The 105,293-nt window shown below is 46.0% G+C and overlaps 1 protein-coding gene across 1 annotated transcript; it reads left to right on the top strand.

Moving 5' to 3' along the window:
* Positions 1 to 18,516: 18,516 nt before the first annotated feature.
* PGCKA1 (PDCD10 and GCKIII kinases associated 1) lies at positions 18,517 to 79,486 on the top strand. The gene is made up of 3 exons (XM_083156267.1): positions 18,517 to 18,603; positions 76,885 to 76,937; positions 78,539 to 79,486. Exons 2-3 carry the CDS (start codon positions 76,906 to 76,908, stop codon positions 79,317 to 79,319), a joined length of 813 nt encoding a protein of 270 aa, XP_083012393.1. The 5' UTR covers positions 18,517 to 18,603; positions 76,885 to 76,905; the 3' UTR covers positions 79,320 to 79,486.
* The last annotated feature ends 25,807 nt before the right edge of the window (positions 79,487 to 105,293 follow it).

Genomic DNA, 105,293 nt, shown 5'->3' with positions numbered 1-105,293 from the left:
CCTTGACGACGCGCCTGATACTGACGCGCGTCATAACAGCGCGACACATCGGTAATATAGATCACCGATAACATACGCTACCGCTCTGTTACCAGGTACACTATGAATACTGTCAGGGTATAAGGGAGACTACCCAGCCCCAACTAGTAGCCGTGCCCTAATAAACTATGTAACGGGGCTCTCTAGACAAACTATATCTATAATCAGGCAACAGGCACACCCACCTCCTGTCATCATGACACACCCATCATCCCATTGGTTGACCACAAGACAAAAACCCAGCACTTGCCAGACAGGTACAGGATACTGAGGAAGCGGGACCTCCGCGAAACAGCTGTCTATCCCACATCTAGCTTACACCTCTAACTATTGGGGAGGTACCAGACTCCTCACCACCGTTTTCAGGCCTTGAGAAAGGAGATCCTGAGATTCTTTTTCCGCAGACTGCACTCTTTTTGGTCACAATCCGGCAGGAATTGGAGTGGTGGTAAGACCCCTATTAAGGGGCTGATTTCAACAAAAGCATATATTCTTTTGATTACTATCTACTTTATATCCTTGCCTGCATAATATGTTATGTATTAAGATTAAGCGCTGGAAATTATACTATAAAACCCAGTGATTTATTGATGCATATTACCTGTGACTTTTCTGCTAAAAATCTCTAGGAATAACTTTACAGTTATATGAGTGAATTTAGACATTACTGTTTATCTTACAGCGAGTGAGACTATTCCCCTATTGAGGGGCTGACTTCAAAGAAAACATATATTATATATTTTTTTGATTGCTACCCACTTTATATCCCTGCCTGCATAATATGCCATGTATCAAGATTGAGCTTTGGAAATTATACTATAAGACCCAGTGATTTGTTTATACATATTATTTGTGACTTTTCTGCTAAAAATCTCTAGGAATAGCTTTGAAGATAAATTATCCATATTAAGTAATATTAGACATCATTGTTTATCTTACAGCGAGAGAGAGTATTGAATATCATTTAGATTTTTGATATACTGTGCAAACCTGAGGAATCTACATAGCGGAACATTGATATATATATGTACACAACTTAGTGGAATTCAGATATTATTTTTTCTTCTTTTTTTGAGAGAGATCATTGAAAGCCATATTTTAGACCTTTTGACTTATCAGTGAAATTCATTCTTTTACTTCTTGCTCATACTCTTTTTTCTCATCTGTGGGGACTTTTTCAAGCTGCACTCAAGGGTAAAGTGCACCGCTCATCGCCCACCAATACTGAAAAGCAAGTGGGAGAAAGCAGCGCGCACATATGCCCAAAAGTGCAACCAATCTGCTCTCAAAACTATACACTTTCAGGGCAGAAATCTCACTGATTGAGGGTAGACCTCTCTGCAAGGGCATTGCCAACCAGGGAGTCACCCACTCTAACATTGAGAATTTTCATACCCTTACTTCTTCACACCCAAATCTGCAACTGTCACACGGACAGACTCGCTCAATTGTAAGGACTGGTTGAGCCAGCCCGGTGAGAGCAATCAGCAGCAGTCACCGTGGTAACAAACAAACTGCAGGGGTGTACTGACACCAGTTTGTCTACCTCTTTTCCCCTCTTTTTTTGCTCACAAAAAATGTATATATTCACTATGGGCTATATGATAAAAACTCTCTCAAGCAAAACTGTCTGATTTCTGAATTCAATGTTAGCAGAAGGGACTCTCGCCCTTATCCTTTCTAAATATTAGCAAGAGAAAAGGCCTGGCTAAATAATCACAAACTAACGATTTGAGGTGTATTTTTAGTAAAAATATTCGCGGTCCACTTCATATACTGTGGTACCTCCTTATTTGTGTGATTGGCAATTTCCAATCAGAATTCTTTTCTAGATTGGTAAATAAATTTTCTGACCAAGACCAACTCACAATAATTACAGAACTCCTACAAAATAGAGTTCTCAGCAATGTTATATGTTTAATGTGTGTTCGTCCTGTCATGTCACCAAATAAACCTTTTTAATGAATTGATAATTAAACGTTAAGTTTTAAAATCTAAGCGTGCCCCCAAAAAAAAAAAAAAAAAAAAAAAGAGTACTTTTCTTCTCTTTTGCAGGCATGTAAAGTCCCTATCTGTAGGATGAAGTACTCTCCAGCAGTCTACAAGTTTAAGTTGTGTGAGTATTTGGGGAATTCCCAAAGCCGGTGTCGGGGGGGTTTTTTGGGTATAGAGGACCTATCCATGGCTGGCATTGCAACTAAGTTCAAATCCCCTCCTACCACTAGGTTAGTGTTTGCATAAATGTACAATCTCGCTATTAATTTCCCCATAAATTTTTTAGAATAATGGTTGGGTGCGTATATATTGCATATGACATATGATTCTCGAAGCACGGAGACCCCCACAATGACATATCTCCCCCCTTGATCAGCATATTTCAGGTCAATCACTGGGCTTAATGACTTTCTGACTAGTACTGCTACTCCCCTTGCTCTAGTCGAATAGGAGGCTGAAGCCCCCACCATGTAACCCATCTGGCCCAACTTGGCATGCTCCGCGTCTGTTAAGTGTGTCTCCTGAAGGAGTATAATATCAGCTTCTTGTTTCTTAAGATACAATAGGATTTTTTTTTCGTTTAATCGGGGAATTAATCCCGCCCACGTTCCAGGAGCATATTTTAACCTGCGCCATAATTCACATCAGACATTTGTATAGTATCAGCCCTTCTCCCCTGCCGTCCCCCCTCCCCCCCTCCCCCCCTCCCCCTATGCCTGTAGAACTACCATAAATCACATAGTAGGAATAAGAACAAAGAAAAAAACATTCCCAACAACAATCCCCCCCAATAAACCTTTTACATACGAATAGAATCAACAGAGGAATTATTCCTCTCATTTGCTGTATCGCTCCCTCCAATAACTTCCGGATTTACTTAACTCTAATCTAATCTAACTCTTCCTCCCTCTATTCTCCTCAGGCTAAACAATTGGGTCGGCACCCCTAAAACATTTTTGCATATCATCTATACTGGGTAACTAGCTTTTATCCGGGGCAGGGTCCCTGGTGTAGCGGTGGTCTCACTCCCACCTCCCCCCAGTCCCCCCTCCCTCCGGGGTTCTGTGGCCCCAAGGCTGCAGTACAGGTGTCCCATCCCCCTTACCCCCTCCGGGATAAGTGTCTCAAAGCGCTGACTGATGCGTAGTAATCTTCTATCTCCCGCAGCTCTCAGGCAGGAAAAAATTATTTGGGAGACAAGGCTCCCACAGTTTCTCCCAGTTACACTTGGAATCAACTTGCTTTGTAATCGATGCAATATAATTAGGCCTGTCCCGCAGGCTCCTCTGATCTCGACTGGAGATATGCTTGAGCATCCCCTGCAGTTGTAAAATCCTTGAAGGAGTCTCCCTCAAATAGTCTCAGTCTGGCGGGGTAAAGCAGAGCAAATTTGCGGTTGTCTGCAATTAGACTAGCACATATGGGGGAGAATTCCTTGCGGGCTCTGGTTACCTCCGCCGAGAAGTCCTGGAACAGGTGCAGCCTGCGTGTCTCCCACTGCAGGGTTTTTTGCTTCCTGGACGCTGTCCAGAGCAATTCCTTATGTAAATAGTTAAGACAGTGGAATATAGTCACCCTGGGACGTGTATTTTGGCCTTTGCGGTCGGGGCCCACCCGATGGGCTCGCTCAATTACCATGTCAGAACATTCCCCTCCAATATTCAGGAGATTTGGAAGTGTATTCCTTATAAAATGGTGTAGGGCAGCTCCCTTCACTTGCTCAGGCAGACCCACCAGCCTCAGGTTGTTACGCCTGGATCTGTTTTCCAAGTCGTCAACTTTATTAGTCAGTGAGTATACTGATTTTTGCAGGGCAGCGTTTTCAGCTTTTATGTCAGCTATGTCTTGGAATGCGGCCCCCACCTGGTTTTCCGTCTGTGAGACTCTCCTAGTGATCTGGGAGAGGTGGTCTTTCAGGTCAGTGATTGATTTCCTAAATGTGTCCTCCTGCTGTTTGAATAACGGCTTCATCGTGTCTCTAATGGCTTTCACCATGTCATTATAAGTGCCTGTGTCCCGCTGGGTAGTTTGGGAGAAAGCCAGGGGGTCAGCTGGGCTTGCTGACAGAGGAGGGAATTCCTCTGGTATATTTAGTAGCGCTGTGTGTTCAGCGGGGTTAGACGCGGAGGGTGCTGCTGATGGCGTGGCCGCCATCTTGGTTTTCTGTGGCGTCTTTGTACCGGCTCCCCGGCGCTTTGACATGAGGGGAAATACCTTTCCCTGCAGCGGTGGGGTCTCCTCACGTTCCGGTGTCGCTTGCTGGTCGAGTAGACCGCGGTGCGGTGAGTCTGGGGTGCCGCCCGAATCCCGCGCCACGGAGCTCCTCTACTCTGCTGCCTCTCCCATGGGAGCCGGAACCGGACTCTGCTTGTCTACTTTTAATGGCACAAACAAACTTCTCTTATCCTACGACAAAACACCAACATTGTCATAAAATTCATTGTATTATTTTAGCATGCAAAATTTTGACACGGGCCACCTAGTAGACCATATTAGTGACATTCCCTACTGCATATTGGGTCATAACTTATTATTTATTTTTAAGAAAATTACATTTGTTCATCTCGGAGCATCGAAATACAGTAACCAAATCTATAGCAAGGAGGAGAGCAACGGAAATCTGAGATTAAATTGTAGTACAACCTAAAGTTACATTTACAGTAGGGACTCATTCAGAATATTCAACAAAGAGGGGTGGCCCTGGTCCACCAGATCTTGTAGTGCATCAATAATACTGACCATCAGTGACAAAATACCTACAGGTTTGTATAGTTATATTAGTTATGACTTGAGTGTTCATTTAGAGTGAATGGGAGATTCAAAATCTGTCCTGTTATCTTACACGGTGCAGACACTATCTTGCCTTGTACCTGCTTCCCAAGGTGTCTGGATGCGTCCCATGCTTTGCATTGCAAACAGTTGGTCATTTCCTTCATGTGGAGCCGACACTGCCATTACATGGGTTCCGCCATCTTGCCTGAGATTCAATGATTGCTGTTTGACCAGTATCCTATCAGCAGCCAGGACTCCCTCTATAAGTCTCTCCCTGGCCACTACTCCTTGTCGAAACAACTGCTTGCTTGTTCCAGTCTGCAGTTACAAGAACTTTGCTCCCTAGTCTCCTGTGTGTTCCTGAGATACACCCGAAGATAGTCCCTGCCACTGAGCGCTCTCATTGTGTTCCTACTGTGCTACCATTATTACTAAGCGATATCCCCAGTCTCCTGTGTGCTGCTGTTACATTCCAGGTGACGGTCAATACTACTGAGCTCTCTCACAGTCTCCAATGTGTTCATGCTGTGCTTCAAGTACTGTACCAGCTAATATTAATGAGCATCTCTCAGTCTCCAGTGTGTTCCCGGTATGCTCCAAGTATCAGCTATTTCCGTTAACTAATTTGTGTCTGCCCTGTGTACACTCTATTGTGTACAATAGTGTACCGTACTCCTCTAACTTCCAGCTTGCTGCATTCCTCATCATGGGCAAACGCAGGGGGGGTTTCTGGTTGCCCGGAAACCCACCCTCCTTCTGGCAAGTGCCTTTATTTATGACAACAATAGCACTGGTATAAATATATGATCAATAGAGCTGCCTGCCATGCCCTGTTGAAGCAGCTTCTACTACCACATGTACTGTATTTGTGGGTCTGAGCCTAGACCAGAGAAGTGGGAGCTTGTGAGCTTAGAGCTTGCAGTACTGGGTCTATTATGTTTGTGTATTGATTGTGTTAGGTTTAACCTCCTGACCACTTATCATATTTAAATGTTTGTAGCAGCCTACACTATAGACTATCTGTACTGATAAATAGTAGTATTGTATTCCATACAGTGTCCAGTGTATAAAAAGACCAATTTTCAGGGCTGTTGCTGCTCCCCCAGACTCCTGTACTTACTCCAATGTGCTGCAGAGTGGGAGATTTTGGATTACAATTGGAAACCCCCCTCTACAAATCCTGCGTTTGCCATTCCTCATTGTACTGAGAGCTTCCCGTCCTGGATACAAGTGCATCTTCTATTGCTCTGTAGTCTCAGCTATATCCTACATGGTTCACATCAATGTCAGCCGCATTCTCACCTTCAGACCCCTAGTGCACACTGCACACACTGGGGCAGATGTATTAAGCCTTAACAAGAGATAAATGCAAGGGTGATAAGGAGAGATAGATGTCCAGCCAATCACCTGCTAACTGCCATGTTACAGGCTGTGTTTGAAAAAAGTCAGTAAGGAGCTGATTGGCTGGACGTTTATCTCTCCTTATCACCCTTGCATTTATCGCTTGTTAAAGCTTAATACATCTGCCCCATTATTACCAGCCTGCAGTTATTATATTACTCTTAGTATTTCCATCTCCAATGCATACCTCCCAACTGTCACGATTTTAGAGGGACAGTCCCGATTTTCGGGTCCTGTCCCGCTGTCCCAACCGCGGCAGGTATTGTCCCGCTGCGGGGGGTGGCAGTTGGGAGACCCCCCAATCTAGTAGAATAGACGCTGTGCGCATGCGCACAGCGTCTATTCTCGTATGAAAATGAGGTCGCGGCTAATTAGCATAAGTCGCGCCCTCATTTGCATACGTCCCGCCCCCTTTTCGGGCGCTCGCGCGGCTTCGTCGCGCGAGTGTTCCTATTTCCTCAGGTCAAAAGTTAGGAGGTATGCCAATGTACCTATTGCTACGAGCCCTGTGGTCAGTGCTATCCCATTCCAAGCGTTGTGCTACTGCTCTCATGTTTCTTCCTGTATTCAATCTGATGCTCAGCCATTCTAACTACTCCAATATGTTTCTCTGCCTCCGCCTACATTGTGTCCCTTCTTGCAACCCTCAGCCTTTATTTCCCTGTGTGCGCCATCTGAAGTGCCACATTTGAGTGCCAAGTGCATTTGTCAAAATAGGTGTGAAAATTGCCAAATAAACATTTTTATTCATCATAATAGGAAATATAATCATTTTTTTACAAAAAATTTTTATTTGAATTTATAAAACAAATCAGAGCGACGCTGGCACTATTAGCCGATGTTGGCGCTCAAATGGTTAATCCTGCACATTCCTGTCTGTGGACTCTATCAGTATAGCCCTGCAAGCCCTAGTAATGACTGCTAATATAACCATGCAGTACCTATCTCAGCCTACAGGCTTTCTGTGTGCTATCCCAAACAACACCAGGGAATAGCATATATACCTAGGCCCGCCTTCTCATCAGTCCGCCCCTTTGATAATTCGCAATGGGAACTGATGTAGAAGATCTGCGCATGTGCAGGTCTTCTCTGCGGGCGCCCTCAGAGACTTGCATAGTTTCCGAGGTGCTCGCAGTGGACAGGGGGCATTCGCATGCGAACTACCAGCGTTTCCTGGGCGTACCCATGAAAACTGGTGCGCCCAGGAAAACACTGGGCGTACCCATGCGAATGGGGGCAGCTACCTGCCTTCCGGGGGTGGGCAGCTGACGTCACACGATGTCAGACACCCGCCCTGTTCATGGAGCAGGGCACCGTTAATCTAAAGGTGCCCATACACGGTGCGATGGCACGGTGTGATGCGATGCGTGCTCCTGTGGGCATCGCATCGCGCAGTACAAAAAGTATGTGCTGCACATACTTTTTGTACTGCCCTCGGAACGCATCGCATGCTAAACGCATGCGTTGCGATGCGATCCAGCCCATAACGGCTGCGATGGCACCATGTATGGCCACCTTAAGTCACCAGAGAGTGACTTAGATTAGCGAGCGCTTCCGAAATCTTACGATGGTAGGTGACCATTGAATGATTTCGGGCACCCACGCAAGGCTGCGAATGGATGTATATGCGAAGTAACCCTGCTTTGCAAGCCAACCAGAATGAGGGCCTTAGTGTATTTACTGTCTAGATTCTTTTGCTAATGTATGGTGTCACTTCTCCAGTTCAAATAACCAGAGGGAAGAACTCATTGTGGAGAAGCGTCACTCGCCTACTCACTCAGTCTTGTTTATACCAGACCCGCCCAGTGGCCCTAGCCCGGAGCCCAAACTAAATCATAAACCTTTGCGTTAATTAACCTGACATTATAAAGCAGTCAGTCATGTTTGCCATTTCAAAGTGGTTTCTCTTTTAAATACAGTGTGCATAAAAGTGTTCAGTATAAGGGAATCCAACCTGTGTGTTAACCCTAAGGGTAAAACATAATGTACTGTAACTCCTGGTGTAATATAAGGAATTCAATCTTAAAGTATTATTTACTGTTGCAATAACGTTCCTAAAGGAGAATCTGTATACTTATTGTTAATGAAAGTACTTCATCTAAAAAAATGTTAAAGCATTTGCCTTATATTGTGTTTAACATTGGAGCTCTGCAGTCATTGGACATAGGGATGTGAGATATATGGCATGGATGTTGAGTGGCTAATTATTATATTGTATTATAATTGTCATTTTTTTGTATATATATATATATATATATATATATATATATATATATATATATATATATATATGCAAAATTAGTTTTTCCCTTTTATAAAAATGAACCTAAATTGGTGAATTTATTTCCAGCCAAAGCCAAATTTTTTTTTAGAAGTGTGACTTACGATATGTAGGGTTTTGGCTTTTACTATGTAGTTTTTCACTTCTGGATTGATATTATGGTAACAATCCCTTTCCTTTCTCCCATGGAGTCTAATATATCTTTACTTTCATTGATCTTGAAGAATCTCACTATTTTGTGATCTATGGCTCCACCTTATGCCTGACTACACTCAGTGGCGCTGGGAGGGGGTATACCGTCTGTCGGCACATGTCAGCTAAAGGGAAAAAAATTGTGTCGACCTTTTGACTGTTGACATTCCCATGGTCGACCTAAAGCTTGTATCAACCTTTAGACCCTGTCAATGGGGATGTTGGCCATTCATAAGTGTCGACCTACTGACTGTCGAACATTGGGTGTTGACCTAGTGAATGTCGACCTAGCATATACCATAACCCCAAGAGGGGTGGGAGTGGGTACAGTACAGTCTCCTCCTGCTGCCTGTCACTGGATCCGTGACACCGGGTGGCTCAGCTTCTTCATGCTGCCGATGTATCCTTAGACCCCAGGTGGCCCTGCTTTCCTGCCTCCTCCTGCCGAAGCTGCCTCTGAAGCCCTGGGAGGCTTGAAAAGTAAGTATTTCAGCCCACAAACGGCCACTGCACTCTCTCTGTCCCATCACTGTTACTCTTCCCGCAGCCTCCTTGTCCCTGTGTCCCCGATGTCAATGTCCCTTCATTCCCGCTGTCACTGCCCCTGCATTCCCACTGTCACTCTCCCCATGTCCCCATTGACACTGTTCCTGCTGTCACTCTCCTTGTCCCTGTGTCCCTGCTGTCATTGTCCCTTCATCCCCACTGTCACCGCCCCTGCATCCCCGCTGTCACTGTCTCTGGGTCCCCGCTGTCAGTGTCCTCGCGTCTTTGGTATCACTTTCCCCTTGTCCCTGTTATCAGTGTCTCCACCTTCCCGCTGTCACTCTCCTTGTCACTGTGTCCCTGCTGTCACTGTCCCTTCAGCCCTGCTGTCACTGCCCCTGCGTCCCTTCTGTCACTCTCCCCATGTTGTCAGTCTCCCTCTCCCTGAATTTTGTCTCATACTGTGTGGCATAACGTGCATTTTGGCTTATTCTGTGCGGCATAACGTGCATTTTTACTCATTCTGTGGTCTACTATTGTGTTGCATAATGTATATAAAGGGTATATGGTGTGGTACACTACAGCTAAGGACATGCCCCTCTTTTCGAGGGAACGCGCATACCTACAAACTTTACTTTTCCATACTCTCACTTTAAAATTTCCACTTCCACCACTGTATGTGTGTATGTATGTAAAACTTATATAAATTATATATATTCTCATGTGCTAAACATGCCCCCAACATGCTGTGGTCACACCCCCACCAGAGGGGCCCTGGTAAGTTGTTGTACCGGGGGCCCGGTATTTCTCTTGGCAGCCCTGAATACACTGGTGAAGGTTATTGTTGTTCGCAAGGGCGTAACTACCATAAGTGCAGGGAGTGCAGCTGCTTTGGGGCCCAGAGAGGGCCCACCCCTATCCTGTGAAAGTACCATGTGATATATATGTTTTTCACCATTGGGTGGTATATAGAAGTCCTTACAAACTTTTGCTACGGGGCCTAGAAATATCTAGTTACACGACTGTTTGCTAGGATATAGGGGGTTATTTTGGTTCACTCCTGGAAAATTCCTTCTTAGATAGACAAAACCATGTGCACTGCAGGTGGGGCAGATGTTACTTGTGCAGAGAGAATTAGATTTGGGTGGGGTTTTACTTCAAAGTGCATTCAAAAATAAAGCAGTCAGTATTTTCCCTGCACAGAAACAAAATAACTCACCCAAATCTAATTCTCTCTGCACATGTTACATCTGCCCACCTGCAGTGCACATGGTTTTGTCCATCTAAGAAGGAATTTGCCAGAAGGAGTGAACCAGAATAAGGCCCCTAGTTTGCAGGAGAAGCACCTGATAGTTTTAAGTTTAGGGGCGGGATGTATTAATATACATCGCCGCCCTTCGCCTGCCAGCGGCCGCGATGCTGCCGCATATGTAGTAACATATGCGGCTAGCATCGGGTTGCGTTGACGGAGACCACCGCTATACCTGTGATGTGGTCTGCGGGGGTCTCCATCAGTGTCCCTCTGCGTCTCCTCCTCCCCCCTGCAGCCGGATGTCCTGCCGGCTGTGACACCTGCTGGGGAAGGAGGAGATCAAAGGAGGACGGGAGGGGGGGGCACGCGGACGGCGGTGGCGATAGAAGCCCATAGGCTTCTATAGGGTATCGCCACCCAAAGGGTGGTGATACCCTGCCATGCTGTAACGGGGCGGACGGGTAATGGTACATAGGAAAATGCAGTAAAACCCCCGTTTTACCGCATTTTCCCTTTAGTACATCCCGTCCCATGACTTTAGTTATTAATGTCTCCAAACATAAAAGGTTTCTATAGAAGAGTAGTAAGTCCCTGGCAATTACCAGAGGTGGTAAGTATCTAGGCTGGGTAAACATCATGCCAATGTTTCCTGAAACCTGTCACCATGACGTCCTGTTTTCTCTGTTTATGTAAAAATGTTAAATTTAATAAAATCACTCAATTAAAGAAAAACAACATACTCCCAATAACACACATTTATACTAATCCCAGGCCTATTACGCCTTTGGGCAGATACCAGTACAGATCTTGTGACTCTTCTCAACCACACATCACCCGTATTATTATACCGCTGATGTCATGATGTAAAGCAAAACGTGTTCCATGCACCAAGTATCTATATTCTTTGACATAATGGAATAAAGGGAGAGATGTCATAAAGCTTGGGGAGAAAAAAAGAGTTGAGAGGGATAAAATACCAGCCAATCAGCTCCTGACATTTTCAAACACAGCTTACTGTATTCCCAGACATTGTATAGTCCATTGACAGGTACAAGGTCAAGAGAGGTTAAGAGCGACAGGTGGAAAAGGTTGATACGGCAAAAGATCAATATTACTATGGTCAACACACAAATTGTCAACACAAGTTTAAAAAAAAATTGGGGTAATATCTTGCATGTTTAGTAATGTGTACCTACATCAGTAGAAATGTATACCCTTGAGGGCTTGGTATGCTTGCCACATTTTGGGCAAGGTGGCTTATTCCACTACTGCTGAAAACCATTGTCCCATCAACCTTTTGAACCTCTTAAGCACTGTCGACATTCCATCTGTCGAGTTTTGTGTCTGTCGACCTAAAGCATGTCAACCATGCAGTGTCAACCTATTGACTATCTAGACCAGGCATGTCCAAGCTATGGCCCTCCAGCTGTTGTGAAACTACAAGTCCCATCATGCCTTGCCACAGTTTTGCTATTAGGGAATGCTAAAACTATGGCAGGGCATGCTGGGATGTGTAGTTTCACAACAGCTGGAGGGCCACAGTTTGGACATGCCTGCTGTAAACACTGTAGATCTATCATCGGTTTACCTGTATAAGGTCAGTTATGTGGTAAAGGGCAGGATTTGCTTCTGTTTGTACACATTTTATGATCCGTCAGCACTGGTTTTGCCCATAAATAATTAACCATAAATAATTAGAATTGGTACTTGACCACCAACCTGGGGCACCCCTGCAAGTGTCCCGATGCACTCCAGGGAGACACGGCACACAGTTTGGGAACCACTGCCATAGAGGTTTGAGCTGGACTGGACATAATACTGAACCAGAGTGGACAAATGTAATAGGGTGTGAGAATCAGAAAGTGAGTGATTTTGGGAGAGTTTCCCCATTTTTTTTAAAGTGGCAATCATGTACATGGCAAATTTAACCTGTTTTGTTCAGTGTAAACGATTGCCGCTTTAAAAATGGGAAAACTGTCACTTTCTGATTCTCACACCCTGTTACTTTTGGCCCTAGAGGTGGGAGTTAGATTCCATTTAGAACACCGGAGACTTGACATTGATATAGGGGGCGAGATTTAATGAGATGCGAAAATGTGCGATTTTATTCGCCAAAACGACCGAAATCGCCCTTTTCCCCGAATTCGCATATTTAATGGAAAAAAAAACCCGGTGATTTTGCCGTGAAATCACACTTTCAGAAAGTGCGATTTTTAGTCGTGCCGGAACTCACATCCAGATGTTTTCCCATTGAAAAGTATACAATTCGCATATTTAATGAGATGCAAATTCGGGAAAATGTGTCTATCGCAATACATTTAGACCAGGTTCTGACAGGCGAATTGGCCAGAACCCTGCAAACAGATCATTGCGATCTGTGCATGGTCCTGTGTTAAAAAATGTGTTAAAGTGTCCATGGAGACGCATAAGCCGAAGACGCTGTCAGCCTCTGCAGCGCTGGGACAGCGCTACAGAAGGTTATAGCTGCGCCGGAGAAAGCCGAATCACATCGCTGTCAGTGCAGGGTGAGCTGGCTGTGGAGCTGACAGACCAGTGCTGGATCCTGGAATGGTAAGTATATTGGTGTAAAAGTGAGGTGCGTGTATGTGTGTAAAATAAAGTTATACTTCTCTGTGTGTGTGTTTTCTTTTAACATTCTTTTTACAGGTGGACTACAAGTCCCAGCGGGCCCATTAATGCCCCGCATGCTGGGACTTGTGGTTCTCCAAGTCCCAGCATGCGGGGGAATTCTGCTGGCACTTGTAGTTCTCCTGCATAAAGCAATGTTAAGTATGTGAGATTTAACACTATCAGGCCGGCATCCACTGGCCACGGACGCTGGTTACAGCCCCGGGCTTCAGCCCTGGACGGGTGAAGCCTGGGGGGGGTCCCCACTCCTCCAGGTACCCCGTCCAAGGCTGACCAGCCATAGTGCTCATGTTTCGGCCGGGGGACCTTATATAAAAAGTATCCCCCGGCTGTGGCATGACACCGAGGGCTGTTGGAGCCCGGTGCTGGTTTCAAAATACGGGGGACCCCCAGATTTTTTTGTCCCCCGTATTTTTGGAACCAGGACCGGTCCAAGACTCCAGGGCTGGTTTCAGAAATACGGGGGATCCCTATGCTTTTTGTCCCCCATATTTTTGGAACCAGGTCCGGCTCAATGAGCCCACGGCTAGTTATGCTCAGGCGGGGGGGACCTCACGCCGTTTTATTACCTCAAATTCACACTTTTTCATGCCTAAAATTCACACTTTTTCATGCCTAAAAATCGCCCATTATCGCACTCAATCACACTTTTCTTCCCGGAATACGCACCTCATTAAATATGCAAATTCGCGTGAAAAATGCGGTATTAAAAAAGTGCGATAATGGGCGATTTTGAAAGTGCGAAAAAAATCGCATTCTATTAAATGTCCCCCAGGGTGTAATACTTGTATAGCCGATAACCAACAGTTACTAATAATGCTAAAGCACATGTGTATTAATACTGTTCAAATTGCTTCATTTGAATTGAGGCTAGTGAGGATTTAGCTATGGCTGTGACAAACGAATATACCAGTGAGTTCTACATTTATATTTTACCCTTCAGTAGGAAGATACTCATTGTACATAACTATCTACATTACAGTATTTGATTGATTACTTGTGAGATTTAAATGACAAATGTCAGTTGATAAATAGATGCATTACATTCCAATCTGCTGTCACAATTTTGGATAAATTAGCACTTGGATTAAAATGTAACTAAAAACGTCCAGCATCTACAAAGTGAAATTCTACCCCGGAAGTGTTTAATCTAGGGGTAGGCAATAAATGGCCCTCCAGCTGTTAATCAGGGTTGCCTACCCTCCCGGAATGGCCGGGAGGGTCCCGAAAATCGGGCCCCCCTCCCGGCTCCCTGGAAAGGACGGCAACCCTCCCACATTGTCCTGCATCTCCAGCGGAGGGGGGTCCGTGGGGGGTTCCGTGGGTCAAATGATGCGATCGCGTCACTTAAACCCCGCTCCCCGCAGTGCAATGCATAAAATACCGGTATTGCACGGCGGGGGGCGTGGCTAAAATGACGCGATCACTCTAGCCTTGCCCCTAAACTGCTCATCACTGCCGTGGCTCCGCCCCTTTTTCCTCCCAGCTTTGGCCCCGCCCCCTTCCATACTGAGCTGGCTGCTCTCTCCCTATGCTGTTAATGAATACACATCCCAGCATGCCTTGCCTTAGTTTTGCTATTTGGCCATGCTGCAACTGATGCAAGGCATGCTGGGATGTGTAGTTCATCAACCGTTGGAGGACATTTTATTGCCCACCACTGGTTTAATTCCCACCTCTGATCAGGCCTGGTGTAAAAGAGACATTCAGATTACATAGAAAGCTTTTCATCCAAAACTACATTGCTGGGTGTTGTATTTGGCCTTAAGGTAGTGCAAGGATTAGTATTTATTATTATTATTATTATTATTATTATTATTATTATTATTACTACCAGCTATTTATATAATCCACACCTATTCCATAGCGGTTTACAGAGAATAACTAAACACTCACATCAGTCCCTGCCCCAGTGGAGCTTACAATCTATATTCCCTACCACATGTACATGCACACACAGAAATTCTAGGGTTAATTTTTGTTGGGAGCCAATTAGTCTACCAGTATAGTTTTGGATTGTGGGAGGAAACCAGAGTACCCGGAGTAAACCCACGCAAGAACAGGGAGAATATAGAAACTCTGCACAGTTAGGGCCACGGTGGGAATCGAACTCATGACGAAACCCATTACACATTTGTGCTGCCCATTACCACTTCCATGTGCTCTCATTAGTGGCCTGCAAGATTTATGGCAGGGGAGGGGTTGGGTTTCCAAATGGTTGATGTTCGAGTGATTGTCACCAGCCCATGAAGGATGCAAATTTAGCACGTAACAATTCTAGGGCCTGATTCACAAAACTACAACCCTTGGTGGTCACATGCGGGTGGCCACCCAGCACAGGGAAAGGCCACTACGCATGTCGTGTCCCACCTCACGATGCAATCACAACATGTTTCAATGACATTGCTATTATGAAAGCTATTGATACAGTGAAACGCTTGATTATTAGCCTACTGGTTGCTCAGCCTAGTAATGCCAACCAAAACTCTCATAACACCGCGTCTCTGCCCTGCCACCGCCCCCCAAAGGCCCTTAGACTGCGGTCACATTTTCTCATTGGGGCCACAGTTTAAGGGGTCGCGTATGCGCAATCTCACCTGCGCGCAGCACTTTTGCGACCAGCGCTGGATTGGGCACCATCATCTGCCCCACAGTGCAGTGTAGGTAATACAGTACATCAGACATGTCTAGGCCCAATGATCATGGTAAGCCACCTAGCAGATTCTTTCTCAGGTGCAATGATTGCACACTCATTTATGTTATGCATAAGCCAATCATACATAAATGTTATGATTGACAGAGAGTTGTATCCGTATAGTATTATCTAAAACAGGTTTGTTATCTGATACCTGAAACTGTTTAGGTGTTACCACAAACACCCTGTGAACTTGGCACTGGGCAGGTGTAATATACAGACCTCAAAATCCAAGTGCTGAGAAAAGCACCCAACCGTATGTTGATTGAATACACTTTTTTTGGGGGGGAGGGGGGGGGGAATAGGTAATTTTTAATCAAACTTGTCTACAGCATAAAGGGGAAATTGATGAGTCACAGACATATTTTACACGCACAACACACACATAACAAATATATTTATTAAAACGGAAGAATTGTAATATCAGTTTGTAAACGAAAACACTTATAAGTCCCATCTACAAGTTCAAAAATCCCTTTCCCGTTAATTCCACATACAGCACATAAACCCGCAACCATTTTAAAACTTTGTAGAGCCAGACACCTGTAAAAATGACTTTAATGGCAAATTACCCTATTTAACCCTTTGATTGCCTAGGGAATTTGTCAAGATAGGTGGGAAAGTTGCCAAGCAAACCTTTTCGTTAACCCTTTGAGGGCCGTGGTTGCTGTGAGAGATCCTCAAAATATCCATAAAAAATTCCAGCGCCGCCCACAGCGACTGATCTTTTTAAGCTTCAATGAACTGACTTGGCTGTATTTGTACAGGTTCAGTATATCTTATCCGAAATGCTCGGAACCACGAGCATTTTGAATAAGGGATTTTTCCAGATTTTGGAATATTTTTTCTTTCCATACTTACCTGGTCCCCTGATGGTGCCACGATGGTCGGTCCCCCCCCCCCCCCCCCCCCCCCCGACGTCCACAGTGTCATCCATGGCGGCCTTCAGGATCCCCCTCAGCTGCATCTCTGGTCCCAGGGGTGCATGACGTCACCATGCACTCGTGCAATGCACCCCTGGGACCAGAGATGCAGCTGAAGAGGATACTGAAGGCCGCCCTGGACATCGGGGGATAAAGTATGAAAAAAAGGGGCAGAAAAACTGACTATTCACTGAGAAAGTCACTGGAGGTCTGTACTGTGTCCAAGCATTTTTTTTTTTTTTTCATTTAAAAAAATTAGAATTTCCCTCCATTTTTTTCCCTGTTAAAGTGTGTGCAAGTTAAAAGAATTAAGATTTTGCAGAGACTATTCTGCATTTTCTGGAATGATAAAGAAAATCATGTAGATGACAAGCTGGGTACATACAGAGGTGGAACTACCAGGTGCAGCAGGTGCATTGCACTGGGACCCCTGAGGACTAAGGGCCCCACTGCTGCGAAAATAATATTTTTGCACCTGAGCCAACCAATCACAAGTTCCGACACAGGGTACATAGTAGATGTGTTCAGCGCGATATTGTAGAGCGACGTGATCCAACTGGCATTGGCAAGTACAAACACACTGATGCTGAACGCGACTGAGAGGGGGAAGGAGCTGGGGCACTCTCACTAGCGATTTATCACTATTGACTCGCGGGAGCACAAATTAATAAAGATATAGTTTGTACACAATGGGGCAGATGTATTAAGCCTTAACAAGAGATAAATGCAAGGGTGATAAAGAGAGATAAATGTCCAGATAATCACCTGCCAACGGCCATGTTACAGGCTGTGTTTGAAAAAAGTCAGCAAGGAGCTGATTGGCTGGATGTTTATCTCCCTTTATCATCCTTGCATTTATCTCTTGTTAAAGGTGCGTACACACGGATAGATTTGACAAAATATCTGGGCGTTCCCGACCGATTGAAACGACCAATTGCTCAAATCGTTCCGTGTGTATGAACAATATATCGGCTGATGCGCATACCCGACGGTCGTTGGTAGAGGTCGCTGATCTTTCCTGCATGCAGAAAGATCAGCGACCAATCATTAGCGATGTGTACCAATCCTTTCATGTGTATGCACAATTAATGATTTGATAAGGCTAATTGACTGGCTCCCTCTCCCTTCACCATCGTTAAAGATCAATCATCCATGTGTAATCTGTTGCTCAATCGTTCATCATTTGTCACCAAAATCGTTTGTGCAGAAGGTTCAGAGGAAATTTTTAACGACATCGTTTGCCAAATCTATCCGTGTGTACGCACCTTAAGACTTAATACATCTGCCCCACTAAGCGATATGCACAAAAATATTATTATTATCGTGCATACCATTTAATACATCATCTGGCGTGTACGCGCCTTTACCCGCGATTACTGATACATCGCGCTATACTGAATACCTACAAATGTGAGTTTGTGCAGAAAACCATTATAAAATACAGTAGTTATATTATCTGTAATACTGTAACTGTATAAAGCCATTGGCCCCTATTGCTCTCACCTGCAGCAGCTTCTGTCATACGCACTTGGCTTAAAAAAAAAAAAAAAAAAAAAAAAAAAAAACATAAAATAATTTAACACCAGCACCTGCAGAAGACTCTCCCTGTACTGTATGCAGATTGTGAGACTGTGTCAATGCCAGAGGCGTGTGAGTGTGCCCAGGAGCTGCAGCTCTGACCCTCCCTGCAGGTAAGAGTTACACTGTATCAGGGTGAGGAAGTTTGGAAGAATGTATCCCAGCTGCTCACGTGATCCCAGTGTCACCAGCAGCCGTCCCAGTAAGAGGTCATGCAAACTGGGGCTTCTCAGGCGGCTCACTCACACTCACTCCACATTCAAATCCAGATGACAAGCTAAAAAGCCATGGGAGGCTCCCAGAGGAGGACTAAGCTGTCCCAGCAGCAAGGAGAATACTAGTAAGGAACCCCTTCCCCTCTCTGTATACCCCTGTGTGCTGCTGTATGCTTGGTGTACCTGTATAGCAGTAGTGCTGTACCAAATGCTGTCGTTTTCTGACACACCTGTCCCAGGAACAAAGAGAGGCTACAATGCACGAGTGTGTAATGTAAGGCTGTATATAAAGTGTGTATGTGTTCTGCTTGTGAAGTATACAGTATATATGGTTGTGTCACAGCTTTGCACAGTAGACAATACCAGTATTGTTGTCAGGAGGACTGTTGATTAAGGCATAGAATAGTATAAATGACATGACGTTGAGGGGGATATTTATCAAAGCACGGGAGAGATACAGCATAAAGTGCGCTCATTGTGCAGACTGTGAAAAATGAAAGTTAGCAGCTGATTGGTTAGTTCAGCGGTTCACAAACTTTTTGAGTCACGGCGCGCTAGAGTCTCCGAATCTTTTTTGCACGTCACCCCTAAGATAAAAAAAAATTATTTTGAGATTCTGAAAAAAAATATTAGATGAAGTAAATTGTGTTTATATGTCATCCTTAGGTTCAGTTATGTTGTGAGGGCAATGGTGTATCTACTGTATAATGGGTGCAGTGTGTGCGATGCACACGGGCTGCCGGGGTCGAGGGGGGCCTACCGAGCACACGCTGCAACCATTTCTTCTATACTTCGGCAGCTGCAGGGCATTTGCACCCTTTACCCTGATGGGGACTGCACACTGCCCCCTTCTTACTTTACAACGCCACTTGGTACGGGGCAGGGTTACTTCTATTTGTGCACATATTTAATTATTGAAGTGGTTTTGTCTATTATATTGACCATAAATAATTGCAATTGGTCCCGGACCACCAACCCAGACCACCCCTGCAAGTTATTTTTCTATTTCTCTAGACTTCTCTCCATGCTCTGATAAATACGCCGCCTCCCTTAGCCTGTACTTCATTGTGCATATTCCACCATATAAGCAATTCTGCGCCCGCAAATTGTCGGATACAGTAATGTAACCAATAAGGAGGCGGTGGGGAACGCAGAGCTTGTTGGGAGTATGTGTATGAGATAGCGTAAAACACAAATGGCTCTACGGCGATGGATTTGCTGTCTCATAGCACTGGCCAGTTGCCCCAAGAAACCGAACACAAATACGTCATTAGTTTTATGTGATTCATTTACAGTGGCGAGAGCAAATGTTTGCATTCTATAAATGTAAGCAGAACACACACATGGGAAGTCTACGTTGGGCTCTCAGAAAGTATTGCTTTAGCTTGAAAGTGAAACAAACCTTACCTTCAAGAAACAGAGACTTATGTTTCATAAGCAGAGAGCTGTCATCCAGTAAAAACCAAGCCCACTGTATATTGGTGAGAGTCTCAGGGATATGTGTCCGAGTCAGGGATGGACACTAATGCTGCTGCAACATGTGCACCAGCAGGATAATGCAGTGAGATGCCCACTGGAGGCATCCCTGAACCACCACTTGTGCACCAAGAGGCAGCCATCGGACGCGCTCCGGTCAAACATCAATCTTGTCAGTAACCCGATTGTCGCACAACATGTCCGCTTCCACTGGCAGAACTTGTGGGTAGTGAGCCCAGGTGTAAACATTTCATTTGGGCACCCCTCCTTCACCCCAACCCAAGTTCACAATATGCAACACGGCAGTGGGTGACAGGGCAAAACAGTGGGTGACAGGAAGAGGGTGACAGGGGCAGCAGTGGGTCCCTTAGTCCTCAGTGACCATGGTGGTAGTTCCACTTCTGGCAGGCATGGCTACAAGTCCCATCATGCCTTGCCACAGTTTTGCTATTAGGGAATGCTAAAACTATGGCAAGGCATGCTGGGATGTGTAGTTTCACAACAGCTGGAGGGCCACATGTTGGACATGCCTGAAGTAGGGGATCATGCCTGCATTTCAGATGCCATTTCCCCGTTACCTCCCACAAATGGTCCCTTACTATGTATCGATAACTTTACAAATAAATATTCACTCCAACCCCCATCATAAGACCATTGTGGCACATATGCAGTGGGACTTGGATGCATGTGCAATGGCAAAAAATGGCATAACTGCACACAACATGGACATTGCGCCTATTTGTTAGGCCAGAATCAGGAAGCAGGGCGCGAGTTGTACTTCTGGATTGCTGCTGTTTGGATTGTCTGATTCCACCCCTGGCACACCTTATAAAATTCCTGTGGGCAAACTTTATTGATGATAGTTTTTTTACATAGTGACAAAGCCCTAATAATAAGGGCGATGTCCTATTTTCAGCTCTTCATGCCCTTAACCTTTCACCAACCTTAACAACGAACCAAAGTGACATTTACCCTTTGCTGTGTATTGTAGTTGGATCTTTTGTTCTGTTGCTAAAATAACTGTATATGTCGGCAGTGTAGGAAATGCCAGTCATCATGATCCTGACGGTCAGGATCAGGACTTAGAATACGATGGATCCTGCTAGATATTTTAGGTATGGATCAAAGGGTCTTCAGTGCCTAGTAGATGGTAAATAGGTTGGCACCAAAGGTCAACATGCAAAATTGGCAAAATGTCGACACATGCAAAAGGTCGATGTGGAAAATGTCGACACATGACAAGACTGACTTGAGTATTTCAGAGTTTGTTTCAACGTCAACACCTGAACATGTGGACCTTAAATTAGTGTACTGCGTTCCCTTAGAGGATTTCTCTCATCATGCTTCAAGCCAGGTACCCCGCGACACCTGACCTGGTGGGCTCCCAAATAGTGTACCGTATACCCAGTACTGGTACTGGCAGTACACTAATTCGCTATGGTATCCATGCTCTGGGCCAGGTTACCACACACAATTGGCGTCCCCACGGTGAGTAAAGTATAAAATAAAATAATAATAAAAAAAAATGTATTGAGCATTGCCCTATAGACCTATAGATATTATATTAAAAGAGATAACTCCGCAGTGTCCATCAGTTTCATGACACAAATACAGGGGATGATTCCCCCCCCCCCCCCCCCCCCCCTGCATGCCGATTTCCCAGCATGCATGCAAATGGATGTTTAAAATAAACATCCATCAGCAGCCTTGCGTGCTGGCGCAAAATCACTCGATGGTCTTAGATCTGCGAGCGCCCTGTGTCGGAAGCGGGCGGGTGGGCAGCTGACATCAGCTGTCTGCCCCACGCACCCGCGTCATGGGCGAATTTCCATGGGAACGCACATGAAACGCTGGCCGTTCCCATGGACGCGACAACGGCCCGCCGCCTCATGAACCCACCTGCACTGCTGTGTGTGAGAGACCGGCGAATAACCAGTTTTCTGTGCCCGCTCGCAAAAAGAGGCTACACATGCGCATAGCAATTAATGTGCAAGTGCACTCTCTAAACAATTGCTCCCCTGTGCGAACGCGACTCAACAAGAATAACCCCCATAGTTCCAATGTTCCATATTGATAACTCAAGTTATCAAACCAATATTAGTGTAGTACTGGAGCATCTAGTCATCTTATCGACATTCAAGAATGTTGACAGGTTCTGAATGTCGACCATCAGAATATTGATATGGACAACCAAACTGTCGACATACGCTTAGGTCGGCGTGGATACTTGTAATGTTGACACAGCCACACCCCGTATTTGGTCAGTGTTATTTGTCAAATGGCTGTGAGGCGGCCACATGTGCTAAAAGGGAAACCTCGCCACCTGCCAGAGATAATAGGATTGTGTCTCGCTGTAAAACCTAATCTCATTGTGTATTGTTAAAGAAACCTGTATACTGATCCCACAGTGTCATACGCTGGTTATGTGATTTCTCTATATAAAATACATACTCTCCGTTTTTAGTATGTACTACCATTAGACCAACATTTTTATCTGTTTTACTTTTTTTTCCAGTTAATATTTCATATAAAACATAATCTTTTAGTGCAGCGATAACAGAGGGACATTTGATTATAACAGAGGGACATTTGATTATTCTTGTTACGGTTGATATTTCTCTGTCACTATAGATAATGATCTGCTATTTCTTTTCTTTCTCTTGTCTCTGGTAACATTGGGCCTTATTCTAGTTCACTCTTTCTGACAAAATCCTTCTTAGATGGACAAAACCATGTGCACTGCAGGTGGGGCAGATGTTACTTGTGCAGATATAATTAGATTTGGGTGGGGTTTGACTTCAATGTAAGATCTATATTGCAGTGTAAAAATAAAGCAGTCAGTATTTACCCTGCACAGAAACAACATAACTCACCCAAATCTAATTCTCTCTGCACATGTTATTATCTACCCCCCTGCAGTGCACATGGTTTTGTCCATCTAAGAAGGATTTTGTCAGAAAGAGTGAACTAGAATAAGGCCCATTGTTCCCTATGAAAGGGGTCTGCATGTTTTACGTCTAGACTATCTTGTTAAAGCTGCATTACCACCTAAAGTGACTGGAGTAGGGTATGGGATTGGGAGGACCAATCCAAAGTGTCCCTGATTTGTCATACTGACCTGGTTACTACTGGAGCAGTTGGGTGAATGAGGTGCCGGACGGGGTCTCGACAGTCGGGATCCTGACAGGCATTTACCCGATGTCGGGATCCGACTGTCAAAACACCGACAACCGGGTTCCCGACGGACACCTGCTATTTTCCCTTGTGGGGGTCCACGACCCCCATAGAGGGAGAATAGAATAGGTGGCGAGCGTAGCAAGCCACCGTGCCCGCAGTGTGGTGAGCACAGCGAGCCCGCAAGGGGCTTAGTTGCGCTCACCATTCTGTCTGAGTCCGGCCAGTCGGGATAATGACTGTCGGGATCCCGACTGTCGGACCCCTATACCACACCCGGGTGAATGATTGAGATTGGGCTAAATGCACTTTCTAAGCTCACATTCTCCCACCTCATGTTAAGGCTCCTGTCTCTTCCTCCTGGCAACTACTGTACTCTCTGGTCTATTGCGATGTTTGAGGGCTCAGAACCACACACACACACACACACACACACAGCAAACTTAATAGAAGATGCTCTAACAGGGCATGTGCAGCAGCTGCTCTGCTTTGTCCCCTACACCGATATTTGTACAGTACATGCAGGATGGTGGAGGATATCTCTAATGAGAGATTTCACAGCATTACCCCCTGCTCCCCCCTCCCCCTCATAATGCAGACACAGCATTGAAAAAGGGGTTTTGCACTTGACGACGCCGGCCCCACCGCTGGGTCCTCTCGCCAACAACCTCATGTAACATGTTTAAGGAACAGAAAATGTGTGTAGACATTTTTCGCCCAGGCTACAATTGTTTAATTCAGAGGAAATTCAATTACTGTAACATTTTTTTTCTATCATTGCCTAGTTCCTCATGACAGTCTGAATTCCAATGTTAATAGGAGTTTGCTGACTCGTTTAATAGAGTTAGCCCCTGAGTCGGAGCTGAGGCTGTGCTTTTTACTTTGTTATCATGTTGCTGTGGAGACTTGTGGTTCTACATCTGGAAAGCCACTGATGGCCTCAACCTGATTAGCTATTATTCATAGTTTTACCTGGATCTCCATCATACCTGGAAAGACAATGATTGCAATACAATGACAGCAATTTACTACTTTATTATCAGCAACATGAACACCAACAGTGACCTTACAGATAGCATTGCAGTCTATATTTTGGACGTAATCTCATTTGCCACTTTGCAACAGTTATTATATTTGTTAACGTTTATATAGTGCGCGCATATTCTGCAGCACTTTACGGAGAAGATTCAGCTATTCGCAGCCCCAGCGGAGCTTGTAATCAACAGATACGTCATCATACAGATAGAGCGGCTCTCAGTGCAGCTGCTGCTGGGGATAGAATCAGTATTCACCAGCCGATGTAAGAGGGCACGCGCGCCCGATCCGCCAAAAGCCCTCTGCTGCCCGCCGCCAGTCCCTTGCACCCCTTGGCAGCTCCCCAGCAGCCCCCACTAGCTGCCCATCCCCCTGAAGTGGAGACGGGCAGGAAAGCCACTCCCCGCCATCTTGCTGAGTGGGACGCGTGAGCGTGTGACCCGTAAGATGGTGCTCCTGTCCGCCAGCTCAGGCTGACAGGCCCTCCATCTGTACACCCAGGGGTAAATTTACTAAAGCTTTTAAAAAGGAAAAGAGGTGATATTGCCCATAGCAACCAATCAGATTCTGGGCCAGATGCACTAAGTTTCAAAAGTGATAAATTGGAGAGTGATAAACAGCCAGCCAATCAGCTCCTGCCTGACATGTTACAGACTGTGTTTGAAAACTGTCAGACAGGAGCTGATTGGTTGGTTGTTTATCACTCTCCATTTTAGCCCTTTTGAAGCTTAGTGCAACTGGCCCAGAATCTGATTGGTTGCTATGGGCAATATCCCCTCTTTTCATTTTTAGAAGCCCCCTGTCCCTTTTCTATTGCATCCTAGAAAATGCTAGACAGAATTGTGGGGGGGGGAGGGGGGCGCTTCACATGCCCTGGCTCTGGGCACCGTGGCATATAGCTACACTGCTGGCTAGACCGACTGCCTTGTGTTAGAGCTACTGCTGTGGGTCTAGCAGATCTTCCTCCTCAGTAACAGAGGTGTCATCAGGCAGGCCACTATACCTGGGGGGTGTCTGCCTAAGGTTGGGATCAACACCTCAATAAAATCCACAACTTTTAAGTCTGAGAGTAAACAGTATGGCCAAGAACAGGAAGAGTGGCATAAAGCATCTTGCGCACATCAAATCGCATAGCACAAAAAGTATGTGGCATGACTCTGTTGTAGCACACTGCCTTCATTTTGAACTAGATGCGATGCAATCCAGTTCCAAATGCATGGAGCAAATCGCTCCATGTACTGTATGGGAACCATTATTGTCTTTGGCTCTCTCTGAAAACAACACTATTTTTTTCGGATAGCACAGTCAGCACAAATATTTTACCAATGATTTTTATCGAGCTATACAATTTGAATCACACGATAAAATAAATAAATAAAAAGCACACAGCTTCAGTGACACCTGTGTGTTTTTGACCAGCGCAGCCTAATGTTTTGTTGGAAAAAGGGACTGTTTATGCCAGTTTATGGGGGCTAATTAGATAGCAAACCTGCCACGGGTATTATTATATTGGTAGAAATAGGAGTTTTCAGTGTAATAATCGGTACTTATGTATTATCACGGCGCCCACGATTTCCATCGCAGGGCATTGTACAATGAAAAATCGCATTGCATCGCATTGCATCGCATGCGATATGATCGCATGCGATATGATCGCATGCGATGCGACGCGATTTCACCCGATTTGTAATTGTACAGGCACCCAGATGCCTTATTACCATGTTAAATGCCCCCCCAGACCCGATTTTTAATTGTATACCCACCCTCATGGGTCATGAGTATGTGAAATGCCCCCCCATTGTAAACGCCACCCCACTATGGATGCCAACCCGAAGCGTGGCAAGCACAGCGAGCCCGCGAGGGGCGGCGGTACGTGTCCTCCGACCTTTTCATACCCCCACTATCCACGTCGGCGTGGAGTTGATTTTATAAAGTGTGGCGAGCGCAGCGAGCCACCAAGCCCGAAGCGTGGCGAGCGCAGTGAGCCCCATGAGGGGACACGTATAACTGTGAAGTAATGCGCGGCCCCTCGCCACGCTTCGGACTCGGTGGCTCGCTGCGCTCGCCACACTTTATCGGGGTGCCATTTAACATGGGACTCAATGGGAAATCGCGTTGCATCGAATCACATGCGATTTTTAAATTGTATACTCAGCCCGGAAAAAGGCTGAAATCTGGTCCATCGCATGCCATCGCATACCTTAATTAGTGGTATGCGATGCGATGCAATGGGCGCCGTGATAATGAAAGTACCTAATAATCCTTTAAAACTTTCCTCAATTCATCCAAATCAGGAACCCCATTCCATCACCCTGCACGCATTCCGGTAATGACCCTTTTCCAGTAGGTCACAAAACATTACTGTCCAACAAAAAGCATTACTATATACAGGTATATGATAGCGAATTGACACCCATCAACCGGTTGGGGGGGCAGTTACGCAGGGTTTTCTAGGAGTGTCCCAGAAAACGCAGGCGTTCCCCCGGCTGTTAGGAGGGAGGGCTGCTGACATCATCAACGGTCTCCTTCTTCCCGCTGCCTTCTTATCGCTAAGTCGAGACTTACTCTGCGCTTGCGAACAGGGGGAATCCATTCAATGGCGAATGATTCCTAATGGATGTCCCCGTGTACGCACAGCTACAAATGCATTTACACCGGTGCACCACTAACCAGCACCCCTCCCCCCCCCCCTTCAAAGAGCAGCATATGGTTATTTCTACAATGGAAGCTAAATAAGGCAAAATAAACTTCACAGGGCTGCACATTATCTCAGTAGCCAGTTAAATAAATACATTTATTTAATGAGACGCCCATCTGTCATAACATATCTAAACAAGCATTACAAGGAACTGGGAGCGGCAAATACAGGATCAGCGGCCTGCACACGGCCACAGGGATGCCTGGTTCTCAGCACTGGTCTGCAGCCTACAGCAGTCCAGTCCCAGAGCAGTGGCTATAACGGTGCACCTGTATGTCTGCAGCAATGACCCCGATGCCTGCTCTATTCCCAGTGTGCTGTCCATGTGGGCAAAACTAACCACATATACATATATATATATATATATATATATATATATATATATATATATATATATAACTTTACTAGTGCTGTAACGTGACCAAGCCCTAAGGGAGTGTGTTGTTATTTTAGCATGTACCTCAGCCAGTTTCCTATGACTAGTCACATAGGTGGGTGGCCGGCAATGTGACAGATGTCAGAGATCCTTTTTAGCTATACGTAGTATATGCAAACTGTGGCCTTACCAGTGTACTTAGTAACAGCCCGTGAGCGAATTATTGTGGTGTAATTCCGCATGCGCCCTGCAAACGCAATAGGGCCCTTATTCAGGTTCACTCGCAAAGGCAAATTCCTTCACAAATGCACAAACCATGTGCGTTGCAGTGCACGTGGTTTTGTCCATTTGAGAAGGAATTTGCCTTTGTAAATGAACCAGAATAAGGGCCTAGGTGTTGTAAAAGACAAATTTACTAAGATGAGAGTTCTAAGATGAAAGTTCTATGTCACATGGGCTGTTGCTATGGGCCACCAATCAGAAACTATATATTTTCTTCTAGAAGTTGCCAAATAAAAAAGAAGTAGATTCTGATAGGTTGCCAGTAACATTCCATGTGAAGAAGAAATCCCAGATTTACTAAAGCTTCTAAAAATTAAAAGAGGTGGTGTTGCCCATAGCAACCAGGATGCAGTAGAGAAATGATAGACAGAATCTGAATTTTAGAAGCATTAATACATTTACCCCATAGACCTTGTTTCCCCACTCGTCTCTGTGCTATGTATCTTCCACTTTAAAATGGAGCTGTTACTTCTTATTTTATAGTTCATCACCATATATTTATACAATAGAAGATCGTACTTACTGTATAATCACCATATATTCAATGGCTACACAACAAGGGTTCAGAGGTTACGCCGATATCCCCTCCAGCCCCTCCTCCCCCTGCCAATGCTGAACCATACATGTTCTGGGTTTGGGGCTATAATGCAGCGACTGCTTTAGCGTCTAATGATGTGTTCGCTTCTGCGCCTCTATGCTAATGCTAATATAAGTAATGCCCCTGGGGTACAAGTGTGGGCCTGACTGCGCTACTGCCTAATATCTGCACCTGCAGTCGCAACCATTATTAACCAGTTTTATGCTCGGTGCAGAATATGGCAGAGTATGTCCTCCAATGTATAATACGTCCCCATCCACTGGACCGATGCCACTCTGTGCACAGTCACCCTGGGAACCACAGGCCCCTATCACTCTGTGTGCAGACACCCTGGCAAGTTTGGCCCAGGGTGCCAAACTACTCTGTGTGCAGGTATCCTGGGAAGCAAAGGCCCCTGTCACTCTGTGCACAGACAGCCTCGGAAGTTTGGCCCAGGCTACTCTGTGTGCAAATACTCTGGGAAGCACAGGCCCACGCCAGGGTGCCGGATGGGTTCCCGACAGTCGGGATCCCGACAGTCATTTACCCGACGTCGGCATCCCGACTGTCAAAACGCCGGCAGCCGGGTGACCGACGGCCACCCGCTATTTTCCCTCGTGGGGGTCCACGACCCCCATAGAGGGAGAATAGAATAGGTGGCTCGCGTAGCAAGCCACCGTGCTCGCAGCGTGGCGAGCGCAGCGTGGCGAGCGCAGCGAGCCCGTAAAGGGCTTTTTTGCACTCGCCATGCTGTCTGACTCCGGGCAGTCGGGATCCCAACGTCGGGATAATGACTGTCGAGATCCCGACTGTCGGAGTCCCATACCACACCCCCACGCCACTCTGTGTGCAGATACTCTGGGAAGCACAGGTCCATGCCACTCTGTGTGCAGATACTCTGGGAAGCACAGGCCCATGCCACTCTGTGTGCAGATACTCTGGGAAGCACAAACCCATGCCACTCTGTGTGCAGATCCTCTGGGAAGCACAGGCCCACACCACTCTGTGTGCAGATACTCTGGGAAGCACAGGCCCACACCACTCTGTGTGCAGATACTCTGGGAAGCACAGGCCCATGCCACTCTGTGTGCTAATACTCTGGGAAGCACAGGCCCATGCCACTCTGTGTGCAGATACTCTGGGAAGCACAGGCCCACGCCACTCTGTGTGCAGATCCTCTGGGAAGCACAGGCCCACACCACTCTGTGTGCAGATACTCTGGGAAGCACATGCCCACGCCACTCTGTGTGCAGATACTCTGGGAAGCACAGGCCCATGCCACTCTGTGTGCAGATACTCTGGGAAGCACAAACCCATGCCACTCTGTGTGCAGATCCTCTGGGAAGCACAGGCCCACACCACTCTGTGTGCAGATACTCTGGGAAGCACAGGCCCACACCACTCTGTGTGCAGATACTCTGGGAAGCACAGGCCCATGCCACTCTGTGTGCTAATACTCTGGGAAGCACAGGCCCATGCCACTCTGTGTGCAGATACTCTGGGAAGCACAGGCCCACGCCACTCTGTGTGCAGATCCTCTGGGAAGCACAGGCCCACACCACTCTGTGTGCAGATACTCTGGGAAGTACAGGCCCATTCCACTCTGTGTGCAGATACTCTGGGAAGCACAGGCCCATGCCACTCTGTGTGCAGATCCTCTGGGAAGCACAGGCCCACACCACTCTGTGTGCAGATACTCTGGGAAGCACAGGCCCATTCCACTCTGTGTGCTAATACTCTGGGAAGCACAGGCCCATGCCACTCTGTGTGCAGATACTCTGGGAAGCAAAGGCCCCTGTCACTCTGTGCACAGACAGCCTCGGAAGTTTGGCCCACGCCACTCTGTGTGCAGATACTCTGGGAAGCAAAGGCCCCTGTCACTCTGTGCACAGACAGCCTCGGAAGTTTGGCCCACGCCACTCTGTGTGCAGATACTCTGGGAAGCACAGGCCCACGCCACTCTGTGTGCAGATACTCTGGGAAGCACAGGCCCATGCCACTCTGTGTGCAGATACTCTGGGAAGCACAGACCCATGCCACTCTGTGTGCAGATACTCTGGGAAGCACAGGCCCATGCCACTCTGTGTGTAGATACTCTGGGAAGCACAGGCCCATGCCACTCTGTGTGCAGGTATCCTGGGAAGCAAAGGCCCCTGTCACTCTGTGCACAGAAAGCCTCGGAAGTTTGGCCCACGCCACTCTGTGTGCAGATACTCTGGGAAGCAAAGGCCCCTGTCACTCTGTGCACAGACAGCCTCGGAAGTTTGGCCCACGCCACTCTGTGTGCAGATACTCTGGGAAGCACAGGCCCACGCCACTCTGTGTGCAGATACTCTGGGAAGCACAGGCCCACGCCACTCTGTGTGCAGATACTCTGGGAAGCACAGGTCCATGCCACTCTGTGTGCAGATACTCTGGGAAGCACAGGCCCATGCCACTCTGTGTGCAGATACTCTGGGAAGCATAGGCCCATGCCACTCTGTGTGCAGATACTCTGGGAAGCACAGGCCCACGCCACTCTGTGTGCAGATACTCTGGGAAGCACAGGCCCATGCCACTCTGTGTGTAGATCCTAGATTTCTGCTTAAAAAAAAACTGTTAAGGTGGCCATACACACGCATATTTATCTTCAGACCTGGCTGGTTGGAACAAAACCATTGTTATGGATGAGGGCAAACGACAGTTGACCATTTGCTTGGAAATGCTGGAAAACTGACAAACTGTCATTCAGATATTACCAGGTTTTTGTTTCAACCAGCCAGATCTGAAGATAAATCTTACTAGTGTATGGCACCTTTAAACTTATTGCGCTTAAGCTTGGTACACTGAATGACGTGTATCCCGACGGCAGAGCACTGCCAGCTGCATACCACCATTCAGTGCATCTTCCCATCTGACGTGCATCACAAGCTGAGATGTACGACTGCCATGAATGTGCAATCAGGCATTCACAATGGGACTGACTCATACCTGTTCACTGTGCTGCGAGTGCCCAGAAAATGCAGGCATTTCCCACCCTTTGGGAGGGAGGGACACTGACGTTATCAGCGGCCTCCTTCTCCCAGAAGCCTTTGCAGCGGGAGACTTACTCTGCGCTTGTGAGCAGGGGGAAAATCATTTGATAGCGAGTGATTTCCCCCCTGTGTGCAGGGCTGCAATCGCATTCGCAGCCATGTGCAGGGGTGATGTATGCAATATATTGTTACAAACTGTGTCAGAGTGATATATCGTATTTACTTATATTGTAGCTGTTGAATGTCTCTTGCTTATCTCTTTATCTGTAACACAAATCACTGTGTAAAAATCAATCGTTCATCCTGCTCAGTCCAAACCATATACAGTGTACCAGGAGACTGAGTTTCCCAGGATGTAATAATCACTGCAATGTACTGGTTACTGGTTACACAACTCTGTATGTATCTTGGGTTTAGTAGGTGGAAAAACTGGCTTGTAACAGTAATAATATGGACAGTACTTTGGGAAAGAAAGAGAATACCTGTGGCAGGAGTTCCACTGCGATGACGAATAGCTTCAGCAAAGTCTCCAATCCTTCAAGAATGTGGCTGAAACAGGTTGGACGGTGGCTCAGCTGTGCAATAATCCATCACGTCACATTACAGAAAACCACTCTTATTACCAGAGATTTTAATCCTGCCTAGAAATTACATTAACGACATTTTCCAAAGTTTAGTTTCTTGTTCCATTGTAAAACAAACTGTATCAGTTGGATCATTTCAGTGTTGTATATGTTACAGTCTCTGTAACAGCTGTAATACAAAGCCTGGGTATCAGCAATGTTATTAATATTGGATCATTTCAGCTGTAATACAAGCCTGGTATCAGCAATGTTATTAATATAGTTACACAGTGAAACCCACAATGACACTAGCTACTGTTAATCTACCTGAGACACAAGGAAGATTGGCAACTAAAAGTGCGAGCATCAAAATGTACACTCCCTTTATCAACAGCCAATCACAAATGACCTGTGTGGGGAAAATTGTCAGTTCTCATTGGCTGTTCATAGTGTTTAGACAAATAGTTTATTTTTCTTTTTTTTTCATATGGTAATAATAATAATAATAATTAACAATAAATAATTAGCCAAAGGTCTGGAGTTGGAAAGCTTTGTGAGAATTTTAGTGGTCTGAATTATTAAGCCATCTGAGCTATCAGGGGCCTCCTTGCTCACACAACCAGAGATTTAGGGTAGTGATCCCTCCAGGATCACAACAGGACAGGGTGCCAGGGGAAAGGGGGCACTTTGAATGCACCCCCCCCCCCCCCACTGACATCACAATTGTGGGTGGCCCGCCTGCTGCCGTCTATAAAAGGGGCGTGCCCAACACACCTACGTAGGTGCTGGGCTTCCCCCGAGCGCGCCAGCCACCTGGGACGGACGGGTCCAGCTGTTTTAGCAGGGCACCACTAAACGGACAGGGCGTGTTTTGCCCTTTAAAAATCAGGCAGGACACGGCTCCCTGCTAAAAGAGCCTAGAGTGAATATTAGGGTATGTTGTTAAGTTGCTGATGGACAGAATACCAATTGACAAAATCCCCATAACCAAGTGCTGGTGGACAATATACTGACATACACACAACAGTGACAATCAAAACACTAGCACCATCAAAATACCAATAAGTAAAAACACGACAGGAAGAAAACACCAAAATAACCACAATGCTGACAGCCAAAATAATGACACAAATAATACCAAATCGTTTTTCCTGTTTTCTTTTAAAAAGAACAACATACTTTACCTTCCCAGTGGGCATAGAGGGGGCATAGAGGAAGCATTGTGAGTGGATCCAGCCATGCGAAGAGAAACGGTACACTAATATGGTGTCCATGTGTTTGTATTTTAACGTGTTCGGCATTAGGATCATGTTGATATATTGACATAGGATTCCTGCATTGGGAAACAAGCAAAGGTTTGGGTTCTGGATTTTATTATAGGTTCCTATAAACAATGATGGTATTGAATAGTAATCAATAAAATGCATTGTGTTTTGTGTAGTGGTCATGGGAATGATGTCTGTATTGTACAGAGGTCACTATGATGCCCTGTTTATTGTACATCAGTTACTGTCATTTTCTTTACATGATAAAGTTACTAAAGTATTCTCTGCATTGTATGCAGCCCATTAGAATATGTTCTGAATTTTATAGGGGTCAATAAAGTGTTCTCTGTACTGTATATGAGTCAATAGAATGCTCTCTGAATTTCCTAGATGTCACTAGAATGCTCTATGTATTGTATATGAGGAATATTCTTTGCATTGTATGTTGGTCACTAGAAAACCCACTGTATTGTATATAAGTCACTAGAATGCTCTATATATTGCATATGGGTCAGTAGAATGTTCTGTGCACTGTATAGTAGTCACTAGAATGCTCTTTGCATTGTATGCGGGTCAGCAGAAGGCTCTCTGTATTGTATACCGTCACACAAATGCTCTCTGTATTATAAATATGGATCAATAGAATGCTCTTTGCATTGTAAAGAGGTCACTAGTATGCTCTCTGTATTGTCTGTGGGTCAGTAGAACATTATCTGTATTGTAGGTGGGTCTGTAGAATGCTCTCTGCGGTGTATAGAGGTCGCTAGAATGCTCTCTACATTGTATATGGGTCACTTGAATGCTCTCTGCATTGTATTGAGGTCACTAGAATGTTCTTTGTATTGAACATTGTAGTAAAGGTTACTGTTAACAGCACATGGGTCTACGTGATCAAGCCTCATGCCACCATGTTAACACCTCCAACCGTAAGGTAACGCTTATTTACCCTAAGATTTCAGGTGCATTCCTCAGGAGCATCAGTGGTCTTGTTGGCACGTGTTCCCACAACATTTCAAGGACCCCTACTTGTCCTTCTTACACGGTTAGATACATCTGCCCCATGACATAAACCAAGGCTTAAAGTGCATCCCCCCAGCAGCTTTTCCACTTATCTGTGTCTCTCAAGCCCCCTCACATATGCCGTGCCAGAAAAGGAAGGTGCTGGTTTGGGATTTTATGCTGAAATTACTGTGCAGGGCCGTGGTGGAGGTAGAATTATTTCCACCTACCATTACAGGTGGTGAAACCACCCCTTCCCCATCCCCACACTAACACCTGGCCTAAACAGATGCTGTGTAACAAAATCACAGTCCGATGTTGGTTTATTTGGTTGGAATATGAACCGCACCTACGGTTTCTTACAGTTATCTTCCAATTACAATTAAGGACTCTGCCCTGGAAACCCTTATATCAGGAGAGCACAGGTGCTGCTAATCAGCCCACATTATGTTCATGTGGAGATATGCTGTCCCTGTCACTATAGGCGTATATAATTAGGAAAAGAGCAAAATGCTCTTTGAACATTTCCCTGAAGGCCTGAACACTTTCTTGCTGCTGCAAGGGAGAGGTATGTCCAAGTGGGAGGAGCTGGCTGTATTGCTCCACCATCCACATGGCCATGAAAACATGAATCTTCAAAGCAGAAATGGGCAGGATCTGGGGAGGGTTTTCTATTACCCATGGAGCTTTGGAGTGCTGCCCAAGATTAGGCATTCGTGTGCCCATACACAGTCACAGTGATGGCTTATGATACGTCCCTCATGGGAAAGTGCTGCAGTTAAGCAGTTCTGAAAATAGGGTAAATCCTGGAGTAAAGTACAGTAAATTGACCTTGGCTATGCACAGTAATAATTTTTTTTAAAGCACTTTGTGATCATTAAAAGCATGGCACGGCTTTTAATGATCACGTTTACTCATTTACTCAGTCATTGCATTAACTGCCCTTGTCTACGTTGCAAATAAACCCTGGTAATGTGATCATGTGGAAATTCCAGTGCACAAAGTTACTTACTAAACCCAGGAATTAGATGGTCTCCTGTCTATGCGGCCAGCTACTGAAACATACATATTGTGGGTGATTCAGGTTGGTTTGCAAAAACAAACTCCTTCTGTAATGGACAAAACCATGCTGCACTGCAGGTGGGGCTGATGTAACATGTGCAGATAGCTGGTCAAGTTGATTGACAGAATGCCGACGTTTGGGGATGGTAACCGTTTTCTGGGAGTGTCAGGGAAATGCAGACGTGCCCCGGTGTTTGAAGGGAATTCGTGTGACGTCAGTTCCGGCCCTGATCAGCCAGTTTCCATCTCAGCTGCTGAGTGAGTCCTGGGCTACACAAACACTGCGCACACTGGGGAAATAATTTGTTGGTGAGCAGCTTGCGTATGTATTTGCAGATAGCCGCAGATCGGTATCATTTTCGCTAGCCACTCGCAAGCAATGCACAGTAATTTACAGCCTTGCGCAGCACTTCATAGCCTTGCACAGCAATTCACAGCCTTGCGCAGCACTTCATAGCCGTGCACAGCAATTCACAGCCTTGCGCAGCACTTCACAGCCTTGCACAGCAATTCACAGCCTTGCGCAGCACTTCACAGCCTTGCGCAGCACTTTTCAGCCTTGCACAGCAATTCGCAGCCTTGCGCAGCACTTCACAGCCTTGCACAGCAATTCACAGCCTTGCGCAGCACTTCACAGCCTTGCACAGCAATTCACAGTCTTGCGCAGCACTTCACAGTCTTGCACAGCAATTCACAGCCTTGCGCAGCACTTCACAGCCTTGCGCAGCACTTCACAGCCTTGCACAGTGCATGATTTTACTTTGGCTGGCCGGCGATTACCTGATTAGCAGCCCTGATTAAAATACCCTGATAATCAGGTTTAGGGCTGCCCCTGTGATGTGGGGTATGGGTCATTAGGTTAACTAACTAGGTCGACCACTGAAGGTGAACAGGCCTTAGGAAACACAAGCATTAGGTCAACATTGGGGAGGTCGACAGTCAAAAGGTTGACATGGCTTTTTATTTTTTGTACTGAATGTCGACACGGACACCAAAGAAGTGCCCCGCTACACTCGCCATTCTTCGGGCACGGTGCCCTGATACGCTCCTCTCACTATTATATCCTCCACCAATGCCCTAGTGGATGGTAGGGCATGAAATACCGCCTGTCGGAACATGTCGCCGACCATCGTATGATTTGGAAGGTGCACACTCTCTGATGTCTTACATATGCGTGCTGCCTGTGCGGGAAGTGGGCGGGCAGCTGACATTTGCTGACGTCAGCTGCCCGCTCTCCGCACCCGCATTATCATGGGAAACACCCATAAAATGCTGGGCATTCTCACACCCCCGCTCTCACTGCTAGGTGCGAACAGGACGGCAAACTAGTATTTCGCCGTTCCAGCTTGCACCCTGCTTTTGTGCATGCACAGATGCAAAACATCGGTCCCCCATGCGAACGCGCGGGGGAGCATTCGAACCAGAATAAGACCCATGATCTTTTGGCGTTGCTTATGATCGCTCAATCGATCGCTCTTACGACCTGCATACAGTCATACGCTGGTCGTTCTGGTATATGTCCAGCTTTACGTGTGTATCTTCTGCATCTTTCCTACTGCGTGAATTACATTACAATGACAGCATAATTATTCCGGCATGGGCCACCACCCCTGGTATCATGCACATCAGTCTGCATCATGTACTCATGTCATGTCTAACTGAAGCACAGAGATGCGGCTTGAGGCATTACTAGTAAATGTGTACCTTACGCAAAGTATTGGCATATGTCCATTGGGTAAATGAATTACCAGGCCACAAACATGCAGGTGTTTTATGCCTTGCAGAAAGCCCATCAATACTTCTAGGTGTTTATATAACCTTACTCAGAGTCCTCAAGGGTATGTACACACAATGAATGGCATAGATCTCTGAGGTGTGTGTGTGTATTCTGCCAGGTGGACACATGGCTGCAGTCCGGAAATAGGTATCTTTCACCTGTATGGAAAACTGACAGGAGCTGTCACAGTGCACAGTGATGGCAATAACATGTGTATACATGCAAACTATAGTATGGTGATTTAGGATCAATATTTGGAACTGCATTATACAGTATATACATATATATATATACGGTATAGATATATAACATTTTTGTTTTACAAAACAGGGCTTAATGTCAAATAACTAAACATCTTCATGCAAAGTCACATATCACTTATACCGTATATGAGAGTTGTAGCCCGTAAAGCTGGCTACACACTGGGCGATACTTACTTCACGATATGGACGATATCATTAATGATTTTGCGTACATATCGTCCAGTGTATATGGTCGATATTGTTAACGGTGCATGAGGTTGTGGGTCGTTAAAAACCACCTTATCAGCTGTACATGCAGATCAATACATTCAACGACGGCATTACAGGACCGGGGCCGATTGGGATAGAAAACCAGCCCAGGAAATTTATGGATGCAGCCCTATTGTGGGCCAGAGACTGTTAAATGGGGTGTGGTCTGCCGAGAGGCTGCATAATCCCCCCTTCTAGGCCTGATTTTGAGTTGAACGCAGTTGTGGATCTTTTGCTACAGTTGATTATGCAACTTTATGTTAATACCGCCACAATGCTCTTTCCTGAATATCTGAATATACAAGGACTGAGATAGTGTCTTTAGATGCTACAATTGAAACTTTCACCAGCCCTGTGCTTGGTGCAGATCGAACGTCCGAGTATAGGCCCATACACACTGGGCGATTTAGAGCTGAAAGCAACTCACTTTCACCGTTTTAGCTGCTTTCAGCTCAAAAGTCATCCAGTGTGTATGGCCAGTCGCTGCTGCGCATTCCTGCATCATTGCTGGTCAGCACCGCTCATCTACTGCTGTTACCAGCAGATGAGTGACAGGGTGGATGGCTTTCCACAGCGTCCTGGTATGGAAAGCCATCCACCCCCACAAAGATCGCTTGGACGTGCAAAAATCACTCAGCGTGTATGCACTGAGGGATTGTCAGCCCAACGATTTCTCCCATCATCTCTGTGCATATACGCTGGGCAATAATGCAGCGGTCGAGTGGGGAAACTTTCAGCTTTCTTTTTAGCTTTCATAAATACGTTCTAGAAATGTTCCATATCACATCCCTATTCTTTCCTCTAGTATTTGCCTCTTACTAGAAGTGTCACAATGGCATACCGCTTGGTACAAATAAACAATGGAAGTGTATTACCACACCATAGGGCGGGTCTCCCTGGTATATACCATAATGAGTAGGCTGCTAATATTTGTGGAGAGAGGTCATAAGAGCAGGTAAAATCTTTTACAGACCGGAGACAAAAGAGAGTCAGGGCTGCCATCAGAGGCCTGGGGTTTGTCCAAGCCACTTCGTGCAGCCATGAGGCATGTGATTGTGAAGGGGAAAAGAGGCACACTTGTGGACGGAGCAGTGGCACACATGGAGATGGGGCACAGAAATACAAGTGCATAACGCAGAGGTACACATGGGGAAAGACAACAGAGTCACAGAAGGGGGCCAGTGCACAGATGGAAAGTGGCAAAGGCACAGATGGGAACTGGGCAGAGACACAGATGGGAAATGGCAAAGGTATAGATGGGAATTCAGCAGAGACACAAATGGGGAGTGGTCAGAGGCACAGATGGCAGGGGTAGAGAGTCACAGATGGGATGTGGGCATAGACACAAATGGGGAATGGTCAGAGGCACAGATGGCAGGGCTACAGAGTCACAGATATGATGTGGGCTGAGACACAAATGGGGAATGGTCAGAGGCACAGATGGCAGGGGCACAGAGGGCCTTATTTTAGTTCACTATTTCTGACAAAATCCTTCTTAGATGGGCAAAACCATGTGCACTGCAGGTGGGGCAGATGTAACTTGTGCAGATATAATTGAGATCTATATTGCAGTGTAAAAATAAAGCAGCCAGTATTTTCCCTTCACAGAAACAAAATAACTCACCCAAATCTAATTCTCTCTGCACATTTTACATCTGCCCCCCTGCAGTGCACATGGTTTTGTCCATCTAAGAAGGATTTTGTCAGAAAGAGTGAACCAAAATAAGGCCCAGAGTCACAGATGGGATGGGCAGAAGCACAGGGAAGTGTGAAGAGGCACATATTTTATTATTTATTTATTATTATTTATTATCAGTTTCTTATATAGCGCACACATATTCCGCAGCGCATTACAGAGAATATTTGAACATTCACATCAGTCCCTGCCCCAGTGGAACTTACAATCTATATTCCCTACCACATGTACACGCACACACAGACATTCTAGGGTTAATTTGTTGGGAGTTAATTTACCTACCAGTATATTTTTGGATTTTGGGAGGAAACCGGAGTACTCGGAGGAAACCCACACAAGTACGGGGAGAATATACAAACTCCGCACTGTTAAAACCATATAGTGTGGGTTTTTTGTTATTTTTAAATTATAAACTTATTTTACTGCGCCCAATATACCTGTGGTATATTATTGTTTCTTTAGCCACAGAGACTGAGGGCGAGATGTAATAGAGTGCAAATTTTAAACTTTTGCAAATGTAAAGAAAATAAAAATTGGGACATTTCACACGTTTTCTAAAACTCGCAAAATTAAATAGGATGCGAATTGCGGTAAAAATTGCACTTTTTGCCATGAAAATCGCACATTTTGACCTGTTGATTTTTTCTCATACTTCAACTCTCATCCAGATGTACGTAATAGGGTGCAATTTTTTGTAAAGGTTACCGAAAATCGCAACCAGCCAGTGTGCGCATGGTACGGCCGGGGGACCTTACGTAAAAAGTGTCCCCCGGCTGTGGCATAACACCGCTGGCTATTGGAGCCTGATGCTGGTCCCAAAATACAGGAGACAAGAGTCCGGGGCTGGTTTCAGAAATACGAGGGACCCCCTATGCTTTTTGTTCCCCATATTTTTGGACCCAGGTCTGGCTCAATGAGCCCGGGGCTGGTTATGCTCAGGAGGGGGGAGTCCACGCCATTTTTTTTTATTACTAGATACCACATAAAATCACACATGTCTAAAAATCGCACATTTAATCTAACTACTAATTGGTCTATTAGTCTATTACTTTCACAATTAATATGCTGAAGGGGAATCTGTCAAATACAAAAAAAATCTGGATTTCCAAAATCTGTACAGTAGAAGTCTTAAAACTGTCAACCACCAGGTCAATCCTCTGCTGTTTCTAGAAACCACTTTGGCTTTCATGCTGCCCAGGCTCTATTGCAGTTATCCACCAATTTGTAGTCATCGTGTTTCTGGCATTTTCCTTTAGTGTTACTTCCAACAGCTGGGAATGGATTTACTTTGGTTGTTCCCCTGCTGCTATCACCATGGCTGCAGCAAAAGAGATCACCAAAGGTGGACCACAGATGTATGCAGCATTGGTAGTGAAGCTCACTGGATCTAATGGTTGAAATTACATGTTAAATCACTTTGCTGCCTTCACACATTGGGGCAGATGTATTAAGCCTGGAGAGGAAATAAACTGGAGATAAAGTGAAAGGAGATAACGCACCAGCCAATTGGCTGTGTTTGAAAATGAAAGATTGGAATTTAATTGGCTGGTGCTTTATCTCCTTTCACTTTGGGTCAGATGCACTAAGCCTCAAAGTGATAAAATGGAGAGTGATAAACAACCAACCAATCAGCTGCTGTCTGACGTATTTCAAACACAGTCTGTGACATGGCAGGTAGGATCTGATTGGCTGGCTGTTTTTTACTCTCCATTTTATCACTTTTGAAGTTTAGTGCATCTGTCCCATTGGGGCAGATGTATTAAGCCTTAACAAGAGATAAATGCCAGGGTGATAAGGAGAGATAAACGTCCAGCCAATCAGCTCCTTACTGACTTTTTTCAAACACAGGCTGTAACATGGCAGTAAGGAGCTGATTGGCTGGACGTTTATCTTTCCTTATCACACTTGCATTTATCTCTTGTTAAAGCTTAATACATCTGCCCCTTTATCTCCTCTTTACCTCAAGGTTATCTCTTCTCCAAGCTTAATACATCTGCCCAATTTGAGATGCTTTAAATGTGTGGTAAATAGTTCTGATCTCTGAAGTACAGCAGTAGAAGCGGGGGCCTGTCTGCAATCTGTGGACGCCTCTCCATTGCTGGCACAGTTGCCAGAGTTTGCAGTGCAGGTCTCCGGGAACATGGCACCCACACATGAGGCTTGTTCTAGTGCATTTGTAAGCGCTAACATTCACAAAGTACTGATATTCTGTATGTTGCACATGTGCAGGACTCTTCTGTACATACTGAAATGGGTCCTGTGACGTCAGAAGCAGGATGGTAGCAGACTGTAAGTGATTGACAGTCTTTTATTAGGGATAGCGTTGGCCTGCTTTTGTAAAAATGGAGGCATGACACTGTCATTTTGCTGGAGAGGTCAGTATAACATAGGTGCCGGGTGTGTGGTGTGGGCCCAGCGTTTTTCATGGGAAGATTAAGGGGCAGATTTATTAAGCTTGGAGAAGAGATAAACTGGAGATAAATCGAAGAAAAGGTAAAAGGAGATAAAGCACCAGCCAATCAACTCCCAACTGTCTTTTTCAAACACAGCTGATTGGCTGGTGCTTTATCTCCTAGGACCTTTTCTCCACTTTATCTCCAGTTTATCTCTTCTCCAAGCTTAATAAATCTGCCCCTCAGCCACTTTCCAGAGTAGGAGACAATGGAAAGTGGTTCACTCATCCTGTAATTCAGGGTGACGGATGGTGGCAACAATGCGTGAGCGCACATCATATACACAAGGAGATTTTGAGCTCAAAGTAGCTCAAAACGGGAAAAGTGAGCTGCTTTAGGCTCAAAATCGCCTAGTGTGTATGGGCCTTAAGTTAAATCTCTATGATTATGTGTACAGCGGACATATACAGTATATTGCGCATGCAGAGTCATCGATATCTTCTCCCAAATATTATCACACACCGTTTACATGAGGTAGTAAATATGGAAGTGGATAAACAGATTATAATATTTATAGTATGGTAGGACCTCTGTGAGAATCAGATTCAGTAACATTAGCACCCTTATCTTGCCCTTGAATTGTAAACCTGTAGGATTCGTGTCCGGGAACACTTTGTATTTCTTTGTCTAGCTGTTATGTACACTTTTCTTACACTTGCCCTTTTATGCATGCTGCTGTTATTGTGGTTTGAGTGGATTTTTCTTTTTTCTACACTGTTAAAAGCTTCGACCTTTTGCTACCTTGTATGAGTAACAGGAAGAAAATGCCGGTTGTGGACTTTAAGGAAGATCTTCAAACTCCAGCCTTGTATTTATAGGCAATAATTATGTAGCTGTGCTCCTTCCCTAGCATGGAGTGCATTGTTTTTTACAGTTCATAGTATACTTATGAGACAATGAGGGGTATATTTACTAAAGGTTGATTTTGGTCGATGTTGATCGATTTAAAAAACAATCTTAATTGATGTTGAGCTTCCATTAAAATATGAATATAAAAGTCCATCTGTCAGTAAATATGTATTTTAGCCTTCAAATCCCAACATCGATAAAGATCGACCAAAAAAAAAAATAAAAAAAAAATGTTGGTACTCTTTACTTAGAAGGGCGCCCATCTCGGCCATCTCGGGCATTGAATGCACTAAAAAATCAGGTGCGATGCGACAGACGAGATGCCCGAGATTTCCCATAGGGAACAATGTTAAATGTCTCAATTGACCCGATTTTCCTGTTCAATGCCTCAATTGACCCAATTTTTCCATAGGAAACAATGTTAAATGGGCCACAGAGGCCAAATAGGCACCCTGAAGTGAATAATGGGCACCCGAATTGTTAACGCCACCCCACGATCAACGTCAACCCGAAGCGTGGCGAGCGCAGCGAGCCCGCGAGGGGCGGCGGTACGCGTCCTACGACCTTTTCATACCCCCACTATCCACGTCGGCGTGGAGTTGAGAATAGAAAGTGTGGCGAGCGCAGCGAGCCACCGAGCCCGAAGCGTGGCGAGCGCAGCGAGCCCCGCGAGGGGACGCGGATACCTTCACAGGTATCCGCGTCCCCTCGCGGGCTTCACAGCTGTCCGCGTACCCTCGCGGGGCTCGCTGCGCTCGCCACGCTTCGGGCTCGGTGGCTCGCTGCGCTCGCCACACTTTCTATTCTCAACTCCACGCCGACGTGGATAGTGGGGGTATGAAAAGGTCGTAGGACGCGTACCGCCGCCCCTCGCGGGCTTGCTGCGCTCGCCACGCATCGGGTTGACGTTGATCGTGGGGTGGCGTTAACAATTCGGGTGGCCATTATACACTTCAGGGTGCCTATTTGGCCTCTGTGGCCCATTTAACATTGTTTCCTATGGAAAAATCGGGTCAATTGAGGCATTGAACAGGAAAATTGGGTCAATTGAGACATTTAACATTGTTCCCTATGGGAAATCTCGGGCATCTCGTCGGTTGATCGCACCCGATTTTTTTAGTGCATTCAATGCCCGAGATGCCCAAGATTTTTTACTAACGATGCCCACGATCAAAATCGTGGGCGCCCTTCTAAGTAAAGAGTACCAAAATGTTAAAAAATCATCCTTGCGTCATTTAGCCCTCAGCCTTCCCCTAAGAGACGTGAATTCCAGCATTTGCCTCAGTGACAAAGGGGGATGCAGGGGCTCTGGTGAGCATGCGAGAGACTTGTGCACCTTCCCAGGGGGACCACATGATTTTTGGTAGCCGCTCAGCCGTTCTGGTAGTGTAGGCAAGTAGGCCTTCAGTCAATACTTTACTTGCTTTTCGACACTTTCCCCACTTTCTCAGGCTTGCACTTTAACAGAGCTGAACAAACATTTGCACAGAATCAGTGTTAGTGGTGTGTAGAGATAGATCGGACTGAAGAGTAATTCCCACAGTTAAGGTATCACAGTTATGACGGAAACATTCTGCCTGGCTGTGTAAGGTGACACGTTTATTGTATTGCTGCTCACAAGAACAAACTGAATAACTGACACAAGTAGCATCACTGAATGTTTCCATTCAAACCATGACCGCTGTTTAAATATTTAGGAGAGCAAAACCGTCAAAGTTGGACCAACTAATTTCGGCAGAATGATAAATCTGTCAGGGTTTACTCAGTGTATTTAGGAAAAGTCATACCCACAACCATTCAGTGGTACAGTCTTGATTAAAGGGGACTTATTTATTTATTTACAATTTCTTATATAGCGCAGCATATTCAGTTGTGACTATGCTGTTATTGGCGCTGTTGTTCAGTGCTGAATTAAGAAGGGTCAGGGAGCACCTCCGTACCCAAAGCCAGATCATCCATTAGGTGAACAAGGCCTTGCCAACTCAACTGTCACCGCAATCGGTAAGTACCAGCAGGGGTATGATGGATTAATGACTGATCCTCAATTACTTAAAGGTATCTGGTCCTTTACCCGGAACTTTTTTTGTGCATGATGAGACTGAGTGGTAGATTTATTAAGCTTGGTGAAGTGATAAGTGTCTGGTTTTTATCACAGTCCAATCAGCTCCTACCTGTCATTTTTCAAACCAAGCCTGTAACTTCACAGTTAGGAGCTGATTGGCCGGTGATAAAAAAAACCAGACATTTTATCACTTCACCGAGCTTAATAAATTTGCCCCTAAGCTCTTCTGACACATATCTTCTTATGAGCTCCTTGTATGCAAATTGACAGCTCAAGTGTCACGTGACACAAGAACATCTTCAGTTTCTCCAGCTGCAACTGCTGCTGCCAGGAAAAACTGAGCTTTCCCCAAAGACCCACTGGTGACGAGGATGAGTTAACTGAACACACCAGTGACCCAAGCACGACTTCTTGGGTGTGACCATTTACAGCAGATGATGGGTGTTGTTCACCCACATCTCCAATGCATCATAGCCATGCTCCCGTGTCCCAACTCACATTTACATAATATTGTGATCTAGGGAAAAAATGTTTTCCAGTAACTTCTTTTGTGTTTTGAACATTGCAGGAGCTTTTCAGGTAGAACAGAGATAACGTTTACTGTACAGCACTCCAGTTAAGATTCTTCGAATACATAGTACCTATGATTTATTTCCTGTGAAAGGAATACACTTTCTGTGGAATGACACTGACCTACTAAGTGCTGTATTAATGTATAGGATCACTTGTCCCTATAATTAGGATAGATGATTGGGATAAAAAAAAACAAAAAACCTTCCTTTAAATGTACATCTCCTCTATGAGGGATATTAATGTCTGAAAATGTTCAATAAGTGATGCTTTTCCTTTTAATAAGGGAACAATGTCAGTATATATTAGGTACTGTGCCATTAATTTACAGTATGGGGAAACTTAGAGCTCGTTCCCCTGAAATAACAAGAGAACTTTCATGCTAATTTCAAGGTCCACAGACACGTGAATTGGATGTGTGTGAGAACCTTAGCGGAAAGGTAATTTTCAGCTGTGCTTTTCTGTTTGATGTGTTCAGTCGGATGGAAGCCAAATGTCCCTGGATATTTTTTTGAAGTCGCTACACAGTTATATCGTTAGAAATGTTTTCATGGGGAAATATCTGATGAAAGGCATTTTAAAGCAGTGTTGCGTACAATATGGAAATTGTAACCAACCCGTAATGACTTGTTAGAAGATTAAAGTAGTTTTTACCATGCCAGAGAATGGTCTGTGATGAGGCGCTGCTACATTTTGTATTTGTTTCGCTTATATAAACATTTGTAGGCTTGGCCAAGAAGGAGAGATAGAGGGCTATGGTATATTTTGTTGCCATGACCATGTTCACATTGATGATGGGTTGTTTGGGGAAACCCAAAATACAATGGGAATACAATTGGGGGTATTAAATTGTTGTTTTGTTCCCTTTTTTACGCCTATGCTCCCTTTTTTTCACAACTTTTATATGTAGTTATATTGGTGTGATATTCAATTCTTCCCCGTCTTTTAAAAGTCAACAGTTTTTTTTAACAACTAATATTTCACAGTTATTTTAAATGGTATTCCTATTCAAATATTCGTTGTAATAGTCGTCTAAACTTGGTAATTTTCCCGTCTTTATATTCACCTGGGTGTCAGGTGGTGTTCTTTTTTTGTAAAAATTAATGTTTCATTGAATGAGATTTTTTTTTTTTAAAGGGGTTAAGGATAAAAGTATTAAAAAGGGGTCATTTTCATCTTGTTGTGTTCTTAGAGCACAGCAGTACATCTATTCTGGTCTTTTCTGACGATTTTTGCTATCTCTGCAGTTTGTACGCATCATAGCAGGGCATTTTTTAGGTTTATGAAACCCACATTTAGAAGGTGATTCAGGTTGGCTGGGTAAGCATTGTAAATGTGCTGCTTACCGAGCGGTTAAACGCCCCCCCCCCCCCAAATGATATGTATCACACACACAATAAATATACATAAATCAATTTCTCCAGTGCACAGTCAAAGAATAATACATAAAATCCATAGAAATAAATGTGAGATGTTCTAAACCTTGAAGTGATAAAATGGAGAGTGATAAACTACCAGCCAATCAGCTCCTTTCTGTCATGTCACATTCCGTGTTTGAAAAATAATAGGTAGGAGCTGATTGGATGGTGGTTTATCACTCTCCATTTTATCACTTTTCAAGGTTTAGTACATCTCGCCCAGAGACTGGTAGTAGTTTTAAAAAAAATACACATGTATTTAGAAAGCTATCACGAAATCTAACTTCTTCAGGGAGGCACCCCCGTCATCAGGGCTACGGTAATGACATGCAACAGTCAAATCGCCAGACATCCACATAAGATCTGGCAATAACTTACTACCATATATACCAATTTGAATCACAAAACCATCCACCACACCGAGCTCCAGGGAGTGTGCAAACCACCATAGTGGTAGCCATCCACAGGGGCGGATCCAGAAGAAAATGATTGGGGGGGCACCATTATAGTTGATGGGATTGCATGGGGGGGTGAGTGGTGCCAGGGTGCACACTCTCTCTCAAAGAATGGGGAGAGAGAAAGGAGAGCAGAGAGAAAGGAGAGAAAGAGAAGGTGAGTGGAGAGAGAAAGAAGGAGAGAGAAGGAGAGCAGAGAGAAAGAGATGATGGAGGGCAGAGAAAGAGGAGAGCAAAGTGACAAGGAGATCAGAGAGAGAGAGAGAGAGAAGGAGAGCAGAGAGAGATGGAGAGCATAGAGAGAGAGAGAGAGAGAATGAGAGATGGAGAGCGGAATAGAGTAGAGCAAAGAGAAGGAGGGCAGAGACAGAGAGAAGGAGAGCGGAGACAGAGAGAAAGAGCAGATGGAGAGAGAGAAGAAGACAGGAGAGCGCAAAGAGAGGAGGAGAGCGCAGAGAGAGGAGAGATCAGAGAGAGAGAAGGAGAATGCAGAGAGAGAGTTAGGAGGAGAGTGCAGAGAGAGCGAGATTGAAGGAGAGTGCAGAAAGAGAGAGAGGGAGAGTGCAGAGAGAGAGAGGGAGAAGGCAGAAAGAGAGAAGAGTACACAGAGAGAGAGAGAATGCAGAGAGAAGGAGAGTGCAGAGAGAGAGAGAAGGAAAGTGCAAAGCGAGAGAGAGGAGAGTACAGAGAGAGAGAGGAGAGTGCAGATAGAGGAGGAGAGTGCAGAGAGAGAAGGAGAGATGAGAGAGAGAGAGAGAAGAGTGCAGAGAGAGAGAGAAGGACAGTGCAGAGAGAGTGAGGAGAGTGCAGAGAGAGGAGAGTACAAAAAGAGAGAGAAGGAGAGTGCAGAGAGAGAGAGATAGAAGGAAAGTGCAAAACGAGAGAAAGAGGAGAGTACAGAGAGAGAGGAGAGTGCAGATAGAGGAGAGCGCAGAGAGAGAAGGAGAGATCAGAGAAAGAAGAAGAGTGCAGAGAGAGAAGGACAGTGCAGAGAGAGTGAGGAGAGTGCAGAGAGAGGAGAGTACAGAAAGAGATGGAAGGAGAGTGCAGAGAGAGAGGAGAGTGCAGAGAGAGAAAGGGAGAGAGGAGACTGCAGAGAGAGAGAGAAGGAGAGTGCAGAGCGAAACACAGGGAAAGTGCAGAGAGAGGAGAGAGGGAGAGGAAAGTGCAGATAGAGGGCAGTATTCAATGTGAAAGTTCTCCGTGCATGGAGAGCGTTTTATTTCGCTCTCCATGCACTCTCCGTGTTTTAGCGGAGATTCTCTGTGTTCCGGAGCCTCCTGCTCCCACTATTCAATGTCTTAACCCCTGCAGCGGACGAGCGTCCGCGGCAGGGAGCTTTCAGGGAGCCGGGGGACGGAAGCAGCCAGAGAGATTAACGTCTCCCTGGCTGCTCCAGAGGAATGTGGAGGGTAGGGGGGCTCCCCTGGACCCAGGCAGCACAGGCTGCCCCCCCCTATAGCCAGCGGGGGACCCAGTATTCCCTGCACCCCGATCGTGCATATTAACGATCGGGTGCAGTGAATATATGAATATCTAATGAGCGGCTCGAGCGCTCCGGCCCCCTGCTGGCTGCACTGTGTAAAAAATTTTTTTCAAAAAATATATATTTTTAAATTAAATATATATTCATGTGCTATAAGCACATGAATAAAAATAACATGCCCCTTTACAGAAAAAAAAAAAACTGATTTTTTTTACACCAAAATTAAAAAAAAAAACCTTTTAGTTTAAAAGTTCACATTCCAGATCTCCATCAAAAGATGGAGAATTGCTACACGGAGAGAGACGGAGAAAATCACTTAGAAAGACGGAGAATATTTCACATTGAATAGGGTTGCTCGCTTTTGGAGAGCAAAATGCTCCGTCCAAGGCGAACAAAGCACAAATTCTCCATAAAACACGGAGAACTTTTCTCATTGAATACTGCCCAGAGAGGAGAGAGAAGAGAGTGCAGAGACAGAGAGAGGAGAGAGTGCAGAGAGAGGGAGAGTGCAGAGAGAGAGAGAAGGCAAGTGCAGTGAGAGAGAGTAAGGAGAAAGAAGGAGAACAGAGAGGGTGAGAGAGAGAGAGCGGGTGAAAGGGAGAGGAGAGGGTTGAGACAGTTATGTGTCCCCCCCACCCATGCTTGTTGTGCTGAACCCTGCACTCTCCCCTTCTTCACTACAAATGTACCTAAGGCAGCAGGGTTTCCGATGGTCAGTGCACTGCCAGGAAACAACGTGTTCCAAGGATTCAGCAGCGGCTGTGGTCCCATGGCAGGGGTTGCGGCAGGGCAGTCTTGTGCCCTGCCGCGGGTCTCATGGGGGCTGAGGCAGCGGATCCCATGGAGGAGGTTGCCGCAGAAGAGCATGCAGTGGCAGGTCCATGGATCTGGGCGCGTAGTGTGCATCACGTGGAGGGAGTATTGGCCAGGCAGCAGCGGGTCACATAATAAGATCCTCCTCCCTTCTGATTCTCCCTTCGGTAGCAGCATTAAGAGAGGAGGTTTTTAAAAGTAAAAAAAAAAGTGATAGAAATGACGGGGTGTGGGGGGGGGGGTCACGTGCCCGAGTGCCCCCCCTAAATCCACCCCTGGCCATCCACCAGTGTCATAGCAGAAGCGCCCAGCAAGACCAGTGGTGTGGGTTCCACAGGGCTGCGCTCCACCAACTCCCCCTGACACCTTTGCATATCTCTGCATCTCTCCATCCCCCTTGCACATCTGTCCCCCCGCCATACCTCTCCGTCACCCCTGCACCTCTCCATCCCCCATCTGCACTTCTCCCTTCCCCCTGTACTTCTCAGTCATCCCCATCAGCCTTGTATTTAAAAACAAAAAATGCTCAACAAAACTCTCCTAACCTGCCACCCATAGGAGTCGCCATCCCGCTTTGCCGAATACTGTGCAGTCTGGCGGAGGTAAAATCGAAGGCACAAAATAGGGGTGGAGGAGATTAAAATGGTGCAAAAATGCTCTGCATGATATGAATAGCAGGGATATTATGGGAATGATATTTCAGCACCACATTGGACGACCAAAGGATAAAAACAAACAAATGAAGAGCGCACTCAATCATCACTTCAAAAAGACTTAGGATGCGTGTATATGTAGGTGTGAGAAGTGACCCCTAAAAATGAACATTTGAATGCCCCCCAATATATGCAATCTAATATTATCTAATATTAAAAAAAGGGATAAAATGGGCGTGAGATTAAAAAAGGGGAATAAATGGGCGTGATAATTAAGAACAACTACAGATTAGACGTCTAAAGAAAAGACATTTGAATAGCACACCCGACCATCACTTCACAAGACGTCAGACGCGTGAGTTTTAAAGGTGGGAAAAAATAACGCCCAAAAGTAAACAATTGAATCCCCCCCAATGTGTATACTTTTTAGATTGAACCTTTATGATCTCTTGTCTCCATTCAATCATAAAGTGGGACTAAATGCTGATCACACCGGCACTGAGCTCCACAGTGTTGTTGTCCCTGCGCAGTTGTCTTGTCTCAAATAAATGTAGTGCTCAAGATGAGATTGTTTGCAGTCCTGCTGCTAAAGCCAGTCACCAGATGAGTGCACTGTGTCTGTGTGGGGGTTCAATTGGCGATGCCTGTTTATGGCTCTTATGATCTGGTTATTAAGTCTGGGTCCTGGTTGGCCAGTTCTCTCTGATTTGGCCACCTGTTTCAGAAAGAGATGCTTCTGCCTTTGTGAGATGCCGGCAGTGGGCGTCTATGTGCACGATGGCATCTAGGTAATTTGCATATTTTTGCAATTGTAGAGAGTGAGATTGCACATATAAATGCAATTTCATTGCAGAGACCATCATTGTACCACTGTTCTTTGTGTACACTACATTAATACAAAAGTGCCTCCGACAGCTGAATGAGTAGGCACACACACACACGCCTGGCAGTAATTGGAAAGTATGCAGGATGGAAATATGACAGCAACAAACAACAATTATACTATGCAAATATTGTGCATCAAATTGTGCAGATTTGCATATTATTTTGCCACTTGTTTATGCATAATGTTATAATCATCCAGGGGCATACTACATTTACAAATCATCCAAAATATTCTATGTGACTACAGATGTGTACTCATACACTGTGGCTTCAGTAGCGCCAAACAGCCCCTCCCTGTGCGCCTGGTCCTATACGCAACGGGAATGCTCAGCGGGTGTTGTTTGCTATGATGGCCCAACAGTCGGGATTCCAACGGTCAGTATACAGATATCGGAATCCTGACGGCTGGTACTCCGACAGGGGGGGAGAGCACAATGAAGTCCCTTTGCGGGCTCACCACGCTTGCCACATATTCTATTCTTCCTTTATGGGGGTTACATGATCATTGCTAGGGGAAGGTACATCAGGGTTGAATACTCCTAAAGTCTCCTCTCCGGAAGAAGCCCGGAGAGGAGACTGTCAGCAGCACTTTGGGGGCGGGGCTTGATATGCAACGTCATCAAGCCCCCGGTACTGTAAATCCCGCAATTTCCGGGTCTTCGCAAAGGGGGAAGGGGCTAAATGATGTGATTTGCATCTTTAGCCTTGCCCCTTCCCTGAAAAGCTGCAATTCGCTGGAAGTTAACACTGCCACAGGGGAGATGCGTGGGGTGAACACCAGTATCCGGGAGGGTTGCCCACCTTTTCGGAGGGGCCAGGAGGGGGACCCAATTCTCGGGAGCCTCCCGGCCATTCCGTGAGGGTAGGCAACCCTGAATTACATGCTCGTTACCAGGGGTCGCAGGGCACCGCGCTCCTGGAATCCACACTTCTGGGTAGTGCTGGGCGCACTTCGCTCCCCTGACAGATGCTAGAGGTGCAAGAAGACCTCCAGCACCTGCCTCCTTTTAATTCGGCTGCATTTTTGGTGGGGAGCAGGGACTGTCTGTGGACGGAGACTCTGCACCCCTGCAGCGCCACTTCCCCAGTCTCTGTCTACAGTCCCAGCACAGCAGAGGAGGGAGGAGAGGGGGCAAAATTGCATCATTTTGTGAGAAAAAAATATAATTTATATTTTTACCTGATTAATGGCCAGCTGTGTGGCCCTGCTAAGATGCAGGTTATCATCATGCAGTCATGATTTTGGGCCTACAGCCAGGGGCGAATTTTGGTGTCAGGCCGCCCCTAGGTACAACATTTTTGGCTGCCCCCCTCATTTTTTTTTTATAGTCTGGACTGCCACTGCCTGCTGGATGGACCCGGAGGGAGGGAGACCAGGAGGGGGAGGATTACCTTCACTGTCAACACACTGCCAGGGACGGGCATGCTGCTCGGGTCAGCAGCTGCCCCCGCCCATTCTATAAACAGCAGCCAATAAGCTGTGTGTATAGAATAGTCAATGGGCGCAGGGCAGGAGTGAGCCTGAGCCAGTGAGCAGTGGATCCTTCCGGTCGCACCACGAGACCGACTGTGATTTCATCTGCATGGCTAGCGAGCATGCAGTGGCGAGTGACGAGCGGCAGCTTCACTCGCCACTGCCCGCTCGGCCATGCTGCTGCTGCCTGGCCAGGACTGGACTGGTGGTGACCAGGGGCATAACTAGACCTGTCTGGGCACCATAGCAAAATTGTGAAAGGGCCCCCCCAGCACTCCGGCTATGGGATTAGAATAGTAAAAGGGGAGGGATATGACAGTAGAAGGCAGGACCGGACAGGTTGGGTACTGGTTAAGGTCTGATTGGGTAGCTGATCGGAGAGCTAAGGGGGGCATGGTGACAGACACTGGGATGGGCAACCAAAAGAAATGGACAATAACCCGGCGCTGATTAAAATTGGTGATTTGTGGTACTATGGGCGAATGTCCTCTCTGTTGTCCACAAGATTTACTGGAATTTCAGAGGGTTCCTTATTGGACCACACTGACCAGAGTGTTGGTCCCTATGTACACATAGCGTTTTCTTTATCCAATTTTTCTAATTTCACCACTCCACGTACATGGTATTTAGTATCACAACTGACCTGGGGACTGGTCCCTAAATTCACGTTAAGGTATCTTTGGGTAAAGCGTATCCTCCAATATACTCCCAAAACAACCAGTGGTACACAACATTCACATTAGGAAACAAACTGACCTGTATGTAGGTCCATATGTTCACGTAGCGTGTCCTTTAATCCCTCAATCCTCCTTGAGTCAAAGTATGGGCGTAGCAGAATTTTCTCCAAAAAACGTTTATTCCCAGACAAGTAAAATACACAATAAAAACGTAGTAAAAATGGGAGCTTTTTACAGGAAAAGACCAATAACACATATATTGTCCTCCTCACCCGGAATGAGTCGGAATGTATTGTGATGCCCTGATGGTATGGGTTGATATCGGTCTCTCCTGTATCCAGCATCCCTGTACACCAACGCGTTTCTGACGTCACCGTCCTTCCTCAGGGTGTCTGGACAGTGGATAGTTGGTTATATTAGTTATATTGGGGGGCACTGGGCTGGGGGTGGGAGATGGCTGGTTAGATGGGGGCACTAAGCTGGGGATGGTTGGTTAGATGGGGGCATTAGGATGGATATGGGATGGTTGGTGAAATGGGGGGCACTAGGCTGGAAACGGAGCATGTTTGGTTAGATGGGGGCACTGGGATGGGGGATGGTTGGTTAGATGGGGGTACTAGGCTGGATGCAGGGCATGGTTGGTTAGATGGGGCACTGGGCTGGGGGATGGTTGGTTAGATGGCATCTAGCATTAAAGACATACTGGGCGAAATGTAATAGGGTGCGATTTTTTAGACATGTGCGATTTTTGGTCAAAAACGGCCGAAATCGCACATTTTCCGAAAATCGCACATTTAATAGGTTGAAAATCGCGGTAAAAAATCGCACTTTTTACCGCGAAAACGCACTTTTAGAAGTGCGATTTTTAGTCACATTTCAATTCGCATCCAGATGTTTTCCCATTATAAAGTATACAACTCGCAAATGTAATAGGGTGCGATTTTTGGTCAATGTTACCAAAAATCACAAAAAAAATAGACCAGGTTCTGACAGGCGAATTTGACAGAACCATGCACAGATCATTGAGATCTGTGCATGGTTCTGTTAATAAAAATGTGTAAAAGTGTTTTTATAAAAAAAAAAACGGCGTGGGGTCCCCCCTCCTAAGCATAACCAGCCCCGGGGCTCATTGAGCCGGACCTGGTTCCAAAAATACGGGGGAACAAAAAGCATAGGGGTCCCCCGTATTTCTGAAACCAGCCCCGGACTCTTGGACCGGTCCTGGTTCCAAAAATACGGGGGACAAAAAATCTGGGGGTCCCCCGTATTTTGAAACCAGCACCGGGCTCCAACAGCCCGCGGTGTCATGCCACAGCCGGGGGACACTTTTTATACAAGGTCCCCCGGCCAAAACATGAGCACCGTGGCTGGTCAGCCTTGGACGGGGTACCTGGAGGAGTATAGTATAGTCCAATCAGGACTGAGCTATGCGTCTCCATGGAGACGCATACTGTAGCTCAGCCAATCACGCTCTCAGCCTCTGTAGCACTGGGACAGAGCTACAGAAGCTACGGAGAAAGCTGGTGACAGGCAACGGAGAAAGCCGATTCTCCCCGCTGCCTGTCAGTGCGGGGGGAGCCGGCTGTAAAGCAGCCAGACCAGCGCTGGATCCAGGAATGGTAAGTATGCTGGTGTAAAATTGAGGTGTGTGTGTGTAATAAACTTGTACTTCTCTGTGTGTGTGTTTTTTATAAACATTCTTTTTACAGGTGGACTACAAGTCCCAGCGGGCCCATTAATGCCCTGCATGCTGGGACTTGTGGTTCTCCAAGTCCCAGCATGCGGGGGAGGTCTGCTGGCACTTGTAGTTCGCCGGTAAAAAGCAATGTAATGATATGTATGATGGATTTAACCCTATCAGGCCGGCGTCCACTGGCCACGGACGCCGGTGACAGCCCCGGGCTTCAGCCCTGGACGGGTGAAGCCTGGGGGGGGGACCCCTTTATTGGGGGGGTCCCCACTCCTCCAGGTACCCCGTCCAAGGCTGACCAGCCACGGTGCTCATGTTTTGGCCGGGGGACCTTGTATAAAAAGTGTCCCCCGGCTGTGGCATGACACCGCAGGCTGTTGGAGCCCGGTGCTGGTTTCAAAATACGGGGGACCCCCAGATTTTTTGTCCCCCGTATTTTTGGAACCAGGACCGGTCCAAGAGTCCGGGGCTGGTTTCAGAAATACGGGGGACCCCTATGCTTTTTGTCCCCCCGTATTTTTGGAACCAGGTCCGGCTCAATGAGCCCGGGGCTGGTTATGCTTAGGAGGGGGGACCCCACGCCGTTTTTTTTTTAACTTTTTTTTTTTAACTTTTTTTTTTTTTCCACAAAAGCGCATTTATAAAAATGCGCACATTTTCATGACTGAAAATGCGCACATTTTCATGACTAAAAATCGCGGCAAATCGCATTTTTTTGCCGCTAATTCGCATCTCATTACATATGCGAATTCGCGGCAAAAAACGCGATTTTTAAAGGTGCGATTTGGTGCGATTTTTTTTTAGTCTAAAAAATCGCACCCTATTACATTTCGCCCACTGCATTTACCCAAATATCTCCTTTATGAAATGACTATTCTATTTGCTGTGACGCTGCTATATATCCGTATGCCACCAGGGGCAGATTAAGGGTACTCATAGGCACAGCAGTAGTGGCTGCCTCCCTCTGCCCAATTTTATTTTTATTGTTTGTTATGGGTTTGTTGCCCTAATTTGACGATTGGCTAAATAATATATTTTCTTTTTAAAGTGACATTTTGTTTTATTTTTCATTTTCGCGGAACAGTCCCACCTGCCTGTCGTGGATCTGCTTAGCAGAGCGCCCAGCATCTATTCACTGAGATATGGGGCATGTCCCCACAATTGCAAGTCATTCCCACAAAGACACTCCCCCTATCTCAAGGCCACACCCCATTTTTGGACACACGCGGGAGTCCCAGGTCCCAAGATCATAAAGTTGGGAGGGGGTAGGGAGGTACTGTGGGTATGTACTTTCCATTCGCGGCAGGGACCCCCGCTGATGAAATAACAATCTCCTAATGGACCTTCCTCCACTTCCTCCTCCTGAGCACGGATCGCGCTGCCCGGATCCCCAGTGCCCCCGCTGTCTGTGCACCAGCTGCAGCCTCCTCCTGCATGATGCTTTCATGCATCAGTCTAGGACCTGCCGACTAGGAGCCCTGGAATGCCCGCTGCCTACCCTGCCTACCATGCTACCCGGATGCAAGGTACCACCTGCAAGGTAGCAGGGGAGGGGGGGCAGGACAGGTACCAGGGGAGGGGGAAGACTAGTGTGGGATCTTAAATACCGTTTCAGAGCCATTCTCACTGCATAAAAAACGGCTCTGAAACGTGTAGGACTCTGCTTTGGAAAGGGGTTGAAATACCGGTTAACTTTGACCAGTAAATCAACTACAATTTACCGTTTAAGACCTGCAGTGAGAAAGGTGCATAACTGAGAAATATACAAAGTGGGATTTACTTATAAAGAACAGTTATAAAACAGTTGAAAAACATTAAACAACATCAAACAAGGTAAATACAATCCTTATTCCACATTATTTCAAAACAATATCCACTCGACTTAACCTGGTCACCAACACACAAACTATCACATCATGCTCAACACAATGCTACTTTGAATTTTATTACATGGCATACTCACCACACTTCAACCATCCTATAATCTCCCACTCACCACTCAGTACACATTGCCTCTTCCATTATTCACTCCCCTCTGCTAAACACTCATGAGCTCTTTACTTACTTCTCTACTTGTACTTTCACATCCACATCCCATCACCAATACAAAAAACTGCAAACATCCATCTATATCTATCTCTCCTTTCTAATCTTATTAGCTGGTGACATATCACCAAACCGAGGCCCAACTAACTGACCCACTCAGATTAAATTGCTTCTAAGCCTAGAAAATTCAGCTAACCTCATAAATATCACATGCCTCCCACCACACACCAAACAACTTAAATGTGCTCTATTGAATGCACGCTCTGTTTGCAATAAATTAACATCCATCCATCACCTCTTCATCTCTCACAACTTCAACCTGATGGCCATTACAGAAACCTGGCTCACACAATCAGACACGGTCTAGCCTGCAGCACTGTCACATGGTGGTTTCCACTTCACTCACACCTCCAGGCCTTGTAACTGTAAAGGAGGTGGAGTTGGTATATTACTGTCACAAGCCTTCACATACTCAGTTCTACCACCAGTTCCTTCACTCATATTTACATCATTTGAAGTACACTCCATTAGGGTTTTTTCCCCTTTCTCTCTGCGTGTTGCTGCCATCTATTGTCCACCTGGGCTTCCCAAATCTAAATTTCTGGAAGATTTCTCTGCCTGGCTCCCCCATTTCTTATCCTCTGACATCTCCACTATCATCCTGGGTGACTTTAATATTGCTATTGACAGTCTACCATCTCTGCATGCCTCCAAACTCCTCTCTCTAACCACCTCTCTTGGCCTCTCCAAGTGGTCCGACGCCTCTACTCACGAGGAAGGCCACTGCCTTGACCTTGTTTTCACCAGGCTGTGCTCAGTCTCTGATTTTACTAACACTCCCTTCCATCTCTCTGATCACAATCTCATTTCCCTCTCACTCTCCTCCATTACCTCAAGCTCACCGACACAGAAATCATGCATGCCTACTCTAACCCGCAAAAATACTAATGCTGGGGGCGTGGCCTGGAGTAACTGCGGAGTGGATGTGTTTGCTGGCTCTCCCGCCAGACATCCTATTTAATACTGCTTTTAAGCAACACTACCTCCTGTTTTTTGGGCTGTATCGACTTGGGAGCCTCTCCTGCATCCACGGGGCTGAGCTGGCGCTGTTTTCCCGGTGTCTGTCTTTACCTGCGGCTCGGTGTATCAGGCGGTGGGCCCTTCCGCGTGGCATTCGGAGCTGCGCCGCTGGCTGTTGCCGGGCGCTGTGCTGAACGGGTGTGTTCCCCTGCTTGTGCCCGAGGGGGAGTTGTCTGTTATCCTCCGGTGCTTGTTTGTGCTGTCTACCTGTCCGGGCTGGACCCTCCCGGCAGTCTCCTGCTGTTCAGCCGAGGATCTCGGTGGACGGCGCCGGCGGCCATCTTAGATTCTCCTGGCTTGGTGACTTCTACCCTTCGGGTCTCTGGAACGGTATTCCTCCTGTTATTTGTGACAACAGTGCATCTAACTGCAGATTGCCATCATAGTGCTGGACAGTGTATTCTGGATTGATATTGCTACTTATAATCTGGGACCACCGACTGCATGATATATGCTGCAACCATGGCTGTTTCTCAACTAATAGAATGTATTAAAGCCTCCACTCAGAGACTCCTTCAGAGACTTGAGGGGATACGGGTGGGAGAATCTTCCCTTTCCTCTCCCCCTGACAAGGATGCTGTAGAGAATAAAGATACTACATCTAATTGTTCTCATACAACACAACCTGTACACCCTGAGGTTATTCCAATGGTGCCGTCCCCTGTTTTCTGCAGTGCTATGAACGGGAAGGGCGGAGATGGAACTTTCCTCCTCGATCATTGTACTCCTGTATTCTTTACAAACCCATTGGCCCTATGTATGGGAGCACCTCTCCTTTCACACACCATTAAGACACCCGTTGATTGTGATGAGACTTCTATATCTCCATATACTAACCCTACAATTCATATTGAGCCCGTGCAGGATGAAAATCGGCTTTTCTTCAAGACCTATCCTGGACTGCTGGCTGACGGTCACTTTACATTTTATTGCATATCCACATTGTCTCCACTGATGCTCTTCTTGTCTCTGCTGAATTTGCCGAAACCTGCAATACGCCAATATGCTAAATGCCTGTTTATACATTCTGGAATGCGTAGAGATGGGACTGCTGATGTTGCCACCCTATATCGGAGCGTCTGCCGCTGGCCAGACTGAAGATTTATCTAATGGAAAGGCACTTGCCAAATACGACCGCTTTACATCACACTCTGTTGCTTGACAATATCATATCCTGCTTTAAGTTTCTTTGATTCGACTTGTCCGCTGATATTGCATCCTGTTACTTTATGTTACTATTTAACTTTTTTATTTATTTTTTTACGACCACAATATACTGTATGTAATATTTCTACTGTGTATGCTTCTGGTGGGAGAGCCAGTACCAACTCCTAGTTCAAGGTCATTAGTTTTTTGTCCCTATGTGTGGGTGGGGGGTGGGTATATATACATATATATGCTTGGTGGGGGAAGGATGGTTTTAATTTGGTCCAAATATTGATATATCCTGATAAATTTGCCCCTGCTATTATCCAGTCACTCTCCTTCTATGTGGGTGTGTTTTTTTTTGTTTTGTTTTTGGGTCCAAGATTAGGCCCCGTCACATACTGTATACAATATCCGGACATCGCTTGGCGGGGGGAGGAGCTAGATTGGATGGGGGGGGGGGATGGGAATAGATAGTCAGTATGAGATAGGTAGTTGGGGGGGGGGGGTACAGTTCAGGGATCCAAGTACACCTTAGTTGGGGCTGGGTAGTACAGGGTGGGGGGTTATATGGGAGGTTTGTTTTGGTCGTTGGAGGGGGGAGGTTTATTTTGACTTTTTATACTAATGTTGGACACAAATATTTAGATACCATAGTTATTATTGGCATATCATTTCATACTGCAAAACCACGTCAGTGCATGGTGATTTTGCTCCTTTTATGTGAATAATTTAAGTGTGAACATTTCTTTGCTTTATCTGTGATGCTTTCACAAACGTTACCCGAGTAGGCGCCCTCGGGTATATACATATCCTGTATTACTCTAAAGAAATGCGATTGTATAGGTCACCCTGCTTCAACTATGATCATCACCATGATGTATATGCCTAACTTTCTGATTTTGTCTGTTATACTTAGCACCTATGCTATATCTGTAGGGGGGGTATGCTGTTTGTTATGCAAAATGTAATAAAAATCATTGAATTAAAAAAAAAAAAAAATACTAATGCTATTAATTTTCCACAACTTTCCACCTCCCTCCAACAACAGCTCTCATTAATTTCTACATTTACCTCTCCTGACTCTGCTGTTTCCCACCTCTATCTGACTCTTGAAACAGCCCTTGATGAAGTGGCTCCAGCTACCCATTATACCCCTCGTAGGCTTAGATGCCAACCGTGGCACTCCAAAACAACAAGATAACTACGAAATAATTCCCGTAAAGTAGAACGCCAATGGCGTAAATCTCGTAATATGACTGATTTCCTCACATATAAGACTAGCTACCACTCCTACTGCAATGCTTTAGACACGACCAAACAAACATACTACCAATCTCTCATCTCTTCTCATGCCACCAACCCTAATCGACTTTTTAACACCTTAAAGTCTCTTCTGTACCCTCCCCCTCCTCCCCCACCGGCTACCATCAGTGCACAAGAACTTGCCTCCTACTTTAAGGACAAGATTGATAACATCCAAGATGAAATGGTATGCTCCACAACCTCTAACCCTCTTTCTTCCACACCTGAACCCTCTGGCACTTTCTCTTCATTTGAGCCCACAAATGAAAAGGAAGTATCCACACTCTTCTTATCCTCCTACTCTACTACCTCTCCTCTTGATCCTATACCTGCACAAGTCATTAAAAATCTATCTCCTGTACTTATTCCAACCTTAACTAAAATCTGCAATCTCTCTCTTGCTACTGGTACTTTTCTGTCTCTGCTCAAACATGCAGTGATTACATTCTGAAAAAACACAATTCTGACCGTAACTCTCTCTCTAACTATCATCCTATCTCTCAGCTCCCATGCCTCTCCAAGCTACTCGAGAGACTTGTCTACTCTCGCCTCACAAACTTTCTTAACTCTCACACCCTATTAGACCCGCTCCAGTCACGCGTTCGCTCTCAACAAGTCTAAAAGCCATTACTCACTTATTCTTCTAGATCTTTCTGCTGAGTTTGACACTGTGGATCACACTCTCCTTTTACAAACACTACGCTCCCTAGGTCTTAATGATACAGCCATTTCCTGGTTCACATCTTACCTATCTGATCGCTCTTTCACTGTTCGCTTCTCTGACTCTACTTCCTCTTCACTACCTCTATCAGTTGGAGTTCCGCAAGGCTCAGCCTTAGGTCCTCTGCTTTTTCTCAATCTATACCTCCTCGCTTGGCAAACTAATCAGCTCTTTCAGATTTCAGTATCACTTATATGCAGATGATACTCAAATCTATCTGTCAACCCCAAAGTTGTCACCAGCAGGGCCGGATTAACAATGGGCCTGATGGAGCTACAGCTCCAGGCGCACTCTCCAAATATGCACATTTTGTAGCTGAGGGGCAGGGCTTTCCAATGAGCCCAGCCCCGTGTTGCTAGTCCCATGGGAACCGGAGATACCGCCAGGCAAATCTGGAACGTTTTCCCCATAGGATAACATGGGACCAGCTAATTCCGACCCCACCTGGTTCCAACAGCTGCCAGATCCCCCTCCGGCATCACAGAAGCTCGAGGTTGATCTCAAATCGCTGGGCCTTCACTCTGATACCAGGCTGGTCCATATGGGTTCATTGGTTCTAGAGATATTGTAGGTAAACCGATTTTTTAAATTTCTGAAATGAAATTTAATGGCTGTTCATGTTGTTAGAGGGCAGATTTCTCTGGAACCAAACAGCCCAGTTTCACGGGACCAAAATCATTCGAAGCCCACATGAAAAGGGGTCAGTTGGTTCCGAAGATATAGCTGGTTGTTTAAAAGGGGGGGGGGGGGGTTCTCTCCCCCTCACACCAGAAAATGCAGGGACTAGGCTGGTATAAAAGGGGCAAGCCCAGGAATGTCACTGCTTGATCCTGGGACCATATTACCAGGTAAGTTCCTGCATTTTCCGTTGTGAAAGGGGTATTATTTAAAATAGCTGGGACCTGCAGTGCTCTGAATACAGCCGGGCAGCCCCCCGCTCTCTGCCCAGCTGTCAATGGCTGTAATTTCTGCCCGGCGGAGGCTGTCCACATGTTACAGCGAGCATGTATTTCCCCTTGGCAATGAGCATGTAATCCCACATGGCAATGAGCATGGAAACCCTTGCAATGAGCATGTAGGTAAGCAGCACTTATGTAGCATAATTTGTAATAGGCATTATGGTGTTTGGCATAATACGTAATGGACATTATGGTGTGTGGCTTAACATGTAATGGGCATTATGGTGTAGATTTTTAATGTGCGCCTTTGGCATGCAATGCCCCTGTTTATGGAGCATATTGTGCATTATTGCTCAATCTGTTTGGTATAGTGTTTATTTTGGCTCCATCCATGTGACAAAATGTGAATTTTGTCTTAATCTGTGTGAGATAACGTGAATTTTGACTCAACCCGTGTGCCATAGTGTGAATTTTGGCTCATTCCATGTGGCATAAGGTGTAAGAGGCAAGCACACTATAAGGGGGTTACTATTGTGTTGCATGATTTGTATAAGGGGTATATGGTGTGGTAAACTTAGGTGACAACATAAAAGGTGCTGAAATGTCTACCAAGTTTCGGCTTTCAGTATCTTTTTTATGACTGGAGTGCCGCTTCACCCCTCAAGTATCTTAGGACATCGGCGTCCTGCGGGTGCACCTTTGGAGGGCACCCGCATATATATCTCCCTGCATTTTTCCTATGCCAGCCCTCTGCCTTTTCCAGGCATATATAATTAGTTGAAAGTATTTATACAAATAGAGACACACCCATGAGAAGACCACCCAACCAGAACACTGGTCACGCCCCCCACATTATTAGGTGCTGGCCACAACCCCTATTATTGCGCATAATAGGCCCTTGATAATTTTCAGCTCCAGGCCCATTTAGACCTTAATCTGGCACTGGTCAATAGTGGTTTTGGGCCGAGTCTCTGAATGTCTCTTTGCCATATCAAACTCAATATTTCCAAAACAGAATTACTTATATTCCCGCCAACTAAGAACAGTTACCATCCTGATATCTCCATCACTGTTGACAACTCGACAATCTACCCTACCCCACAAGCTTGTTGCTTAGGGGTCATCCTCGGCTCTGACCTGTCCTTTGTTCCCCACATTCAATCTGTCTCCAAATCATGTTACATGCATCTAAAAAACATATCCAAAATACGACCCTATCTCACACAAGACACTACTAAATCTCTTATCCATGCACTCATTATATCCCGCATTGATTATTACAATAGTCTCCTAACTGGACTTCCCAAGAACAGACTCTCACCACTACAATCCATTTTAAATGCTACTGCTAGGCTGATCCTTGCAAGACGCTCATTGTCTGCTGATCCGCTCTGCCAGTCCCTCCATTGGTTGCCTGTATCTTACCGTATTCAATATAAAACACTTCTACTCGCATATAAAGCTTTTAACCATACTGCACCAGCTTATATCTCTCTACTTATCACAAAATATCTCCCATCTCGACCACTCCGCTCTGCACAAGATCTGCGTCTCTTCTGCACGGATCACTAGCTCCCATTCACTATTACAGGACTTTCATCGGGCTGCTCCCACCCTATGGAATGCCCTTCCACGCACAATAAGACTCTCCGCTAGCCTACCAAACGTTCAAGTGTTCCCTGAAAACTCACCTCTTCAGGCAAGCCTATCATATTTAAGTTCTACACGCATAACCCTCTGAGGCACTTATAGTGTGTATTATGTAGCTTCCCTTCTGGACTTGTAACTTGGTGGGACTGCTATGCTATTACTGGTGCCTGTCCTTCTGTTTCCCTCCTATGTCCCTATAGATTGTAAGCTTGCAGCAGGGCCCTCCTACCTCCAAGTCTGTCTGTTGTTACCCAGTTTGTTTTATCACTGTCTACTATTGTAAAGCGCAATGGAATCTGCTGCACTATATAAGAAACTGTAAATAAATAAATAAATAAATTACACTGTTACATTTTTGGGGAAAAAAGGAATGAGAGATAGATACATTTACATTGAATCATCAGCGCCATTTCCCAGCACTTTACCAAGTACAGTAGCGCTTACTAACTGTTTTGGGGCTCATCTACATTTGTATATAAGTCATTTTATATTACATACCCACGCTTCTAGGTGCCACATTCGCAATCTCTTTTCATAATCTCTCCAAATATGGAACTAGACACGCTCTTTGGGTGGAGCATGAGACGCCCCCTAAATGGGGTGCTTTGCAAAATTCTACTACCAATTATAATCTCCCTGAAACTAGTTTTCAAATGTAGGCAAGTATGAAATAGGTGCATCTCCACTTATGGGCAACTCAGCATAACCCACAGTTGCATCAGCAGACCCTCCCTGTCCTGTACCTACAGTATGTGATAGAGGCCTGGTACCACTTCCCTTGCAGAGGCACATGGAACCTATAGGACTTTGCATCGCCCCCACACTTGCATGTGCTCAGGTTTGGCTCATGCTTTGCAAGCAGGTGTACGTTCATCTCTGTATTGGGCTCAGACTGTATAGGTAAGAGAGAAAACAAACAATCTGTGCATGTGCATCCTATTTCTCATATCTGCTTGATATTGGTTCTAGGTAATATTTTTGGCCACCCGCACCACCTACAGCACATAAAGGCTGTGAATGAATAAATGGTATAACTAACGCAAGAATGTATACCACTTCCCCTTGATGACATCCAATAATACACATACACAGGGCGGATCTAGACTTTTATTCTAGGGGGGGGGATGATTTATTGGCCCTCCCCTTTCTAGTCCTGACCCCTCCCCTTCCCAATCCTTACTCCTCCAGAAGCACCAGGTGAGCGGTTCCGCAATTAAGGTGACATTGTACAGTGTCATTATGTGTATGCGATGCACAGTTCCATTTCGGGCACAGGGCACCAAAATGTCTAGAAACAGCACTGCATGCCCCTATTTATTTACCCAAAACATTACTTCTCCTATTTACATCTCGCTTTCAACATTACATAAAATATAAACACGTTCCTGGATTTTATTTCAACACTACACAATAAAACAGCATCAAAATATGACCGTAAGTGAAAACACACTACAAACAATTATCTCAAATGTAACAGAACCGCTAAATGTAAGATATGTAATAAAGATATCTCCATTGTCCCCTTATTCTCATGATTAATTTAAGATAGAAATCAGACCCTGTTTTCAGGAACGCAGCCTATAACCCTCCCTCCCTACCCCCTCAATGTCGCAACCTGTCAATCAGGCAGTGGAAGAGGGTTTCTTAGGGCGACAATCCAAGACCCGTTATGTGCATGCGTAAAACGGACTTTGCGCATCTGCAGATTCCTGATCATTGTGAATCTGCGGGCGGCGCAGTACCTGTGCTGAACTTGAGAGATAAAGTGGACAGAGATAAAGTGCCAGCCATAACTAGAAAATCTTCAAACAAATACATTAAAAAGCAATTTTCTTTATGCTGTTTTCCTGGCTGTTTCAATCTTTTATTTCAGGGAAGATCATTGGGCCTGATTCAGAAATGTACACAATGCCAATACTTACAGTTTTGAGCAATTATTGGTAAACTGCGCATGTGTATAAGGTCCTTACTCTAGTTCACTCTTAGAGGCAAATTCCTTCTCAGATGGACAAAACCATGTGCACTGCAGGGGGGAGATGTAACAGGTGCAGATACAATTAAATTTGGGTGAGTTATTTTGTTTCTGTGCAGGGAAAATACTGACTGCTTAATTTTTACACCGCAATATAGATAACACTTTGAAGAAAAACCCCACCCAAATCTAACTCTCTCTGCGCATGTTATATCTGCCCCACGTGCAGTGCACATGGTTTTGTCCATTTGAGAAGGAATTTGCCTCTAAGAGTGAACTAGAATAAGGCCCTAAGTCACATTGCGCATGTGTTAATTAGGCTGTGACATTGGCCCTTATTCTGGTTGGTGCGGGAATGTCCGTGTGCGTTCGTGCCGCCGATGTTTTGTGTCTGCGCATGTGCAGAGGCGTCTCTGCGCATGTGCGAACGGGACGCACGGCCAAATTCCGCATGAAATGTGTACACTACAGACAGGGGGTGGAGAGGGGCGTGAAGGGCTGTTTGGGCTCATTACCATATGTTTACACCCCGCGTTTCATGGGCGTTCCCATGCAAACGCTGGGCGTACGTATGGTAATGCGGCCGTGACGCACGTGTAGGGGGCGGACATATGACATTGCCAGATGTCAGCTGCCCGCCCAGATCCCTGCTTTTGCACGGAGAAATGCCCGTGTGGTCTGAGGTTGCGGGAGCTGGCGGACCACTTGGTCCTGCATTCGATGTTCTGCGACCATCGAATGATGGGGGAGGTTCCAAGAGATGGAGGAGGTGTATCCGTAAGAAATTCACTCGTGCTCCGTGCGGTCAGCGGATTACCGCATTCGGACGGAGTGAGCGATCCGTACGAAAGGCGGGGTTTAGGACGCACGGTCCTGCCCGCATATTCGGCTCCGGCCGCATCGACCAGAATAAGGCCCATTGTGTTTTAGCAGGATGCATTTGAACAGGATTCTGTTTAGCAGGATGCAGCAGGCTTGTGTATATATTCTCTTGAGTAAGCATCCTGCTAAACAGCTACTGTCCGACTGCATCCTGCTAAAATGCAATGTTTAGATGCAGCAATATATTTAAATGCAATCTCCTTCCTGTCAAATAGGTCCCTTTAAAAGAGACCTGTCAAAATGCAATGTGTAGAGATGCAGCCTAAGTGGGGTACTCAATCCCCCGCCGCTATTTCCGATGGGGGAAATAGCCGCCGGTGCCTATTCAATGCTGTCTTTCCTGACAACATTGAACAGGCATCTAGGCAGAACGAGCCCGACTTTAGAAGCAGTCGGGCCCATTCTGCCGAGAACGGTCATGGATTGTCGAGCTCCCGGCCATATCTCGACGATCCACGGCCGTATTTTGCTGCCACACCCCCTTTTCGGCATTCGGATTCAATGTCCCGCCTGCCGAGATGCAGTCAAGCAGGACGAGAACAGGACCGTGTCACGACTGTCGGTGCCGACCCGGGATTGAATACCGCCCAAAGTCTTAGCAATGTTGCTCGCAGTAACGATTGAATTGCAAAGATCCTCAAGGACCGTCTGGGAGTAATTAGAGGGAATGGCAGTGAAAAACGCAGTTGTGTCACGACCGGACCCAGGGTGTCTCTCAGATTCCTTATGCAGAAAACATGGCATTAGGGCCTGAGTTCCCATTACAAAAAGTTACTGCAATCACCTCCAGAGTTACTTTGGGCCTCGACCAGTGGTGTATGCAATGGCGATGTTTGCTGAATAGAGCGCCAATTGATTAGAGACAATGGGGGCGATTCTCTAACACAGAAATGCGGTAAAAACCCGTTATCGGGGGTTTTACCGCATTTCTGTATGCTGTATTGTTCCTTCGCAGTGGCATCGTTGCAGAGGGAATCGGCAGAAAAAGCTGGCGATTCCCTGCAGAAGCCTATGGGCTTCTTACTGCAGCGCTGTTTGAGGGATCCGTCACGGATCCCTCCCAGAATGCCCTGCGGCCAGCGCATCACTCGGACCCGGAAGTCCAGTGCCGGCACCGCATCGCAAGGGACAGCTCTTATCGCAAGAGCTGTCCCTTGCGTTAATAATAGCATATGTTAGAGCATATGCAGTTATTAAAAATGCAATGCCCGGCGATAGAGGGCTGCGGATGTTACAACATCCCGCCCAGAGTGAGGATTTATTTACAAGGTAGTGGCAGACAGTGAGTGCTTGTGACAGGTGACAGTGGGCTTACTTGCGATGGACATTCTGAGCAAAGGGTTACTGAGATGATCAATGTTGGTTTGTACATGAGGCGGATCGGGGACACTCTCCATGGGCGCCCCACTACAAATCGAATATTTCCACAGAACTGCCATGAATTTGCAATGGCAATGGATGCTGTGTCCATCTTTAATTCGGGCTCTTTGTTACTACCTAGTGTATGTGTATGCGTTCATGTGTTTTAAATGTAAAACACACATACATATATCTCACATGCGTGTGTGCTCTAAAAGTGTTGTCATGCACTGCTTAACAGAAGCAAATCTGGGTGTGTAGGTAGATAAAGCCTCAGCCAATATGTAAATTATTTTTAGTGGCAGCCAGTCATTGCCATGGCCTGCACTTTGCATCTGTGAGGTAATGTGTACTCAGGGCGGAATGTTTGCCGGCCTGTTACCTCAGAATGCTTTGTTCGCAGACAGTGGGTATTATACCCAGAGCAGCGCAGCACGCAGAGCACTGATTGACTAAATGACCCCGCAGGTGCATCAATGGAAACATTAAGTTTATGATCTCAATCAGGAGATGGCTGCATGTGCTGTAGTTTACCATCCACACTGCTGGATAAACTCAGGAGTATGTTAAATTATCTTTTTTATTATTATTATTATTATTATTATTATTATGTTAGTGTAATAGAAAAATCACCCACCGCGTGTATAATGCTTGTTGTTTTCTCGCAGATTTTACACCTTTGTCACAGTTACATTTTTCCTGTTTCTCTTTTTATTTTACTATGATCTTGCCATTGTCTTCATTATGCAAATAAAATGTCTGCAATACTACAGTAGCATCCTGATCTGACCTGGCAATGCTGGTATTTGCCGCAGCGCTGCCCCTGAAGTACTAGTTAGCAGCTCTGGGCCCCTGTTCTGGGGGTGGGGGTATTGTGTGTGCCTGTGGGAATCCGCCACTGCCTGCATCTAATAAACAGTCCTGTGCTGTAGCCACTATTTGCTTTCAGAATCGGTACATCTGTCAGACCAGACTTAGGTCTACAGTCATTAGGTCGACCCCGGAAGGTCGACTGGCCCCAATGTCGACAGGGTTAAAGGTCGACATGACTTAAGGTCGACATGGGTTTAGGGCGACAGTCATTAGGTCAACATGAGTTTTTCACTGTTTTTTGAGCCGACATGACTGTCGACCTAAGTGTGGTCTGACAGATGACCGTTTCCCTTGCTTTCATATTCAGCCTTGCCTAGTTTGTATGACACCCAAAAGGAGTGACGGTGTTATTTGCATTATTACGGCCCCAACTCGCACACTGCACAAATTGCTTTATTGCGCAAATGGGCAAATGGGAGTGATGCTGAAGAGATTTGCATCAAGAGTTTGAGGGACATCCAGCAGTACGGGGTAGTATACTGTACCTTCTTGGCATCTGCCTCCCACCAGAGCACTCAAGCTCTAATGCACATGCACAATCATCTGGAAAAAAACATTGTGGCGGCCATTTTTCTGGTGATTTATGCTGCGATGCTGCCATTGTCGAGGGGTACGTATTAAAAAAAATGGGTGCCCTGTGTGTGTGGACGCACACAGGGCACCCATTATAAATATGCCACTGGTATGGTATATTCTCTACGGTGCATTACTGTTATTAATTAAACTGGTACTAGCAGTATTTAATATATATATATATATTTATATATGTGTGTGTGTGTGTGTGTGTGTATTAAGAGGCCCAGACCATGCATTTGCTAGTGCTTAGCCAAACCTCTTAGCATTGGCCCCTACCAATGCAATTCCCTGGTAGGCCCATAATGCCCCAGTCTGACACTGGCTACATACTTGCCGACATTTCATGTCTCCTCCCTGGGAGAAGCCCGAACAGGAGACTGTCAGATGCGCTCAGGGGGCGGGGACAGAGCTTTGCATCATTAAGCCCTGCCCCATTGCAGGAAACACCACAATTTACGGGTGTACATGGAGGGGGAGGGGCTAAAATAACATAATTAGCATAAATACTGAACACCGGTATTTAACCGACAGAGTAAGAAGATGCAGGGGAAATTGTGGGGGATCCAGGGAAATGTGGGAGGCTTGCCCACCCTTCCGGGGGGGCCGGGAGGAGGGCCCATCCATTCCGGGAGGGTAGGAAAGTATGTGGCTACAGTGGCTATACCGTTGCTAAGAGAGAGCGAGGGCTGCCTAGGCATGAGGGAATATAAGAGTCGGTGCAGTTTGGGATGGTATGACAAAGATAGAAATCAGAGTGTCACTTACCCATAGAGGTGCAGTGTAGATGGGGTAGCCAATCAGGTGTAGAAGGGGTGGTAGCTTAGGTGGAGGTATATAAGAGGTAGTCAGGTGATCCATCTTCCTCTTGAGCCTGGATTCCCACCCTCCCTCCCTTGTGCTAACCTACCACATGGCCTTTTGGCCGTCACCCAAATTTGGCTCTCATCAATTTAAATATTAATTGGCGGGAGGGCGCTCTCGATCAGCAGTCCAGTTTGAAGTACAGGTGGTCACTGTGAGGTATTGCCACCCTCTGCCAGGAAGGCTGGTGAGTTCTGCCCCGAGGGGGGACGCAGGACACTTTTAGAACTGTCCTCATCATGCCCTAGGAGGGGCGGCAAGACAGTCACAGCGCAGGCTGGCTTTGAATTCAATGGGGGCGGTTCCTCGCCCTGGTTACAAGTTGGGGCGTTGTAGTCGCCGCCATTGCTAACGTTTTATGACTGGCTGGTCTCCAAGCGCTCTCTAGGCCATCCCTTTTCAATAGGGTCATACCACAATAAATACCCTTTACCTTTTAAACTTATGCAGTGGTTGTCCGTGTCGTTATTTCAGGTCACGTGTCCGTGTGAGTTATTTCAGGTCATGTGTCCGTGTGATTTACTGCTAGGGGTAATCAAGGTTTAAGTTGAAAGAAAAGGTTCATCTCAATAATGCATTAGACGCCTTAAAACATGACCAAGTGCAGGTAATGGTGATGTAGCAGCTAGATCAGAAGAAGGGGGACTATGTAAAAACCGGACCCGGACCAAACTCCGGACCGCCGGACAGGACATCAAAATCTGCAGTCCGGAGCTTGAAGGGTCCGGTCCGGGGGGTGTCCTGTTCGGGGGGTGTCTTGTCCGGGGGTCCCTATGATAGCTATCACCAGGGTCATGGGGGAGGGGAGATTAACAGCCTCCCCGGGTGGTCCGGACCGTCCGGTTTTTGCTACATGCCCGGACCATACAGGGAGGCTTTATTCTACCCCCCCCCCCCCTCCTCTACCTGGTGAGAGGTGTCACTGGCAGCCCCCCGGACAGGACACCCCCCGGACCGGACGCTACAAGCTCCAAAATTCAGAGTTTGATGTATGGTCCTGCAGTCCAGGGGTTTTGTCCTGGTCCGGGTTTTACCCATACCCAGAAGAAGGATATAGAAATTACAACCTGGATTTGCTTTATAACAAATGATCTCTTTAAACATCACGGCTACATAATCTCGCGGCTGGCCGCATCACACAGATTGAGGCACTCAGGCCAATTCATCCACAATTAGGCGTTCTTAATGAGGCATCAAAAGTTTTATGTCCAAACGTACACTTTGGCTCTTAGCCGCTGCATATAATATAAGCAACAGACAACTGGGGGATACACAGCTCAGTTAAATATCCCGTCCTGCTCCGACGTTCCCTTATTACTATGGCATTCTCAGGGGATAGTTACGCAATAGCCCATAATGTTAATCACATCAATATTTGCAAAATGGTTGTAACGATTGTTCCAGATTGAAATGACTGTATTTGCATAATCTATTCTTAGCACCTGAAGGCATTTTATGTAACAGGGATAAGAAGACAACATACGCTGATTGCTCGTTACACAATTTCCATTTTCTCTACAATTCATTATTGTTAATATCTCAGCTCTTCAGAAGTCTTCTCTGTGGCCTTTGGGTGTTATTATGTAACTGCGTTTCCTCCTGCTGTATGTCATGCACCTGTTGTTAATGCAGTATGTCACCTGAGATGTGTAACCACGCAGCGTGCCCTTTATTTAATGCTGAAAGTACTAATCTAACCTTCAAGTTTTTTAGTGTATTTTTTGACAACTTCGTATTACTGAACTGTAATTGTTGGTTTCCCGGAGTTAAAACGGATTTTATTTTCTCTTCTCCCTGTGTATGATTCATATAGTATGTGATGCTTGCACTTATTGTTTGATTTTACTGCACAAACAGCCCTGATACAAGTACTGGGTGGTATTCAAAGACATAACAAACAACACTGCAGTGACATGAGTGTATAGGACAACTTCCCCGTAGGAGGTAACTGAGGGGCATATTTATTAACCTTGGTGAAGTGATAAAGTGGGCAGTGATAATGTAGCAGCCAATCAGCACCTGTCATTTTTTCCAACCCAGCCAGCAACTTAACGTACCAGCCAATCAGGGGCTGATTGGCTGATACTTTATCACAGACTACTTTATCACTTCACCAGGATTAATACATCTGCCCCTGAGTACCAGAGCTCCAACAGGACTGCAGTCAGACTGCCTGCACACTCCTAGTTACGGCACTTATACGCCCCATCCACACTAGAAGATTCGCTCAATCGCTGATAGTTCCCAGATGATCAATCTAATGCATACACACTGAGCGATATCTTTCAGTGACATATTGACCATTACAGTATGTGTATGCAATGCATATGGGATTCAAGCGCAATCGATCGATAATCGTTCAATTTGTGAATTGTCTAATTGGCAGTCAAGTCTGAATTGGGCCAATAGTCAACAATTACCTGCATGTACAAAATGACAGTAGATATCATTAATGACCCACCGGAGTGCACATCGTTAACAATATTTAGCGTACACACTGGACAATATGAACGATATAATGTTAACAATATTGTTATTATTGATATAACTGGAATGTAGCATGGTTTGGTCCACATTCACTTTTTTGCCTTACTTCCAGATCAGAATCAGGCACATAGGAGGATTCAGACGCTCACTGTACCGGCATCGGAATCCCGACTGTTAAATTCCGGGATCCCGACATACAGGGGCTATTCTCCCTCATGGGGGTCCACAACCCCCATAGAGGGAGAATAGAACCTGTAGCCTGCAAGGGGCTTTATTGCACTCACCCCACTGTCGGAGTACCGGCAGTCGGTATTCCACTGTCGGTATACTAACCATCGGAATCCCAACTGTCAACCAGCCATACCAGACCCAGCCCATAGTAAGGTCTAGTACACACGTGACAATGGGCCTTATTCTAGTTCACTCTTTCTGACAAAATCCTTCTTAGATGGACAAAACCGCAGGAGGGCAGATGTAAAATGTGCAGATAGAATTAGATTCAGGTGAGTTATTTTGTTTCTGTGCAGGGTAAATACTGGCTGATTTATTTCTACACTGCGATATAGATCTCACATTGAACCCCACCCAAATCTAATTCTCTCTGCACAAGTAACATCTGCCCCCCTGCAGTGCACATGGTTTTGTCCAGCTAAGAAGGAATTTGTCTCTAAGAGTGAACTAGAATAAGGCCCAATATCTCTGCAGATCAGATATATGCTCTGATCCTAGGATCAGTGTTCACCCCATACACACTGACCTATTCGGTGGTCGGCCAACTTAATTTTTAAAGCAGCTCATAAGATCTCCCGATCCAGGAATGATTCACATGAGTCTATGCACTAAGCCTTGGAGAGAGATACAGTACCAAACAACCGGCTGCTGTCATTTTTCAAACACGGGTTGTAACATGGCAGCTAGGAGCTGATTGGCTGACAATTTATCCCTCTCCAAGGCTTTGTACATAGACCCCCAAAATTCTGTTGTTTTGGTTTTTTTGCTGTTTGTTAGCATTTAATGCCCCTATCCCACTGCAGCTAAAAAAACGGTAAATTGCCGATTTTCAGCGCAATTTACCGTTTTAAGGCTGCAGTGAGAAATTGCCAGAGTTGAAATACCGTTTAAGAGGCAGTGGGAATGCCTCTTAAACGTTATTTAGCCTCCAGGCAGTCCCAGTGCCTGATGAGACCTAGTAGTTCTCACTTTGTGCATGTGTAATGAGTGCACGTGCCTAATAAAGAGCCGCTCATTACATATGCGCATATGTAATGAGTGGCTCATTAGTATGCACGTGCATTCATTACATATGCGCAAAGTGAGAACTATTAGTTCTCATCAGGCCTGTACCCTGCATGGACGCCCGCTGCCTCCCCACTGCTCTGCATCCCTGTGCAGGTAAGTACAAGGGGAGGGGAGATGGGGGCACAGGGCAGGTACGGGGGGTTAGGCACTCTTTACACTTGGGGGGGGGGGGATTAGGCACTCTTTACACGGGGGGGGGGTTAGGCACTCCACATTTTACACGGTTCACTACAATGGTATTTAAAACGGTAATCTGCTGCAGTGGGAATGCTAATACCGTTTTAAATACCATTTAAGATTACCAGTACCTTAAACTGGTCTGCAGTGGAAAAGCAGCATAAGAATATTCACCGGATGAAATACCTGGTTCCACCAATGTTTCTGAATCATGGGTTTGATTCAATTTGGGTCGTATATACCAAGCTCCAAGGCTATGTCCTCAGACACAGCACTCAGATCCTCCCTAATGCTAACAGGAGGCATCTATCTCCTAGAGGCGCCTGCTTCAGCATTAGAGTTTAACCCTTTGAGTGCCAAGGGAATTTGTTCCTCCCCCCCCCCCAAAAAAAAGAGGTGTAAAATTGCCATGCAAACATTTTTATTCATCATAATGACCGACAATGTTTACCTGATAGAGGAAAATATTATCTTTTATTACAAAAACATTTTTTATTTAGATTTATATAACAAATGTGCGCGACGCTGGCTTTTGTTTAGCAGATATCTTGCGTATCTCACAGAGATGTTGGCACGCAAAGGGTTAAATGACATGGAATTGCTTCCTTGCAGGTGCTCAATTCCTTGCAAACGTGAATCTGGCCCCAAGGCACTGATCTTTGCTTCCTGTTATAGTGTAAGGGTGCGGAGCTTATGTATGGAACAGACATGGAACAGACAGCATTGCTTCCTGTTATAGAGTAAGGGTGCGGAGCTTATGTATGGGACAGACAGCATCCAGGATAGACTTACAGTAAGCTTGGTACACACTATCAGATTTTCAAAAACAATATGAACGAAAATTATATCATTGCACGTTGCATCCGTTGGAGCATGCGTCCATACCGATATATTTGGTACATACTGAACGATATGTTTAGTGGGTACCAAATATATCGTTAAGGACGCACCCTCCAATGGATCATTAATGATAAGCCCGAATGCCTAAACATGCAGTCCAATCTGACAATATCGTCAGTAAATGCATTTTTAGTGGGGGTCCCAGTGAGCAATATCGCTAACAGTATAATTCGGTGTTTACCTGCAGGTCAGTTGTTTTCACATCACTACCAATATCGTCAACATTATATTGGCAGTGCAGCATATAATACAGTCAGCCTGATTCAGAGTTGATTGCAAATTCAAAAAAAAAAAATTCAAATGTACAAAACCATGTGCACTGCCGGGGCAGATGTAACATGTGCAGAGAGAATTAGATGTGGGTGAGTTATTTTGTTTCTGTGCAGGGTAAATACTGTCTACTTTGTTTTTACACTGCAAGTTAGATTTCAGTTTGAATACGTCTCACCCAAATCTAACTCTCTCTGTACATGTTACACAGGCCCCAGCTGCAGTACAACATGGTTTTGACCATTTGTTAAAAAAATGTGCTTTGCGATCGGGTCTGAATAACCTCCATGGTTTTGTCCATTTGAGAAATATTTGGCTTTTGCAATCAACTCTGAATCAGGCCCAGTGTGTACGGACGTTGGGTGTGATTCTAATTAATTTTGTCCCTGGCGAATTCGCAATGGGGACCATTTTTATGTACTGCGCATACTCATAATAGCATCTGGGAATGTGCAGGGCTTTCTTTGTGGGCGCCTTTGGCGATTTGCCTAGTCACAGTGGTGCTCGCACAGGGGGTTGGGATGGAGGTGGGCAGGGGGCGTTCGCGTGTGAACGCACCTGCATTCTCTGGGAGTACCCACAAAAATGGTGGGTGCACCCAGGAAAATCCTGGGCATCCCCATGTGAATGCAGGCGGGCACCTGCCTTCTGGGGGCGGGGACTGATGTCACAGTATATCAACCGCCCACCCCGTTCTCGGACCCGGACGCCAGACTGATTTAGATTTGCGAACAGGGTAGAAAGCATTAGATGGTCGATGAGATGTGTGAACCGTAGTGAGTACTTGTGCAGGCGGCGTTAGATGGCCCACTGAGCAGCGGATTTTCTCTGCTTAGCGAGTCGATCAGAATCACATTTCTGTTATTTTTAGAAAAGTTCAATAACCATTGTTCTTTGACTCATTGAGGAAGTTGAATCTACAGTTTACGCAAAACAGTGTATTACCATTTCATATTATAGGGAAATGTATGAATGCAGGTGACAGGGTCAATGCACCAATGTAAAGGCCCCCATACATTAGGCCGACTTGTCCTTAGGACAAGTCGGACCCAATTCTCCTGTGAGCCGCCCGGCAGCTCCCCGGGAGGCTCAAATACAATTTGGCACTTGATGAGCCAGTTTTTACATGTGATAAATCGCTTGCGATTTATCACATGTAAAACAAATGGGGAGCTGCAGGGCGGTGAGGAGCAGTGGGGGCGGGCGGCGGCAGTAGTGGGGGCGGGCGGCGGCGAGTGATGCTGACCTGGCCGGGCAGCTGTGATCACAAATAGCAGCGCTGCCGCTGCGGGACGGGACGGGACGCACAGTGGCGGCTATTAGATTTTCAAAATTCCTGTCAAATGACCGGCCGTTCTGTGATTGGCTGAGAGAGCTCTCAGCCAATCACAGAACGGCCGGTCATTTGACAGGGATTTTAAAAATCTAATAGCCGCCACTGTGCGTCCCGTCCCGTCCCGCAGCGGCAGCGCTGCTATTTGTGATCACAGCTGCCCAGCCAGGTCAGTGTGTCTGCCCGCCGTGCTCCCCCGCCCCCCGGTGTCTGCATGCATATGCCTGACAGGTGGGCAGGCATATGCATAGCATACAGGGAGGTCGGATGATCTTATGTGCTGACCGTCCGACCTCCCTGATCCGGTCCGATGCGCACGGGACCGCGCATCGGATCGGATCATACATCACACACCTGCGATTTTGGGGCGATTTCATCCGGTTATCGGCCCAAAGTGCCGAAATCGGATGAAATCGTCCCAAAATCGTATAGTGTATGGGGGCCTTTAGCGTTTTACTAGACACCAAATTTCATTATTTCTATTTTGATTCCCATAGTCGTCTCCTTCCAAAAGAAAGGACTTCCCTGTGCCAGGTGTAAAATGTATGTAACATGGTCTTTTGTTTTCCCCACATATAGGCCGTCAGAGACATTAACCAGATGGGGTGCAATTGCTGTAAAATGCTGAACAGGTATAGTGTATATCCTCTTTATTTATATTTCAGCCAATCCGATTGGTTGCCTGTCATTACAGTGCAGTAAGAGTGGACATCAGAAATCAATAGTTAGCAATGATCAATGGCCCTTATTCTGATTGAGTCGGACCACTGCGTGTGCATTCGGACAGTCAATGTTTGGTGTTTGCACATGTGCAGAGGCGCCTCGCACGTCCGAACATGGTGTGAATTCCGTGCAGAAAACGATCCGTCGGAACCATCCGAGCAGGGGGTGGAGAGGGTGTGAAGGGCTGTTTGAGCTCATTACCATATGCGTACGCCCCGCGTTTCATGTGCGTTCCCATGAAAATGCTGGGCGTATGTATGGTAATGCGGCCGTGACGCACGTGTGGGGGGCGGATAGCTAACATAGCCGGATGCCAGCTGCCCGCCCATATCCCTGCTTTCATACAGAAAAATGCCCGGGTGGTCGGCGACCATCGGAGGATGGGGGAGGTTCCCACAGATGAAGGAGGTGTTCACATGAAACATCCACTTGAGGTCTGTTCGCTCTGTGTCTTACCGCATTCGAACGGTGTGAACGATCCGTACGGTAGGCGGGGCCAAGAACACTCGGTTCCTGTCCGAAATACGCATCTGTCCGAATCAACCAGAATAAGGGCCTATGTTCCTGATTTAATGAATGTACCATATTTTGCTCAAAAGTTTAGCTGTGGACATCTGGATGCATATAACCTCTCACAGTATGGTAATGATGGAATGGCTAGTAGCCACTGCATCTGGGAGAAAGTCACTATAAGGCTATGGGATTCTCTACTACTGAAAGTGGTGATTCTTGCAGAACTCCCGGGTATAGGGCATACACACTGGACAATACTGTTAACGATTTGGTTCTGTGATGTCATCGTATACCCGCTCTGTACATGCAGTCGTTGACTATATACTGTAGTAAAATTGAGCGGCAAGTACAGACGACGGAGGACATCTTTAACGATCTGTTGGAGCCCACATCGTTAACAATATTGAGCATACACACTAGACCAGTGGTTCCCAAACTGTGTGCCTAGGCACCCTGGTGCCTCAGGACACTTGCAGGGGTGCCTTGGGTTGGTGGACCAGGATCAATTCATATTATTTATGGTCAATGTACCAGGCAAAACCAGTACTGGTGGCTGCCATTCATAATATATGTGGACAAACAGAAGCAAATCCTGTCCCTCACCAGATAACTGTGACATATACACACAATGCACTTTATTTAATATTTATTTTTGAATTTCTCGATAACAAGCATTTGGCCTAGGGGTGCCTTGAAAATATTTTGATGCTCTAGGGCGCCGTGATTCAAAAAAGTTTGGGAACCCCTGCACTAGACGATATTCCAAAAGTTTTATTTCAGATGGGATATTGCTATAGACAACCAATCAGATCTACTTTTCATTTATTTAGCACCTTCTAGAAGATAATAGATAGAATCTAATTGGTTGCCCATGGCGGCATCCCATTTAAGTAAATTAGAATTTATAATGGGTTGAACTTGATGGGTCATGAATCTATTATTATAAAACATCCCATTAGTCTATCACTGTCTAATGTATTGTTTTATTTTTGTTCAGTTATATGTTCAAACCACAAGAGCCACAAACCAATGGGTACGTGAATGAAGCACACAGCTATGAACATGATCACACCACATCACCCACCATAAAGATCAGTGATGTGAAGCACGAAGGGCACGGTATAATAGAACAGGACAGGTTCTCCGACGTGCCAGAAAAGTTCATTGCTAACCCTTACGACGTTGATCACAGGGAACCCGTGAGTCTATCCTCAAATGCAATTTTAAATATTAACTTCACTGGAGACATCACGCGAAATGACCATCCCTCCCGGTCTGACGCCGGCCTCCAGACCAAAAGACCTTCTCATCAGCAGGACATGGACCAAAACTCCAACCTCAAGCGGAATTCTGATGAACCAGAATGTACTCAATATGAGCTGTGCCGTCCGGTGGAAGGAAACAATTCTCTTAGAGAAAGTTATATACCGGAGGCCGCAAGCAGCCAATTAAATTTACAAACCTCTGACCCCATTAGTAACTCTTCAAGTGTGAATGGGCCTGGAAAGGAAAACTGGTTATCGGATGCTAACGCAGATCCTCCTGATAAAATTGATTTTGGATCCAGTTCCTCTTTGGCAGACAACGTTGCATATGGGAGTTCGAGGGAGCCATCCATGGTAGCTCTCATGATTAAGAGAACTATAGAACGCCATTCAAAGAAAGGTGCAAATGGGGAAAACCAGGACGATGATATGGATCCAGATGTGGCGGAAGCACTGGCAGCGTTGGCTGCTGCAATTGCCGGGGAGGAACTGGAAGACGGTTACACAGTTTGAGTGGTACTGAGTGCGCACTTTGCAGACACAGCGGACTTTCTTCGTAAGGACTTACTTAGACGACCACGCTATCTCAGGATGTTTTTACTTCTGTGGAATGAGTTTTGCTGGGAAAGGACTAGTATTTATAGAAAGAAATGAATGAAACTAAGGGGCAGATTTATTAAGCTTGGAGAAGAGATAAACTGGAGATAAAGCGGAGAAAAGGTAAAAGGAGATAAAGCACCAGCCAATCAGCTCCCAACTGTCTCTTTCAAACACAGCTGATTGGCTGGTGCTTTATCTCCTAGTACCTTTTCTCCGCTCTATCTCCAGTTTATCTCTTCTCCAAGCTTAATAAATCTGCCCCTAAACTAGAAGTCTTTTATCATTCAAGATACATAATGACTTTTTTTTTCTAAAGTGCTGTTAATATGTTAATACTTTTTTTTAAAACAATTTAAATGTCTTAGTATGATATAATGATTGCCACTGGTTGGTAGTCACAGACCTTGTTTGATTTTAATTTAAATCCTCAGGACTGAAGTTAATATTTATTGAAATCATTTTTTTTAAATGGTATAATAATCCATCCAGCCACACCATTAACCATTTATGAGCTACAAAAAAATCTGCAGGCCTGCAAGGCTTTTATAAGTGTGTCTATTTGCAAGTGTATCACACCTATACCAACATCTCCATAGACACAATCTACAATACATGCATTTTTGCAGTTTGGTGGATTCTCTGGAAATCATCACATCAGCCCACCGTACTTTTGCTGGATATAACCCATTTATTTAATTAAAACATTTCCAGTTTCCTTCTGGAATGCTGCTTATGTTAAACCCAATGTATGTCATATATTACATTTATAAGTGAGGAGACAATCAGGACAGTCTTCATTACAGTTTGGGGCATTTAAAAGTTTTGTTTAATGATATTGTTCTAGCAGGGCCAGGTAAACAGTGGGGCGGATGGAGCTATAGCACCAGACCACCACATAAAAATAGGCCCATCGTCATGGTAGCATAGAGATTGCAATAGTCACACCCACATAGCACTTGCCACACCCACACCATGCTGGTCTTAGCTACTCCTATGATATTTTCAGCCACAAACTACAAGCAGTGGGTATATAACATGGGTGGCCAAACCTGTCCTCAACATCGACCAACAGTTCATGTTTCTCAGCCAACCTGTGGATCTATATTAGGAATGAATGCAGCAGGTTTGAAAATGTGACAGTTTGTAATGACAACAGCTGTGCACAGGCTACGTGATTTGGGTCATGTGACAGTTAGTAATGGCTACAGCTGTGCACAGGCTACGTGATTTGGGTCATGTGACAGTTAGTAATGGCTACAGCTGTGCACCAGCTAAGTGATCTGGGTCATGTGACAGTTAGTAATGACTACAGCTGTGCACCAGCTAGGTGATTTGGATCATGTGACAGTTAGTAATGACTACAGCTGTGCACCAGCTAGGTGATCTGAGTCATGTGACAGTTAGTAATTACTACAGCTGTGCACCAGGTAGGTGATTTGGAAAACGTGGGCCGTTGGTAGATCTCCAGGACCGGTTTGGTGAGACCTAGTATAGAACATGCAACAGGCTAATGTCATCTTTAGCTTGGTAAATCTCACACATACCCCATAGAAACAAATTGGTGTTCCGGGAATGGAGGGATTGCAACAGATATCAGATATACTGTATCTGCCGTGGTAGTCAATCATATATTAGGGGGATACTAAATATTGGTGGATATCCTATAAAGATGGGTATTTGATAAATGGGCTCCTTGATAAAGTAGGTGCACTTACTTAATGTGAGCGCACTTTTGCAGTTCATCAATGATCCTTACAGACTTGTTTTCAGTAGTTGTAATGATTGCCCAGATTGCTGCCAGGAAAACCGTTGCTTGAGACTCGATGGGGCAACTGTCATCTTTTGTGATGTCTTTTTCCTTTTTATATGATACCCTGCCCATTTCAAACATCAGCCAGAATCTTGCTGATGCCTGCACTTCGCAGTCTGTTACATTCACCCCGATGTGTTGATTGTAATGATCCATTCCTCTGTTTCATGTTCTATGTCTTTAGACCAATCAACATAATTCTGCAGGCTTTATTAATGCCATAGCGGGCAGCCACTACAGCTGCCATGGTGTAAGTGAGGCTCGTAGATTGTTTTAAGAAGACAGACATAAACCAAATTATTGCAAACATAAATGTAAAACATTTCTATTTGTTTGACAAATGAGAACATTATATTATATCTTATTTGTACTAAGATTGTTACTATTGGTTTTGTTTATTTTAAGGGAACCAAAATATTTGGCACACTGTACATATTATATTATCGCTGTACTGATATATTACTGTACTTCCGGTTTCTTTCTGGAATTCTATGTATTTTGGGGCTGATTCTTGCAACCGCTTTTTGCGGTTTATACAGTAGTCCTTCCCATAGTGTACAGGTGCGGGGCTGAAAGTGCAAGGGCTGGTATACGGGTCATATATTTATGTATAGGCATGTTAACCTATAGGCACACTGGACAGCTGCACAGGGCCCCATGATTTTAGGAACCTAAAAGCAGGGGCTGGCTAGCATCTGCCCCCTTGGCGTGATTCTCTGTAGAGATTGCTGCCTAGCCATTCTGATTGTAATGTATCCATAAAGCAGCCAGGCAGCATTCCCACCTGCAGCTAGGCAGCGGCTGGTTGTCATCATGTTGATTAGTGGATGACTTGAGCTTGTCACCAATCAGAGTGCAACATTCTCTACCTGCTTCTCATCATCAGAGTGCTGTCAACCATTCACTGTATGGAAGCATATGGGCCCTTATTCTGGTTGGTGCGGTAATAGCCGCGTGCGTTCGTGCCGCCGATATTTTGTGTCTGCGCATGTGCAGAGGCGTCTCTGCGCATGTGCGAGCGGGGCGTACGGCCAAATCCCGCATGAAATGTGAACACTCCGAACAGGGGGTGGAGAGGGGCGTGAAGGGCTATTTGGGCTCATTACCATATGTTTACGTTCCCATGAAAACGCTGGGCGTACGTATGGTAATGCGGCCGTGACGCACGTGTAGGGGGCGGACATATGACATCGCCGGATGTCAGCTGCCCGCCCAGATCCCTGCTTTTGCATGGAAAAATGTCCGTGTGGTCTGAGGTTGCGGGAGCTGGTGGAGCACTCGGTCCTGCATTCGATGGTCTGCGATCATCGAATGATGGGGGAGGTTCCCTGAGATGGAGGAGGCATATTCCGTGAAAAATACACGTGCGGTCCGTTCGGCCAGCTTATTACCGTGTACGGACGGAGTTGGCGATCCGTATGGAAGGCGGGGTTTCGCACGCACGGTCCTGGCCGCATAATCGGATCCGGCCGCACCGATCAGAATAAGGGCCATGGAGAGAAGGTGCAGGACCTCAGAAGTGTTAAGTTTTCCTTTTTTGAATGTATTCCTGTGAAAGGATATAGATAGAGGGCCCCAGTTCATTGCTTTGTCCAGTGCCTATAATGATGATAACAAAGCCCCAGCTGGGGTGCACACTTTGTGCTTCCGCAGTCACAACCATCAGAAGCACTATCAGGACTTGCAGCTGCCTCATGCTACAGATGGAGCCGCTGCCGCTGCCGTCAGGACACTGGCGCACACCCTGGCTACTGTGCTTTCACCGCAGCCTCCCCCGGTGCCCCTCGCCGCTCCACCCTCCCCCTATCCCTGCTTGTCTCCCTGTAGTGGAAACTGGGACGCGCGTGCGTGTGAGACGCACGCGCGTCCCAGTCAGATAGAGCGCCTCTGCGCCGGCGATCGCCAGCACAGGCATGCTGGCGATCCCCAGGCAAGGACCAGGGGCGCTCCATCTGTAGGTGCTGAATCTCTATCAGAGATATACGTGATTAAGCATCCGAGTCTCCAACCACTCCTGCAATGTACCTGTGACTTTCCGATCACTTTATTATTTATTTATTAACAGTTTCTTATATAGCTCACACATATTCCGCAGCGCTTCACAGAGTATATTAGAACACTCACATCAGTCCCTGCCCCATTGGAGCTTATGATCTATATTCCCTACCACATGTACGTGCACACACAGGCATTCTACGGTTAATTTTGTTGGGAGCCAAGTATATTTTTGGATTATAGGAAGAAACAGGAGTACCCGGAGGAAACCCACGCAAGTATGGGGAGAAAACAAAAACTCCGCAAAGTTAGGGCCACGGCAGCAGGGCCGGCGCCACCACTAGGCATTTGCCTAGGGCGCCGGCACCGGGAGGGCGGCAGCTCGCCCCTCACCCCCAGCATATAGCTGTCGGCATCCCTGCAGTGCTGGATCGGGCAGGGGTGTCCGTGCCGCGGGGGTACCTGCGGCGCTGCCACTGTATAAAGCTGCTGGCGGCAGCGGGGTCCCTGCAGTGAATAGAGAATAACTAGCGCTATGCGTGCGACGGCGTGGGAAGCGCTTCTGATTTTGAAAACACTTGCCGCACGCTGATTGGCTGAATCTCAGCCAATCAGCGTGCAGCAAGTGGTTTCAAACCCAGAAGCGCTTCCCGCGCATAGCGCTAGTTATTCTCTATTCACTGCAGGGACCCCGCTGCCGCCAGCAGCTTTATACAGTGACAGTGCCGCTATGAGCGGGAAGCGCTTCTGGGTTTGAAACCACTTGCCGCACGCTGATTGGCTGAGATTCAGCCAATCAGCGTGCGGCAAGTGTTTTCAAAATCAGAAGCGCTTCCCGCGCCGTCGCACGCATAGCGCAAGTTATTCACTATTCACTGCAGGGACCCCGCTGCCGCCAGCAGCTTTATACAGTGGCAGCGCCGCAGGTACCCCCGTGGCACGGACACCCCTGCGCGCTCCAGCACTGCAGGGACGCCAACAGCGTCCGCCACAGGTAAACCCCCCCGGGCATCGGGGCGCCCCCACCCCGACTCGCCTGGGGCGCTCCGGTGCCTTGCACGGCAGGAATCGAACACATGACCTCAGTGCAGTGAGGCAGTAATACTAACCATTATACCATCTGTACTGGCCATTTTGCAGATCACCTGATCAAAAACCACTAACCGGCAGTCATAGGTGAAATGATGATTGGTGAAATTGCTCATGTCAAAATTCCCCATGTTGGTTTTCTTCAATTCTCTCACCCAGGCATCCGAGGATCTGCGAATTGCCCCAATTCATCATAGATGTATGGGTGCCTTATAGCAAAGAGCAAGTAAGTGCGCACCTGACCAAACCATGTGGGTGTACTAAGCTTTGGAGAGAGACAAAGAACCAAACAGCTCTTTTTTTTGTTTTTTCAAACACGGCCTGTAACATGACAGTTAGGAGCAAATAATCTGGTACATTATCGCTATCCAATGCCCAGTATATCTGCCCCCTATGATATAGTATATACCTATGTTGTATTGCCAGGGGTGCAAATATTTTTATTTTTGCCTGCAGGCTAAATACTAGCTGCTTTTGCATGCAGCCCACATATGCTGGACTGCATTTTTAACGCTGCAATTTAGATTAAAGTTTGGATACATCCCCCCAAATCTGCACTGCATTTTTAACACTCCAATTAAAATGAAAGCTGGATTCACCCTGAGCATTATATAAGCTATTAAATCGAATGGTTGATAAGTCAGACAACAGGTGTGTACCTCCGAAATGTCTATAAACGATGTCGTTCACACATTTTGCCTCGGCCCTGCAGCACAACCGAAAGCTACATCTACATATATACATCTATACAGCACATATGCATGTGTAGCGGTGGTCAGACACTTACTGCAGGGACCACCAATGACAGACTTCTCAACTGGCTGGGAACATTTAACTGCCCAACCAGTTGTGACAACATGCACAACAAATTGGGCAGATGTTTGGCAAGTGTGTATGCACTTACCAATCATTAGCTAGGTTGGCGGGGTATGTACCCAGCTTCAATCTCTCACCACATGTTGCATCTTCCCCATCTGCTGTCATACCCTCCAAGTGTACCGATTTAGCCGGTACAGTACCGTTTTTTAACGGTCTGTACCGGCTAAAAATAAATGTACCGATTGTACCGATTTCCCCCAATTCTGATCATTCTGATGTTAACATGGCAGCCGCTCCACTGGTCGGATTGGGCCCAGCGGGGGTGTAAGGAGTTAATACTGCCCAGCAGTGAAGAACCTGTACCCGCTGCTGTGCGGTCCGGGCACGGCAGCCAGCAGCGTGTGTCACTGTCACAGCAGCAGCTCGCGCACGCGGCTCGCAGACCTCCTCCCGCAGAGCTGTTGTCGCTGTCCATTATGACGCGGTAAAGGACGCCCGGCTGGTGCATGTACCGCCGATATAGCCGGACAGTGCAGCAGAGCCACGTCTGTAGCGGGATTCGGAGTGGCCGGCCGCAGCACTAGTATCACTCTCAATTGACAACTAGGGTAATTTATTTATATTAAACTAATTTATTTATGCATTTAATGCATGTTGATATTAATTAGGGTCACAATAAGCTAATCAATTATGTTGCCCCAGGTGCCTGATTCCATATCTACAGCATGTAAAATAACTGTAAATATGGGAAAAATGAAATTTGTATATATCAGTACACATTCGGAAAGGGTGTGGGACCACGCCCCCTTTGCCTGTGGCCACGCCCACTTTTTGGATGCGTACCGATTTCTTGCCTTCAGATGTTGGAGGGTATGCGCTGTGCGACAGGGATATGCCAAAGCAGCTACTGGCTCTTTTTGTACTGTACTCCAACCTCAGAATCAGACGATGTTAAGTGCTGATTGAAAGGGTTTGCACCAACTGCATTGTACTGTGAAGGTGTTTCAGATAACAAAAGTATCCAAAGATATATACTGCATTGCCAGAACAAAGGTACAGCAGTATTGGGAGGTGCTCCTTTGGGAAGATTCTAGCAAGGAAAATAAAATATGTCTATGACTGCAAATACAAAGATGTGTGTTAATCAAGAAAGACTATATTGTATTACTACAAAACATCAGGCATTGCACCAATCTCTGGGGAAATGGCAGCCATTTTATCTATAGTATAGCACTGTGGGCCAGATGTATCAAGCTTTAAAAGTAGTACAATGGAGTGTGATAAACAACCAGCCAATCAGCTGTTACCTGTCATTTTTCAAACCCAGCCTGAGATATGGCAGTTAGGAGCTGAATGGATGGTTGTTTATCACTCTCCATTTTATCACTTTTTGAAGCTTGACACATCTGGCTCGTAGTTTTTCAGTCCAGTACACAAGCTGGTTTCTGAATACACAGCTCATGTTCAGGCAGTGCTGGATTAAGCCTTCGATACAGGGGGGCCCCCTCCCACTTGTCATTTCTGGCCACAAACTGCATGGGAGGATATTACAATGTCAAAACACAGAGTATTGGCAGTATAAACTTGGTCCATGGGTAACTTATTATACACCACATGAAAAGCCTGATTGTCCCGCTGTACCTTAAACTGTAGGAGACATCACAGGCTCAGCGCTGCCTCTGATTAAAAACCCTCCCATGACGAGGTTGCTGCTGCTGTCCTCCATTGGCCTGAGAAGCATGTGATGAGCTCCACCATTCAGAGCTCAGCACAAACGTCTCTGACATTTTGTGCAAAGTCTCATGTACTTAGTCAACTCTCAGTAATGCACTGTCGGTGTGCCTTGGCTCCCGATGCTCAGCACCATTAATCATTGTCACATTGGCAGATAGGTGAAGCTGCAGCACTACCCCGCTCCCATGCACAAAACTTTTAGCTAAAAAAAAATATATATATATATATATTTTTTTTTGTATTATTACATGCCGACCACAGGGGGCCCTAGATAGAGGGGGGCCCATGAGTACTGACCCCCTGTACCCTCCCTTTAAGCCGGCCCTGGGCTCAGGTACTTCATGTCTTAGGGATAATGTACTAAAGTTTCTAAAAATCAAAAGAGGTGATGTTGGCCTTAGTAACCAATCAGATTTTCTCTGTTTTCTAGGATGCAATTGAGAAATGATAGACAGAATCTGATTGGTTGCTATGGACACCATCACCTCTTTCAATTTTTAGAAACTTTAGTAAATTTCCCCCTTAATGTTAAATATAGTATAACTGATGTTTAAAATGATAACTGGTAAGAGATGTACTAAGCCTTGGAAAGTGGTAAAGTGGCGAGAGATAAACTACCAGTCAATGGGCAGTATTCAATGAGAAAAGTTCTCCGTGTTTTGTGGAGAACTTGTGCTTTGTTCGCCTTGGACGGAGCATTTTGCTCTCCAAAAGCGAGCAACCCTATTCAATGTGAAATGTTCTCCGTCTTTCTAAGTGACTTTCTCCGTGTCTCTCCGTGTAGCAATTCTCCATCTTTTGATGGAGAGCTGGAATGTGAACTTTTAAACTAAAAGGTTTTTTTAAGAAATTTTGGTGTCAAAAAATCAGTTTTTTTTTTCTGTGAAGGGGCATGTTATTTTTATTCATGTGCTTATAGCACATGAATATATATTTAATTTTAAAAAAAAAATTTTTTAAAAAAAATTTTTTTTTTCCACAGTGCAGCCAGCAGGGGGCCGGAGCGCTCGAGCCGCTCATTAGATATTCATATATTCACTGCACCCGAACGTAACTATGCACAAACGGGTGCAGTGAATACTGGGTCCCCCGCTGGCTATAGGGGGGTGCAGCCTGGGTCCTGGAGAGCCCCCCTCCCCTCCACAGTCCTCTGGAGCAGCCAGGGAGACTTTAATCTCTCTGGCTGCTTCCGGCTCCCTGAAAGCTCCCTGCTCCCTGCAGGGGTTAAGACTCTCCGCGAGTGGCGGAGAGCATCAGCCACATTGAATAGAGGGAGCAGGAGCGGCAGAGAGCCCTCCGGAACACGGAGAGTGCATGGAGAGCGAAATAAAACGCTCTCCATGCACGGAGAACTTTTTCATTGAATACTGCCCAATGAGCCCCTAAATGTTACAGCCTGTACTGTGAAAACAACAGGAGCTGATTGGTTGGTAATTTACCTCTCTCCATATTACCACTCTACAAGGCTTAGTACTTCTCCCCATTAATGTGGTAAGTTTCCTCCACTAATGAATAATTTGTTAGTCACAATTACAGTAAACTGATCAAAGCAAATGACTAGGTCATAAGTGTAACTACATAAAACACAGAGCACTTCATTTCCAATGACTGTACCCTGTACTGTACACTGTGGTACATCATGAAGAAATTGCAGTTTAAAATGTATGGGGCAGCTTTTCTAAGAGAGAGAGAGATAAACTACCAACCAAGCTCCTAACTGTAATGTTTTCAAATAACAGCCCATAATAAGGCTAACTGCTGATTGGCCGGTACTTTATCTCTTCCCCTTTTTTTTTTTATCTCAGATGATGGAATTAAATCTTCCTTAACATTAGATCACATTTGTTGTGGTCACAAGTTATTTGCTGTGCTGTAAGTCCACTGAGTGCCACCTCCATTATCTATAGGACATCTTGTTTTGTGGAGGACACAGGGGCAGCTGACTGTGTAGGAGTTTTCTTATGTCATACGTGTGTATATAGTATATACCTTGGGAATCATTCAGACTCCAATAACATATAATTACCGACATAGGACGGCACTCCCCAGACTTGAAATTTCAAACCTACACCAACTGTGGTTTTAAATGACTAACCTGCATAAAAGTAGTTTAAGTATTTATAGAAGTCCACGATGTCTGTATCCAAACTGCTATCAACAGTAGTTTGCAGGAATCTATGACCTGCAAACTTTCTTTGTTCTAGGGAATAGGATTGCCACCTAGCAACAGCTGGTGGGTTGTGGTGCAAGCCTCCCGACGATCGCTGGAGAAGGAGAAGTGAAAAGAAATTTCACTTACCTTCTCCACAGCCGGGGGAGCGGGCTGATGCCGCCGGAGCCTGTAGGCGCGCGCGCACGTAATACACGGCTCCGGAGCTACTGCGCATGCGCGCATATTAATAAGGCGCATGCTAATGAGCTCTGTGACGCGCTCACGCTGGCCACGTGAGCGCACAGAGTATAGCAGCTACCAGCCCGCCCCCTGCTCAGATTTTACTTACGGATGGCAATCCTTAGAACATGAAATAGAATATAACACCACCTAGTACTTGTACCCAATCAGAGACAAGAGACTGAATGATGCTGAATAAACATGTTTAATAACTGCTGCTCGACAACCAGAGCACAATGAATTATCTAGCCCATCGGGTAACTGGACCACCAACGGGAATACTATAAGGTACGAAGATCAGTAACGGAGAATTCAAGCGGTGCTTCGATTAAGCAAAACGGATTTCTTGGATTCATTTCTGTTGCTTAGCTGGCTGCGCCTGCTGTTTGCTCTGATTCTTTGGAGCGCCTGTAACCAAAGGAGAAAGGAAACAGTTAGCATCGCAGCGAGGGAAACCACCAGACCTAGCAAGGCAACGGGCGGGTAGGGTGGGTCGCTGTTGCTAGGTGGCAATCCTATTCCCTAGAACAAAGAAAGTTTGCAGGTCATAGATTCCTGCAAACTACTGTTTGTTCGTCGGGAGGCTTGCCACCTAGCAACAGCTGGTGGGTAGACTACCACATACCTGGTGGTTGCTCTAAGGAACTCCACCTTTTGGTGATCAGATGGTCTCCAATAGTGCCTCACAAAGGTACGCGTGGAGGACCATCTAGCCGCCTGCATAATACACTGCAATGGCAAACCCTTGGCTGCTGCAGAGGTAACTGCGGCTCCGCGGAGTGCCCTTTGAATTGTGATGTGTCTATACCCGCATCCCGCATGACCGACACAATCCAACCCCGGATTGTTCCCGGTCTGGCTGGACGAAAGGGTCTACGACACGTAATGAACAGTTGGGAAAGTTCACCTCTTATCGGTGCTGTCAGGGATAAATATGCCGACAAACAATCTACCAGACATAGAGCGGGTCAGATTGATCTCTAATTAGGTCAAACTCTACTAAGGGCCTGAGGATAGAACTTGTCTTTGTGTGCCCTTTGAGGATAATGTGAAAACCCGCTGGGGTTGCGGTCATCCATGGGTCGGAAATGTCTATTAACGACAACTCGGCACCTCTTGCCGCGAAAGCTAAAGCCATCAGGGAAGCCAGTTTTCTCGATAGGCTAAGGGCTTCGGATGTAGAGGGAATGGTGGCTAAATGATTGAGAAAAGGTTCAATGTCCCAGGTGGTTGAGTAACGTGGTCGTGATGGTCTAGATAGGAAGATACCCTTGAGTAAGCGTAAGTATAATCTATTCTCTGAAAACCCTGGGATTAGAAGGGTGAGCGCGGAACCATACGAACGTATGGTGGCCGAGGCTGAGCCTGTATCATATTTATGTGATAGGAAATCAATTGCTGAATTAACTGGTGCTGAGGGACGAGCATTGGGCCTGGTGTTTTGCCAGGAAATAAACTCTTTTATTATGGCGCTGTATCTAGCTTTGGTTCTGGGTCTCAGTGAAGCATTAATTAGTGCGGTTGATGATGCTGAGAGGTCTGAGTGTGCTAACCACCTAGCAATGTCGCCATCCACATGCATTGTGGCAGTTTCTGTAGTAAGTCCTGGGTACCCTGAAAGCATTCTCCCGAGATCTCTAAGGGGATCTTGGGGCCCTTCCGTAGTTGGCTGATTAGGGGGAACCAAATTCTGGATGGCCAGATCGGGTATACTAGTATTATCTGGGGTACCCTGTCCGACTTGATCTTGTGTAGAACCCTCAACAGCAAGGCTGGCGGTGGGAAGGCGTATGGGAGGACTAGGTCCGTCCAGGGGAAAGACATGGCATCTGTCTGGAACGCCGTCTGGGACCATATCCTGGACACAAAAGTCGGAACCTGATTGTTGTATGGTGTCGCGAATAGGTCTATTCCCGGCTGCCCAAAGGTTGTTACGATCTTGCGAAAGATCTCTGGCCTTAGAGTTGCTCTGTCTAGTGTGAGACGAGTTCTGGAGAGAGAGTCTGCCAACTCGTTTAACTCTCTGGGAACATATATAGCGGATAACTGGATGGATCTCTGAACCGCCCACTCCCAGATGTCTATTGCCTCCTGGCAGAGAGGTAAGGACCTTGTGCCGCCCATCTTGTTTATATAAGATACTGCGGTCTTGTTGTCCAGACGGACTTGAATGGGAATATGATGAGCCTGCGGGGGAACTAGGGCCGCTAAGGCTAGTCTGGCTGCTCTTAGCTCCAGGAGGTTGATATGGGCCTGTGAGTCCTGCGTGGACCACCTGCCCCTCACGGCCTTGTCGCGAGTAAATGCTCCCCACCCCGTGAGTGACGCGTCTGAGGTTATGATGATAACCGGTGTAGGGTCCTGCAGGGGTCTAGGGGGAGGAATGGGTAGTGTTGTCCATCTTTGTATTTCTTCGCGAACTACCGGTGTGAGCCTGATCCTGTGTGACCAGGTAAGGCCTATCCTGATAAGGAATCCTAGACGGTTCTGAGAGTGTCTGCAAATAAGGGGTGCATGTAGGAACCCGGGGTCTAGAGCTCTTATTTTGCCTATTATCTTTGCGAGGTCTCTCAGGCTGAGCCGACGCTTTATAATGTGGGACACAAAGACTTGGATGTCTGTCCATTTCTCTGCCGGTACTGCGATAGAGAAAGAACGGGAATCTATTACGAATCCCAGGAATGTAATTGATTGGGAAGGTGTTAAAACTGACTTGGGATAATTTATTGAGAAGCCTAGGCCGAGCAGGAGTGATATTATTGTGTCTCTCTGGGAGAGTAGTGTCTCCTGCTCCGAGTGTATGACTAGGAGATCGTCCAAATAAATTATGCATCGGACTTGCTTCTGGCGAAGGTGTGTTACCACCGCCTTCATGAGTCGCGTGAAGGTGTAAGGGGCATTGGACAAACCAAAAACCATGACGGTCCATTGGTAAAGGGTGCCGTTCCAGAGGAACCTCAGGAACCTTCTGTGATTGGGATGTACGTGTACAGTGTGAAAGGCCACCTTGAGGTCTATTTTTATGCAATAGTCGTTCTGTGTCAAAAGGAAGGGTACCTCTGTTAGACCCTCCATTCTGAACGTACGATGTCTTATGTACTGGTTCAGAGATTTGACGTTCAGAACCGGTCTGTAGGAGCCGTCCTGTTTCCTTACGGGAAAGAGGTGACTTGTCCAACCTGTTTTGGACGTGTCCGCCAATTCTATCCTTCCCTGAGACAAGGCTGTGACTAAAACCTTGTCTAAGAGAGGACTGGCGTTTGTTGTGCATGGGATTCTCTGGCGAGGAAATCTTAGCAGCGGAAGGGACAAACCCTGTTTTATAATTTTTAACAACCACTTGTCTGTTGTAATTTCTCTCCACTGGTGTATGGCCTGTGAGAGGCCAAGGTGCGGCTGTGTTTCTGGTACACTCACCGTTTCCTCTGTCTCTCCTGGGGAAGGAGGATGAAGGAGCCGCACTTCTGGAATTCCGGGACCTGGAGTAGCCTCCTCTGTGGCCTCGGGTGGAGCCTCTATAGTCTCGATAGTCTCGGGTCGCACTGCTGGCAGTGGCAGAACGACCCTCCTGACGAAAGGGCCGTTTGGAAGACTGGTGGCTTTTTAGATCCGCAAACGACTTGCGTGCCTTATACCGGATCTTAACTTCATCTATGAAGTCAGGACCGAATAAATCGGAGTCAGTCAGGTTAGGGACCTCCGCTGGTTTGGGCGCTAAGTCGGCTAGCCCTGCTCTGGACAGCCAACGGGACCTGCGGGTGTTGGATATGAACTCGAAGGTCTGCCCAACCATAAGGGTGGCTCTGCTTATTGCCTTCAGGAGCGCTGCCTTTGATGCCACTAGCGAATCTAAGGAGCTGCTAGCGGTGCCCTCTTTCTCCGCCTTGTTCAGTACGAACAGCAGGGGGCCCGCAGCGTCGGAAACCTTCAATTGGATTTTCCTAAGCAGCTTATCAATTGAGTCGCTCTGGGTCTTATCACCAATAAGTGAAGATAATGCTGGATCAATATCGGGGGCGAACAGGGCGGGGATATCTGGGATCCCTGTATGGTTACGCAGAACCATCTCATCCTCTTTAACGAGAGATGTCCTGAAGGCTAACTGTGCAAAGTTATGGACCTCGGACTTTTCCTGTAAGGCCCAGTGGGAGGAATACATTTTATTTGGGGGTGAGACTCCTGCTAGTGCCACCCTGGCCATCTGCAGGTCACTATATTCGCCTCTCTTAGAGGACGCAGAGGTTCTAGTCACCTCCTCAGACTCCCAGTCTACTGAGGCCTGGCTGCGTACATCTTGTAAATCGGTTGGACTTAAGGGGCGATGCTTACTTGCCCCCTTACGTAAGCCCTGAGACCTCTTATACTTTTCTGAGGCTCGGGGAGTATGCCCGTGGGCAGGAGACTGCGGTTTATTGTGTACCGCAGAGGTATTCCTACTTCGGGCAATACCTGGGAATGAGACGATTAGTCCTGAACAGGCGTCTCTCTTGGAGCTTTTGCTCACATGTCTCCTCTTACTTGTGCTTTTTCTCCCCTGTAGCGATGCTGAGCTGGAGGGGGAGTCGCTATCCTGAGGTGTACTGTCTGCCTCAGAGCTGTCCCTGGTGTCTGCAGACCTGACAGGGTTAAACAGCTTTCTTCTCTTAAAAATACTGTCCTCAGATGAGGAAGTGTCACTAGGCAGCCTCTTTCTGTGTTTGAGGCTCCTAGTGCTGGCTGAAGGGGACACAGGGAGAGTGTCTGTAGCAGAGACAGACACAGTGTCCTCCATGTTCAGCACTGAGGTAAAATCTGAGCAGGGGGTGGGCTGGTAGCTGCTATACTCTGTGCGCTCACGTGGCCAGCGTGAGCGCGTCACAGAGCTCATTAGCATGCGCCTTATTAATATGCGCGCATGCGCAGTAGCTCCGGAGCTGTGTATTACGTGCGCGCGCGCCTACAGACTCCGGCGGCATCAGCCCGCTCCCCCGGCTGTGGAGAAGGTAAGTGAAATTTCTTTTCACTTCTCCTTCTCCAGCGATCGTCGGGAGGCTTGCACCACAACCCACCAGCTGTTGCTAGGTGGCAAGCCTCCCGACGAACAAAAGTTGCAGAACGTTACTAAAAATGCAAAGTACAGGTCCAGCACATCCGTAAACTACCAAACATCTGTACATTGGTGTATGAGCTGCAGCGCCATCCACAAATGCAGCTGCCAAGCTGGTAACCAACCAGCCCTGTTCCAGCTATGTAATACCCATTATCTACTCTCTCCACTGGCTTAATGTACGTAAGATGGAGAATAGTCTTCAAGACTGGCTAACTGCCTTTCTAAGGCCAATATGACCAGGTCCCAAGGTATATAAAGCAGGTTCTGATTCCATACTGCCCCACTCAATTATGTCAATCTACAGTATAGATTGAATTTGGGCAGGACAGATGGAGCACCTGTAAGCCATGGCTCACGCGTCCCACTCACTGGGTGGCAGGGAGCGGGAACAGGGTGCTTCAGTGCCCGCCTCTGCCTCAGGGAGCGGGGAGACAGCAGGCAGGGAGACGGGGCCAGGGATGCACAGGCCTTCTGGGAATTCGGCACACACGCATCTCGTGCGCCCCCACACTAGAATCTTTCAAAAACAGATTCAAGACTTTCCTGTTTACTCAGCATTTCCTTCATGTCCCTTCAGTATCTTTGTATTGTTTCTGTACAGTAGCCCAGTCAAATTTTGATTTTGGTTTCCAAAAATCGGGGGAAATCTGAAAGTGGTTTAAATTCACTTGGGGCATCCCAAATAAGAGTAAACTGAGTTTACACAATATTCTAAGTGCAGCTTCAGATGCTATTGGCAAAAATAAAAAATGCAACATTTTAGCTGTTTAAGCTTTTCAAAAATAACACAAAAACAAAGCTGGTAGGTCTTGCACACGTGCATTACGGCCCATACGCATGCACAGTCTATTGCCCGTTGTGCAAATTCGCACAGTAATGATCAGCTCCATCTGAATTTGGCCTAACATTGTGGCGGATCATTACAGCTGGCCACAAAGGTGAGTTTCCCTACTTGTTATCAGAGTATATAAATATTGCTTTAGAATAACATACAGAGCTTACTTTTGTTACATACTGTATAAACTGTTAAGATGACTTATTTCTTTATACAACTGCACACAGATACACATAAAAACTTTAATTGCGTTTTACTGATACAAATGGAGAAGGAAATGTATATATTGTAAATGACTGTATATGTTCAAACCTGAGACTTGGACAGCACGTGATAAAGATCTGCATTACGGCAATTACCCAGGTGAACCGTAATTAGCGATTTAAGTGACTAATGGCGCTGATAATTGTGCGTTACCATGATAGTGAATGATGGAATTTAATACCAGTGCAAACAATGTGACTTATTTATACAGTGAGGACAACAGGAGAAATTCAATAGTGTCGCCGTGCCATTAGTGTACATGTGAGTAACTTTTAGTAAGCATTGTAATGTGCGCTTTGTTGTGATTATAATTCCTGCAAGTGAGAAATATAATCTCTGTCCGGAGTCAGTGTTCCTGGAACCCCCATGTGAATGGTTCTGCACAAACCACTTGACAACTAATACCCCTTTCACACCGGCCACCAGCCAATTACCGGCATTTGAGTGCCGGGTCATTTTGCCGGGTGCAGCCTGACCCCAGTTCACACCACCCGCAAATTACCAGATTAAAGCTTTTCAACCTGGGAATTTGCTGAAAAACCCGGGTTTTTCTGTGGTGTGAAAAGGTCAACACGGGTCTTAAATACCGGCACTCCAAACCTGGTCAAGAGCGGGGTCGGAGTGCCGGGATTTAAGACCTGTGTTGATCCTTTCACACCAAAGAAAAACCCGTGTTTTTCAGCAAATTCCCGGGTTGAAAAGCTTTAACCCGATAATTTGCTTCTGGTGTGAAAGGGGTATTAATGAAACTGTCTGTCTCTGCAGATTTGGGAGTTCTACAGTAGTAGTAGTACGTTTATTTATAAGGCGCCGCAAAGTGTCCGCCGCGCCGTACATAGCAAACAAAAAAACAAATGACAAGGTAACGTACAGGGTGTGTTGAAAAATACAGTATAAATAGGGGTATAGCTGGTAGAACTAAAATCAGCATCAGTTCAGAAGTAGGTGTCAAAATTGTCGAGGAGACTGAAGATAAAGTAGAGGAAGGGAAGAACAGGACAGGAGGACAGGTGAGGTAAAGAGGTAGGGTGAGTACGTGAGGCAGGAGGTCCCTACTCATAAGAGTTAACAGACTAAAAATAGGTGGGTGGACGAACGAAAAACAATAGGATAAATAGGAACGGAGGCAGGATAAGAGGATCAAAAGAGGTTAGGAGGAGGGATAGGCTAGTCGAAAAAAGTGGGTTTTGAGGGAGCGCTTGAAGGAGGTAAGGGAATCAGAAAGCCTGATGGGTTGGCGGGAGGTTGTTCCAGTGCAGGGGGGCAGAGCGAGAGAAGTCTTGGACACGGGAATGGGAGGAGGTGATTAGGTGAGAGGTCAGTCGGCGGTCAGCGATGGAGCAAAGAGGACGGGAGGGAGTGTGGATAGAGATCAGTGAAGAGAGGTAAGGAGCGTTGGAGGAGGAGCGAGCCTTGTAGGTGGTGGTGAGGAGTTTAAAGAGAACTCGGAAAGGAATGGGGAGCCAGTGAAGAGATAGACAGAGGGGGGAGGCGGAGGTAGAGCGGCGGGAGAGGAAGATGAGCCTAGCAGCAGCGTTAAGAATGGATTGGAGAGGGGCGAGGCGGGTGAGAGGTAGCCCAGAGAGAAGGATGTTGCAGTAGTCAAGGCGGGAGATGACAAGAGAGTGAATGAGAATTTTGGTCGCGTCAGTGGAGAGGAATGGTCTGATGCCAGTATGGATACCATCCAGCAATGCATTCACTGCCAACCAGTAAAAGAGACAGCCCAGTGGTCTATGTACTGAGCCTGGGAGAGTAAAGGTGGCCATACATCAGAAAGATATTGTACCCAATCATACAATCTCAATTGATTGTAAGATGGATTGTATGACTGATTGTGTGCACATCTTGTGTACACAATCATGCAGCAGATGGATCGTATGACTGATTGTATGATGGATTGTAAGTAGATTGTATGTCCAAAAACCACCAAGGACCGCCGGGGATTTCAAGGGAAATTGTACACAATCATGAGCGCAATCGATCTTAAGATCGATCTTTCTGATGTATGGCCAGCTTAAGGTGGATGTAGTTAAACAGTCAGCCAGTCAGTTCCTTAGAACAATGTTACAGGATCTGGTTTGGTTTGGTGTACTCTTATCTCCATCCACTTTCTCACTCTCCAGGACTGAGTACATAGGGCCTTATTCTAGTTCACTCTTTATGACAAAATCCTTCTTAGATGGACAAAACCATGTGCACTGCAGGGGGGGGCAGATGTAAAATGTGCAGAGAGAATTAGATTTTGTTGAGTTATTTTGTTTCTGTGCAGTGTAAATACTGGCTGCTTTATTTTTACACTGCAATAGATCTCACTTTGAAGTAAAAGCCCACCCAACTCTAACTCTCTCTGCACAAGTTACATCTGCCCCACCTGCAGTGCACATGGTTTTGTCCATCTAAGAAGGATTTTGTCAGAAAGAGTGAACTTGAATAAGGCCCATAGTCTTCACCAGGAGTAAAAGTGGTGGTGGGGAGACTGAGAGTCCACCTTCACCACGGCCCTGCACAGTAATTTCAACAGAAAGGCCGTGTAAATGCATGCTGTGCATCCTGGGAGATGATTACTTACTTCCTGATTAGTCTCACTTACTTTCACTTAGTGTCTGCCTCATGGTGAATAAAGACCTGTGTTACATCTATGCTGCAGGTGTGCTCGTGATTAGGGATGCCAATCCCAGGGCATTTTTTCAATCCCGAAATTCGGGATTGAGAAATGGCCAATACCGGGATTCCCATCCCTAATACAAAAACCCGCCCCGAACACCCCGCATATCTGCTTACTTTGTGTTGCGGTTTGAACAGATGGGTGGGCGATGAGCCAGGCGGGTGGGTGGGCTTTTGGACTGACAATGGAGCCGGGTGCTGTTAAATCAGGCGGCCAGGGCGGGAGGGCAGCACACATAGGAGGACCAGGCCGCTGTGTGGCCTGGGCTGTGCAGAGCCGCGCTGCCCGGGATTGAAATCCCGGTGTTTTAATGGCCAAATCCCGGGATACCGCCGATCCCACGATTTGCCACTCTACTCGTGATTCTGCTACTATACACATCTACATGGTGTCAGAAGAGGGATTGACATGGCACACGGTCTGAGAAGAATAGATCCGCTGATATTTGATGAAAACATTGCTGACAACTGGCTGAGGTGTAAAGGGGAATGGCACGTGTACTGCATAGCCGGTCTTTCAGACAAATCAAAAAAAGTCCAGGCATACATGCTGCTGAACCTCGCAGGCACCGATGCTGTGGACAAGTCATGTGCTTCTGTATACACTGATGGAGAAGACAGAGAGGATCCTGACACCCTACTTGCAAAGTTTGAAGAGATCTGCAAAGCAGGAGTTGCCAAACCTGTCCTCAAGATCTACCAACGGTGCATGTTTTCCAGGCAACCTGTGGATCTATAGTAGGAATGAATGCAGCAGGTTTTAAACTGTGAGTTAGTAAGGACTACAGCTGTGCACCAGCTAGGTGATCTGGGTCATGTGACAGTTCGTAAGGACTACAGCTGTGCACCAGCTAGGTGATCTGGGTCATGTGACAGTTAGTAAGGACTACAGCTGTGCACCAGCTAGGTGATCTGGGTCATGTGACAGTTAGTAAGGACTACAGCTGTGCACCAGCTAGGTAACCTGGAAAACGTGGACCGTTGGTAGATCTCGAGGACCGGTTTGGCCTCCCATGATGTAATCGATATAGAGACCACTAGATGGTCCGTCCAGACCACTGGTGTGACCCATGCTTTATTAGACCTGATGTTGTGTTAGAGTCTATTAAGAAAAGATCAAGCCTGGAGTAGATTTTATGAGAAATAGAACAGTGTGTATATGTGCGCTCCGCTGGGTAGAATACCCTCCATGTGTCAAATAAGTTGTTTGGGGTAATGGTTTTAGTCAACCTTTTTGACTCTAGTCATGACCGAGCTTGGAGGATTTAATTATGATCTGTCCCATTTTAAAACTGGGACAGCGTTAAAAATCACCTCCTTTAACTAGTCTACTCTTGGCTATTTTATTAAGCTGTATAAAGAATTCTTTATGAAAGGCACTCTGTTCCAGATTCGGAGTATATATTGATGCTATAGTCAGATAAACATGCTTTAATTGAAGAACCAAAATACTGAAGCACCTTTTCGGTTCTGAATAAGAAGGTTCTGTGTTATATACCAATGAGTTATGTAGTAATATAGCAGTACCTTTTCTTTTTTTATAGATGAGTAAAAAGCGTTAGGGAATGCACTTGTAATAGTAATATATTTACATTTCTTTTGCGGTACTTGTTTCCTAGCACGGCGCCCGTCGGGTCCCATCGCATACCATTACTTAAGGTATGCGATGGGACCCGATATGACCAGATATAAGGGTTTTTAGAGTTGATTTTACAATTTTTACATCTCGTCGCATCGCATGCCATTACAATGGCATGCGACGCGACACGATTATACCCGATTTGCCATTGATTCCTATGTTAAATGCACCCCCAGACCCGATTTTTAATTGTACACCCACCCTGATGGGTAATTACTATGTGAAATGCCCCCCATTGTTAACGCCACCCCAGTATCAAAGCCAACCCGAAGCGTGGCGAGCACAGCGAGCCCTGCAAGGGGACGCGGAATACATGTGAAGTAATCCGCGTGCGCTCGCCACACTATATAACATCAACTCCACGCCGCCGTGGATAGTGGGGGTATGAAAAGGTCGGAGGACGCGTACCGCCGCCCCTCGCGGGCTGACCACGCTTCGGGTTGGCGTTGATATTGGGGTGGCGTTAACAATGGGGGGCATTTGACATACTAATTAACCATCAGGGTGGGTGTACAATTAAAAATCGGGTGTGGGGGTGCATTTAACATAGGAATCAACCATCTGGGTGGCTGTACAATAAAAAAATCGGGTCTAATCGCATCGCATGCGATGCAACCCGATCTTATAGACCCGATGCCATAGGATGAAAATTGGTGGCGCTGTGCTAGGAAACAAGTACCCTTTTGTTTTTTAAAGAATTGAATTGCCATGGTACATTTACGGGACGAGTTTACGCCATTCACATTTAGTGACATTATGTTTAACGTCATGATGTATACCAGTGATGAGTAAAGCTAATAAATCCAGTGAATAAAGTTGAATACTGCATAGGTAGGAAAGAGTAAGAAAATAGAAATTAAAAGACATGTTGACCTTTTTATGTGTCAATCAATAGTGGTGGATCTATCGACCAGATACCAATCATACAGATGGGGCAGGTCCCATCTTGGCAGGGGATGGCGACGCCAGCCGCCATCCCTGCCAGCGCCATATCGATTGCGAGAAGGGGACGCGCGCGCACGAGAGGCGTCCGCATCCCCTTCCGACGGCACTTCCAGCTGCTCCCCCGGGTCCCCGCCGGCTTGTCGGCGGTAACCTGGGGTCCCTGCCGCCTGCCCGCACCCTACCCCCCCTAACCCTGTCCGTCTCCCTGAGGCGGAGACGGACAGGGTTCCCATCGCCCCGCCGACGGAGATTGAGATGCGCGTGAGACGCACGCGAGTCTCAGTCTGATGGCTGGCGAGGCTGCTGGCGGATCGCCAGCGGGGACGTTCCGGCAGATTCGCCAGCCAGGAAAAGGCCTGCCCCATCTCTATGTGCCATCGGCGGCCGTGGCTGCACAGAAGGATTAGTGCTGAAACATTAATGCGTCTGCTCCACATATCCAAGATTATGAAGATAATTAATTTAGCTTTGCTTAATTACATCAAACACTTGCAGCCTTTATACAATATGCACAATACAGTGTAGCTACTGTGTCAGAATATAATGTATATAATTCTTGTATAGCCAGTGCCTTGGGTGTGTCCTCGTCGTCATAGAATAAATGAGGCATAATCATTCTTAGTAAATTTACAGTTAAGACCCCTGGAAGTGAAAGTCTTTTCACACTTAATAGCTTAATCTTTTATTACAGCGGCCCTTTACTCTGGGCATGCATAGTTTTGTCTCCCCCTGCAGGTTATTTTCATTATGACTTGCTTATTTTAGTTTTTGTTTCCTCGTTGTAGGTTAGTGCAACGTGCGTCATGTAACTGTGCAGCAGGAAGTTTATCTTCCGATAAGAAAAACACTTTCTGCAAACACTGTACGATCTGTTCAAGAATGGTCATAAATCACCAGTTATGTTTGTACACAGATTGTTCCATGCTCCAAAGCTGCCAAGCAGTCCCTGTTTTCCGGACTCAGTCCTTGATTGTGAGGTTGACCCTTTATGTGAACCTGATTACAATGTGATACTTCCTACATTAGTAGTTCCAACTTCTCATGTTCTCCTCGCTCCCTGTTCTCAGAGTGACTTCTATATAAAGCGCTGCCACTTTGGTAAGGTAACCACACCCACAGCTTTGTGGCTGTGAGCAACACTTACAGCAAAGGGTCCCTGGAAACGGTTTATACACATCGGCACATATGACTGGCTACATTGGCATATAAATGATGTCAGGTGCTGTATTGTCATTTCCACTCTGTCCTAACTGTTAAAGCTGAAGTTGGTGGCACCAAAAAAAAAGAAATGATTGAAGAACAATGTTTTTACCCCCTATAGTTTATAAGAGTGGTTCTTAAACTCGGTCCTCTGGAACCCACACAGTTCACATTTTCCAGGTCACCCGGCAGGTGCACTCATTACTGACCGATACATTTTTAAAAGATCCACAGATGGAGCCAATTATTTCACTTGATTCCGTGAGGTGACCTGCAAAACGTGCACTGTGTGGGGTCCTGAGGAAAGACTTTGAGAACCTGTGGTTTATTCGCAATGCAGAAAGGTTGCACTTTAATTATATAGTACAAAAGTAGCCCTTCCCTTCTGTTTACGTTATATGGATGCTTTATACATCTTATCTGATTTACAGTAAAGGAAAAGACTGAAGAAACATTTCATAATTGTGCTGCTTAGAAGCCATACACCACTGGTGCATACAGATTGTGCGCCTCTTAGCCAGCGCCGGGGCTCGCCAGATGGCGCTCCATCTGAATGGGACGCGTGAACGTCCCTTTCAGTTTCCGGGTGGTGGGGGACGTGAACCTTGCCCGTCTCCGCTTCAGGGAGATGGACAGGATTGGGGGGGGGGGGGGGAGCTCCGTAGTAAGGGGACATGTGCGCGTCCCCTTACGGTGGCTGGCGATCTGTCCATCAGCCCCTGCAAGAACTATGGACGCATCATCTGTACACAAAATGGGAATTTGGAATATGGCTTAGGATGAGTGTTTGATACCACCAAGCATCAGTTTGACACATTCCTCACATTACCCCTCTGATGTTAGGGACCGATGACTTCCTCCGCAATGTCACAATCAGAAGCACCCTTTCTGGATAAGTTCAGCAGCTCCAGAGAGGAGATGATCAGGACAGAGACTTTAACCCTTTATGAGGACTTGTCTATTTAAATGGACTTGATTAAAAAAAATGCATTGTGCACTGTAGACTGTATTGTGATGACAGTTGCCATTCAAATCCCAATGTTCATTTAAATCTTCTGGCAGATGCTAGAGTATCAAAATATCGAATCGCAATGTTTTTTGAACTAAAGACAAAAATTACCAAATGATATTTAATTTATATTCTGGTAGAACAGACTTGATGATCAATGCTGGGCAGAACCGATGGTCAGGACAGGCAGGAGCGGTGGTCAGGACAGGCAGGAGCGGTGGTCAGGACAGGCAGCATACAGACTCATCCAAGGGTAGGGAGTAAACAATCCTGTTATCAGACTTTGGGCTATAGGTCAGATCTATCTTTACGGGGTGTACACATGGACTGTGCAGACAACAATTATGACTAAGCCCATGGCTGATCTATCGTATGCGATCCAATTCACAGCCCCGAGATACAACTTATCCTTGGTGCAGCAGTGAACACCTGCGGATCTAATACGCACGGGAACGCGCAGCAGATCAGAAGTAAATGATTAACGATGACACTTTTCACACAATTTATCAGCCCAAAGGGTCGAAATAGTGTGGAAAAGGGCCATATTGTACTAGTTTGTGTATGCCGTCATATGCAAATGAAGCAAACAAAACAGTCAACATGAAACAAAACATTTATTTCTGTCAAAGGGAGTACAAAATGCAGATAATATATATATATATATATATATATATATATATATATATATATATATATATATATATATATATATATATATATATATATATATATATATATATTTATTATATTCTTCCTACTTCCAGAAATATGCATCAAGTCCATACAGCCAAGATATCTTTACTGTGTGTGAAAAATATATATACATATATATAATTTTTTTTTTTTTTTTTTTTTTTAAAGAGACAGTACAACTTTTGAAAGCAAATATTTAAGAAGGTGAAGTTACCTCCACCCCATCTGCTGATACCAGCATCACGCCAAAGGGACAAAAAGGGGCCTCCGTAACGGTGTCGGGACCACCAAGTGTAGTGATTTACATTGAACTTACTACAGTAAGAACCAGAAACAAGGCTATGATAAAATTGGTACCGGACCCCGACACTAGGGGCCACTGCTGATCCAGGATTCACCTGGAGAGCTGTCGTTTTAGCGGTATTCTCTCTGGTCAGGTAAGGGGTGGGTCAATTATAAAAAAGCAACCTTTTACTCCAAGTGCAATTGTACTTTTACTATGGTCTATTCATACACATAAATATAAAATATGTACCGTACTACACAGGATAAAATACATAGCATTACATTCCTACATCTCATCAGACAAAGTCCCACCAGCCGTATACAAAGAGTTAGAAAAAGACTGAGCACAGTAATACATATTCAAGATATACAGAGATCGGTCAGGTGCAATTGTGAATTTTCCTATTGCATTTAAGTGCTGATTTCTCACCAACCTTTCCTCAGATTTAATAACCCAGAGGTTAAGGGGGGTATTCAATCTTCGGGTCACGGCAGACGAGCTTGCTCGCCCGCCGTGACCCAGTCCCGTTCTCGGTCAGCTCGACCGAGAACATGCAGGCGGGATTCAATGTCCCGCCTGCAGCGGGTCGAGAAGGGGGCGTGGCCGCGAGTTGCGGCCGGGAAGAGGCGAGCTGCAGCCGGCAGCTCGTCACTTTCCGGCTGTTCTCGGCAGAACGAGCCCGACAGCTAGAGATGTCGGGCTCGTTCTGCCAGGAAACCCTGTTCAATGCTGTCGGGGAAGACAGCATTGAATAGGGCCCGTCGAGCATCTCCCCCACGGGAGATGCTCGACGGCGATTGAATATCCCCCTAAATTGATGTTAAACCCAAAATATAGCGAGAAACTTTGCATTGTGACAAAACCATGCTGCACTGCAAGGAAGCAGAGAGCAAGCGGTTCGACATTTGCGGACTGCATGCAAAAGCAGCAAGTATTTACCCTGCACTCAAAAAAACAATACATTTATTTGCATCTCTTGCATTGCATTATGGCTTGTCCAGGTGCAGTTATCTGCTCATTTTGGTGAACCCTCTCCTCGGTATCGCTGAAATGTGATAAAATAATAAGTGACCAAATAATGTCAGAATTCTTGCAACACTATGACTACCTAAACCCCATATGCACCCCCAAAATAGGACAAAAACGTCCCATTTTCAAACAATAACAGGATCATATTATATACTGTGTGTCTGAGGTACCCAAAGCGTAATCCCCGATAAGCACAAGTATCGGGGAAAACTGAACAGACCCCTGCAAAAACAATCAGCTGCATTAAATTACTGAACAAAATTAAATACCCCAATTAGGCATTTAGAAAATGAATATCATTATTTCACAGTTAAGCTGGGTACACATTTAAAGATTTATCTGTCCAATCTGTCTGGTGTGAACAAAAATCTGGTAATGTATGGGAGCAAATG

Source organism: Crinia signifera, chromosome 1 (genome assembly GCF_055691185.1).
Source record: "Crinia signifera chromosome 1, ASM5569118v1, whole genome shotgun sequence".
Classification (NCBI taxonomy): Eukaryota; Metazoa; Chordata; class Amphibia; order Anura; family Myobatrachidae; genus Crinia; species Crinia signifera.
Note: the sequence above shows the minus strand (reverse complement) of the source record. Positions and strands in the feature narration are given on the sequence as shown.

Bases quoted from the DNA above. Each gene is read 5' to 3' on its own strand.
- PGCKA1 (XM_083156267.1), top strand. From the start codon at position 76,906: ATGGGGTGCAATTGCTGTAAAATGCTGAACAG. The intron at 76,938-78,538 runs GTATAGTGTATA...ATTTTTGTTCAG, and splicing joins TGCTGTAAAATGCTGAACAG to TTATATGTTCAAACCACAAG.